The 144,179-nt window shown below is 45.2% G+C and overlaps 1 protein-coding gene and 1 long non-coding RNA gene across 6 annotated transcripts; one reads left to right on the forward strand and one right to left on the reverse strand.

Annotated features, from left to right (window-relative positions):
- Positions 1-4,270: 4,270 nt before the first annotated feature.
- SALL1 (spalt like transcription factor 1) lies at positions 4,271-19,532 on the reverse strand. 2 transcript variants are annotated; one of them, XM_015100439.4, is made up of 3 exons: positions 19,428-19,532; positions 7,023-10,459; positions 4,271-5,878 (listed from the first exon to the last, which is right to left on the reverse strand). In XM_015100439.4, exons 1-3 carry the CDS (start codon positions 19,501-19,503, stop codon positions 5,438-5,440), a joined length of 3,954 nt encoding a protein of 1,317 aa, XP_014955925.2. In that variant the 5' UTR covers positions 19,504-19,532; the 3' UTR covers positions 4,271-5,437. The 2 variants fall into 2 exon arrangements, with proteins under 2 accessions (XP_014955925.2, XP_042087550.1); XM_042231616.1 differs by lacking the exon at positions 19,428-19,532 and adding an exon at positions 11,524-19,176.
- Positions 19,533-20,296: 764 nt separating this feature from the next.
- On the forward strand, positions 20,297-113,476 carry LOC121816479 (uncharacterized). 4 transcript variants are annotated; one of them, XR_009596161.1, is made up of 5 exons: positions 20,297-20,411; positions 21,717-24,129; positions 24,425-54,546; positions 99,762-99,983; positions 101,072-102,054. It is a non-coding gene; the product is annotated as an uncharacterized LOC121816479 (long non-coding RNA). The 4 variants fall into 4 exon arrangements; XR_009596160.1 differs by lacking the exon at positions 20,297-20,411 and adding an exon at positions 113,220-113,476 and having other exon boundaries at positions 20,747-24,129; positions 101,072-101,256; XR_006056096.2 differs by lacking the exon at positions 20,297-20,411 and having other exon boundaries at positions 20,747-24,129.
- Positions 113,477-144,179: the final 30,703 nt, after the last annotated feature.

Raw genomic sequence — 144,179 nt, forward strand, 5'->3', positions numbered from 1 at the left:
TCCTGCATAGAACATCAGTAAGAAGTTGACCCTAGAACTGCCCTTGCAAGAGCTGAGTAGCCAGAGTCTGTTCAAGGCGTTTATAAAGGCCCCATTACATTCCCCACCCCAGTCCTCCTGGCTTTAGGGCGGATCAGAGCCAAGCTGACAAGCAGTCTCTGAGTCTTTGTTAAACCTGAGCTCAGATGGATGTAGAAACACAAGAGAAGCCAAATCATATGTTTAAAAAGTTAAGAGGAAACCAAGCTCAGCAAGGAACTACAATCCTGGATTTAGCCTGGGTGAATTTTCCTTCTCTGGGATTTCCTGTCCGTTTTTTGGGATGTTTCTATCTATCCAAATGTTCAGTGGCAACTGGTCTAAGGTCATCAACTGCACGGTGGAAGAAAACCTTACACAGTACTTGGGTTTAGCTGCTAAAACATCTGTGGCTACCCAATCAACCCAAAGGCAGGCTTACAAGACACATGTTCCCAGCCTCCATCTATCTGTCCTGAGTAGAAAGAGGCCAAACTTGAAGACAGGGCTTAAAGAACCATCCCTAACAATAAAGGCCAGGCCAGCATGGGGCCCCAACTGCCTGGGGGGGCAGGGACAGTGGGGCTGGTGGGGGAGGTCCTTAAGGAATGTAGAGAAAGTGAACCCAAAAGTCTGCCTCCTGCCATGTTCTTAGACTGCAGTTAAAATTTAACAATTTTGTTTTTATGTAAATCATCTGGTATGTTCAATTGCATGGGGGGTTGGGGGTGGCAAAGAGGGAACAATGGGCTGGGATTAGATAATTTACTTAGTGCTAAAATTCCAGGAAGTTTGTGTTGATCTGGGCCTGGATCTTGTTACTTTTTAGCTTCAATCTAAATCTTTATCTTCCTAGTATAGTTGAGAGGACATTTTTTACTTAGCCATTTTTACAGTTGTAATTTTTTCCCCCTTTCATCAAATAGAGCCAGTTAGATTAGCAGCTCTTAGCACGGAGATGAAAATATTGGTAGGGCCCATTGGGCCCTGTTTTGTTTATTCTAACAGAGCAGGCTTTGATCTAAACATATTTCCTGGGGTCTGGACGAGATGACCTAATTCCTGTCTTATCCGTCTCCACTTTCTGTGAATCTCAGATTGCGCTTGACTGTGGAGCCCTTTGAAATCCACTTTACGTTTTTTCCCACTTTGTTACCCACTCTGACATTTGTTTCATTTGGGGTAGGGGTGTGTAGCTCCTAGTAAAAGACTCCAGTGCTTTATTTTTCTAACAGGACTGCTAAGTTTTAACAGAGTGGGAGCTTTTTTTTTTTTTTTTCTTAAGTTCTCTCCTTCTTGACATTCGCAACATGCCAAAACCAATAAGCAAATAATCTACTGCTAGAAATTTTATGTCAACTGCAAATCAGTCAGGATTTTCTGTATGATACTTTTTTCTAATTTAAAAAACAAAAGAAAACAAAAAACTGTCCCCCACCCCCTTACACATCCATTGAATAAACCCCGCCCAGGAGAATTGAGAGGCAAAGACTTAAAGCTCAAAGTGACTCTTGAGCCAATCGGTTTCCCTAAATGATCTGGAGAAACCTGCCCGCTTCCTTACTCCATGCACCCCTCCCCCTCCACAGCTACTGGTCTGAGGGGCATTGGGTAGCTTAGGTCTTGTCACTGGTCTCCCTTTTTCCACCCTAGTTTCCTGTCAATCACCAAACTGCTCTTCCAAGCCTATTTTCCAGAAAGAGGGAAGCCCCTGTGTGTGTATGCGGAGGTGGGGCTAGGAGTAAGGTAGGGGTGCGAGTGGGGAGCAACGCAGATGAAGGGGGAGAAAAAAAAAACACAGAGGAATAAAGCGAAGGAAAGACGGGGAGATAAGGAGCCACAAGAAGGCGGAAGAGTGACAGAGACACAGTCGAGACCCAGAAAGAAAAAGCATCCTTACTCCGAAGTGTGTGTGTGTGTGTGGGGGGGGGGGAAGCTCAAGTTGCTAACGTTTGTAAATTTTGAGTGATGGGTACAAGAAAGTCGGTTATTCGCTGCGCTCTTCTGTTTTGTTTTTCTACAAGTCACATTGTTTAAAAATAAAGGAACGGAGGCAAATGTCACCAATAAGAATATTTTTAGTTCAAAGATGTGAATCTGGCTGTTATCATTCCGGGCAGCAACAAACCCTGGAAATTCCGTGTTCGGCGATTCCAAAACTATCTCGACGCACCTCCAATTAGAGAAGGGGGCAAAGAAAGGCGAAAAAGTGAGGCGAGGCTTAGAGGAAGGGGGTGGGGCGGCGCGTTCACTTCGGCCTTAAAATAAACTTTGTAGCTTTATATATGGATCCATTTCTCTTCCGCCGGGCTGAGCCGAAAGGCTGAGTGTATTTCTCGCTCAGAGAGGAAGCAGGCTGAGGGTGATTTCTTGTTTTGCAAACGAATGTAAGGGGAGATAGGCAGGTAATGATCAATAGATTAGAGAGAGAGTAGGTCGATGGATGGATAGGCAGGGACCACAGCGAAGAGGCAAGGGAGGAGACACACCGGCGGAGACCCCGGGGCTCCGACTTTCTCCTAAGGGCTACGCTCGCCTCGGAAAGTCTGTCCAAACGAAACGCTGCTTTTGCTCCCCTTAACTCATCAGAAAAAGCTAGAAGGGAGGAGGTCGGCGGTGAGAGAGAAAAGAGAAAAACCCGCCCCTGCTCGCCCCGCCAGCCTGGCGGAAATGGACGCGCAGCTGGGGAGGCGCAGGGCCGCGACCCCCGCGCCGGCCGCGCTGGGAGCCCCGCGCTGGGGACCGCGCCGCGGCCGGGGGACTGAGGGGGCCGGGGGGAGCGGTCCCGCAGCTGAGCGTGTGCTCGGAAACCCGCGTCGGGGTTCCGCCAACAGGACCCCTTTGGAGAGGTGGGCGTGGGGCTCAAGGGCGCGGGAGGGAGGGGGAGCGCCGAGGGGCGTGTACGAGCAGGTCCCTCTCGGAGGCCGGCGGCCCTCGGATGCCCCCGCGGGTTTCAGGCTTGATCCCCAGAGAAGCACCCGGATCCAAGCACCACGCAGGCCTGGGCACCCAGTCGTCGTCACGCCCAGCCCTGGGAAGAGGTTGAATGCCTTCTCTCGCAGCGAAAACGTCCTCCTCCGGCCCGCGTATGACAGGAGCAGCCAGAATCCCACCTATTCGTTTGGTCCCCACTTTTGAGCAGAGGGGTCTCTCTCGGGGAGACGTGACTGGGACCCTAGAGGCGCAATCGAGGATGCTCGCTAGCGCGCTGAAACGTCTGGGTGATTCTCCGCAGCGCGCCGCAGCGCAGAGCCCAGTGCCTGGCCTCTCAAGGTTTTGGGGCGCCGGTCCCGGTATGGTCAAAGCCTCGGGTCAGCGCCCACCTTTTGGCACGCCCCTCCTGGGCCCCAGACCACTTAGCCTGGGGAGGCTCGCTCCAAGTGGCCATGGAGTGGCCTGCGCCCCGATGGAAACTTCTACTGGAAGGTGGCCCAGAGGCTTCTCCCTTACCTGGGCGCAGGGCCACTGTCTGCTGGCGGTTTACCGCCTCCCTGGAAGAAAAAAATCGCCGACCCCTCTAGACACCAACTTCCACCCAGTCCATTTGCTGACCCCAAAATAGTGCTCTGGAGGAAAACATGTTCTAGGGGAAACCCTAGAACAAAAGGAGAGAGGAAGAAATCAGACTGAATTCTGGTGATGCAATATTCAAGTCGACTCTACATATCCTTTGTCATGGACTTTTTCTTTCAAATATGCCTGTGTATTTAAATGCCTAAAACACTAATTAAATAAAGACCAAGTTGACCTCACTGGGTTGAGGCCCAGTTTCAGATTATATAACCCCAGCTGCCCCAGGAATTCTCCAGCAATGCTGCTCACAGCCGCCTGGAAAATGACTGAATCAAGGGAAGTGAAACCACCGGAACAGGAGAAATAAAGCCAAAGTCTCCAATGGACCGAATATCCTGCTTAAGGAAACTTACCTGGCCCGTCGGAACCTACTATACCAACTTTTGATTTCACACCATTTTTTTCTTTTTTCTTGGGGGCAGAGAGATTGTAAGAAGAGTAGCCAAACAAGTAATTGATATTGGGAGAATGTCTAGATCCTCCAAATTAAAAAAAAAAGAAGAAAGAGAAAAAGAAAACAAATGCTCATGCAAACCTGTTTCTGTTACGTCTTTTACAATTCCTTATTTAGAGAGAGAGAGAGAGATACACACACAATTTACTGGTGCCTGGGGAAATGCTAAAATACATTTTGGGGCCTGGCTAAATAGAAATGCACTCTAAAAACACAGACACAGTATTTTGTTTTATCTGTTGCAAAAAAAAATGTATTTGATTACTTGAGTAAAATTACAGTATCTCTGTTGTTAGTAAGTATTAAATGTTAAAGAAATTGGACCCCCCCTTCCTTTCAACTTTCCAAGAAAGTGCATGTAACAGTCCATTTTTTTTTTCTTCCATACCTAATACAAAATAAACAAACACTATACCTGCTCTCTTGATCAAGAAGAAGCATTTGCTCTTGTAAGGAACATATGTACATTTTAATGAAAGTGATATTTCTTTTTTGTATATACAAGAGCATCTACATTTTCTCCACTGAAGGTTGTTCAAGATGCTATTCTTAGCAGCATTGTGAAATTCCAGCACACATTTTCTATTGTGAATATACCTACAAGGCAAAATGTTACGTCTTAGTTTCAACTACCAAAACAACACTTGTATTTTTCTCTAAAGAATTCTGCGTGCTTATCACTGTACAGAAACTTATTAACATTGAGGACGACTCAAGTAAAAAGCACAATACAAATAGCAGTTCAAAACGGAAAGGGTTAAATCTACAAAAAAAAAAAAAAAAAAGGCAGGTTGAATTTTAGAAAAAAAAACCAAACACCCAAACCTTTCAAAGAACCACACAGTTCAGTCTGTACTTTCAGTCCTTTCCTTAAATTTGTTTCAAAAGATTAGACAATGTGTTTGCTGATAAAATTTTCCAGCAGGATCAAAGTATACATTTATATACAGATTTTATTAGAGATCTAATGCATCACTGAGGCATTGCATCAACACCAGATTCATATTAAACTGGATATAGAAAATAAGTTAATGCCAGATTAAGACCGCCTAGCAGGGCAACTTGCAATTGCCATAAATGTTACAGCAAGTTTACAGGACTCTAGTCAATTAGTATTTAGTCCAAAAATACAGAAGACCAAAGTTAACGCTTGCATTCTGTTTGCAAAGCCAGGTTATATCACTAATAAATAAGCTTTCTTAGAACTCTAGAAGTTGAACAAGGTACAAAAGAATGTCTTCAGAACGTTGTAGTTCAGAGATCTGTGGGTGGGGGGCACGGGGGAGCCGTGGGGGAACCAGAAGTCGGGGGGGGGGGGTCAGGGCAAGGAGGAGGGGGCAACCGTGGGTCTCATTCTGAACGGGGGATGCGCTCTCTCCAGCCAGAGGGCCTTTAACTTGTGACGATCTCTTTGCTGTCTTCCATGAAGCGGGTGAAACGGAAGTTGGTTCCATTCTCGCTGCTTGCCATCTTCTCCAGGCCGGCCAGGGGCGCGCTGGGCTCTGAGTTCTGGAGCTTCTCCAGGTTTCCTGTCAGCCCACTAATAGGTGAGCTGCTTCCACTGCTCAGGCTTCCAGGAATTGGAGGGATGCCCCCATTCTGAATGACGGAGATCTCATTGGCCTTCATCGCCAGCCCGTTGGAAAGCGCGGCTGCATACTGATTCCAGAAACTGGAAGGATCCCCGCTTCCTGACCTGGCCGCCAAATCCTTCTGGAACATTTCTGGGAACTTGACGGGATTGCCTCCTAGAAATGTCATAGGGCCATCCACAGAGAGCCGGCGACCCCGGCGGGCGGGGGTGCTATTCCACATGTGAGTGCCCATATGTACCTGGGATGTGGGGGAGAGGGGAGGAGGGAGAAGGAAAAAAAGGGGAGAGAGAAGGGAGAAGCTTAATAGTTGAATCTGTCTCAACTCACATCCCAATACTCGACAGGGCCAGTGGCTGCAGTGTCTATTCTTATTACATGCCGGGCAGTGGGAAGGGTAACAAGAACCGTCCACTCCAGTCTGCTAGTAATAAGGTGTCCACTCTCTGCAGCCCTGTTCCGCCTCTCCTCTGCCTGGGAAAGGATGCCTTACTTACTCCTTTTTTATTACCTGTATTTAGCTTATAATGGCCTTGAGCAAGCCAGTCAGTTGCAGATAGCTCCTTCTAGGGTGAGAATTGTTATGTCCACTCTCATTGCCATGGCAAGAATTGTATCTGACACCCTTTACCCTATAAATGTCCTTTTCAGTTGGAAAGAGAGTGCCCCTCACTGATTGCCCAATGGAGGGCCTGTGCGTGCAACGAAAAAGCCAGAAAGTAATTATTCATCTCGCATTACTGGCAGCAATCTCTAGAGAAATACTCTGTCAACAGAAAAATGTACACAGTAAGAGCGCTCAACTGTTGCTCTAGAACTTAAGCATATTTGCTTTCTTTCCAACACGTATCAGTAGGAAATGTTGTATGATCAATTATCATAATACCCATTAGCAGAGTGGTGATGTTACTGTTTTTAGAAAGACAAACCACGCTGGACTGCAGAGTTATGAAAAAAACAGATGCCCACGCAGAGGAGAACTGTAATTATTAAGTGGTATGGGCAGCACACAGGCCACATGGAGGTCTTTAATCAATACCCCATGGCAACGCGGGGCTGTCTGACCTGGTAGGTAGAGCAATTCATTAGGTGCACTTAGCGAGACAACAGGGCCAGGCCACTGCTTTGCTTAGGTACCAAATTATTCAAGGCGCTCTGACGTTCAGCAGGCTGCAGCCTGCCCTGATCCCTGCCGTGATCCTGACCTGGATAGGCACCCACACTTCTCCAGATAAGCCACACAGCAGCCAGTTCTCTTGCGAGAACTTGCCTCCTGACTGTCTGGACCAAAGACTCTGGGAGCGTGCTTTATGAACCCTCAATGGCCTCGAAAGAAAGAAGGCTGCTGGGGTGCGTGTGGGTGAGGTGCAGATGGAGTGAAGTACCTTAAGATTGCCTTTTGTTGTGAAAGCTCTTCCACAAATAGTGCAAGCAAAGGGTTTCTCTCCAGTGTGAGTTCTCTCGTGAATCTGCAGGGCACTCGACGAGGAGAAGGTCTTACCACACGTGTTGCAGTAGTGCTGTTTGGGGGTTCTCCTGGGCAGAGCTGGGAGCAGAACTGGGGACGTGGCAGAGGATGACAGAGGCCCAGAAGGGATGTGACTGGCGGGCGTGTCCTTACTGTCCTGAGGAGTCACATGCACGAAGCCGTTGACCTCTGTCTTGATGAGAGATGCCAACGAGTTGGCGGGAATCACCGCCGAGTTCTGATTGGGGCCAAGGTTGGAACTGGGCTCAAAGAGCTGTGATGGTAGATCCCGCATCTGATGTGTCAACATGTGTTGCTTCAAATTACCCTTGGTGGAAAAGCCACGATTGCAGACTGTGCAAATAAATGGTCTCTCTTTGGTATGACTTCTGTAGTGAATGTCCAAGGCACTCTGACAAGCAAAGGTTTTGCCACAAATGTCACAAGCAGTGTTTTTAAATTTACCCCGGTCTCTGAAAGGGAAGAGGATTCCCAAAGAATCTTCTTTGATGATTTTCTCTGTGTGACTAGATGTCAAATCCAGAGCCCCACCATTCACTGGGGCGGGAGACAAACCATTAGCAAACTCGCTTGCCCCTGCTCTCTGCAGCTTCTCCTCGGCGCTGGGCGACTTGTGGAATTCCTGGGTACTGTTGGATGGGGACAGAGCCTGCATGGAGGAGGTAGACTCTGAGATGGCCGGGCTGCCTGCACTTTGGCTCTCCATGTCGCCACCCACCGAGGATGAATCGTTGGTCAGGACGTCCCCCTCGACTGACCCGTTCTCCACCGACTTCAGGCTGGCCTGCAGCTGCTCTGCCAGGCCAGCATTGATCATCTTCATCTGATTTTCCAAAGCGGCGATGCTTGACATCTCTAGAGGCAAAGGCGAGGAAGACAGGCTGTCTTGGGACGCGTCTGCGGACTTGGGCGTGTCCGGGATGCTGCCCTCGGGACAGTCTTCCATGTTTTCATCGGAGAAGGTGTCTAGGTCATCGAAATTTTTCTCATCAAAGGAGCCCGTGTCGGACTCCATGGACTCGGGGTAGCTGTCAGGGACCGGGGTGTTGGGGATCTGGCCCCCCATGTGCATTCGGATGTGCTGCTGTAGGACCACGGCGTTGGTGAACTTCTTCTGGCAGATGGGGCAGGAATGCTGGACTCTGAGCGGGGGCATAGCTCGATGGACGCTGTAGTGGGTCTTCAGGTTCCCTTTCGTGGTGAAAGCCCGGCCGCAGATCTTACACTTGAAGGGCCTCTCCCCGGTGTGGGTCCGGTAGTGCATCTTCAAGGCGCTCTGACAGCTGAGAACCCGGTGGCAGATGACGCACTCATTGGGGTCAGTGGCCTTCTTGTCAATGTTTTCCACCAGTTGCTGAAGCTTGGATGTTTCTGAGGCCTGGGCTGAGTCCAAGAGTCCCCCAAAGGGAAACTTCGCCTTGAACTGCTCGGACATGAGCGGCAACAGAGGGTTGGTGAAAGTCGAGGCACTGCCGGGACCGCCGCCGTCAGATGCCAGGGAGCTCAGCACGCAGGCGTTCGGGGCTGAGGCCGAGCTGGGGACCACACCACTCTCTTCGCTTTTGCCGCCGGGAGGGGGCGCAGTGGGGCCTTCCGCTTCCTCCGGGAGCCCACCCGGGTTTCTGGCAGCCGGCTCGGGGGCCCCAGAGTCGCTTGTGACGGAGCCCGGGGGGCTGGCAGCAGAATGGCTGATGGGGATGGGGGCTGGCTCTTCGGTCTTGATGAAGGGGGTGAGGTTCGGGAGGGTGGGGGGCAACGGCAGGCCGACAGAAGTGGTCAGGGTGGGCAGGACGGGTTTGGTGTCTAGCCAGCTGGTGACCGGCTTTTCTGGAGGGATAGACATGCCGTAGGGGATGCCGGTACTGGTGGGTATGTTGTCCAAATGCTCAGGCACGGGGTAGGGGTTCATCTGGATATGAGGGTACTTCTCTTTGTGGCGCTGAAAGTGGACTTTGAGGTTCCCCTTGGTGGAGAACCTGTTCCCGCAGATGTTGCACTTGAACGGCCTCTCTCCCGTGTGGGAACGAAGGTGGATCTGCAAGGCACTGTCGCTTCCGAAGACCTTCGCACAGAACCTGCACTTGTGTTTGAAGAACGCCTCATCCGAAGCGCTCTTGGCCTCGAAGGCGGTGACATTTGGTGGCTTGCTTTTTCTTTGCTGGGCCAAGGCGGACAAGGGGTTTAAATCCTCTGCTGTCGTTCCAATGTTGGGCAAAGGGCTGGGGAAAACCGAGTTAGCGGGGGCCGGCTGAGGTAGAAGTGGATTAGATGCAGGACTCAACAGACTGCTTATTGCAAAAGCTGGTGAGGATGAGGCAGAGGCCGCGGGGTTGCTGGTGTGGGAGGCGCCCGCGCTCGAAGCCACTTTTTCCGAGGATGGGGTGGGAACTGCTGCCGCCAATATGTGAACGCTGGGGGAAGAGCCGCTGTGTAGGGGGGCGATGGTGTTGCCGGAACTGCTCTGAGGTAGCTGGATGGGGGGGAGCTGTTTCACACCGCTGATGCTGGCAGACTGGCTGGCGAGGCTCTGTGCTAACCCAGCTGCTGCCGCCAGCTGCTGAGATAAATGGGAGCTGAGGGTGGACAAGGGGTTGGCAGATGTTCGTAAAGTACCTGGAGAAGGACTGGAAGAGGTTGGCAGGTCTGCATTCTGAGAAGCCAACAGCAATATTTGGTGACGAATCTGTTCGATCAGTTGCAGCTGGTGGATCTGTTGCTGCTGCAGAGCTAAGAGCTGCTCCATCAGGGCCGGGACGGCCAGCTTGCCCCCGGAGGCCCCATTGCATCTCGCTTCTTGGGAGAACTGGGCCACTGCCACCTTGGTGCTCTGGAGGTTCTCGATGATGACGTTGCTGTTGATCACGGAGAAGTTGCCCAGTGTTGTCAGGTCCCCGAGTTGAGGTAGAGAGGTTGTGATCGCTGAGGTACCTGCGCCGGAGCTGCTGCTGCTGCAGCTAGGGGGGACGCTGCTGTCGCCACCACTGCTCGGAGGCCCACTGGCGCCTTTGGGAGCTGCCGGGGCCTCCATCTCCATGGACTCTTCCCTGTCCGGTGCCTGGGCTTCGGCCAGGTCGCTGCACTCTCCTTGCTCTGTTTTGTTAGCTGTGTCATTCATTTGTTCCTGGGGATGATCAGGAGTGGGGCTGGGGCTTGAGAAGGTTTCAGGTGGGGAGGCTGGACTTTCATTTACGATTAGAACTAATTGGTTTTTAGTACAATTCTTCTTGTGGAGCAGAAGATCTGACAATTCGAAGAACTCGGCGCAGCACCGGCCACAGACGTGGGCATCCTTGCTCTTAGTGGTGCGGTTGGGTTGACCCTTCTCTGTGTCTCCTGCAAACATGAAAAGGAGCAGGATTAGCAACGAAGCCAGGACACCCAGAGTCATCCAGGACTTCAAAAAAAGAGAGAATGGGGGTGGATCAACTCTTTTCTCCCTGCAAAACTCAAAAAACTATGGCCCCAGAAAACCAATCAATATTCCTTAAGAATGTCCTTGATTAAATGTTTAGGCTGTTGGAGGACTCCCTATCAATCTGGTATCTCCAAGAGCCGCGGCCTTCAGGTAATCCATCAAAATATAAAATACTATGAACTGCAGACATTGGTGCATAATGAAATTCCATAGCAAAATATTGATTTCCAATATTTTATACACCTTATTGTCTACTCATCCATCCAGAGAGGGTCCAGCCACCATCCTGAGGACTTATTAGGCTCTTGAGTTTCTGTCAACCTTATTCATTTTCAACTGATTCAAAGATATCTGTGACAGTTTGTTCTGTCACTAAACTAATTTGTAGTCATTCAGGTTCCAATCAGTGGTTGACAAGGGGAAAAAAAAATGCCTATCACCAAGGTGAAGACTGACAACTTGAAAATCACCTCCAGCCCCTACCTGGAACCTGAGCTACGTCTGATCTGTGACAAACACACTTTAGCCACATCAGTAACAAATCCTCTGGACACTCAAGACTCAGCTGAATACAAGAGAAAGCAAAGAGACACACACACAGACAAGAAACACAATGATCAAAATCCGTTACAAGGTCTGCCTGGCACCTATATATCAGAGTGTGGCATGTTTATTTTTAAAATTAAAGAATGCAACTGGCTACCATCCCACTAATCAAGGAATATATGCCACTGTGCTCCAAATGGCAACATTATTCCTGTAAATAGTTCATCAAAAGTGCTCTTTCTATCTATAAAAACTGGCAAAAGATTTACATTTCTGATTAAATATCAACTTAAAGAAAGATGTGCAGTTAAGGGGAAGTGAAGAAATAATTCTTGTTTTCTAGTTTGGAAATGCTTTGCAATTCTCCTTGTCTGAAATGCCTTTAAAAACAGTTTGCTCTTAACTGTTATCAATTGTTTAACAGATTGTCCCGAACCTTTCATTATAAAATCCCTTTATTTCATGTTTGTTTCCACTGGTTGCTCAGATTTCTTCTCACTAAGATCCATTTGTAAATTAAACATAAAAATCTCCAACTCCAAGCTAACATCCTATTCAAAGACAGGATGGCGTCCCATTGTTTGCCCAGCATGGGGAACACCAACTTCTGTTGTACAAATGGTGTGTGGTCATCTCCGTAGGCTGTGAAAAAAAAAAAAAACTGTTTAATTCAAGGATTACCTCCCTGCATGCTTTTCTGCAGAACTGAATCAGATAATAGTTAGTTTCCATGACTTCCAAATTGAATCTCCCAGAAAACTTGCAGGGAAAGAAAAAAAAAAAACCTAATAGCAAATATGAATAAATGCAAAATCAAAATTCTGCTTTTTTCAGTAAACTTAGAGTTGAGTCAAAAGAGTCAGCCATTTGCCTCTTTGCAGTAAACATAAAAAAACAAAAAACAAAAAATCTTGAGTAGTTTTATATTCCAGAAAATATAATTAATACCCAAATACTAACTTTTAAAAATTCCTTAACTCTGTTTGCCTTGAGTGATGCCGTAGATGATTAGAAACTCTGGTAAAGTATGCCAAATGTATGCACACTTTATTCACTGGGAGGGTTATTTGAGTACCTAAGTTATACTTAACAAGCTAGCTTCCTTAATACCCATCTTTTAATCTCTGTAAGGGTATAGTGCAAAATGCATTAACAATACCAAACAAATCTTGGTTGGAGCAGAAAATACCAATAATGATTCAGTTTTAATTTAATGTTTAATCATCCTAATTGGCACAGGATTCCTCTGCACACTCAAGGTGCTGTTTTAAGCTCTGTCTCTCGCCTTACTTAAAAATAATGTAAACAAAATATTAAACGAAATTCGCTAAAGTTATGTTGCTTAACTGGGGACGAAAATAATGTGACAAAAATTCTGTTTAAAGCTTCTTATTTTGACAACCAATTTTAAATGATGCATCCATTTCAGATGCTTATTTTAAACTAGGAAATGCAATTCCTAATATATTCAACCGAAATGTTATTTCTTTCTCTTTGCACATTTCCATATGTAATGGTTATGTTTCCATCTACTTTTACAGCCAATTATGAAGGAACAAAAGCTATTCTGTTTGTTCACACATTTTCAACAAAATGCATTAAAACTATTATGTCAGCATGTTCTATTAAGCTCTGCATTCAGTGGAAAATACTTTTCAACCAGCTCACATTTATCAAAACATAAAGCCACTTTAAAACACAGTTTTGCTTGGTCAGCTGGGCTTAGACAAATAATGACAGATTCAGAACTAAATAACTAGCAAGGGAAATCAGAAAACTGACTTCATCAATTGTACACATTACAATGTAGTTGCTTCAAATATTTAGCACATCTGTGCTCACGATTAAAGGGCATTTTTAATTCTTTATAACTTGCAAACATCTGATATTCTCATAATATAGAGAAAATTTAAAAAAGGTTACTTTACAGGATTTAGCTGATTATTACTTTCCTGTGCGCCAATTCTGCATTTGTGCTGCTTCAAGATTCACTTGAGAATTTTCAAGTTTTTCAACCTGAACATTTTTATATTTAGGGTTGTGCTAACTGGAAGGAAAATATAGACACTTAAAAATAAGTGCCTGCTTGCTTCTAAGAAAGAGACTGTGTTAAAAAAGCTGCCCATATTTTAGCTTAGATTTTCACATTTTAATAAGCTGACATTTGATCTCACTGTAGAGTCAACTAATTTAATTTCCTGATGTTTATGAACACCAAAAAAAGAAAAATTCTGATACCTATTTCGATTGATTTCAAAAGCAGGTGTCACTACATTGTAATAGTTCTTAACTTTAAATCTATCTGCTTTCTGAACAGAATTCCCATGAAACAGCTTTATATGAAAAAAAAGAAAAGGACAAAACATGAGGTCTAGTTTGAATCTTTAACTACCAAAGGGAATATTTTAAGTTGTAATAAGATGTACACACACACACACACATATCATAAACTAACATATTCTAATTCATTTTTTTGACCATCTGGCTAGCTTGTATTTCTCTCAATAATCTGTTACACAAGGTTGCAACTGGTGACTCCATTATAGTAAATACAGTTGCCTTGTTCCCTGTACTATAGCGAAAACAATATTCTAGTTCCTCTTTATGGATTATTCATACAAATTAATTTTGTCATCGTGGTCATACAGGAAAATTTAAGAAGAGGTGGTTTTCTAAGTATGTACACACAAAAAGATTTTTGGAATTTTCTGGGTTTCTTTTACCCCCTCTGGGCCAGAGGAAGAGGTGATCTTCTAGCTTTATCCAATTTATATGAAAATCCCAGATGTTTTAGTTCTCATTGTACTATTTAGGTTCTTGATGCCCAATTCAAATATGTCAGCTTTTCATCATCTGAACTCAACACTGCAGAATAGGAGGCAGAAAATTGAAGTGTTCCAGTATATCTGTCTGCTGAGAAAACAAAAATAAAACTATGCTCCATGCTGAAAGGTTTAGCCAGCCAGGAAAACAAAACAACAGCCCTACTGTACCACGTTGAGTTTTCTTTTTTTGGAGCTTCTCAGAAAGACCCTTCGCTTGACTTCCCAGTACCTTCAGATCACATTAACGTTTTTAAGAAACTCTCGCAAGATTATGATCTTGGAGCTTATAGTTTTAACTGGCTGTTCCTTTTGGTAGACCAATTTCGAAAGGCTATCGCAAACATTTCTGATTGATTGATTTTTCTTTTTCTTTTTCTTGCACAGACCTGGGAAAAACCTGCATTTGAACGTTCAGCTTGAGATTCCACCGCAATTTAAACACTGCCACATATGCTCTGCATGTTTTCTGTAATGTCTTAAGTTTCTTCTGTGAGATCTGTAGCCAGATGACACATTTTACTGGCTGCCTTCAAGTCCCCTCAGTGTTCTGCCTGGGATTAGCGTGTTCTCGAGTGGAAGAATACAAGGGGAAATCTCTGACAAAATAACAACACGGACAAGACAGTCCTTTGAAAATCGTGATACCAGCCCACCTAATGTACACAATAAATGAAAGGGGGAAAATATCTTCCCCTTGGATGAATCAAACTGAACACTAGATGGGGTTCCAGTTGCAAGGGTTTGTTCAAAAACTTCTTTGTGGCTTTCCTCTTCCAGTGACGCGTAAAAGAGACTGCTTAAGGCGAGATCTAAACTTTGACTACATAAACATTGGCAAAGGCACAAGAAACTAAATCCCTGTTGTTTGAGGGTAAAACTGAGCTATGGGAACTACCTGTCAATCTTCCCCTTTGGGGGTCTGGCATCTGAGGGTGACAGGGGAATAAGGTTAGGAAAAGAAGCCAAGCTGATAAGGTGAAACTAAAATAAACTCCGAACTTCCTGCTAAGTGACTAGCAAGACTCAATTTGGGGGTCACTGGGAAGATACTGAAGGACATATTATGATCTGGACCTTGTCACCTCTGCATGGGAGGAGGCTAGCAAAGGTTAAAACAGCTCCACACATCTACGTTTTCCAAAGCCTGGCACAGCGACTTTTTTCTTTTGGAGGGGGAGGGGTGCTAGTTCTTGGGATAATTTACCACCTCCTCCCTTCAAATGCTCCATGACTGCCCTTTTGGTAATCTAAGAATATTTGGGAAGACTGGGTGAGCGGTATCAGGAGGTACCTTAGAAATACCGAATTAAGTCTGCAGAAGGAATTAGTTCTGGCTACTCCACTGAGCTTGGCTTTTCTCAATTTCAAAAAACTGAACTGCTGGTCTACCTAATTCCCACCCCCTCACTTTTCCGTGAGAGCTCTGCCTCAAAAATTCAGATTTTTGCTTTCCAAAGGACTGTGGGTCAAGACAACTTGCTACCTGCCAAAGCAGAAAGAAATGAAATAAAGTCCCCAAAGAATAACCTATAAATTGACACTTGTGCTTATAAACCATAGATGAACCTGGATGTAAAATAAACCACAAAACATTCGGTATCACAAATTCACTTTCATGCACACTCTCATGTCCTTCCACCTTTCGCTTGCTTGTGTTTGTTTGTTTGTAACATTTTAGGAAGTATGTAAGGCCTCCAGCAAATCCCCCCAAGCAGCTTGCATTTTCTCACCCAAAATCTTCCATGATGCCACCAACTTAAAATCGGCCTGATTAAACAGGAGTTCTTTGCAACTGCCTTATCATGCAGGTGTCGTTTTTTCAAAAAAAGCAATTAATTATAGTTCTCTCTAACCTTTTGGGCCCAGAAATCTATGTGTTGCCATTAAGCTGCTCACAATGAGTAAATTACTTTGGTAAATAATAGAATTTCATTATTAATATAAATAAGAGGAATTTTTTGTGAGACTTTATATGAGAGGCAGTGTTTTATCTGCAGTGTTTTTATCTTTCTTCCAATATGATCTTTTCCTTGAAAAAGCTGGGCACAGAAGTACTTTCTTAATAAATGAATGGAGTATGAGTGGGCCAAACATGTCGTTCCAGGAATCTTAAAACTACACAAGGAAGAAAAAGCCAACGCACACATATACACACACACCTGAAATCCGAATCGCTAGTAAAGAATCCACATACAAAATCATCTCATTCTAATGTTCTCTTTCCTCAAAATTATTTACCTTGCTAAATAATTTTCCCAGTGGCAGTCATCTTTCTACAAGTAACTCAAGACTTGTTGAATATCATTTAAGAGAGAAGTAGTAAGTGCCATACTCTTGGTTTCATAAGAAACAGTAAAAATCTCCCAGTTTATTTTAGGAGAGTATATAGCAGCACCAAAAATAGAATTAAAATATGAACATCATTAGACTGACTAAATGATCTTGTTTCTTGAACTTGTTCTGATAAAGTTATCCTGGAGATTGCTGAGCCTACCTTGGATTTTCTTTGTACGCACGCACACTCGCAAACACACACAGGAGTGACAAGCCGCACAGTAAGCCTGACTACTCCCAGGCTTGGGAGTTGCTCCTTCAGGGCAACTGTAACGGGGGTGCCTACAAACTTTTCTATGTCTCACTCTGGACCAAAGTCATGAAATCGGAGGTGCCAGCTTCGGCTGAGGGCACCACCAACTAGGTTTAATTTGATAGGTTCAACATTTCCTTTGCCATGTTTTAAGCCCATCTCGGGAAAGAAAAAAAAAAAGTAACCACAGTGTTTAAGGAAGGTTAATCTTCTAAAAATTTAACAACTTTCATGTAGATTAAACAAACCAACCCGCAAACTGGAACACAGAACTCCAATGACTCCCTGAAGTGTGTGTTCTGCGCGGACAGGAGAATGGGTGGCTGGATACAGTGTGTGAAGGGTGGTGACTTTTTAAAGGTAACTTGGAGACATGATTGCTCAGTTCTCTACCTCACAACTACTCCCAAATAAAAAGAATTGGAGTGTGTAAGGCCCTCCAGTAAAATCAGACATGGAGGAGGATTAGTTGTGTACTAATATTATTACAACATACTAAATCCTGTAACCCTATTACAAAATCTACCCTCTAGGCAGTTTCTCCCAAACTTATTGTTCAACCATGTAAAAACAGTCATAACCTAAAACCATTACCACTGGAGAAATGGAGGGGGGTGGGGAGCGTTTCCTACGGTGCCCCTACCAGTTTTCTGCTTCTTAGGACAATGAACCAGCTTTGGGGGATAAAAAAGAAAGAAAAAGGAAAGGAAGGAAGGAATAAAGTACAAGAAAGAGAAAAAAGAAAGAAAGGAAACTTGATGCAACTTAACTAACTTACCTCAAAGCCCAAATAAACCAAAAAAACAGTCCTAATAAATAATAATGGTCAGAGGTAGTGACCTCCTTTTATGCTATCGCTTTATGAGAAGCCTTAACTATTAAAAATTCCGGATTCAGAAGGCGACAGGAAAAAGGTAAAGATCTAGCAAGCATCAATTCTCTGCGAGTCCCAAGCCTTTATTTTTTCCCCCTTTTTTTGAAAATATATAAAATCAGTACACATTAATTAGAAAAAAAAAAACTTAAAAATAAATCTTTCCTCTCCTCCCGTTAGGTTTGGTCCTTTAAAAACTGTTGACTTTAACAGTATTACAGTGAGGAAGATCTCCCCAGAAACTTTAGCAAAGATGGTGTGGGGGCGAGATGCAGAAGTAACCAGCTGGGAAAACCCGGAAAAATACTGTGGCAGCGGCCTTGGATAATTTCACCTCGCTGTACCTTGAGTACTCAGTCTCGCCTGGGGTGGAAAGCGGGGATCACGGGTTCTCAGGGGACTGAGAAATCAGAGGCTCTGGATAAGGCTTGAAGCTTGAGAAAGTACTGGGGTGGAGGGGGCCAAATATTGTACACAGATATCTTTATCTGTGTCTGTTCTCCCCGCTTTCTTACAGGGATCACCCCCCTCAACAGGAGTCCCCTTTCCCGACAGCCGGGGTGAAGTGGGTGGGAGTCCCTCGGCTTCTCCGCCTGGGTCCCTGCGCCCCAGCTCTGCAGAGAAGCAGGCCTCTAAGGAAGGACCCGAGGACCGTGAGGGCCGGGCGGCCGCAGAGTTTGGAGGACTGAGGTACCGACCAAAGGGCAGGCTTCCGAGCCCTATCGGGATCCAGCTCCCTCCTCTACACCCCAAAATGACGCCGGGGACTGGAGCACCCCGAGAGACATCCCGAGTCGCGGATACAGCTCGGGGGCTGCCCCTCGAATCTCCGCAGCCGAGAGGCGAGCACTGTGCCGGCAACCGAGCCCGGGGCGCCGCTCCATCGCCTCCGGCCTTGGGCCTGGGAGTTCGGAGGCCCCTAAAGTGTAATATTTTTTAGCGATAAAAAGGGACTCAAGGTGTCTGCCCTCCCTACCCCCAATTCCCTGCCCGGATCTCTGCCACTCTCGGCCTTAGCTCCGTCACACAAACTTTGTTCTGGACTTGTTCGCTCCCTTTGGGACCCGGCAGTTGTCGCCTCCATCGGAGGAAGCGAGTGCCTCTGTTTTAGGGGGACTCCCTCGTGGCTAGATAGCCCACCCCACCTCCAGCTCTGGAGAACGACCCTTTCTACTCCTGGAAGTGCGAGGTACCACGATCCTTAGCGGGAGCCGACCGACTCTAAAGATTTCTTGGGGGCGCCGAGTGTGCATGTGTTGGGAGAAGAGAGGCGGGGATCAAGTGGAATAGCCGGACCCCAACACTTTCCCCGTCTGCCTGCACTCTGTCTGGGGAGCACTCGACAGCAAAGAGCACTCTCCAACACGGCCTCTACCCCCGCGTGTCAGGCACGCTCGCCCCAATACAGGTTCCCATCTTCTTGGAACTCCGAACTCCCACAGGCACCCCATTCCGCGGCGCGGGCCCAGGAGGAGTGGGAGCGCTGGGGAATGGGGGGAGCGCGGCGCAGGGAGCTCCCCTCCACGTTCCAAGTTCAGGCCCGAGCACAAAGTAAACTTCCTTCCCACAGGCAGCAGCACCAGGGCGGCGGAGGCCAGGCCGGGCCTCGGGCGCTGGCCGGGGAGCGAGTGGAGCACGGCGCAGGCAGGCGCCGACGGCCTCTGTCCGCACCCGCGCCCCGCCGGGCACCCGGGCCCCAGCCGCAGCTCGGAGGGTCCCGGGATCCGCTCCCAGGGACAGCCGGGACGCAAGAGCAAGGCCGGCGAGCCCTCTCTCCTCCCCGCAGGAGGACCCAACAACTCCGGAAAGATCCTGCCTGGAGAAGTGTTTGCTTTCCTCGGGGCAGGGAGGTTGGGGGTGGGGAAGCCCAGCAAAGGCAAATTGAAATTTAAAAAAAAAAAAAAAATCGCGGAGTCGAAATGGTGATTCGGATCGCGGCGGCTGGGCGGTGGGCGCGGGGGCTAGCCGCGTGTGCGTGGGTGCGAGTGTGCGTGAGTGTGAGTGCTAGTACGTGTGTGCGCGTGTGTGTCCGCGGCGCGGGCCGGAGCACTCACCATCTCGCCGGGGGAGCGAGGCCACTTCGGGGTCGGATTGGAAATGTTGAGGCTTCGCTTGCTTCCTCCGCGACATGCTGGCTCAAACATCAGCTGGGGCAGAATAAAAAATTACTAAAAAAAAATCTTCTCAAAATTACGGAAATCGAGCGGCGGCGGCGGCGGCGGCTCCCCCCGCCCGCCGGCCCGCCCGCCCCCTCCCCGGCTCCCCGGCCCCGGGCGCAGCGCGCATGTGTCCTGCTATAATTATGATTATCAATAATGCATTGCGATTAATCATAGAGGGGCTCTTTGAAAGGCGATTGGCACCGGGCCAGCGCTATTCAAACCCGCTCGCCTTAATCAATTAGTTCGTGATTTGCTGCAGACCCCTGTCTCTCCGCGCGCTGGCCCAATAAGCCGGCCGCGGGGCTGGCTCTGCGAGCCGCGCCGCCCGACACTGGGTTAACCCTCTTCGCGACCGCCCGGGACTCCGCGGCCGGGCCGCCGGGGGCCTGCCTCCTCGCCTCTGAGCACCCGGCGCCCCGGCCTGCGCCCCCCTCCCTCCCTCGGCCCCCCCATCCCGGGCTGGGCCGACCCAAATTAGCATGCCCTCCCCGGAATTAAGCCTCCCCGGGTGGGGGGTGGGGCCGGGCGGCGGGGGCTGGGGACCCGGGCTGCGGGCGCGCGGCGAACTTTCCAACTCCGGCGCTAAGCGCGCCGGCCCGCGGGGGGAGGGAGTCCCGTGGCGGGATTTGGGGGGAGGAAGTCCCGTTTCGTGAGTGTTTCTTCGTTTCTTTAAGAGCTACCAGAAAGCAGCCCACCCCCACCCCCATTAAAAAAAAAATAAGCGAGTGGGGAAGAGCCAGCCCCACGCCGGTCCGCCTCCCGCCTGCCGCCCGGCCTCCCTCCCGCTCGCCGCCTGGCTCGGCGCTCCTTCGCCCCGAGTTCTCCATCCCCTGGATCCCGGGCTCGCGGGGGCGCGGAGAAGAGGACCAAGGAAAGGTTTGGGAACGTGATGGGTTTGGGGCTTTGGGGGGGGGAGGGGCAGCTCTCCCGCCACCCCGTTCCTCCTCAGAGGGCCCAGATCCTCCAGCTTCTCGCTTGCTCCCTCGCTCCCTTTCTCTACCTCGGACATTCCCAGGACAATTAGGGCTTAAGTTTTCGGGAGAAGCGGCCCCGAGCCCGTGGGATAAGGGGGCGGCCCGGCTCCGCCCAGGACCCCTCCCGGCCTCCCCCTCGGCTGCCCCGGTTGGCTGCAGGGCGCGTCACTCCGCGGGGAGGCGGCGGCGGCGGTGGCGCCGCCGAGCCCAGGGCGGGCGGCGAGCGGGGACCGGCTTGGGATCCGAGTTCAGCTCCAGCCGGGGGGAGGGGAGGGGCCGCCGCTTACCCAGCACGCTGCAACCCTCCCCTGGCCTCGCGAGGCGCGGGCCTGCCCCGCCGGGCTCCGGGCACGGCAAGTCCCCGGGACCCCGCGGCCTCTTCGTCCTGGGGGAGCGGGCCGTGCCCCAGGCTCTTGGCGAGGAGGTGGCCGCGCTGAGCCTGGAGAGAGGGGGGTCCTTGTCCGCAGCTGTCTGGCCCCGCAGAAGCTCGCCTCCACTTCTCAGGCACTTGCTGAGCGCGGCACCCAAACTTTTCGCACCAGCTCCATCTCCCCAGGCTTTGAGGCAGCCTCCCCACCCGCGCCCCTGAGCCCGGAGTGGGGATCCCGGAGCCCGCACTTTGTCCGCTGGGCTCGGGCCCCCACGAACCTGAGGCTCAGTCCTCGGCTCAGCCTAGCTCTTCCCCCTTGCGCCTCAGGGTCTCCTCGCTCCTGGTTCCCGAAGTCTTGCGCCCGAGGGACACTCTAAACTTCGGTTGAGTAATGGGGACGGGGAGGGGGGGAGGTGCAGATACACAATCCCTGCCCTATCTCGCGATCGGGAAAGGAGAGGGCTCATAAGGACGCCCCAATTCGGGAGCGCCCTGGAGCCTGGAGAGCAATATAGTCAGTTCGCGCGAAGTGGGCACCAGTCTTCCGAGTAGAGTTTCGGGTGCTCCGGACCACACTGCGCTCCCGCAAGAGTCTCTCTAGCCACTTTCCTCCTCCCTCGCTCTTTAAAATCTAAATCTTTTGTGTGCGGGTGACTGTTTCTGTTTTCCTCCTGACGACTTTATTTCTCTTGGTATAACTTCTCCTTTCTCCTTGTTCGCCCTTTCTTCACCTTTTCTCCCGCTTATTTTTCCTCTCTTGTGGCCTCGCTCGATCTCTCTCTCTCTCACACACACACATACACACCCCACTCCACCTCGCTCTCTCTTTCTCCCCAGGTCCTGTTGGTTACAGTAGATTTTGATAAAAAGACAAACGAAGCTATCAGTGGGGCTGATGTTGAAGAATGAAGATAATAATGTTTCCATAGGTGGTGCTTCAAATGCCATTATTTCTCACTGAATATTTAAAGAGATCCCTCGGCAAAGATGGATCTGCGTGCTCCTGGGGTGCCCGCCTCTCGCTTCCCCCAGACCCCCGGGAAAGTGTGCGGGAGCACGTGTAAAACCCACCCCCCGCTCTGCAAACTGTGATGCTCGCAGGCATCCCAACCCACACTCTTCCAGGTACACCAACGCCGCCGTATGCACTTGCACACGGGTTTCTCCGTTTCTGCCCGGGTTTGGATTCGCCCGTATCCTTCTCTAACAATCTTGGCTTCTTGAAAGTCCGGGCCTCCTGGGTACCGCGTGCTGCCAGGAACCGAACGGAGCTTGCGATCCCGCAAACCCTTCTTCTCGGATCGCGGCGTAAACGCCGCGGCAAGCTCCCGGGATTGGCGTCACACGTGTTCGTTACTTGCTCTATGTGTGATTAAGATTAAGGGGCGGGGGAGCTTTCCCTCCCCGCCCCCAACAAAACACCAAAACAAACAACCAAACGAAATGCACACGTAAAGAAGCAGCTTCGCGATGTTTAATTAAAAATGGGCGAGCAGAGACGAATTAATTGGGGGTATCCAAACTTTAATAACTTTTTTCGTTCTTCTGTGTCCTCGAAGACGTAGAGTCAGGCTTCTCGCTCGGTGCGCAGTGTCCCCCGCTAATTTCTTGTTTGTTTTCTTTCCCTCGGTGGCCGGGAGAGAGGAGAGGGGAGGTGGAGGAGGGGGATGGGAAGAGGGGGATGGTCGGAATGGCTGGGAGAGGAGAATTGGTCTTTATTGTTGACGGCAATACATCAATTATGGGCCATTGTCTTGGGCCCAAGTTCCGTGGTTCGCAGACGCGGGCGCTGTCAGGGAGCTTGGGTGAGGCTTCGTGTGCCGCGAGGCAGAGAAATAATTAAATTAATAAAAACGGAGACAGAGTGGGGTTAGACAGATGGGGGTTGATTTGTACTTTTGAGCGGGTCGGCAGAAGGCAGGGACTACAGTGAGGTGCCACAGTGCAGCCCCTCCCTACGCCCTGCTCAGTCGAGAGACCTGCGCGCTCTACTGGGGGTAGCGGGTCCCTGCCTTGGGTGGGGCAGCTGCTGGGGGACTCCGGTTGACGGACCTGGCACGTAGGCCCCTGGCTTTTAGGGGCTGCTCCATGTTAAAGACTAGGGGTGGCCCAAAGTCTGGCAGCGGCTGCACCAGGGTCGTGACCTCGTGGGTCGACAGGAACCGCACCCGAGCGAGGTGCTTGGTGAGTTGTTCAAACTCACATTTGGGGCGCTGTATGCCTGTGTTTCTACCAACAAATCTCTCTCCCCCCTCAGTCTTCTCAACACCTACAGAGTCCTTGGTGGGTTTGACGGGGGCCGAAGGGCCCCAAGGCTTGCGGGCCACAGCTGAATTCCCAGCGAAGGGAATTCTCCTTTTCATTCCCTGATCTTGGGAAGGGGAGAGGATGTTGAGCCTCCTTTCCCCAAGGCCCGATTCTTCCACCCGCAAAACTACCTTATTTCGGCCCAGTCTGACCCCCGCTTTCTGATGGAGCCTAGAATGAGGCCTGGCCTGGGCCCAGGACGCTCTTTCTAGCTCCTTCTCCTTCCACCGGCGCGGGTTTGACACTCTACCCTCGAACTGAAGGTCTCCCCCACTCGCCCTGCCCCAAGCCCCTGCTTCCTCGGTTGTCCGGCCTCAGGCCCGCTGGGACCCCAGCCTAGGCTAGGGGGGCGGGAGAGGAGGTTTCGTTTTCTCGTGCCAAGTAGAAAGCAGCGAAAAGGCGACCGTGGAGTCCTGGGGGCGGGGGTGGAGGCACACCCGATGGTATCAACATTATTGATGGGGAAATATTAGGGGCAGGAGCCCGGAGATCAGGTTCCCGGTCCCTCCCCTACCCGGAGGTGGGAGGGACGGACGGAGTGGGTGGTGGCGGCGGCGGTGTTGGGGTGTGCCGGGACGCGGGTGGCTAAATGCACCCGCATTAACCACTCTTGGGGTGTATTTATAATTTTCTTGTCTGTAAGTTGGGGTGGCAGGGAGAGAAGGATGAAGGACTGACTTGGCTAGTACCGTAGCCCTTAAGGTCTTTCCCAGGGTTGAGGCTGGAGTGGGGGGGTGGGGGATGGAGGAGGGACAGGAAAAGTGATCGAAAGCGAAGACCAAGTTTGGAAAGCCCACCGTAGGCTCGGTTATTTTCCAAGCCCCAGTACTTCGCTTCCCCGAGAGTTTCAGAAACTCTTTCCTTAACTGCTGTCGCTCAAATCCTCATCTCTCCTCGGCCACTGGAGAGACTTCAGACCCGAGGCTTCGGGGAGCCTGCTCAGGTGGGTACCCCCGGCCCCTGCGGAGTCTGTGCCGAGAGCGCTTTGCGCACTGGCTCTCCGGCAGTCAAGTCTCGGCAGCGGTGAAAAGGCGCACTTTCTGGGGGAACCAACAGTCCGCAGCCAAGGGCTATCTGCAGCCCTGGCACCGGGTGCAGCGTGGGGACCAGGCGCCCAGGCGCTGGCTCCGGCGGGAAATTCAGCAGTGGCGAGTGGTGGGCGGGCTTGGTAACCCACTGCGCTCATCCCACCCAAGGGTCCCACACTATCGGCAAACTTCCTCTTTCTTCTCTTGCAGGGCCATCCGCATGCCGGCATTTAGAAACTGACTTCTTCACTGGCGACCGCAAGTGCCTGTGATTTTTACTTTCTGTCTACGTTGAACGTCTTGTACTGAAACTCAATGCGCCCTGCATGCCGCAGTGCCTTGCTAAGGGGTCTCTGGGTACAAAATGCCTCTCAAAGGAAATGTATCGAGGTAGAGAAAGTGAAAAAGACTAATCGAATTTATAAAAAGAAAACCTTTGCTTCCTTTTGGTTAAGATCCTTTTGCGGTCTTCTGAGCTTGGGGGAAAAAAAAAAAAAATCATCACCATGCAATAGAGTGTAGCTAATTCCTGGAACCCATTAGGAAGGTGTCCAGAAAGCCCAGCAGGGCTCACAGATTCATTCCCATCTTTGAGCTCAAGAAGTAGGACTTTTGGATCCAGTGAACAGAAAACAGTTCTTATATGTTATCTGTTGGGAATAGGTGTGGGACCTCTGAAGCCCTGGACTCTGTGTGCATGTGGGGGTGTGACTGGGGGTCTGCCAGGAAGCTCATTTTCATTCATAAAAGAGATTCGCTTAAATGACCTCTCCATGGGACGGCTCGATGAGCTAATTTGGCAAATCTCTTGCAACAAACTTTATATGTTTTGCCTCTTTCTCCAGCAAAAGGTCCCTTTTTATAGAACAGATCAACAGTTCCCAAAGAGAGGTGCATCTTGGTTTTGTAGAAAGCTGCATACAGTGAGACCCTAATGGGGCAATTGCTTCTTGTTGGTCAGTGTTTGGAGAGGGAAGCACCATTTGGTTTCTGTTTGATCAATCAAATGGCCACATGGAACCATCCCGGGGGCCTGGCCCTTGTCTGCCTGGCAGCCTGTGAGCAAGACTGGACTGTCACTCACATTATGGGCAATTTACAAATCTCCCGCGTCTCAGCAAGCTATGACTTTCTTAGGGAATACTTCTGTCGACTGAGAAAGGGCTTTCTCTGAGAGACATGTTTCTTTTTGGGGAATGCAGTGAGTCAGAGTTGTCACTGCAAACTTCATTTCATCCATCCCATGCAGTTCAAACCTGCATCCTTCATAGTTCCATCTGTGTGATGATTGAAAAAAAAAGGGGGAAGGGGATAACCCATTGCTTTCTTCTCCTCCTTTCATCTTTTCCAGCTCAAGGAAGTTTTCTATACTGTTGCACTGATATTTCTCCTAATGTTCACCTTCATTTTTCCAGCCACAGTTACAATTGTTTCCATCTTAATACCCAGTTTAACATGGAGTTTTACATTTAAGAGACTAAAGTTTTCCAGTTTCAAGCCTGTCTCCCTGTTTCCTTGTGCCTTCTCAAAACAGAGGCAATTACTTCTTAAGTTATACAGTTATCAACACCTACACATTTATGTCAGAAATCAGTTCCGCTTTTTTTGTGCCTCTTCCCATTTATAATGCTCATTGTGTCCCAGCCTCTATTCTTTCATCCTGGGTTCCCCTCACCCCCAGGCTCTTTGACATACTCCATAGCAAAACCCCATCCCTGGAAGCCTTGATCACAATCTCGATCAGGGTGTAACGCATGGACCTTCTACTTAGAACTTGGCCCAGGACTGGCTGTGGCCTCTTCCCAGGGCCCGAAAAACGGGAAGATGCCAGCTAATCTCTCCTCCTCTAACGCAAACAGAAAGATTTCAGGAGAATTCAGGTTGGAAAGACTTTCCAGGTTTGTTTTTACTTTCTCTTTCCCCCTTGGGCCCCCTAGTACCTCCAGTTTGGAAGGATAGTGCTAAGAGAACCAGCCTCTTAGCTCAGGTTCCCCCCACCCTCCCTTGACGATCTCTCCTCTTCTGATCTCAGATATTTGCCAGGAACTAGCTTTATTCACATCTTGCTTGGGAGTTGGAGTTGGACTCGTGGGGTGCCCAAGCTGGCTCTGCCCTTTGGCAGTATCTTGGGGACACTGTCGTAGGTATGCACCCATGTGGTAGGTAGCTTTGGTCAAATTAATTTCACTAGCCGCTGTTTCCTGCTCTGTCAAGTGTAGCTAATGGAGAGGACGCACAGAGCTTAAGAGCATCCAGCAAGGACTCGGCTTTGCTTCCTCCTAGCAGTGTGCCCTCCATATGCCTCCAACAGTTTCTCATCTGTTAAATAGGGATAATAATAGTCCTTATTTCATAGAGCTCTTGAGGGTTAAAAGAGTTAATGTGTATGAAGAGTTTAGAATAGTGGCTGGTATGTAATTAGCACAACATCAGTGTTAACTATTATTGTTATTACCTCACAGGCTTGTTGTGGGAACCAAATGATACAATATGGCTAAAATATCATGCTCTATTCATCCACGTCCATGTGTGTTCCCAGTCTCCAGCAGCTCGTGACCCCCAGATTGTAGCTTGCCAGGTGCCTCTGTGGGATTTCCTAGGCAAGAGTGCCGGAGTGGGTGGCCATATTCTTCTCCGGGGGATGTTCTCAACCTGGGGACTGAACCCATATCTCTTGCATCTCCTGCATTGCCAGGTGGATTCTTTACTACTAGCGCCACTTGGGAAGCCCTATGCATCCACCCATCCATTTGTTATGTATTTATGTATTCATTCACTCTACATAGTAACACGCAAGGCATGGAGAATAACTCTGAAACAAACACCGTCAATCCTTTCAATTAATCCAGCATTATTTCCTGGGACCCTGTTTTCAGTGCCTGGTTAAGTGCTGGGCCTGAGGGGAACAGTATAGGAGCAAAAGTAAGAGTGCTAATTTTAAAATTATTCTCAGGGGATTTTTAACATTCTAATAGGAAGTCCCAACTCATGGAGAAAATTAAAATTAGAACAGGCTGTGTATGCACCCATTCCTGTTGTGGTGCCTGTGGGTCCTTTGGGCCGGGGATAGATCATCTTCATGCTTCTAGAAGGTTCATAAACACCGATGGACATGTAAGTGGCCTGTTACTTAGGTTCCAGGCTGTATGCACCTGGTTGTTTTATCTGGCTCACATATTTGTCGTTTTGATGGTATGGACTCCTCTGAGTTGTCAGAAAACAAAACAATAAAACGGGTGCTGTTTTCCTTTGGGCCCCCTTGAAAGGTATAAATTACTCACAGTGTTCACTTAGATCCCTCATTTCTGGCTTTTTCTGCTTTCCATTTTTGTCTGATTATAAAAATGAACCGTGGTCATTATAGTAGCGCATTCTGTAGGCAAATGTAGCGGTTGAGATGGAAAAATCTCCTGTCAGCCTTGTCCTGCTCCCCCCAGGTATTGGTCTGTTCTGGATCCAAAGCCTCCAGTGGCTGCTGCGTGGACCAACTTAGTATTAGAACCATGTTGTGACCAAATGTAATTTAACATTTACTGGTGGAATGCAAAGTGCTCTTGTGAGCCCCCTCCCTTCCCCTGTGCTTTGAGATTAAAACACGTTTTATGGTTAGAATCTGGAAAAAGAATGAAAGAGTCTGGGCAAAAATACCTGTTAGCAGTGGAGCTGTGTAAAACGGGAGAGACAATAGCACATGTGCACCGGCCTCGGTGTAATAACGGCTTGCTTGGGCAGCGTCGGCCAGCAAATGCAGTTTAAGGCCATCACGGATGTCAGTGAGCAGGGGCTGAGCTTGCTTTTTGCCCCAGCATTGAGGGAGCAGACTCGATTTAATCTGTCCCTTGATGTACTTCTCCTCAAAAATAGTGCCCGGGGGCTCTCAGGGGCTTTATTTAGAGGCTCTTAGGAGCTTGGCAGTATGTAAATTATGCGTGAGTGTCCTTCATAGTTCCCAGTGGTCACCATCAGAGGGGTTTAAACATGATTTAGCCTTTCAGATGATTTGTGGGAGTGCTGGAGCCAGCCAGTGCAGTGGTTTCTCACCACTGCATTAAATAGGTTTCCATGTCCTGCTTGGCTGCTCTGTCACCGAGCTGGTCTATGAGTCACCTCCCAGTGTTGGTGGGTGACCTCCCAAATATCCTTACTATATCAGGGAGTTCTGAGATTTTTTCAAAATGGAAGTTTTATGACTTAAAAAAAATACCATTCAATCCGTAGTGACTGCAGAGCTTCCCATTCATTTATTCTCTCATGCGTTCAACCCACATTTATTAAGCACCTACTATATGCTCCTTATTGGTATTGGGTTGGCGAAAAAATTCATCCCAGTTTTTCAGTAACAGTATATGAAAACCTGAACGAACTTTCTGGCCAGCTCAGGGTTTTAAGCACTAGGAGGCATCGGGCTTGAAAAAGGTTGCTCTGTTTCCTTCCTCCCTTTCCTCTCCTCTTTTTTGTTATTATGCTTTTACGAGGATTAGGGAAATTATTCTTTAAAAAAAAATGACTTTTCAAGCTGAGTGTCTAAAACAAATTATGGAATATCCTTGCAATGAAATATTAGCCACAAAAAAGGAATTACTGATACGTGCAGTGATGTGGATGAATCTCAAAAGTATTATGCTGCATGAAAGAATCCAGAACCAAAAGACACCACAAAGTGTCACTGCTTTTATATAACATTATAGAAAATGAAGGACTTCCCAGGTGGCGCTAGTGGTAAAGAACTTGCCTGCCAGTGCAGGAACCTAAGAGACACAGGTTCGATCCCTGAGTCAGGAAGATTCCCTGGAGGAGGAAATAGTCAACCCATTCCAGTATTCTTGCTAGAGAATTCCATGGACAGAGGAGCCTTGAGGGCTACAGTCCGTGGGGTTGCAAAGAGTCAGACAAGACTGAAGTGGCTTAGCACACACATAGACAATGAAAGCCAATCTATAGTGACAGAGAGCAAATTAGTAGTTTAACGTTTGCCTGGGTTGGAGGGGGAGGGAAGGAAATAAGGTTATAGAGGGGCACAGGGAGTCTTTTGGGGGTAATTGAAAAGTTTACTGTCTTGCTTGTAGTGAAGGCTTCACAGTTACAGACATATTTCAAAACTGATCGGAAAAGGCGATGGCACCCCACTCCAGTACTCTTGCCTGGAAAATCCCATGGATGGAGGAGCCTGGTGGGCTGCAGTCCATGGGGTCGCTGGGAGTCGGACACGACTAAGCGACTTCACTTTCACTTTTCACTTTCGTGCATTGGAGAAGGAAATGGCAACCCACTCCAGTGTTCTTGCCTGGAGAATCCCAGGGACTGGGGAGCCTGTTGGGCTGCCATCTATGGGGTCACACAGAGTCGGACACGACTGAAGTGACTTAGCAGCAAAACTGATCAAATTGTATACTTTACATATGGGTGGTTCAGTATTCTTAAATCATAGCTCAGTAAAATTGAAAAATAAGGTTTCTCATTTTCACCAGTATGGGAAATGGATGTGCGTTAAGGAATTTGAAGAGAAAATGGAAATTGTCGCTGTCATATTCGAACACTTGAGCCCTTAAAAGTCCTCTGGTGCTTGGTCACACTTGATGTGGGTACAGGTCTTGGCTTAAGTGGGGTGGCCCTGGCATTGGCTGCTGCATCGACCCTGGAACAAGTGGAAACCTCTCCTTGTGGTTTTGAGTACTGGTGACTCTCAAACAAAAATTCCTTTGAATGCCAGATACTAATCCAGTCTGGGAATTCGAGGACCTGTGAGTGGTGAGAGGTCACAGCCCCCACTGACAGGTGCATCAGATGGAGTTCAGGGTCTGAGGCACTATAGCACTATCCCAACTGACTTATGGATTATTGATTGGATGGTTATTTTGAAATTCCATAGTCCATAGCTGACCATGAGGGATAGTCTTTCTTGAAGGCCCAGTTTTCCTTTTTCTCTCTAGGATGTCATGGACCAATACTTTTGTAGAATGCAATAAAAATATAGTATTAGAAAAAGATGGAAAAGAAAACAGAGTCATACGAGATATAAGCCCCAAACTGTATTACAGGCATACCTCAGAGATAATTGTGGGTCTGATTCCAGACCATGGCAATAAAACCGCTGTCACAATAAAGCAAGTCACACGAATGTTTTGGTTTCCCAGTGCATGTAAAAGCTATGTTTACACTATACTGTAGTCTATTAAGTGTGCAGTTGCAGTCTGTCTGAAACAATGTACATACCTTAATTAAAAATACTTTATTGCCACAATATGTTAACCATCATCTGAGCCTTTAGCAAGTCATAGGAGTAACATCAAAGATCACTGACCACAGATCATCATAACAAATAGAATGGGAGTGAAAAAGTTTGAAATATCGCAAGCATTACCAACGTGTGACACAGAGGGATGAAGTGAGCACATGCTGTTGGGACAATGGCGCAGAGTTGCCATGAACCTTCAATTTCCAAAACAGTGTAATAAAGCGAGGCGCACCTGTACAGTCTCAGCAACATCAAATTACTCTGGCAAACTGCCACAGTAACTTCTAGCTGCTTGCTTTCAGTTTCTCTGGCTAGGGTGTGGTAGATTAACGATACACCGGACCGAGCACTGATCCGCGGACCACAGTTTGAGTCACTCTGGAGTAGCTCAGGACCTCTCAGCCAGTGTGGTCACGAGGAGGGTAGTGGTGTCTAAGTGCTCAAGGCAGCTGGATGGGGGTTGGGGCAGCCTGAGCCCCCAAGGGCCAGGTGCCTCTGGGCACAAGGAGCTTCTACTTTTGATCACACCTGAGCCACACGGGTGTTCCAGGGGTGTCTGTGGAAAAGGTTAGGAAGCATCTCAGGCTGGTGGTTCTCACACTGAGGGAGCAAAACAATTGTGGGTACAGGACTTGCTAAAAATGCATGCTTCTGAACCACAGCTCCATAGATTCGAATTCAGTATCTGGGGAGTAAGGGCCAGGAGCCTGCGTTTTTATCAATATCTTAGTAGATGCTAATGAACTCACATGCATGTGTTCCAAGACCTCATTTTGAGAAGCACTCAGGCAGACATAGGGGAGGTGGGCGGGTGACAGAGTTTTCTCCACCAGTGTGTACTTCCTTCTCTCTGCAAGCTACGTTTAAGGTCAGAAATTAAACTGAGAGATGCTTTCATCAGTGTGCTTAGCTTCAGCAAAAGACACTGTTTTATTTCAACAGACAAATAACCTCTGAAGGGGCTTGGGGGAGGGGCTCACAGATTCTTTGGGAGGGCAAGAGAGTCAGACTCAGGACTGTCTTAGATTTGATCTCCAGAAGAGCTCCCAGGAGCATAAGTCCCCTACACACAAATGGGTTCTATTCCATGAGAGTACTTGTAAGTTCAATTTGTTTCTAAGTCCAACAAAGTTAGCCTAGGTACTAAATTGTTATAGATAATGCCAAAACATGTGAACTAACTTATATGATTGGACATGCAAACACGTTCACATCTTTGAAAAGTTCGCAACTTGAAGGTTCAAATGTAGGGGTCTTGCTGTAATGCCATTGAAAACAGTTCCACTGCTGAGCCCACAGAAGCTGCCACCAGCCCCATTCCTGGGACATCCCCAGCGAACTGGATTCTTTACGAGCCCTGGCTCGGGAGTCAGCTTTTGGCTGGGAATTTGGTGACGGCTTCATAGCTGCAAGGGAAGCTGGGGAAATGATCACTGGCATCTTCTGCTTCTGTCCCAGGGGCGATCTAAAGCTCTAGCACTGGGGTGTTTCTCTGAGCTGGGTGAGCCGGGGCAATGTCAGGTGTCCCTGCCAACTCACAGCCTCATTCCCCATCTGAGACCTTCACAGCTGTCTTCTTCCTTTGCACATCACAAAAGACCCAGAGAATACTGTCAGAGGCAACAGTCAGCTCACCTGCAGGCATGTAGAGCAGCAACAGCCCTTCTGCAGGGCTCCATCCTCTACCTTTGAATGGGGCTCCTTTGTCCTCTTCACAGTTCAAACAGAAGCATTGGAGGATCCCTTAGAAATCTCATCAGGCACCATCAACCCTCAGCAGCCCCCTGGAATGTTCTCAGGAAAAATGGAGAGAGAAGATAGTTGCTGTTGGTTGTGCACAGGCCAGGACTTGGGCTGGGGTGGAGTCAGTGCACACATTAGCTCCACAAACGCCCCCATTTTACAGATGAGAAAACTGAGACTCTTGAGTAATTTCCTTGGCACCACAGAGCTGCTGGAGGCCTGAGACCAGGTCTCAAGACATCTCTATGAGAAAACAAAACTAAATGGAAATAAATGACAGCAAAAAAAGTTTTCAGATTTTAGAAGGCCCAGGTGAGGAAGGGACTTGGGGTGGCATTTTGGTTTTCACACTATGGACATAATCTGAACTTCTTTCTTGATTTCAAAGGATAGGAAGATAGAGTTTAAGGGCATGTGTTCATTAAAATCTCAGGAGCTGTGATTGCTTTGTATTTTTTGTAATGGGTGATTTGAAACTGATGAAACTGAATTGCTTTGAGCAAAGCTAACCCATCTTAGCAAATTAAACCATCTCTGGTTCTAGGTGAGTTCATAGCTGAAGCTGGTGGTCAGTCTCAGTGATCTCTCAGCCCCCAATCCTGCCTTTGATGTGATCTAGTAGTTAAAATAGGCAGAAACTTCTGTCTTTTTTCACTCTGACGACTGTAGTTGAAAAGTAGTATAGGTGCAGGAGAAAGAGCCAAGATTTGGGGAAAAGATGTGTGAGTAAAAACCCTTGCTCTTGTTATCAGCAGCAGGACTTCCCCTGAGTCTCTTGAGCTGGTAGAGATTCATTCCCTCCGAGGTAACCCAAGGGATTTCACCGGTGCAGTCACCTGTCTGGGGTGTGGTGGTAAGGTGCCACCAGACTGTCAGCTCCACGAGGGCAGGACACAGAGCGGGCATTCAGTACATATTTGTGGAATGAGTGAATTGAGCGAGAGAAAGCTATGGGTCTGTGCACACTCTAAAATGCTGCCAGATGCTAGCAGCCTTATACTGTTCAGTTCAGTTCAGTCGCTCAGTTGTCCGACTCTTTGTGACCCCATGGACTGCAGCTTGCCAGGCTTCCCTGTCCATCACCAATTCCGGGTGCTTGCTCAAACTCATGTCTTGTACTGTTAAGATAAAGCAATGTCTCAGCTTCAGAGCCTTCAGACATGATATGGGGATTGTGTTAGAATGCAGATTCTGAATGGGAAGGTCAGGGCTGGGGCCTGAGATTCTGGATGTCTAACCAGCTCCAGGCATCAGGATGTGGATGTTGCAGGTCATGGACCACTCATAGTGTAGTGAGGGTGGAACTGAGTGGCCATTAAGTACACAGGGCATGCCAGGTGGGGCTGGGGTGTGTAATGGGGCCCCTAGGCCAGTCACCTTCCAATAGGTGCATGGCTCAATTCTCTGGCTCATCCTGGTTCCAGGAATATCTCCAGTCCGACCCCATGCCGATGAAGGGACAGAAAGCATGAGCTTGCTCTTCTTATGTGGCAGTGAGTGTGGCCTGGCTGTGGTGTCCATATTTGGTGAAAATGATCCCTCTGGCTGCCCATTACTCTGAGTCATCCGTGCATGGCACCAGCATTAATAACCACTAATACTTGTTAGGCATGGTGGTGTGTGCTGAGCGGTCGGCACAAGCTTGGCACGTGAGAGGCGCTTCAGAAAAGGTCGCTGCTGCCGCTGCTGATGAAGATTGTTTTATGAGATCCTATCCATCTCTTTTACTTCTCTTGGCAGCTCGACAGTGTGGGTGTTAATTTTGTGGCTCTGGAATGTCTCTCTCAGACTTCCCTGGTGGTTCAGATGGTAAAGAATCAGCCTGCAATGCAGGAGACCCGGGTTCGATCCCGGGGTTGGGAAAACTCCCCTGGAGAAGGAAATGGCAGCCTGCTTGAACATCCTCGCCTGGAGAATTCCATGGACAGAGCCTGGAGGGCTATAGTCCATGGGATCCCAAAGAGCCAGGCTTGACCATGTGACTCTCTTTCAGTGTCTCTCTCTAGATTGTGGACATACCAGGCTCATTCTCACCTCTACGCCTTTGCTTGCAGCAGTGGTTTGCCCTGGGGGCAGTTTCCACCCCTGTGGACATTTGGCAGTGTCTGGAGACGTTTTTGGTTGTCATGACTTGGGGAGGGGTTTGCTACCTGCGCCTAGTGCGTAGAGACCACAGATGCCTCGAAACATCCTACGATGCATAGCACGACTTCCCTCCCCGCCCCCACAACTAATAGTTACAGGGCATAAAATGAATGTCGTAGTGCTCAGGCTGAGAGACTCTGGGTGAGCCAGTTTTTCCTCCAGAGACTACTGTCCCCAGCACCTGTGAATATCCTCTAGGTCTCTAAGCTAACTTTGGAGTAGAATAATTTCCTTAGGCTATTTTCCTAACTTTTAAGACCATAGGGCATCTTTTTAAAAAATTAATTAACATGTTGTTTTTGGCTCTGTTGGGTCTTCAGTGCTGTTCAGGATTTTCTCTAGTTGTGGAGGGCAGGGGGCTACTCTTCGTTGAAGTCCATGGGCTTCTCATTGCGGTGAGGAGTTGCAGAGTGTAGGTTCTAGAGTGTGTGGGCTTCTAAAGTGGTGGCTCAGGGGCTCAGTAGTTGCGGTACCCCGGCTTAATTGTTTCGAGGCATGTGGGATCTCCCTAGACCAGGGATCAAGCCTGCATCTCCTGTGTTGGCAGGCGGATTCTTTATCACTGAGTCACCAGGGAAGCTCCTCAGACCAATGGCATCTTAATGCTATAGGTTCAAATTGAGGCCAGCGAGAGCTCCCCTGCCATTCCCACCTGCCTTTTACAGTAAGAATGCTGTGAGCGGAGCAACTGTTTTGCCCATTTTAACACGTGTAGGGAGTAAGGAAGGAGAGGGCCCCGGTGGAGGTGTGTCTGTGTTGTCTATTTCAGAACGAGGCCTTACAGCTCTTGGCTACTTCCCATCCCACTCTGACCAAGCCCAGCAAGGGATTTCTGCTGGGAGTGAGGAGGCAGAACACTTGGCCCTGCCTTGGCTGCAGCATCCAGACTGTTTTTTTTTTTTTTTTTTCTAAGACGGAAGAATAAGAGAAAAAGCCTGTTAGGCAACGAGTTTGGCAGCATCATGCCTTTTCCTCTCCGAAAAATGAGGCAGGACTGTTGAGGTGTGGCCTCCCTGGGGTAATTTAATCTGGAACGCCTCTCCCCAGCACGTGGGTCTCTGCCACACCTCCCAGGTAGCCAGGAGCCGCCACCAACCCTCCATCAGCATTCCTCGGGAGATCTGCTCTCTCAGCATGACCCACGGGAATAAAATAGGTGGAGGGGCCATTGAAGACGGCCTGCTCAGTACCGGCAAGCCAGGGTAAAGCTGTTAAACAACACAAGGAAATATCTGCTGGGATGTAGGAGGCCAGGTGACAGGCTCGTGGTGTGATGCCTCCTGGAAATGGTTTATTTGCTGTGAGCTTATGGGGGACGTTTATCAGACAGGCCTGCCAGGGGATGAGCCTCCCTCCTGTCTCTGGCAGCCTTTCAGTGCTCGTGACCGTGCCATCCGCGTTGGGCCTGAGAGATGGCCGTGCTACAGGCACCTCTGTCAACGCATCTCATTGATTAGCTCCGCTCCCGCGTCCCTGTATCAAAGGAGAAGGAGTGCAAAGTCGGGAGCTAAAGTAGCCCCAGCAGTGTAGTTCTCAAGACTGCCCCCCTCCGGATCCCCATTCTGGGCACCGCCCCCACACCCAGGGACGGCCTGAGCCTGCCTGCACAATGGCCTTTCAGAAAGATGCATGCCTCTTCTGATTTTTTTTTTTCCTCATCGAAGTGATGTGGCTGTGATTCGTTTTTCCATCATTGACACACACACTGGACTTCTGTTAAACAGGATTGAAAGTAATTAATCTGGGGTGTAACACCTGAGAATCCCATTCATAAATAATGCTTTCCTTGAGCACCCCAGCACTGGTATGCCAGTGGAGATTTTACCAATCCAAAGTCTGAAGCCCAAACTCACAGGAAAGAGTGTGTACCCAACCCTCTGCCTTTGCCTGCCACATCCAATGGCCATCATCAGTATATTGTCATCAGTCCTGTGGATGCATGAACAGTCGTGTCCAACTCTGCGAGCCCGTGGGCTGTAGCCCGCCAGTCTTCCCTGTCCATGGGATTTTCCAGGCATGATTATTGGAGTGGGTTACAGTTCCTTCTCCAAGGAATCTTCCTGACCCAGGGATCAAATCCACTTCTCCTGAGTCTCCTGCGTTGGCAGGTGGATTCTTTACCACTGAGCCACCTGAGAAGCCCCTGAAGGGCCGTGTTTATGGCACGTGCATAAGAGTTTACAATGTAGATCCACCACCAGCCCCAACCAGGGCTAAAACTCATCTTTCAAGTAAAAACCACAAAGGTGCTTTAGCAAAAGTTCTGTTCGGTGGCTGCTCAGGCTGCCGAGAAAGGTCTGCTGAGAATAAGGCAGGCTGAAAGGAGAGTCAGAACACGTGAGTGTAAGGCATGGAAAGAGAGCATCCTGGAACCATCATCGGCTGGGGCAGAGCTGAGTGGTTAAGGGCATGCCAATCCTGGTGGTGAATTGTGGCTCCATTACTTGTTAGCTGTGTGACCTTGGACAAGTCACCCAGCTTCTCTAAGCACCAGTTTATTCGTGACAGTAATAGTACCTGGCCTCATAAAGCAATTCTAAGCATTAAAGACCTAACGTGCAGAAAATGTGCAGCATGTCCCTGGGGATTAATAGTAGCTTCATAAATGTTAGGAAGAAGAAATAGATGCTGTTGATGATGATATTGTTGATGGTGACGGTACCTTGGTGTGTGGAATGTTCTAAGTGATAATGTACGGCCACATGCCTGATTCATACTCGTCAGGTAAAAAGCAGGTTTGACCACTTAAAGCGTGCTTGGTGGTAAAGAGGCCAGGAGGAGCAGTTACAGGACACATCCCTGGGATAACTGTTTGACCTCCAGAGCTAGTCTTGGACCTCTGCCCTTGAGCCCTTCACCTTCATCTGTTTTCCTCCTGGGGCCCATTGTCTGTGCATCCCCAGACTGTGAAGTGGTTTTCACATTAGGGCTGATGAGCCACGGTTAAGAAGGAACATTTGTTGCCCAAATCATCACTCAACATTCTTGTTGGTTTGGTGTGGCTGTTGGATGGGTCTATGCCTTCCTTCCATTGTGTTCACCCGGTGTTGCCAATTCTTGGTGGAGATGGCAAACAGGACATCGCAAGTAGCCAGAATCTGAGTGCAGAGGGCAGAGTGGCCAGTTCAGCAACCAGGATTCTGTGCATCCTTCCTGGTGACTCCAAACCTTGTGTTTACCTCGGCTCATCCCTTCATGGGGGCCATCTGAGCCTGTAATTGTCTCAAGAGCTGCCGTGTCCTGAGCCAGGCTCCGAGTGCAATTGCAGTGAAGCTTCACAGCAGCCTGACAAGGAGGCGCTTTTGTCTGGCAAGCCTTCTTGGCTGCAAGCAACCCAAGCTGACTCGCTGTTCCAGAAGGAGGGAATTTATTGGAAGGAAACCGAGGGCTACAATGTAAGCGATGACTCTTGCTCTTCAGAAACTGGCCTTATGTTAATTGTCAGAAGGCTGGAACTTAAGGCTATGGAAAGGGGCAGGGACCCAGTGAGCCCCTGAGAGCCAGGCGGCAGGGGAGAGCTGGTCCTGGTGACCCCTGTGCTGCTTCAGTCACCACGACTTCCAGTCTTCTCCAGGTCCTAGTCCCTCAATCTGGATTTGCTGAGTTTTGCATCTGGAGCTGCCATGCGGCTGGGCCAGGGCAGAGAGATTAAAAAAAAAGCTCTTGTCTGTTAAGCATCAGTAATGCCAGGCAGACTCCATCTTTCACCAACATTATACCTCATTTGGGAACCCCCAAAGGAGTTGTATGTTTGAGAGGCTGGATTCAAGATAGCCCACATTGGCAAACAACCCCCACAGTACATTAATGGCCTCACTGTACAGATTAATAAGCTGATGCTCATAAGGGTTGGGTAGATGACCCAACTTCACCCAGACATGAAGTGGCAGAGCTGGGATATGCACTCAAAGTTCAGACCCTGGCTTCCCTGGTGGCTCATTCGGTAAGGAATATGAATGCAATGCAGGAGACCATCTGCAATGTGGGAGACGTGGTTCGATCTCTGAATCAGGAAGATCACCTGGAGAAGGAAATGGCAAGCCACTCCAGTATTCTTGCCTGGAAAATCCCATGGACAGAGGAGCCTGGGGGGCTACAGTCCATGGGGCTGCAAGAGTCAGTCATGACTTAGTGACTAAACCACCACCACCAGACACTAAGCACTTAGCCACTAAATTAGGCTCTTCCTTTTGGTTGATACTGCATCTGTTAGGATGAGCTCAGCTGAGGGTAATGTGATACTCTTCTCAGACTGATCTAACAATAAGGAAATTTATTAGCCTCCAGCCCCAGCGTTGGTGAATCCAGGACCTCTGCCATGGCAGCAGGGACCTGTGCCAGCCTCATCGTCTGGCTGCAGGATGGTAACCACCAGCATCTGGACTCCTGGCTTCCTTGTTCATGTCTCACTGGGGAAAGTGACTTTCCGATTCTCTCTCCTTAAAGTGCATGAAAGAACATCCCTGGAAGCCTCTAGCAAATCTCCCCCTCAGTCTCAATGACAAGAACTGGGGCACGTGACCGTGGCAAACACAGGCTGGGTATGATTAACTCCAAATCTGTCTCTAGAGCTGGTGTCAAACCCTCAAACTGCATGGCCTTTCCAAGATGAGAGTGGAGGTTCAGACACTGGGGAGTTGACCGTGGTCCACTGTGGACACGATAATGCATTTAAGTATCCATGAATGTGTAAGTTTAACACACCCAGGCTGGTCAATATATTCACCATACTGATCGGAATCCTAACTCTGTAATAAGTCACTAAAATCCCCCTGCAAAGCAGGAGACATGGGTTTGATATCTGGTTTGGGAAGATGGACACGGAAATGTCAGTTTCTTTTCTAGAGAAAGGTCCTCAGTCTTTAATTCAGGAGCTTTCAAGCTTTTGTGAACGTGATCCACTCTTAAAACATATATTTTGTGTCCCAATTCTGGTACGCATGTGGAGCTTCTCTTCCTCTCTGGTCCTTTTTCTTTTCAACCATAAAGGTGTACTCCTCTCCTTTCTCTTGTTTTTGGGGCATCTCGTCTTCTGTCACGACTTGAACTATCCTCTTGGGTTAAATCCTACATTTCTGTTTGACTCCAATCTTAGATTCTGTGCTATATAGTCAGGGTATCTACTACCAATTTTCTCTAAATTCCAGCAACACTCTTTGTCCAAAGTAGAACTGATAATCTTGTATATTCTCTATAATGACCCTTGAGCAACACAGTTTTGAACTCCTGGGGTCCTCTTATATGCCTATTTTTAAGACAAATACTACAGTACTACATGATCTGTGGTTGTGGAATCGTGGATGCTGACTGTAAAGTTATCCCCCCCCCTTCTCAACTCTGGAGGAGTGGAGCCCCTAACTCCCATCCCCACGCCCATTGTTTAAGAGTCAACTATGCTTGCCTCCCTCTCTGACTTTCTTATTCCTTTAAAAGGCACTTCATCTGCTCAGCCACTTGAGCTAGAAACCGCAGCTTTATCTCTGGTTCTGCCCTCTCCCCTTCCCTGCATATCTAGTCAGTAAGTTCAGAATAGTCTGTCTTAAAATCTCCTGAAATGTTTTCTCCATTCCCATTCATGCTTCTGTATTATTGCTGTATTCTCCCACCTGGCCTTCTTTTTTCTAACCATTTTTGTGGCTCCTTAATTTTATCTTTCCAAAGCATTGGTTTTATGTCTTACTACTACTTGTTTCTGGAGAAGGAAATGGTAACACACTCCGGTATTCTTGCCTGGAGAATTCCACAGACAGAAGAGCCTGGTGAGCTACAGTCCACGGGGTCACAAAGAGTTGGACATGACAGAGTGACTAACACTTTCTAGTGCACATAAACACGTATATTCCTGAAATAAAGAGTTTCAAAAAACAAAGCTTGTCCTTAATGAATGTGATACAGACTTAAAAGAATGGTTCCTGAAGTGTGATTCTGAATCAGCAGCAGCAGCAATGTTAGAGAACCTGTTAGAGACGCAAATTCTCAGGCCCCACCCCGAGACAGGTGGTTTCAGAAGGTCTAGTTGCTTTACCAAGCCTTCCAAGTGACTCTGATACATGCTAAAGTTTGAGAATGACTGCATAAAAATATTATACTACTCTAACCTGTTTCTTTTTTTTTTTTTTAAGTGTTGTTTGTAAGCCGCACATTTACAGGTAACTTAAAATTATCTTTAGAAAACCTTTGAGCCCCTGGGGCTCCTTCTGCCCTCCCTTTCCAAACTCATCTTTATCATGTGCTCTTCAAAAACCTTGCTCTGGTTTTTGGGATGGTTTTCCTTCAGCCACACTTCTTCTTTTTAAGAATAATTTTGTTTATTTTTGGCTGGCTGGGTTTTTCTCTAGTTGTGGCCAGCGGGGTCTGCTCTCTAGTTCACAGACTTCTCACTGTGGTGGCTTCTCCCTGGTAGCTCAGCTGGTAAAGAATCTACCCGGGATGCAGAGACCCTGGTTGGGAAGATCTCCTGGAGAAGGGATAGGTTACCCACTCCAGGATTTTTGGGCTTCTCTGGTGGCAGGTGGTAAAGAATCCGCCTGCAATGCAGAAGACCTGGGTTCAATCCCTGGGTTGGGAAGATGCTCTGGAGGAGGAAATGGCAACCCAATCCAGTATTCTTGCCTGGGAAATCCCATGGACAGAGGAGTCTGTGGGCTGCAATCCATAGGGTCCCAAATGACCGAGTGACTGAGCTACTGAGCATGGGCAAGTTAGGGCCCTTGCATTCAAGGCAGAGTTCACACACAGCCTGGCTGGCTGTTTGACCTCAGGCAAGCCTATCCAGGCCTTTAGGCTCAGTACCATGGGGGTGATATTAAGAAAACCCCCTTAAGCTCCTTTATAGAGCTTTATCAAAGGTCAACTAAGATAGAACTCATGAACATGTCACCTAAGAGGATTTACACCCTTAACACCTAAGGTATTGACCCATAAGCCTCATTTGTAACATGAAGCACAGCCCTCCAAGGAAGCTGCAAGAGTGTGGACTAGAAGTCGTGCAGGGAGCGAGCAAATGAGAAAACAGCTACTTGGCTTCTAAAAGGAATCCTGAGCCCCAGGGGCTAAAGGGTGATTTGCATAATGATTTGCATATCCTTTGCCAATCATTCCAAGCAGGTGGCTGAACCTTCCTCCAACCATCCTCAGCCTCTATACCTTCAGGCCCCGCCTCCTCCCCTGGCTGGAGCCCAGTGTGGACCAGTGGTGGGTTGGGCTCCCCTGGGGGGGCTCCCTCTGCCTTCCCCACCCCCACCTCCCAGAAGCCAAATGGGGATGGGGGCGAACCGCAGGTCTGTTGAGAGTTCAGTGCCATGCTGCCTGATGGATGGCAGGCCTTAAGCGTGACTGAGCTTCCACAGTTGAAACCATTAAAGGTTATTCTCCTTTTAATTCTTTGTGGTCGTTCTCACTCCTTCCTTAGAGAAACCTCTGATTTTCACTTGCGAGACGCTTGGCTGCGCTTGTCACACCCTAAAAGGTGATTTCAGTTCTCGGATGCCAAAGAACCTTTTCTGCTAATCAAAACACAGCTGCAGAAGCCTGTGTGATCTGCTAATGGGCCCCCCAACTCCGGGGTATGTCTGTCTGTACCTGGGAAAATAGATATAATTAGGATAACAGATATCATAGGTATATGCTAATACAGCAGGTAAAAATGACTAGCGATGAGACAGGGCTGGAGTTTGCCAAGTCCTATCAGACCAGCTGTGCCCCTCACCCAGAAGCCCAGCCCAGAACCAGCCCTGGGGCCCTCTTTCCATCTGCTTGTCCCCCCTTCACTGGACCCTCTCATACAAATTATTATTCTTTTCCATACGAAAATAGATCCCTATGCTGCCGTTCAATTATTAAGTTGTGTCCCGCTCTTTGCGACTCCATGGACTGTAGCATGCCAGGCTTCCCTGTCTTCCACTGTCTCCTGGAGTTTGTTCAAATTCATATCCGTTGAATCAGTGATGCTATCTAACCATCTCATCCTCTGCTGCTCCCTTCTTCTTTCGCCTTCAGTCTTTCCCAGCATCAGGGTCCTTTTCAATGAGTTGGCTCATCGCCTAGATCCTCATATGCTGTGCTGGGCTTAGTTGCTTCTGTCATGTCCGACTTTTTGCCACCTCATCGACTATAGCTTGCCAGGCTCCTCTGTCCATGGAGATTCTCCAGGCAAGAATTCTAGAGTGGGTTGCCATTCTCTCCAGGGGAGGGGGATATTCCCAGCAGGTATTGAACCCAGGTCTCCCACATTGCAGGCACATTCTTTACCAGCTGAGCCACCAGAGAAGCCCACAGATTCCCCACCGTTTTCTGCAAAGACTCAGTAACCCCAGATCTGGTGAGGCTGCAGGAAGCTTAGCATCTGAGAGGCAAGATTACTGTCTGGGCTTTGTTCTGTTCCCACAGTAGCAGCATCATGACCAGACCTGGCAAATTGTTACCGAGACTAAATTCCCTTTTTCAAAAGGAACCACATTAGGAAATTTGGTGTCAGGAGTCAGAAGTCTCAGGTTTGAGTTGTGTGTCTGCTTCTTTCTGGTGGTGTGAGCCTGGGTGAGCGATTTACCTCTCTGTTCCCCAGGTTCCTCCCCTTAAAATGGGAATAATAACAGTACCAACCCGAAAGGGCCTGGCAGACTGCAAGCTCATACCTGATGATATTCTTTGTAATGGGTTCATAGTGGGGGGAAGAGAGTCAAGAATTAGGATCAGGTCCTGAGAGCACTATATCCCTCTGTCTTGAAGAAACTACTCCACCTTTCTGAATCTGTTTCCTCATCTGTAAAATGGGCTATCATTGCCTGCTTTCCTGGGCTGCTAGGAGGGTCAAATAGACAGTGGATAAAAGTCATGGTGTATAAGAGTAGAGCACAGAAGCTAGTTTATATATGGAGTAACGGTGTCTGCGTCTCTTGAGGGCTCCAAGCACGATGTCACGGGTTGAAGATGGGTTGAAGAGGACCTTGCTCACATCCAAACTTTGAGTAAAAATTACTCAAAGTTGTGCAGGCAGACCACATGGGCACTGACTTTTACAAAGCAGTGCAGGCATTCAACTTGGGCATCCAGTTTCTGCCAAACCATAAGGCTCTGCAATATGGACATCTGACTTTTGTGTTGGAATTTGGACCTTTATCATTTCTGTATGCTCTGGGCCTAACAGTATCTAGTAGCATTGGTGATGTTCAAGAAATATTTATTGATTGCCTGACTCAGTGGGTGAATAGATGCTGAATCACATCATACATTTATTTCTCTGCCCCCTAGGCAGAGTAGAGAGTCCCTACCAGAATCCTGGTCCCCCTACAAATGGTGAGGACAATTATTGTATAGTACAGACGTGCTTTGGAGTTAGAACCACATTCAAACCTTGGTTTTGCCATGTCCTAGCAATTTGAACTTCAGCTTAAGAAAATTTGCTGAACCTCAGTTTGCCTCATCTGTAAAATGGGGATAAAAATACTGCCTCCTTTATAAGGTTATGCAGATTGCTGAAACTTGTACCTTCTAGTGCCTGCAGATTCCCACAAGGAAGGTAGGGAAATTAAAGTGGAACGTCTTCCTTCCCCTCTACCCTTCTTCTTTATCATTACACAGATTTCAGGGATATTTCAGATCTGGTCCATTCCCAAGCCCCAGGAAGTGATTCTGATTCTTTATCTCACTGTGGCATTGATGCTTTTTATTCTGTTGAAGGCATCAATATTCGTTCAATAATATGTCTTAAATAAGCATCTAAATGACATATTACAAATGATGAAAGTCATTTCCTCACAGAAGATTATCTCACATGATCATGTTTCCATCGTTATCTGGGGCCTCTGTAGTTGGCAAATCTCTGGAGCTACTTAAATGATAACATTAGTTCTAATACCATGTAAAATGACTAGTTCCTCAGGGTAGGTTTATTTTTAATAGTGTATGTCAGCAGCAAATAGCTCAGAAGACCCAAGAGGAAAAAATACAGCTCCTGCTGGCAGTGAAGTGATGATATAGATATATTTAATATCTATATTAAAAACCTTTCAGGTGCCACGGTGATATTGAATAGGATAGTAAGACATACGCAGGCAAAATCCTGGGCTGTTTATAGGGCCCGATGAAGTGTGCATTACAGGTACTTTTGAGGTTGTTCAAAGTCAAATTTGGGCTTCAAAAATCTTTGACAGACATAACCCTCAGTAGTAAAATACTCTGAAACACAAGCTGAGAGAGAGAGAGAGAAAAAAAAAGACTTCCTTTTTTCCCACTCCTTGAGTCCATTGATAAGTTTGCTGCACTATTAAAATGTTTAATCACTCGCCTCCAGCAAGAGCAACCTTCCATCTGAAGTTGCAATTTATTAGAGTGCCCAGAACACACTTGCTATTTCACCCAAAAGATGGCTGGGGGGATCCTTCGAGGGAAAAGAAACCACAAGTTCAAATGAAGCGTAGAGACGCAGATGAACAGATTGAAAACCAACATTATTTTGGGGTCAGTGTCAGGGGAGATAATGTCAAACTTGCACCTGAGTTCCTAACCTGAAAGCACATTGTTGAGTCAGGAGGCGGCAGCAGCTTAGGCCTAAGCTGCAGCCCTGGAACCATTGCTGGGACCAGACGTGTAGCAGGGAGGGGCGAGGGGGCAGCAGGGGATGAGGCTGCATGCTGGGGGCCCCTGCCTTCCCAGAAAAGGCACTCCTTTCTGCTCAGGGTACAGTTTCAGCTACACACACCATCCTTTCCCTCTGAGTTTTGTAGGAGCGAATCTCACTCTAGCCTTTCAGACTTAACCAAAGGCAAGCTGAATTCTGGGGCAAGGCGATGCGTCTGAGGTAGTGATTGCCATCAGACTATGAACACTGTGCTGTCTTAGGACCAGTGAGGCGTAACACTGTGGACCTCGCCCTTCGAGGCGGGGGGGTGGAGGCCCTTTGGATGATCACAAATAATTAACCCCTTCTGGTAAGCGGTCATTCCAGACTATGACTTGAAGGACACCTAAGAGGTAATGAGTCAACTGAGAATCATGAGGTCACAAGTCTCTAAAAATTGATGAATAAGGATATAGGGAATTCCTGGGTCTGTGGCTATCCAAATAGCTAAAATTCATTTTAAAAATCAGATAATCATATCCCAATCTGGTTTATGAGGAATAACAGGTACTCTGGCAGGAAAGGGGACCATAACCCGACATATCTGGGAAATATATATTGTGAAGAGTCACATGGTCTATCAATTGCTCAGATATGTCCTGAAGTGAAAACCTAGACAACAAAATGGGTTTTGCTCTGCTCAATTAGTGTTTCCTAAAATTATTTGGCCATGCATTCCTTTCTTCACAGAATGGCTAGCATCATCTTACTCTTATGAAACCTAGTTTCAGAATCACTGTGTGATGGGGCAGAATTGTAAAAATGCTCCTCCTTTGCCAAGACTTTCTTCTTCTGGTTATTCAATCAAACCCTAATGCAGATAGTGCTATGAAGGGATTTCACAGGTGTAATTAAAGTCCTACCTACTCTGACCTCATGGCAGGGAGATGGCCTGGGTGGGCCTGACCTAATCAGTTGAGCCCTGAAAGATTGAAAGCGTGAGAGGGCTTGAAGTTCCATCACTCCCTGGCTTTGAAGTTGAAGGGGACCACATGGGGAGGAATGTGAATGACCTGGAGAAGCTGAGAGTGATCCCCAGCTGACATGAGTGAGCTAGCTGAGACATGGGGACATCATACCTGTAGCTGCAAGGAATGGGACTGTGCCAACAACCTGCTGCTGCTGCTGCTAAGTCGCTTCAGTCGTGTCCGACTCTGTGCGACCCCATAGACGGCAGCCCACCAGGCTCCCCCGTCCCTGGGATTCTCCAGGCAAGAACACTGGAGTGGGTTGCCATTTCCTTCTCCAATGCATGTAAGTGAAAAGTCAAAGTGAAGTCGCTCAGTCGTGTCTGACTCTTAGCGACATCATGGACTGCAGCCCACCAGGCTCCTCCATCCATGGGATTTTCCAGGCAAGAGTACTGGAGTGGGTGCCGTTGCCTTCTCCGGCCAACAACCTGAGTGACACTAAAAGCAGATTCTTCCAGCCAGAGCTCCCAGACAAGAGTCCAACTTGGCTGACACTTTGATTTTGGCATAGAGAACCTAGGTGAGCCCACCCCAATTTCTGCTCCACAGAAATGTATGATAATAAATGAGTCTTGTTTTACGTCACTGTTTGTGGAAATTCACTCATGATTTCGTGATAAAAAACACACGTGCTGATTCAGAAAAATCAAGGCAGAATTAACTGTGGTTCACTCTTCCTACCCCATTACATTTATAAGGTGTCTTGCATGCATGCTCAGTCACTTCAGTCGTGTCCGACTCTCTGCGACCCCATGAACTGTAGCCCACCAGGCTCCTCTGTCCATGGAATTCTCCAGACAAGAATTCTGGGATGAGTTGCCATGCCCTCCTCCAGGGGATCTTCCCAACCCAAGGATCAAACCTGTGTCTCTTACATCTCCTGCATTGGCAGGCATGCTCAGGTTCTTTACCACTATCGCCACCTGGGAAACCCATAGAGTGTCTTACACATAGCAAAACATCTCCATCTACTCAGGTCCTTCCAGTGATGAGTAGGGCAGGTGTCTCCATTTTTTACAGGCGATTGAAGAACTTGCCCAAGTCACTCAGCCAATAAATGCACACAAGATGACTTGAAGGGGGCTATTTTTGACTTAGGGTTGGGGTTTTCCTTTACTTCCTCCTTCTTTCAAATTGGAAAAATGTGAGCATTGGGAGACATTGCAGTTGGGAACTTGCAAAGGAGGATGAAAAAAAAAAATTCAGAGAACACATCGGATCAAGGGTTTGACTCCTTTGTCAGGGAGGTCTTTGATTTCATCCCTTGTCTCTGACCAGAAAAGCATGTTAGAAAATGGACTCACAGCTGCGAGCCAGTGTGTCGGGGCAGGGTGCATGGAGGCTTCCAGAAGTGGACGGCGAGGATGCTTTATTTGGATGACTAAGGGCAAGACGCACAGGCCTATAATATTGAGAGGAACAGTGTCTGCAGGCTGACCTTCCAGATGGGTGGTTTGCCGAGGTGGGGCTGTCAGCACAAACCGCTTTATCTGCCACAAGTAGCATTTCTACCCGTGCTGCCCACAGACCTTCAAAGGACCCAGCACCACCTTCATGGACGCAAGGGGAGCCTAGGGTCCAGGAAAGTGACAAGGTGCCTTCAAGGTCACAAGTGCCCTGACTTGCCATTCAGGGATTTCCCTCACATACACACACACACACATACACCCCAGTACTTGGCCGTCTTATCATAGCAATTCTCCATGTTGGTTAATGATCACTTCTTGATGAACCAGAGTTCCTTACTAAGCAAATGTAGTGTGTGTGTTTTGTGTCCAGCATGAGTCGGGAGTGCAGTAAGTGTTTACTTTTGTGGTAGTAATAATAGAGTCCAATGCTGATAGAATGCAGACCCACTGCTGGATACTGTCTTGAAAGGGCCTCTAGTTCACTCACTTCATCCGAACAGCAAGCCCATGAGGTCTTGGGGAAGTCCTCAGAGTTCTTGACAAATGTTTCTGGCCCGAGGTGGGCACAGGTTTTGTAGAACCTGAAGCTTATGTGATTTCACGGTGGGCTTCCCCAATAGCTCAGCAGGTAAAGAATCCAACTGCAATGCAGGAGACACAGGAGACGCAGGTTCGATCCCTGGGTCAGGAAGATCCGCTGGAAAAGGAAATGGCAACCTACTCTGCTATTCTTGCCTAGAAAACCTAAGGGACAGAGGAGCCTGGTGGGCTGTAGTCTAAAGGGTTACAAACAGTCCGACATGACTAAGCGAGCAAGCATCTTCAAAAACGGAATCCAAAGTTGCCAGAATAAAATTAGGTACAGGGTCCTGGAAGGCACCCCAAAAGAGAAGGGCTCTGAAGTATCACGGTAAGTCTGCCTCGAGTTCCCTCTTCCTCCCCAGCAAACACTAGGGCTGTCTCTTCCCACCCCCATGAAGTTAGCCAGGCCACGTAGGTGAGCTGCATTGGTCAATGTGATGTGAATAAATTTCACACGCGTCTCTTCTAAGAGGACGTTTTGAGAGTCAGTATGTGGTTCCCCACTTTGCTCCCTGACCCTGACATTCACAATCCCTGGACAGATGATGCGGGTGTGTGCTAAGATGGACTCTCCTTTTCCCTGGGACTCCAAGTCATTATGATGGTTACAGCATCCTCTCTCGGCTCCCAGCCCTTGTCAACCCGTGGTAAACACAGAGCATAAGTGAGAAATAAGCTTTCGCCATATTCATTCCTGCAGATGTTGGAAAAAAATTTTTTTCTTTTAATCACAGCATACCTAGCTTAACCTAACTTATACAGGTAGAGGACTCTTGTTCCCATTTTCTGGAGGAGGAATCGAAGCACAGGAAGGTTTAGCCACTCACCCAAGGTCACACAGCTAGTCAGAGGTGGATGGGGGTCAATGACTGTTCCGCAGCGACACCAGGGAAGGGTGGGTCCTTTCGTGCGCTGATGGTATTTGTCCCATCTAGAGGCTGCTACTCAGCTCCAGCTGATGGTTGTAAAAGAGGAATGTGAGTCAATTGTTGCCAGATCTTCCGATTTTTTGTTTTTAAAGAGAGGTTGTAAATCCAGAGTTTTAATGTGAAATCCTGATTACTATACGTAGGCAGCTGATTGAAGTAGTTTTCCTTTTTTGAACATGGTGAGATCAAGACATCAGAGGGCTTGATTTTGTTCACCAGTTTGAGACCTTCCAACCCTAAACTCCAACTTCTCACACAACAACAAACAAACAAAACAGAAAGCAACTGAAAATTCAAGCCAGTAACAGGTATGTGCTAAGTGACAAAGTCAGGATTATAAATTGGGCAGGGAAAGCCAGAGGGAAAGGGGGTGGGAACAGATGCAGGGGCCTAAGAAGCCTCCGAGGAGCTGACACGACCAGGCAGGGAGGGTTGCAAGCAGATGTTTGTGTCCAGAGAAAAGGCGTCTCATGCAGTGAGATGACTGAGCTTGTGTTTTTGTTTCTGGAAGTAAAGAAAGTTCACATATATTTTTCAAGGACTTAAAAACAGAGAAAATGTTTTGTTAGGGTTATTCGAATTTTTTTAGGAAGCCACCATCCCGCCAAGGAAACACGCATCCTTCTATGTGGTGAGTACCTGGGAGCTTGACTGTCAATGTGAGCCTGTGAGATGGAGCAGGATGTGGCCAGGGGTCACTGAGCCAAAGAGAGAAGGGATTTCCTGGAAACAGAAGATCTGCTCGGACCCAGTGGTCCTTCGTAAATCCCTGATGAGCCCAAGGTATTTCCATCTGCCTTGTTTTCTCTTCCGCCGTTTGTCTGTGAGGCTCAGCACGTTCGTGGTGAATGAAAACAATGAGCAGTTAAGGAGCTCATGTCCACGAGACTCTTAACACGAAGGCTCTGACAAGGAAAGTCAAGGTCAGCAGAGAATAGTGTGCGTTCAGAACGTCTGACCTCATGCATTAACCTGCAGGTTCCCAAAGCACAAAGGGGAACATGAGAGGCGTTAAGAATAAATGGACCCCTGGTGGAAACAGAATCTCGGAGGCCAAGATTTGGAAAACCGGGTCCCACAGTGAAACGAGCCCCTTTGCATGACTTCTCAGAACTTTAATAAGCCTGACCACCATGTGCCTCCGACAGCATAACATGGCGCCCTGCTTGGCTGGGGGACCCCTTTTCTTCATCCTGAATCTCTTGGGAAAGAGCGTGACAAGAAGGCTCTTGGAGACATGCTGGCTAGTTTTTCCTTGGTGGCTTTTTCTCCTCACCTCTTTCTTTCCTGGTTTCCTCTCCTAGCCTCTTTTTTCCTGGTTTCTTTTAGAATGACAATTTTCTCTTTTCCTGGTGGTGGCTCAGACAGTAAAGAATCCACCTGCAATGCAGGAGACCTGGGTTTGATCCCTGGGTGGGGAAGATCCCCCGGAGAAAGGAATGGCAACCCATTCCAGTATTCTTGCCTGGAGAATCCCATGGACAGAGGAGCCTGGGCGGGGGACTACAGTCCATGGGGTTGCAAAGAGTCAGACACCACTGAGTGACTAGTACTTTTTCTCTTTTCAGGAAATGGGTCATTTCTACTTATCCTACTTACCCCTTAGTTGCAACAAGTAGGTGGTGCGGTGGAGACTGGGGCGGGGCTGGAGGGGTGGGCAGCAGGTCCTTGCATATCAGTCACTGTCACTTTGTGTTCTGGGGACTATCCCTGTTCTCCAAGGACAGACTATCACAGTTGGAATTTCCAGCCCTCAGGAGACAGAGAAGGCAAAGGGACAAAGCACTTGGGAGGTAGCAGCCTTCTAAAAGAAACACTGCCTCTGCCTGGGGACACGTACTGGGGAAGGAGGAAAAGGGAGAGGAGGAGAGAGGAACCCCTGAGTGGCTGACCCACAGGGGCCCCTTTTATGGCCTTCCTGTTTATGGCTGAGAAGTAAACAGCCTGGGAGCCAGGTCGTCTCCGACGGCAGCTGGGGCACCGCTCGAGCTGGCTGGGGACCCTCTCTTTCTGGGTGGCAATGGGCGGGGAATCTGCCAGTCACGCGAGTCTCAGAGGACTTTTTTTTTTTTTTTTAAAAACCAGCATCTTGGGGCATTTTCCCTTCAGCTCACACCATCTGCTTTACCCTCCTCATTGGTCCTGCAGCTTTCGGTGGTGGAGGGGGGCGGGGGCACAGCTGGCAATCTGTGTGTGCAGGCAAGGGGTGAGGATCCCAGCTGCGACACTTAGCAGCTGTGTGACCTCAGGCAAGCCCTGCACCTCTCTGAGCCTCTTCCATAGCTGGGTAGGAGGATGTGGAGACTGCCTGTGAACAGCCCTGACAACTTGCCTGGCATGTGGTAAGTGTCAGTACACGTTTACTGCCCCCTTGATGATCTCAACTGCCCTCCTGACTAAGCCCCCAGGGTCTTAGCTGACGGGAGGGGGTGGGGGGCTGAGTGGGGGGAGGAGGGGTCAGGCCCACCTCTGAGAGGTTCCCTGGCCTCGGTCCAGACATCCGCTCTCTCTCTGGATCGGAACCTGCGGTACTTTGCCTCCTGAGAAATGTGGGCTGTGATGGACGACGAGATGGTGTCCCAACTAAGATGAAGAACACGGCGCCGGGGGCAGCAGACACCAGGAGAATCAATAAACTATAATTATCAAGAGCGGTGTCTGTGAGAGGTGTGGACTCCTGTGGACAGAGAGAGACAGAGGAGGGGGCGGGAGCGAGACACGCACTCATCCTGAGAGATGCAGAAGACGCATGTGCCCGAGGAAGCGAAAGCGAGAAGGGAGAAGCAGAATGGGTGTGATGTACACAGGCCCTCTCCCGCTGCGCCCTCCACCCCATCCTTGCTGATGGGCCTGGCAGAAGGCGCAAGAGCAGGTCTCCCACCTGTTTATATAGCCCTCAGCTTTTTAAATTCTCCAAGTCCTCATTCATATCAGTTTTTGCATTACAAAAAGAATATCAGAGCCTCAAATATAAGCATGGGTTACACTGATAACATCGAATCCATTCATTTGATTAGGCTGAGATGCAAAGTCAATATGGATTGCAATATATTGCTTTAGAAACACGACTTGCACATCACCGGGGTCTTCATCGTCCCTGAGTTTACCACTGTCCTCTGGACCCACCACCACTCATGCGGTTTTTGATCCAGCACTTCTGGCACTGATGTATGAGACTGTCACCAGGAGTTCCTGACGAGCCTCGTGTACCCGCTGCTGTCAGTGAGCTCTGCCACATTGCCGCTTAACCTGATATGGTGTGAAGCCCTACTGAAAAGCTACCTTTTCTGATCCCCAACACTTGAGGTCTCACCACTCCCCCGAGAAAGGATTTTGGAATCTGTGTTCATTTTCTTGGCCCCATTTGATCTGGGAACCTAGTGACCTTTATCAGCACACAACTGGCCTAAATTGAAGTCATTTGGGGTTGGTGTGTCTTCTGAATTTATTAGAGAGGGTCTCATAGGAGGCATGCTTTTGTGAGACTCAGATTGGCGGAGTCTCTCCCGTGTCCTTTTTTAAGGTTAGTATATTTAAAAAAAAAAAAAAAAAAGAACACATGCAAACTAGCTTTCCTTTGGGCTTTATTGTGTGCCTGGCACCAGCCTAAGCATTTTACAAGCATTATCTCAGTCAGCGCTTAATCTCAACGGCACCAATAGCAACTATTTCTTCTCTCATTTGTGGGAGCTATTTCTTCCCTCCCTGTCACAGAGCTCACAGGTGGCCGAGCTTAGTGGATGCCCAGGCAGCCCGGAAGCCCAGGGCCATCACCATGTTTCCCAGAGAGGAAACTGAGCCTGAACAGATTGACACCCAGGGCCTCACAGCTCACCAGAGTTAAGTGACCAGATGGGGTTAGATCAGGTCCCCACCTCCCAGAGAAGTTGAAGTGAAAATGAAGGCACACAAGAAAGCCCAGCCTGCACTGGGGGTCTCCAGGGTGGTCCCACACTTCCCCGCGTCTCCTTCCTATCTCCCACCACCTTGAAGGGTGCACACAGCCTTTCCAGCTCTAGGGGACATATGGCTGCCCAGCATCCCGGGTGGCAGGGACCCAGGGCTCCTCTGAATTCTGTCTTTTCATTCTGGATTGGAGGCAGGGGGTGGGGCATCATCCAGAAAGCTCCCTCCGGCTTGGAAGCAGAAGGAAGAAACCTGTGTGTGTCCACTTGGCTGAGGGACCCTCGGTGAGAAGACTGTTCCTGGGTTTGGAAGGCTGTTAGGCACAGTAGAAATGGCAACCCACTCCAGTACTCTTGCCTGGAGAATCCCATGGACGGAGGATCCTGGTGGGCTACAGTCCATGGGGTTGCAAAGAGTCGGACGGGACTGAGCAACTTCACTTCACTTCGTTTAGGCACAGGCGCCCACACCTCTCACCTGGTGCAGGCGAGTGATGGACACCTGCACAGCCGCCCGTTTGGGTTTCTCTCTCTCATCACCCAGCTCTAATCACCCAGCGCAGCCTCCGCCTTTGGGAAAGGAGAATGATTTCTACTTTGTTTCTCTCTCTCTTTTTTTTTTTTTTATTTTGAATTGACCTGGGGCAAAGTGCTGCAGGGAGTTTCCCTTTATTCCTATCTTTTCTTTTTCGCTTTGTGTCAGTTTCAACTGTACACAACTGTTGGAGAGTTTAATTTGGATACAATGAAGGCAGATACCAGAAACATAAATTACTTTCAAGACTGAGCTTTGAGAATTGGTTAGGATTCTTTCCCCTTTCAAAACTCAGTGAAACTTTTCTACTCAGTAACTTATTCTCTTACCTTGATAAGATATCATAGAGAAAGGATGGCTTAAAAAAGAGAAGTGCTGTGTGTGTCTGTGTGTGTTTTCTACTTTAATGAAATGAAAAGCAGAAACATAGAATGATAGTCTGTTAAGAAACGGCTATCTAATTTATCCCTCCCCCAAAACCCCTTTCCATTTTGGTAACCATAATTTGTTTTCTATGACTGTGAGTCTCTGTTTTCTAAATAAGTTCATTTGTATTATTTTTTGTTCCACATATAAGTGATATCATATGATATTTATCTTTGTCTGGCTTACTTTATTTAGTAAGATTATCTTGAATTAGAAAGTTGGACTAACATATGTGTACTACAACATATAAAATAGATAAGCAACAAGGGAACTATATTCCATATTTTGTAATAACTTAAAAGGGAAAAAAATCTGAAAAGGAACACACACACACACACATATATAACTAAATCACTGCTCTGCATATCTGAAACTAACACAATATTGTAAATCAACTATACTTCAATTTAAAAAATATTAAATTCACCAGAGGAAAAAGAAAGAAACAGGTTTTCTGCTCAGCAAACATTACCCTATGGGTTGCTTACAAGTAGAGTTCCTTACAACCAGGGCTGGCTTCTTCAGTTTCATCAACTTCAAACCCAGATCATGCTGACTCTTAAAAGACATTCGGAACTACAAATGTGAGACTTTACAAAAGGCTTAAAACACGTAAAGGCTGTGGAGCAGATTCTCTTTAAACTCAAGTTGCATGAGGTAGAGGAAAATTTTCTGCAAATTTAGCCCATGGGTTTCTGTTTTACTGGGGGAGAAGGGGGCATCTGTGTCACCCTAAGCTGAGGAATCATTTTCATTAGATGTTTTTGTACTTGCTTTAGATGCTTGGAGAGGTTGGGAAGCTCTAGGAGCAGCAAGATGTTGGGAACAAATAATGTAAGTAATTACTCTGTCTTTTTTCCGACCTAGATTTTGTCTTTCCTTCCTCTGTAGCTCCCCGCACCCCCCAGGCTCCCCTTCCTCCCCCTGCTTTCCACCCCATTGCTGCTGCCCCCTCGACCAAGGCCAGATGCTGGCTGGCTTGGACTCCCACAAGCGGTTTGATGGAGGGAGCTCCGGGAGGCATGGAAGACTGGGGGAGCAGAGCACTTTGCATTAGCAGAATTGGGGGCTGAACTGCAGCCAGAGGCCACCAGGCCAAGGGGATGATTTTGCTTGGAGGTACCAGCTACTTCTTTCTTTTTCTGATACTGAATTCAACATCCCAACTCCAGCAGACCCTCCCACTCAGGACACCTTATGAAACAATTATGTAAACTAGGCTGACTGCAGCTGTGAGTTTTTAAGTATTTAGAGACCTTGCTTTCCTTAAAAAAAAAAAAAAAAAAAGAATTTGCTATCAGCCTTTTGTGGAGGCAGGCAGGAAAGACCCATTAAGAAGGATATTGTAACTCCTGCCAAAAGTTGTCTCCCACTGTGTGGTTTTCTTATTGGATTGCTTATTTTCTCTTTCTTACTACACTTGACCCTCTTTCCCATGCTTAAATGTGTATCGTAGGACTTTGCTTTCTACTTTGCTCTTCCTTCTTCCACCTCAAGATTTTGAATCTCTGCTCAAGGGCTCAGAAATCTATACCACATGAGGACGTGTGCCTATATTCTCGCTGGGGGATCCTAGTCTCTTCTGTGGTTTCCTCTAAAGCCCCCCACTGTAGTCTGTCCCTCCACCCCATCCCCTTGAAGTTTACATCCAGGTGGCTCTGACACAAGATAAAGATTCCGAGGTCTTGGCAGCTTCCTCAAATGTCTCCATCCCCGCACACCCCAGGGTTTCTTACTGTTGTCGCTATTAGCATGGACCAAATGTCCTGCTTTGCGGGCTGATTTACGGTTGCATTAGGGAAAACTCTGCAGAGGGTGTAAAATACACTGTCCCATGCCCGGGCCAGAGCTTCCGTGTTATCGGTGATTGCAAGTGCGTTTTATAACTCCAGTGCCAAATCGAAATCAAGGTGATTTGCGCATCAATCTCCTGGATAAAATCAGGGCATGCTCTATTGTGGTTTGACCTTCCTGGTGCCTTTGGCTGGTCCGCCTTGTCTAAGTCCCTTGGACAACTACCCAGGGACGGTTGGAAAATGCAGAAATAATGGCCAGGGCTGGGATTACCAGCTGTATCAAAAGGCTTAACTGCTCAGCCCAGAGACTCCTGAGCACCAGAGGAAAAAACCCTAACAGGAGGTTTTGCATCATCTTTAAGGGATTGCAAGCTGCAGGTGGGGAGGGGGAGAGCCTTGGGACTGTCCCCCTGTGCATTTAGTCAGTACCCCTGAACCCCACAGCAATGGAGAAAGCAAAACTTTGAAATTTATGAACAGCCAGCAGATAACTGGGCCTCAGAAAGCCAGTGCAGTCCCTTATTTATAATCCCAAGATCTCCTCTGAATGTAGGCCAGAGAAGTAATTGTTTCAAAAGTAAGTGGAAGATCCGAGATAGGACTGAAATCAGTAGTATCCATCTTGCCACCACCCAAGGTGGGTTCTTTTTGATGATTTTTCATAGAAAAATCATGCTCATTTGTCATGGAAAACAAGCAAAAGCTTCCTGAAAAATCTGACCATCTATTTTCAGTAAAGTTCAAACTTAATCCAAAATGTTGAAGGATGTGTTCACAAGGGTAAGACTGAAGATCTTTTGAACAAAGATGTGGGAAATTGTAGATTTTTAGAACCTGAAGGCTCTGTAGTGATGGCCAGAGGGTATATTTAGGATAAATATTTTTAAGTCAGGGTTTTATGCCTATAATCTAAGTTTCTCAACTTATATTTAGTCAAAACTTCTTTTTAGAGTAATTCCATCTCTTCTGATTCTGCACCCTTTCATAGAACCAGGAGGAAGTTTAGTTGACTCTTCAAATGGTAAAGCCTATTTTGCAAATCCCTTTAAGATATGCTAATGTATATGGGCTGATTATTAAGATAAATACCTTCTGCTGGAAACTGAAGTTAATTATAATATATGTAATTAGTCACTGGTCAGCCTAGAAGTTATAATTTATTGTCCCCTAATTTGCATTTATTATCAAAGATATTTAATTTAAAGGAATTAAAAAAATAGCCTGATTCGAGTGGTTATGGAGATGGTGGGCATTTAGTAAACTTCAAAACTCTTTTTTTTCCTCTCCCCAAACTTTTCTAAACCTATTATATACAATTTCAGGAAATAACACACCAACATTAGGAGATGGCTTGTGCTGCTTGATTAAAAAAAATCAGAAAGGCATTTTTGTAAGAAAGGATGCTGTATTCTGTTCCCGATCCTCATTTTTGGAACACTAGGTAAGCTTGTGTGATAAGAGGGCCCAAGTTCAAGTAGAATTAGGGAGCTTGTGTGATGAGGATGACTTTTGTGTCCGTGTTGATTGGCAGGGGGTGATAAAGGAAAATATTAGATGCTTTTCCTTCCAGATTGTAATTTCTTCTAGATAATGTAAAGAAGACCAGCAGTTGGCCACAGCTACAGCTTTTGTATAAAAAGAGAATATCATGCCATCTCATAAAATATGTTTCCATAAAGCTCCACTGACCTTTCAAACATATTATTTCTGCGATCATTTATCTGATTCTTGCTCTGTTGAGACTCTGAGCTCCCTTGCCACACAGGAGTGACTTTCTGGTGTTCCTTTCCCTCTAAATTAAAGTTTATGTTGAAGCGGGGCTCCTTGGTACAGGGAGAAAAGGCAGCTCTCATCTCTGTCTCCTCCTAGGAGCCCTCTCTTTTAATCAAGGAGGCTGCTGATTGACTTGGCAGTGAGTTGGTCTGAGATGTGTCCATGGTGGAAGCATCACCACTGAGATATCAGATTTTTCCCTCTTGAGAGGAACGGACTGTCCATCTAGGGTGACGTACCTGAGAATATACCTTTTGAGTCTGTGCGCCTTCCGATCCAGAACATCCTTGAGCCGTGTGGACATTGTTTTTGAACTCTCTGAATGCTGACATTTCTTAGAGGTCAGAAATGGGGCTATTTGATTTCATGACTTTTTATAAATTGAAGGATAGTTGATTTACAATGTTGTGTCACTTTCTGCTGTTCAGCAAGTGATCCAGTTATACATATATCGGGCTTCCCAGGTGGCTCAGTGGTAAAGAATCCACCTACCACTGCAAGAGAAACAGGAGAAGCAGGTTCAGTCCCTGGGTCAGGAAGATTTTCTGGAGTAGGAAATGGCAACCCTCATGTAAGTGATATCATGCAGTATCTGAATTTCTTTTTGACTTACTTCACTTAGTATGATGACCTCTGGGTCTATCCATGTTGCTGCAAGTGGCATTATTTCATTCTTTTTAGTGGTTGAGTAATATTCCACACATACGACATCTTCTTTATCCGTTCATCTGCCAGTGGACATTTAGGTTGCTTCTATGTCTTGGCTATTGTGAATAGTGCTGTTTTGAATACTGGGATGCACGTTTTTGAATTAGAGCTTTGGATCTCAAAACTTTTTAAAGAGTAAAACATGGTCCGATTGGATGTGACACAGTCCCTTCTTGTGGATAGAAATTCTGTTCTCTCATTGAAGGAGAGGTTGGAGGTAAGGATGGCAGACATTTTCTTCTACGTCAAGACTTCAAACTACCCTTCTGGGTTCCCAAGGGAGCAGCTTTTTGGGTGGTGGTTAAACAGTCCTGAACATCATGAAGCACATGGGACACCTCCCAGTCATTTCTGCAAAGGGCCCCTTGGCCTCCCCTCTGCTCAGGAAGCCCTGGTGTGCAGCAATAATCAAGAATGGGATGGGTGCAACCAGGGGGTGCAATAACTGCAGAAAATTTAAAAACAGACACCAATTAAAAGTGCTCCCCTTGTATTATCACCATGTGTGCCAAGTCGCTTCAGTAGTGTCTGACTGTTTGTGACGCCATGGACTACAGCCTGCCAGGCTCCTCTATCCATGGGATTTTCCAGGCAAGAATACTGGAGTGGGTTGCCATTCCCTTCTCCAGGGGATCTTTCCAGCCCAGGGACTGAACCCACATCTCTTGCATTGGCAGGTGGGTTCTTAATCACTGCCACAGAGAGTACTTCAGTAATACGCACCTCAGCTCTGCATGGAGGATGGGGGTTGATACTGAGTGCTGGTCAGATCCCTATCTCTAGGTCAGCGCACCCCCTCCCCAGCTACTGAGAGCATTGGCTGCCAATGGCTTAGGGCTGCCACTTTCCCTGGAGACTTAAACCTATTCTTCCCTGAGCAGCTTATGGCCAGTTCGCTCGGGGGCAGATAGCCTTAAGGGACAGTTTACCATTCAGAGTCCCCACCTCCATAGACTATGCTCAGACCCAGCTCCAGACCACAGCCTTGCTCAATGCCTTTCCTTTCTCCTTCCTGTTCCATTTCCCACCTCCCAGTACTCCCTGCACAGAGCCCATGCAGATCCCTTTCTCAGGTGGGGCTTCCAGGGAACCCTCCCTAAGTCATTTGACTTCCAGGCAGGAACACTGCATGAGCAGCACACTTGGCCTCTGATTTCCCCAGGTCCACCTGCAGTCCCAGATGGTCCTTAGTTCTCATTTCTTCCTCTTCACCTGTAGATGACAGATGGACTTCCAATACAACTGTGAAGTGCCTTCAGTGACATCCATGTATCTGGAGAGTCAGAGGACCCCATGTTTCCTTGAAGATGCTAGATTTCTTTTCTCAAGGGCTCAGTTTGAAGGTTGTAACCAGCCTCTGGGAGCAGGATAACATGAATTTTGTGGCCCAACAGACCAGACTGCCACTTACTTTATGTACAATAGCGGGCAAGAGGCTCAGGCCCATGCCATTCTCACCCAGCTGGTGAGGAGGGCAAGCATGGAACCCAGGAGCTCCATTCCAGAGTCCTTACTTTTAGCAACTATTGTGACTAAAGAGTGCAGTGGATATTTGAAGTGCTTAGCACAGTGCCTGGCTGCTCACGAAATGATAGCAATGAAGATGATTATTCCGTTAATGAGGTGATGAAGATGATGATGGCAACAAGGTTGAGAGAATAAGATTTGCACATGTAGATAACAGAAGGTAAGAGAACAGTGGACATCCCATAAATTCTTCCCTGGTTCCCCCTGATGAGAGAAAAAAGAAACGAAAACCTTGGGGCCCTGGAATGAGTACTGGTCTCAGAGTCAGAAGACCTTGGTGTCACATATAGACTTCGGATTGGTTGCCAACTTTGGGAGAATTCTATAAAATGGGCAGAGATGTCAGGATTAAGTGGAAAGAGAACCTGGGTACAAGGACTTAGCATGGTAGGTATCAAGCAGATGTCTGGTGGCTAGAAACAGACTGTGTCTTGGGAGAGGATATAAGGCGGACTCTGGAGAGAAGCAGTGCAGGGCAGCTCTGTCATTGACTGAGCACCTCCAGGGAACAGGTCAGGGTACCTAAAGAATTACTGGGTCTCCAGTGAATATGGCTCTGTTTCCTCTTACGACAAGGATCTGCTGATTTCCTTGACTTTGTAGTGGCCCTTCGTCTGCACTTCAGGGCTCTCTGCTAGTCCCAGGTCCTATTTTCACACATTTGACCTCATCCTGAAGGTAAGCACCCCATACAAATGCCCAGGAGGGCCGGGATTTCAGTCTATATTATTCACTGGTACACTCCCCATCACCTGACATATATTCAACATTCAAGAAATATTGTTGAGAAAATAGACCTTATCAAGAACCAGGACTGAAGGTGGCAGGAACAAACATTCAGCTAGGAGCCAGGAGGCCTTCAAGCGTGTCCTTTCTTGGCTGTGGCTTTGGAAGGCCCACCTAACCCCTGTGGATTTCGTTCATCTGCTACGTCAGTGACATCAGGTCTACTGAACAGGGTTGGAATAATGCCTATGGAATCTTACTGAATCTTTGAATTCTAAGAGCTATGAAATTGACTTGAAAAGGACAATTTAAGGAAATGTAGTCTTAGAATTTACTGAGATAATATTTCTAGAAAATATGCTGCAAATATTTTTTCTCTTAGAAATTTAAAAACACCTTTCCAAATAAACTCTTGGATTACAAAGTCAAAATAATAAACTATTCAGAAGTTAAAGGTACCATGTACCAGATGTGACCTTGGGGTGTGGCTAAAGTAGTGCTCAGAGAACAGTTTATAGCCTTAAATGGACTTATCAAAGCATAAGATTAAAAATACATGAACATTCAACTCAAGAAACTGGACAATAAACATGTGAAAGTCGCTCAGTCATGTCCAACTCTTTGCAACCCCATGGACTATACAGTCCATGGAATTCTCCAGGCCAGATTACTGGAGTGGGTGGTAGCCTTTCCCTTCTCAGGGAAAATAAACACCACCACCAATAACAACAAAGACACAGTAAACATACACATACACACACACAAAGGAAGAAAAACATTTTCAGTAGAATGTTTTCATAAAAAGTCTTACAATAGTTGAATGTGTTTATACCAGGGGAATTTCTGAAAGTGGTCATGAATTGACACATTTTCCACGAATCAATAGTTTGCAATTATATATTGCCTTTATGCAGAGTATGAAGCTTTCTACAGGATATAGCCATTCTTTAATGAGTATTCATGCTTTATTTTATCTAGATCATCCTTAGAAAAGTGCCAATCGAAGAAGATGGAAGGGGTTGTGGTGGATCTGACAGGTCCTAGAGAAAGCAGAAGGTTCATTTGGTCTCTTGACCAAGCAAGGAGCATGTGAAGAAGCATGTTGCTGAGTGATGCATTTTATACAAAATGGTAGCAGCATCAGTGAGGCCCTGGAGGCAAGAATATAAAATGCAGGGTCCTGTGCGGAGGGGGGACCCTGAGACACTGGCTGGGATTTCCAGGGAGGTAGATTTCCAGGTATATAGAGGGTCAACAGGCTTCCCAGGTGGCTCAGTGGTACAGAATCTGCCTGCTAATGTAGGAGATGCAGGAGACACAGATTTGATCCCTGGGTCAGTGAAGATCCCCTGGAAGAAGAATTCTTCAGTATTCTTGTCTGGAGAATCCCAAGGACAGAAGAGCCTGGTGGGCTAAAATCCATGGGATTGCAAAGAGTCAGACATGACTGAGTTACTGAGAACATATGTGTGCAGAGGGGGAACAAAGTTCATTTGATAATTTGTCTGATAACTCATAGGAGACCAGACTCTCACCTACCTAGGGACATCATATCAACAGGATGTTGGTGTCTGGAAGGCGCTGGAAAATACTCTATGGGTTTTTCTTCTGGAGCAAAGAAGGCCTCAAATTCTCAATTCTTTAAAGCAACACCTGACTCTGGGCTCCTTGCCTTTTTTTTTTTTTGATGTGGACCATTTTTAAAGTCGTTCTTGAATTTGTTACAACTGCTTCTGTTTTCTGTTTTGGTTTTTTGGCCCCAAGGTATGTGGGATCTTAGCTTCCTGACCAGGGATTGAACCCACACCCCCTGCATTAGAAGGGGAAATCTTAACCGCTGAACCATCAGAGAAGTCCCTGGCTCTTGTTCTTAAAGCAACTTAAAGAATGGAGTTGAACACCTTGCATTGATATTTCCTCTGTACTTTGGACAGTGCCTGCACCTTCTCTCCTGCCCGGAGGAAAGAGCCAGAAAATAGGAAGATTTCCAAGCCAAAGTCTGCAGCTCATCCATGGGGCCACAGGATCATGCACATCGCTGAAGGGACTCGGGACCCCTGGAGTCTCCCATGACCCACAAATGCCTTGAACTAAACATACTGCAGGGATGCTGACATCTATAAACTTCTGAGTCTGATGAGGTCTCCACTGACAATTAACCTCTTGAAGCCTTCTTTTGCTCTTTGTGTTTTTTATTGTAAAATGGGCAAAATGATAGTGTCTACCTGTCTTAGTCCTAGTCCATTCAGGCTGCTCTAACAAAATATCACAAATGGTAAGGTGGCTTTTAAATGAGACATTTATTTCTCATAGCTCTGGAGGCTGGAAGTCTAAGACCAGGGGGTCAAAATATCACAAATAGTAAGGTGGCTTTTAAATGAAACACTTATTTCTCATAGCTCTGGAGGCTGGAAGTCCAAGACTGGGGGGTCCAGGACAGTTGGATGAGGGCCCTCTTCTAGGTTGTAGATATCTCAGTATACACTTATGAGGGTAGAAAGGGACAGCAGAAGTGATTTATCAGGAGGCTCCTTATATAAGGCACTAATACCCCTCATGAGGGCTGCACCCGCGTGACTTAAGCACCGCTCCAATGCCTCACCTCCTGACCATCACCTTGTGTGTATGTTCAGTCACTCAGTCATGTCCGTCTCTCTGTGACTTCATGGAATGTAGACTGCCAGCCTCCTCTGTCCATGGAATTTTCTAGTCAAGAGTACTGGAGTGGGTTAGCATGCCTTCTGCAGGGATTCTTGCTGCCCCGGGGATTGAGTTCTTGCTCTTTCATCTCCTGCACTGGCAAGTGGGCCCTTTACCACTGCACCACCGTCACCTTGGGGGCTAAGATTTCCACATGTGAACTTTGAGGGGACACAAGCATTCAGGCCATAGTTCTACCTCAAAGACTGCCATCGGTTTTCCATGAGGAAATTAGAAAGCATTTTAGTGAATGTTTGGTTTATGCCAAAACTCAAACTAAATGGTGGCTGTCTGTGACTTGCCATTTTTGTGCCCATTTTCTCATTTGGAAAACAGGATAAACGATAAATAACCCTCAGACTCTACTTCAAAATGGAGTTTAAATATGCAACGTTGGGAATTCCCTGGTGGTCCAGGGGTTAAGATTCTATGCTGTCACAGCTGTGGGCCTGGGCTCGATTCATGGCTGGGGAACTACGATCCTGCAAGGTTTGCCAAGATAATAAAAAATTTAAAAAAATACTTAAGGTTGAGCCATATGAAATTGTCAATATTTGATCATTTTTGACCTCTACAAATTGCAATTTCTTGTGTGCCAATCTGATGACATGTGGTAGGTCAATTCATATCTGTAGAGCCTTATAACCAGTTATACATACGAGTGGTTGCTTTGCTTTCTAGTTCCATTGTGAAACACATCTCAGAAAAATGACAAGACTACACCTATGGGATTTTTTTCTCTCTTTGTTTCATTTTGTAGTCTTCTTCATCTCTCCCCAGAACTTGCCCATCATCATATTTCACAGAACTCTGGAAGGGCAAGCTCTGTTCATCAGAAATATCCCACTGGAGAGAGTAGATTTGTTATTTTCTGTGTTAAGTTGTTAATTGATTTGATAATTGCCTGGGAGACACACAGAGACATACACATACACAAAACAAATGTCAGGCCACACACTTTTCTCTCGACAGTAAGATGAAGATGTTTTAGTTATTGGAACTCAGATGTCACCTAGAAGAATAAGAGGAGGTACCGGGAAAAAAAGAGGGGAGTGGAGCCGACAGGGCGGGGGGAGGCAGGCCATCCCTCTTGGTTATCAAGTGAAATGACTCCCCAAATATGACAATAAATCACTGCAGGAATCAATCAGACGGGAGGCCACTGCTCCACGCTGATAATGCATCAATCAATATTTAATGTTTACACTTTAATTAATCCACACATGGGAAGCATTCTTTCAGTGACAAAAATAAAGGGATGAGAAATAAAACACCTTTTATATCAGGGAGTGGTGAGGGCCTGCCTATCTGGGTGGCTTTGATTGGAGCTGTCATTGATCACCTTGAATCTCACCCGCCTCTGAGTCACATTTGGATAGAAAGCTAATATGGGGGAGGGGTCCAGAGGTGTCAGAATCCAACCGGGCAGACTGTGACTTCGTTGAAACTGTCGCAGACCATGGATTCCTAAGAAGGCAGAACAAAGCCAGGGCAAACACTGGATTCTACACATTGGTGACGTCTTCTCTCCAGAAAAGATTTCTGTCTGCAGATAGTGATATATAACTCTGGGGGAGGCAGGGTGATCAGGAAAGACATTTTTCCCTCTGTTTTGAAGAGTCCAAGTGTTGTCCTGGACACACAGATTCCAGTCTCAACCCCAGGACTGTTTTTATAACATTCATAGCCCATTAGCATGCTTTTCACAGTCTGCCCTACCTCTTATAAATATTTAAAAATACCCACACCTCACATTTGTTCTAATTCATATACAGCTGTGTGTGAATCGCTTTGACCTGGGGTTGACTAGATGACCTCATACTATATTTGGTAGACATTTAATCAAATGTATATTACATTTGGTTTTGTAGATTTCTTTTTATATTTTGAGGCCAATGCATTGGGCCCAAATGTCTTGGGTCTCAAGCATTTTGCAGGCCCTTGAAAACTACACAGGCTCTACATGTAACTGTGGTTCTATTTGAGAAAATGCCTTGGTAGATAATGTTGGATTTAAAAAGAATTATTTTATTTATTTGGCTGTGTAAGGTGGTGGTTGCAGCAAGTGCAGACTCAGTTGCTGTGGTGTACAGGGCTTAGTTGCCCTGTGGCATATGGAGCCCAGTTCCCCAACCCAGGGATCAAGCTTGCATCCCCGGCATTGGGAAGCAGTTTTTTAACTTCTGGACCACCAGAGAAGTCCTGAAAATGCTGAATTTTGACCCTCAAAAACCACCATATGCTAAGTTGCTTCAGTTATGTCTGACTCTGCAACTCTATGGACTCTGGTCCATCAGGCTCCGCTGTCCATGGGATTCTCCAGGCAAGAATACAGGAGCGGTTGCCATTTCCTCCTTCGGGGGGCCCTCCCAATGCAGAGATTGGACCTGCGTCTCTTGTGTCTTCTGCACTGGCAGGCAAGTTCTTTCCTCTAGCGCCACTAGTGGTCTTTGCAGTATATTTCTTTGTCTTCTTTTTTTTCCCCTAAATTGCTTCATTTGAAGCCTTCTTTCCCCAGGCTTTAGGGTCCCATTTCTCCTTCCTTTCTGTTTCTGTCCTCAGTGGGTAGAGTTGGTGCAGCGGTTTGTACTGGTTTCATGTTGGGGGTGGACTGTGACTGCATTCTAGTGCGAGGAGGTGCCTTTATGTTTTCCTTTCTGATGGGCAAAGCCATGTGTTGCTGTCGTTGTTCAGTCACTCAGTCGTGTCCGACTCTTTCTGACCCCATGGACTCTAGCATGTTAGGCTTTCCTGTCCTTCATCAGCATAGGGTTGCAGAGTCAGACACGACTGAAGCAACTTAGCATATCGTGGTTTTTGAGGGTCAAAATCCAGTTTTGAAGTCTCAAAAATGACTAAACTTTCCTTTTTGGAGCATAGCAGTGAAGTGAGGAAGTGCTTAAGCTTGTCTTTAGTCACTCAGTTGTGTCTGACTCTTTGCAACCCCATGGCCTATAGCCCACCAGGCTCTTTGGTCCGTGGGAATTCTTCAGGCAAGAATACTGGAGTGGGTTGTGAGTCCTTCCTCCAGGAGATCTTCCCAACTCAGGGATCAAATCCAGGTCTCCAGCATTGCAGGTGGATTCTTTACCGCCTGAGCCACCAGTGAAGCCCAAGAATACTGGAGTGGTAGCCTTTCCCTTCACCAGGGAATCTTCCTGACCCAGGAACCAAACTGAGGTCTCCTGCACTGCAGGTGGATTCTTTACCAACTGAGCTACCAGGGAAGCTCCAAGTGAGAACACTAGATGTTAAAAAAGCAGGAGTCTTGGTTTGAGTTCCCCCCAGAAGTAGATTCTGAGATAAGATTTTGAGGACAAGTAGTTTATAAGTGAGAAAGGGAAGGAAAAGCAGCAAAAAAAAAAAAAAAAAAAAAAAAGAGGGTCATCAGTGTGGGTAAGAGAGACTTGGTCCCACTGAGAACTTGGAAAGTCAGAGCAGAAGAGTCATTTCAGTTAAACCTTCTGGTAGGAGAGAAAGCTCTATTTGTCTTCTAACTCCCTGCCTGCTCTTAAGTGAGGGCTGCTTTTGGAGGGATTCACAGCCCACCACTCCCCACTTCCAAGGCCAGATAAAGAGACCCTGGGTGGAGAATCAGGTGTTCTTATCGAGAAGCTTTCAGCTTACAAAGTGGAACAATGGCAGGATACGGGCACACACCAACTGTGGCGATTCCACCAGGACAGATAAGTTATACCTGACAAGGATTCTGACTGTAAAGTGTAAAAACAAAAATTACAAATGTTTCAAACCAAAACCTTTCAGTAACTCTGTCAGCTTCTCAGTATGTCCAACTCTGTTAAAACTTCTTACAATTCTAGAAGGCAGCTTGCTCTGCTAGCTGAGCATCGAATGAAGTCATTTAGGGGATGTGTGTGAAAAATATAGAGTCACACTCACACAAACAGAGGCAAGATGTGCATGTTATGTGAGGCATGAAGAAACTGAGGATGTCCGTTTTCTCTTTCTCTGTCTCTGCCAAGGTTGATGAGCTGGCTGTCAGCAAAGTCAACTCTTCTATGATGCAATTCCATATCTTTACATCCTCCACTCCCTAATGTAAGAACCACACTACCCCTCCTATGTCCAACTCAAGCAGGATAATACGATAGTGGTTCTTTGTGTAGAATGCATGTTACAGTTGTCTAATGCTGACTATATTGATTTAACTTTTCCTCTTTTACATTTAAACTATCTGCTCCTGTACCCCAGCCTCCCCTGCGATTTACTCAGTTTCCCTCCTCTGGATCTGTCATTGATTTCCACATGCTTCTCATTTGTTGAATGGAATTTAATTTCAAAAGTCTCCCATTACAGGCCCAGTCTATGTTACTCTGAGTTTGAAAAAAACTCTGCTATGAGGTTCTTTAATTTCGGATAATAGAGACAAGATTCCATTCACTTAGGCAAAAAGAAAAGGAATAGAAAAGGAGTAGCTGGCTAGACCCAGAGCATCCCTGGTGACCTCAGCCATGACCTAGCTTTCTCAAGGGCAACCCACACTATGGCCAAACTCCAAACACCTGTCCCTGTGTACCTCTACGTAAGAATCAAACTCCTAAGACCCTTTGATTGGCCTTGGTTAGCCTCTGCTCTCTCTCGGTGACCAAGACTGAGTAAGGTGTCATGCTGTCACTTTTCCCAAAGAAAAGATGGATACTATACCCAGAAGGAGAGGTAAAGTAATACCGAGTGGACAAAAGCCAAAGAAGCCTTGATGTCTGTCATTGGTTTTGTACCATTTTATACAAAAGAAAACTTTAACTGAAAATGCATGCTTTTTTTATGTCCTCTACTTTTTCTTTTCAATTTTGAAATTAGCATATACGCAATCGCAAGGATCTTTAAAAGCTCATAGAAGATTAGACGTGCAAGAGAGCAAGAGCTGGGAAAGGAAACTGAAATGTTATTTAGTACTGAAAACACACCAGGCCCTTTTATATTTATATCTGAAAAGTTCTGTTGTGTAAGCTCTTCTTTTCCTAGTAAATTTCTTGACCCCTGAATCTTTTAGAACAAAGATATACAGTATTTCCCTCTTGAGAATTCTTCTATACTCTCTTTAAATTGTTCAAGAACCTCATAAGATTACTTTAGGCCAGTGGTTCTCAACCTAGGCCAACTTTGCCCTTTCATTCCCCAAGGATATTTGGCAATGTCTGCAGACCAGTTTGGTCATTACTGGGTGGGGAGAGGGGATAAACTGCTATTGGCATCTAATTAGTAGAGACTACAGATGTATTTACACATTTTACAATGCACATGATTGCCTCCTACTAATGTCCTTAATGCCAAAATTGAGAAGCCACACTTTAACCCAAGGAGGCTGGTTCCAGTACAAACATCAAGCAAAGACAGAATTGATGAGTTAGTCAATAAATTACTGCTAGTACTTATCCTTTGTCAGTAAAGGTCCATACAGTCAAAGCTATGGCTTTTCCACTAGTCCTGTACAGATGTAAGAGTTGGACCATAAAGAGTACTGAAGAATCAATGCTGTCAAATTGTGGTGCTGGAAAAGACTCTTGAGAGTCTCTTGGACAGCAAGGAGATCAAACCAGTCAATCCTAAAGGAAATCAGCCCTGAATATTCGTTGGAATGACTGATGCTGAAGCTCCGATACTTCAGCCACCTGAGGCGAAGACCCTGATGCTGGGAAAGGTTGAAGGGAGGAGGAGAAGGGGACAACAGAGAATGAAATGGTTGGATGGCATCACTGACTCAATGGACCTGAGTTTGAGCAAACTCTGGGAGATGGTGAAGGATAGGGAAGCCTGGTGCGCTGCAGTCCGTGGGGTTGCAAAAGAGTCAGACACGACTGAGCACCTGAAGTGAACTGAACTGAGTACTTACACTAGCTTCTTTGAGTCACTGTTGAGGATGGTCCAGCACAGTCTGGTAACTGTTCCCTCTGGTAAGAATCTGTGCTGATACTCAGTGATACCCCTTCCTGGCTCTTTTAGTCACAGATAGATTCTCTATAGAAGGAAAGGGCTGTGAACTTTAGGGTTCAGCTGTGTTCCTTTCCTGAACTTTGCTTCCTAAAGTAGAATCAATCCTGCAGATTCCTACCACTGTTTCATTGCTGATCAGATTTCAGACTCTCCTAGGCCTTTTCCTTTGGCTTCCCTGACTCAATCTTTGAGGGTTCATTTTGCTCAGTAGGGGCCAGACACCACATTTCCTTGGTTGCTCATGTCTTGGAGTTGCCTGCATGTACAGAAAGAGCCCAGATAAATTCTACCAGCAAGCAAGTGACTGTGTACTTGGCTTTGGTCCACTATTGGCAGGATGATGGGTTGGGTTGGTGAGGGTTTTTTAGAATGAAATCATGTGTGTATACCATTTTCCTAAGTTTTAATCATGTCTATGAACATATACTCTTACTTACTTAATATTTTCCTTTTAATTGACTCACAAAATTTATTCAATAAAATTTTTGTTTTGGAAAAGAAATCTTTATTCACCTTCACAGATGGAGAACCAATTGGCATAAAGGAAAGTGATGAAGAAAAAAAATAAGGAAAACAAGACAAAAAGACTGCTATCAAATTCTAGCTAAATTCTAGAGATTCTGGAGAGGATGTGGAGAAAAGAGAACCATCTTACACAGTTGGTGGGGATTTAAATGGATACAGCCACTATGGAGAACAGTATAGAAATTTCTTAAAAATTAGAAATAAAATTACTACATGACCCATCAATCCCACTAGGGTGTGCAAATACCCTAAGAAAACCATAATTCAAAAAGACATGAGTACCCCGATGTTTATTGCAGCACTATTGACAATAACTAGGACAGGGGTTGCTAAGAGTCAGAGACGACTGAGCGACTTCACTTTGACTTTTCACTTTCATACATTGGAGAAGGAAATGGCAACCCACTCCAGCATTCTTGCCTGGAGAATCCCAGGGACGGCGGAGCCTGGTGGGCTGCCATCTACGGGGTCGCACAGAGTCAGACACAACTGAAGCGACTTAGCAGTAGTAGTAGTAAGACATGGAAGCAACCTAAAAGCCTGTCAACAGATGAGTGGATACAGAAGTTGTGGTACATGTACACCGTGCAGGTCTTCCCCGGTAGCTCAGCTGGTAAAGAATCCACCTGCAATCCAGGAGACCCAATTCAACTCCTGGGTTGCAAATACCCACAGGAGAAGAGATAGGCTACCTACTCTAATGTGCTTGGTCTTCCTTGGTGTCTCAGATAGTAAAGAATCTGCCTGCAATGCTAGAGACCTGGGTTTGATCCTTGGATTGGGAAGATCCCCTAGAGAAGGGAAAAGCTACCCACTCCAGTATTCTGGCCTGGAGAATTCCATGGACAGAGGAGACTGGCAGGCTGCAGTCCATAGGGTGGCAAAAAGCCAGACACACAGAGTGACTTTCACTTTCACTTTATATACAATAGAATCTTCAGTTCAGTTCAGTTCAGTTCAGTTGCTCAGTCATGTCCGACTCTTTACGACCCCATGAATCGCAGCACGCCAGGCCTACCTGTCATCACCAACTCCCAGAGTTCACTCAAACTCACATCCATTGAGTCAATAATGCCATCCAGCCATCTCATCCTCTGTCGTCCCCTTCTCCTCCTGCCCCCAATCCCTCCCAACATCAGAGTCTTTTCAAATGAGTCAACTCTTCACATGAGGTGGCCAAAGTACTGGAGCTTCAGCTTTAGCATCATTCCTTCCAAGGAAATCCCAGGGTTGATCTCCTTCAGAATGGACTGGTTGGATCTCCTTGCAGTCCAAGGGACTCTCAAGAGTCTTCTCCAACACCACAATTCAAACGCATCAATTCTTCAGCGCTCAGCCTTCTTCACAGTCCAACCCTCACATCCATACATGACCACAGGAAAAACCATAGCCTTGACTAGACGGACCTTAGTTGGCAAAGTACTGTCTCTGCTTTTGAATATACTATCTAGGTTGGTCATAACTTTTCTTCCAAGGAGTAAGCGTCTTTTAATTTCATGGCTGCAGTCACCATCTACAGTGATTTTGGAGCCCCCCAAAATAAAGTCTGACACTGTTTCCACTGTTTCCCCATCTATTTCCCATGAAGTGATGGGACCAGATGCCATGATCTTCGTTTTCTGAATGTTGAGCTTTAAGCCAACTTTTTCGCTCTCCTCTTTCACTTTCATCAGGAGGCTTTTTAGTTCCTTTTCACTTTCTGCCATAAGGGTGATGTCATCTGCATAGCTGAGGTTTTTGATATTTCTCCTGGCAATCTTGATTCCAGCTTGTGCTTCTTCCAGCCCAGCGTTTCTCATGATGTACTCTGCATAGAAGTTAAATAAGCAGGGTGACAATATACAGCCTTGACGTACTCCTTTTCCTATTTGGAACCAGTCTGTTGTTCCATGTCTAGTTCTTTTTTAATTTTTATTTTTACTTTATTTTACTTTACAATGCTCTATTGGTTTTGCCATACATTGACATGAATCCACCCAGGGTGTACCCATGTCCAGTTCTAACTGTTGCTTCTTGACCTTACTTAGCTATAAAAAAGAATGAATTTGAGTCGGTTCTAGTGAGGTAGATGAACCTGGAGCCCGTTATACAAGTGAAGTGAGTCAGAAAGATAAAAATAAATATATATTAACACATGCATACAGAATCTAGAAAAATGGTATTGATGAACCTATTTGCAGGGCAGGAATAGCGATGCAGACATAGAAAACAAACTTGTGGCCACAGTAGGGGAAGGAGAGGGTGGGATGAATTGAGAGAGTAGCATTGAAACATATGCATTACCATATGTAAAACAGATAGCTAGTGGGAACTTGCTGTATAACACCAGGAGCTCAACCCTGTGCTCTGTGATAACCTAGAGGGGTGGGAGGTGGGCACAAGAGGGAGGGACATATGTATACTTATGGCCAATTCACGTTGCTGCAGGGCAGAAACCAACACAACATTGTAAAGCAATTATCCTTCAATTAAAAAAAATTCTAGAGACATTCTGTTGCTTGCTAAGAATTCTGAGCTATAGGTTCACTTGTGGTTTCTAAAAAAAGGGGCCTGGACCAGTGTTAGAGACACCCTAAGACCCATAGAGAACTGTTTTCCTCTACAGCTATTCAGAAAGATAGGATGAGAGCTGAAAGTGAGGGCCTGCTGCGCCCTGCAGCAGCTCAAGTCAGCTCGTATATTAAGTACACCCTGTGCTTTGAGAATTTTGAACTCCATCATCTATAAGGGCTCTTCTGGCCCTAACCATTGGTTCATCTTCCTTGTCCGCATCACAGAACTGCTGAGACACTGATGAGAGCATGGGATGAGAGGGCTTCCTGAACCGTCACGTGCTCCCCCCCACTCTGGAACAGGCATGTTCTCACTTCTTGTGAGTGGGAGAGGTCTGACATGTGGGGCAGTGCTCCTGCCCCCATAAAAGCACCTTCCTGTCTGATTCCTAGGTGTCTTTGCTTCTTCCACCAGAGATAGGCTCCTTGGCTTAAGGTTTCTAGAGCTCGGCAAATGTGCTAGTTTCCTGGTGGCAGTGGGTACCTTGGACCCACTCTAACTTTCTAGAGTGTCCATGTATCATTTTACAGCACCTGGGACTGAGCTGATCAGTCCTTTCGTGGGAGGAATGGCAAGTCTCAAGGATGGTTAAGGAGTGTCTTGATGTCAAGCCAAGGTGAGCGAACAAGGAAGCAGACGAGAGCTCAGCCCTCCAGTGTCATGGCTTTGCCAAGGTCCATCCTTGGCTTCTGGACTCTGTCTTCAGCGTGAATAGAGCTTGGCTTGGACCCCATTTATAATAACTATGGAAGGGCTTGTAACTCCTGAAACCATAAGGAGGATTGGAAATAACTATGGAGGGTTGGAAAGGGAACCTTGCTGTTTGGAACTGATAACACTGTATGATGCAGGGAACTCGAACCTGGGGCTCTGTGACAACCAAGATGGGTGGGATGTGGTCAGAGATGGGACGGATGTTCAAGAGAGAGGGGCATATGTATACCTATGGCGGATTCATATTGATATATGGCAGAAACCAATACAATATTGTAAAACAATTGTCCTCCAATTAAAAATAAATTATAAAACATAAAAATAAAACCTCCCCAAGCATGCAGCCTGACACAGAGTAAGTAACTCCCAACTATTATTATTATTATTACCATTATCCCTGACAAATACCACCTCTCAACCTGGCTCCCCTCTGTTGTCTTTCACAGCACTTGAATAGGGCTTGACCTGTCTAATTTACCTGTGAAAAGAGAAGAAACAACACTCACCAACTTTTAAAAATGCTCATCATTTGTCCCAGGCCTTGTGCTAAGTTTATATATGGCGGTTTACTTCATCCCTTCGACAGAGCAGAGGCTCTTCACTTTAGACTAGAGGAAACTCAGTTTAAGTGGCTTGGCCAAGATGACCATGTGAATAGGGAGCTGAGCTAGTATTCAGGTCTAGCTTCCAGCCCAGTTCTTTTTTAGCATTTTCAGAGAAGTAATTTGGTTTGGGTGGGAATCAGATTATGTTTACATTTCTCTAGGACAGAAGTCCCCATGTCTTGGCTTTCTTCTGAATGCCCTATAGCTAAAATTCTCAACCTACCAAGATCAGGTAAATGACTGAAGAGGAAGAGAGACAAAGAGACTTCACTCTCATCCTTGGTTAGAGAGTCAGGATCTTTGGGATGGATCTTTGGAATGAGTATTTTTGAAGAATTCTCCTGGTGATTTAGCCAGACACAGGAAGCTACGCCCCCAAATCTGTGAGGTATTTCACTCTATGAATAGTGAGAAAATGAAAGTCACTCAGTCGTGTCCGACTCTTTGCAAGTCCATGGAATTCTCCAGGCCAGAATATTGGAGTGGGTATCCTATTCCTTCTCCAGGGGATCTACCCAACCCAGGAATCGAACTCAGGTCTCCTGCACTGCAGGCGAATTTTTTGCCAGCCGAGCTATCAGGGAAGCCCATGAATATGAATAGTGGTGTCTACTAAATGTTATTTTGAAAGGATATGTTCTTTAATTTGCTAAAGATGAAGTACAGCATTTCAGGATAGGAGAGGATTTATATTCTGTAATCCCAAAGGGCATTGTTAGACAACCATAATCTTCAACTCCTTTTATTCTTGTTTTTCCTTTTTTTCTTCTTTTTCCCTCCCTCCCCTCCTTTCATTATCTATCTATTTAATTTATCTATTAATATTATTATTGTTATTTTTTGTATAAAGACTGCCAGGATTCCTTTTCTATCATGGGGTAGGTGTTTGGGTCTTGATGATGAGAGATGACTGAATCTTGTATGGGGATTGGTGATGTAAGCATGGGAGGTGTCATCACCATTGTCCTTTCCTTCCTGGAAGTGCAGAAGGATGCTGTGCCCCGGGAGCTGAGATGACCGCTGAAGGATGAGGTATTAGGCCCATGGCCCCATCCCCTCTAGCCCGTGCTCCCCAAATCTGCTGAGAGTAGACCTGACTTGTTCCATTTTTTTAGTTCATTGGTCTCACCATTTGACACATTGAGATGCAACTAGAATTTGCTTCTAGCTGACTTCTTAAAGCATAAAGGATTCTTCCCTGAATCCATTTTCAGGGTCCACAAACTACTGCCTTTCAGAGGAGGAGACTGATCCACGAGGGAGGTAGTGGAATAGAAAATGGGGCAAGGGGCACCTCTCAAGGTGCTGAGAAGGCAGTGGCAGTGCCTCTTGGCATTCCAGGCTGCTGTTTCTTTCCTCGGACCTGGGCAGTCAAGTCTTGATGCTGCTAGCAAACCCTCTGATCTCTTATTTTCCAGGAAGTCAGACATTCAAATTCCCCTCATTTAGTTTGTCCTAGGCACACAAGAGTATGTTAAGGCTGTACATTGTCACCTGCTTATTTAACTTATATGCAGAGTACATCATGTGAAATGCTGGGCTGGATGTAGCACAAGCTGGAATCAAGATTGCTGGGAGAAATATCAATAACCACAGATATGCAGATGACACCACCCTTATGGCAGAAAGTGAAGAGGAACTAAAAAGCCTATTGATGAAAGTGAAAGAGGAGAGTGGAAAAAGCTGGTCCCAAATGCAACATTCAGAAAATGAAGGCCATGGCATCTGGTCCCATCACTTCATGGCAAATAGATGGAGAAACAATGGAAACAGTGACAGACTTTATTTTCTTGGGCTTCAAAATCACTGCAGATGGTGACTGCAGCCATGAAATTAAAAGACACTTGTTCCTTGGAAGAAAAGCTATGGCCAACATAGACAGCATATTAAAAAGCAGAGACATTACTTTGCCAACAAGGGTCCATCTAGTCAAAGTTACGGTTTTTCCAGTAGTCATGTATGGATGTGAAAGTTGGATCATAAAGAAAGCTGAGTGCCAAAGAATTGGTGGTTTTGAACTGTGGTGTTGGAGAAGACTCTTGAGAGTCCCTTGGACTGCAAGGAGATCCAACCAGTCAATCCTAAAGGAAATCAGTCCTGACTGATGCTGAAGCTGAAACTCCAATACTTTGGCCACCTGATGCGAACAACTGACTCATTGGAAAAGACCCTGATGCTAGGAAAGATTGAAGGCAGGAGGAGAAGGGGATGATAGAGGATGAGATGGTTGGATGGCATCACCGACTAGATGGACATGAGCTTAAGCATGGTCTGGGAATTAGTGATGGACAGGGAAGCCCAGTGTGCTGCAGTTCATGGGGTCGCAAAGAGTTGGACACGTCTGAGGGACTGAACTCAACTGAACTAAGGCACACAGTTTGTCAGTGAGAGTACTGACTTATGAATACACCAGAGAACTTTCATTTTGTTCCCACCAGTTAAAAATCTCAGGCCCCTGCCATGACATGAATGCTGTAGTTGAAATTCTGAAACTATTTTCTAAGGTCACCATCCAAATACATGTAGAGATACCTTTGCGTTCTCTAATGGGCCTGTATCCTTCACCAAATGCATTTCCATTGGTTTCTAATAGACTTTCAGTGAGCTCCCTTAAAAAAGCAGAGAAATAAAATTTTTTCATTTTTAATCTACTATCTAGTTTTTTCTTTCTCTCTGAGAAAACAAATTAGGGAAATGGTAAACCAAAATTATAATTTTGCCTAAAACATTTAGATGTTTTAGTGATGTTTAAGAATTTCTCATAGATACTGAAAGAAAACACTTTGCATATTTACTATAAAATGGTACTTTTAAAGAAGCAGACTCTATTTCTGCATGTTTTATACTATAATAGTTCTAGAATGAGAACAATGAGTTCTAGGAAATGAATGGAAAAAATGGCCAATTCTCTTACTCCAAAAAGGATGATCTTTTTCTTTTGCTAAAAAGGGTCATACTTTTACCAAAGGAGGAGATTTTTGTGGCCCTCAGCATCCCTGGAAAATGCTCTCACATAAATTGACTATTGCTACAATGTTGGGACAGTTGAGTTAATTCAGGAGTGTGTGTCCAACTATTAGATTGAAACCACCATGTTGGCCAAGGCAAGAATGATGAAAATTAAGCCATGGTCAAATCTCCTGTGGTTGGCATCAGAATGAGAAGTTGATTGGGTGTCTTGGCCAAAACTAAAAAAAAGAGAGCTAAAATTCTGAAATTAGACCAAGACATTTTTTCCCCCCTGTGGTAAGAAAATCTCTGAGAAATAATAGTTTTAAGGTAGAATGTCTTTGAAATTCAAAGGCAAGGAAATCACTGAGCAGTTCTTTTCTTTGCTATGATACATTCAGAAAAAACTTGCAAGTTTTACAGAGGGACCCATGAATTTAAATACCAAAGGAGACTTCTTTTACCTTTTTCTCTTACCCCCATGACTGTCTGTTAAAGATGAGGCACCCCATAAATTCCCATCACATGGGCTTCCCCATCAGTAACAGAAAATGGAATTTAGGGTCAGTTTATGGGGTGACATTGTTGTGCCTGACAAATTATTCATGCCAAAAACCTGTTGTGAATGCTGATTGAGTGCCATGTACATTCTCTGCAAAGGAGCTCAAAGGGTACCAAATTTAAACTGTTTAGAAGGTTTTGAGAGAGACAGAGTATCAGGTTTAGGTATTCAGCTGCATTAGCTACTTTGAGAGATTTAATGAATATGTCCACCAAATTTGGTTTTTAAAAGGCCAGTTCCATCAAACAGTAAGTGTGCTGGACACAGATGGAGGAACTTGCTTAGTCCAAGGATAGCAGAACCTAAATCTGGATGATGTTTAGAGGTCATCTAGTAAAACTCACACATTTTCCGGATGGAACTGAGGATCAGAAAGAAGTGACTTGACTAGAGTCATATGGGGGCTTGTGGCAGAACTGGAGGTCTTCTCGCTTCCCAGTTTCACGTTTCTTCTGTGTTAATGATCTAAGAGAAACCACACTGTCTCATCTATTTGTACACAGGTAAAGGATTCTAAAATCATCATCTATCCATCTATCATACATCTGCTCTGTTCAGTCACTAAGTCATGTCAGACTCTGCAGCCTCATGGACTGTGGCATACAAGGCTCCTTTGTCCTTCAGTATCTCTTGGAGTTTGCTTAAATTAAATTCATGTCCATTGAGTAAGTGATGCTATCTAATCATCTCATTCTCTACCACCCTCTTCTCCTTTTGCCTTCCATCTTTCCTAGCATCAGGGTCTTTTCCAATGAATTGGCTCTTTGCATCATGTGGCCAAAGTAGTGAAGCTTCAGCATCAGTCCTTTTAATGAATATTCAGGGTTGACTTCCTCCTTCCATAAAATGACATTTATTAACCTTCTTTTCTATTTGGGGGTATTCTGCTGGGTCATGAGGGTACAAGAAGGAAAGATGCTATATTTATCTTCAAGAAACAGATCAGACAATATGGTACATTGAGTGTTCTTCTGAGGTTTTGTGTGGTTTCCTACTGGAACATGGAGAAGATGTGTTGAAATCTGATTGGACCTAATGGAAGAGGGCTGCCAATGAAATATGACACCTGTGCTGAGTCTTGGAGAACAGAGAAGATAAGTTTCTCAACTTTGTCCTTCTTTTTTAAAATTACGTTAGCTATTTAAGTTCCTTTGAGTCTTCATATAAATTTTAGAATTGACCTATCAGTATCAACAAAAGTGTGGATATTGTGCTTAATCTTTTCGAGGACTTAATCTTTAGTTTCATTGATTTCCTCTATTGCTTTTCTATTCTCTCTTTGATTTATTTCTGCTAATATTTATTATTTTCTTCTTTCTGCTTGTATGGGTTTAGTTTGCTCTTCTTTTTCTAGTTTCTCAAGATGAAAGTTTAGATGATTGATTTGAGATCTTTCTTCTTTTGTAATATAGGCATTTATAGATATAAATTTCCCTCCAAGCATTGCTTTAGTTGCGTGCCGTATTTTGTTATGTTCTTATTTCCATTCACATCAAGGTATTTTCTAATTTTCTTTGGACTTGTTTGCTGACCCATTATTCAGTTGGGAGAGTGCTGTGTAATTTCCACACATTTATAACATTCTCTAACTTCTTTTTCTTCCTGATTTATAATTTTATTTCATGTTTAGAGAATATAGTTGGTGTGATTTTAATTCTTTTAAATGTATTGAAGTTTGTTTTGTGACCTAACATATGGTCCTATGCTGGAGAATGTTCCATGTGCACTTGAAAGAATGTATATTCTGTTGTTCATGGTGGAGTATTCTATAGATGTCTACAGGGTTTAGTAGTTTATAGTGCTATTCAAGTCTTATTTTTTTTTATTTGTTTATCTTCTTCCTAATGCTTTATCCATTATATAAAGCGAGTATCTAAGTTTCAGCTTTATGGTTGATTGCCTACTTTTCCTTCAATTCTGTCAGTTTTTGCTTAATAAATTTTGGGGCTTTGTGGTTAGATGCATATATATTTATTGTTGGTATATCTTTTTGTTGAACCTACACATACCATTACAACATGTCCTTTTTATGTCCAGGCACAAGGCTCTTTGAAGCTTTGAATGATGCTTTCACTGGAAATTTTATCTTAATGCACAAGTACTGTTCATGATCTTCAGTGCTAATAACTCACTATGTTGCTTTTTGAACCAATCATTTAAAGACTTGTGTACAACAACACTTAAAACTTGCTCTTGTAAAGCCGTACCCCCAGGAAGAATGACCAAGTCTGTTTTAAATATTTTTGTCCTCTTTCTTTATTGATTCTGTCAGGTAATCTCTGTTAGCATCCCAAACCAGCTGGCTGATGTTATTTCAGGCTTACTTGTTTTCCCCAAATAGTACTGTTTGTTCAAAATAAAGATTTTGAGAGAGCCTTTTACAACATGAGAGACGTCAGGCCAACTTAAAATACAATCCACTCCCTCTTATTGAAGAAATAATTTGGGGGGAAAATAAGCTTGCCTGATAGTCAAGCATATATAGTCTCTAGCTATCTATGCTGGCATTTTGATTCTATTTCATAAAGTGGCTCAGCGGATCACACATAATGTTCTATCTACTTCTTTACCTCTGGCTCTCTGGTGCTTTGAAAGTTGTTCCTTACAGGGCACTGGGCCTTACCAATGTGGATTTTTGGAGAGTAGCATGTGGGTTCCAGCTTGGGATGCAACTTGGTGTGTCTAGGCCTCAGGAGAGTCTTGACTCAGCCTGCTGATCTGTTTCCATCCAGACTCTGCCAGATAACTAATAGGCTTGGTCGGTTAAGTAGGAAGCTTGGGAAACAAGAGAGCATTGCTCTGTTTTCCATAAAAAACAATTTTCTTCAGGACACCAAAGGGATGAGGGTCATTCAAGGCCAGTATCACAATTCCTGGGTTCATTGCTGCTGACTTGAACCCCTCAACAAAGGGCATTCTCAGAGTCACATGTTCAGGAGGAAAGTCTATCTGTACAGCCAAACCCACACACACACACCCTACACCTACAACAGTGCTTGGTGTTCTTCATGGAGTCCTAGAAAATCTCAAGGCTGGAAGGACCCGAGACATTCTCTTATAACAGAACCAAGGGGATGTTTGCAGGAATGGGTTGGAAGTTTGGGATTAGCAGATGCAAGCTATTATTGTATAAGGGACAGATAAACAATAAGGGCTACTGTATAGCACAGGGAACTCTATTCAATATCCTGTAATAAACCATAATGGAAAAGAATATGAATAAGAATCTATATCTATATCAAAATCACTTAGCTGTACACAGGAAACTAACACAACATTGTAAATTAACTATATTTCAATTAAAAAAACACACACACACACAAAGGATCCTTCTATTTCATTCACATGGAACTGTGTTTGGGCCCAAAGACATTGGCTTATTTCTCAATGTGTGTATCCATATGTAGCTGAAAAATGCACATTTTGAAAAACCAGATCCTTTGGCTTTAAACTATCCATTGAAGGTAAGAGTACCAGTCAGGGTGTCAGCTATGCACTATGTTCAGTGTTTACTGTTTATTGACCCCTCTTGTTCTGTTCCCACCTCCCTCTTACCCCCAACCATTGTTCTCCCTTTTAAAGCGATCAAATGAAGAAATGAATAGGCTTTGCCTGGATTAAGGAAAAAAGAATAAGAAAACAAGGCTCAAAGAGATGTGATACATGTCTTTCAACACTTAGGAGCCTGTGAGATCTAGGCTTAGTTTGAGTGATCACAGAGATAAAGCTGAAGCCATTAGAGGTTGTGGGGGTATAGAACTGTTCTAGAAGAGCTTTCTATTTGCTGAGAGGGTCCAAAGAAATAATGGCCTGCTTTGGGAAGTAATACGACTTTTGCTTCTGGAGACAGTAAAATATGACCTTGATGATCAGTCATTAGTTTTTTATATTTTAGCAATATATATTTGAAACCCTACTGTTCTGGATTCTGTTATAGGATCTGGGGAAATAGCTGTGTACAGCAGCAACAGGGTACTTGCTCTCATGGAGCTTCTGTTTTAGTGGGGTGGAGGATGCAGACCATAAACAAGGAAACCAAATATTTTAAAAATCAGAGATTATGATTCCTGTTAGGAAGGACATAGGCGGCTATGGTAGGGAATGAAAAGGGTCCTGACATCCATCATTTCCAGGATGGTTTCGATGGAAATTGGACATCACCTTGAACACTGGTTTCTTTACAATTCTGGGAAAGTGATTCTATGACAGCAATGATTGCTTTGCTGCCCAGGAATTCAAGATAATCCAGGACTTTTTGGGTTCAGTTACCTGGAAACCAGTGGAGTGTAATATAGGGCTCAAAAAAATCAACCCTTGACCCAGCAATGCCAGCTCCCTGAATCTTGTTTGCTGTTGGTTTTTAGTCCAGTTTGAACCTTACTGTTTTTGGCCAAAGGTCATTGTGTTGATTTTTTTTTAGCAAAAAGACCTCAGATTAAAAGAACTGGCTTGATGTCTAGATTTCTTTTAAAAACCACCTTTTGAGGCCTGTCCCAGACACAGGCTCTCCACATGACGCTGGAGGGGCAAGGATAAGGACAGTTCATCCTATTCACCTTCTCTGTGTGGCCCACTGAGATTTTTTTTTTAAATTAACTAATTTATTTGCTCTTGGTTTCGCTGGGTCTTTGTTGCTGTGTGCGGGCTGTCTCTAGTAGTGAGCAAGGGCTACTCTTCATTATGGCGCGTGGGCTTCTCATTGCAGAACGGTGGCTTCTCTTGTTGTGGAGCGTGGGCTTTAGGCACTCAGGCTTCAGTAGCTGCAGCACACGGGTTCAAGATTTGTGGCACATGACAGGCTTAGTGCTTGGAGGCATGCGAAATCGTCTTGGAGCAGAGATCGAACCCACATCCCCTGCTTTGGCAGGCAGATCCACTGTACTACCAGGGGAGTCCCTGGGTTTTATTTTTTTTTAGCCAACATTTAAAATTGGAATGCTGGGTTTTACTCAAAAGCCCAGATTTCTGATTTTTCTTGCAAAATCTGAAGATCTGTCAAGAAATGCCCATGTTCCCACATGGAGTCATCAGCTGGAGACACAGAGCAGCAGCCTTCTTTAGATGAGTTGTGGGTTCTCTGTTTCACCCTGGTTACTATTCAGCCCAGCTCACTCATTTTTGAGACCTGCTTGGCTCAACACTGAGTTGGTGACATCAGAGGCACTCCACAGGGAGTTGCCCATACACAGAAATCCCATAGTAACCATTGCAGTGAATGGAATCCAAAGCAATTTAAGAACAGATTTTGATACTGGGAGAATTGTTCCCTTTCTTAAAAGCATTAAAAATAAGTTGAGAAAAAAAGAAAAAGAAAAAATTCTGTGTTCTCGATCAGATCTCTGCAAATATTAACAATCTTAAACATATTCTTCCATATAAAAACATCTGAATGTTTCATCTTAATCATTATCTTGCTGATTTGCACTTAGCATGTAATCTAGAAACCCTAGAGAACAATCTTAATCCCTTTGGCAAAGTTCTTTAGGGTGCTGATGCCCTACAGATGTGAAACTTTCCAAATATCTTCTCAGGTGATGGAAAGGAGGAGATTCTCTATACTTGAGAAAATGTGTTTCTTTGACAGGGAGGATACCCTTAGACTTTGGACTCTTGTCCTTCATCCTTTCGCTTTGGCAACTGAGATAAAAAAGATGGCTTTTGGGAGTTCCCAATGCCTCTCTGATAAAGAGTGAATTGCTTAGGAGAGAAAGTGTGATTCCCAGAGGCTGAATACCATTGATAACAACAATGACAATAGTAATAATAATAAAAAAATTTTTTTAAAGCAGCTCCATTTCTTGAGTATTTACCAAGACTTAGAACTTGTTCTGAGAAAGCCCTGTTTATTACCTCCCTGACTTCTTTACAACCCCCTGTAAACTCAGGTCTACTGTTATTCCCATCTTACAGTTGAGGAAACTGACACTGAGAGGCTCAGTGACTTGTTTAGGGCTTCATAGCTAGATATGTTCAAGCTGGGATCTAGCTCTGGTCTCCAGAGCCCAAGTGTTTCACCATTATTAAAAAAAAAAAAAAAAAAAGAGCAAACAGTTGCAGAAGCAGAATCTACCCATCTGAGGTTCTCTTTCTATACATTATTTGGAACAGACAAAGCCTCCTAACTCCCAGCTTTCTAGATTTGCAGAGCCCAATATGATAGCCACTAGCCCAGTGTGACTATTTAAATGTAAGATGGCTATGATCACATAAAATTAAAACTTCACTGCTCAGTCACAGTGACCACATTTCAAGGAGTTCAAAAGCCACATATGTCTCAAAAGCCCATGGTACTGAGCCCTGAAGACAGCGAACATTTCCATCTTTGCAGAAAGCTCTTTTGGCCACACTGTTGTTGATGAAGAAATCAAGACTCAAAGAGGCAAATTGACTTGACTAAGACACACAGCAAGACCCAAGATTTGAAAAGTGCCTGTTATGCGGCCATGTCTTAGTCCTTCCCTTGACCCTCTGCTGCCAACCTCCTACACATCTGTCTTTTGTTTTTTTTTGGTCTGTGCAGCAAAACTTTGTTTATCAAGAGCAAGCAGTAGATGTTTTATTTCATCTGTGCATCGCACTCGAGCTGCCCAATCCTTACTCCCTTCCAGGGCTGAACACACAGTAGGGCCTTTACAAGCCCTAAGCACAGTAGGGTCTTCACAACCACTCTCTCCTTTCCTTTCCTAGCCTCCACTTTCAAAATGACAGTGGGAGTTCTGGCAAGCATCAGGCCTCAAGTTTTCAGTAAGATGTGTTATTCTAATTTTTTTTTTTTGAACTGGCAATCTTAATTGCATAAAGCAGAAAGATGGTTTTTATTTGAAAATCTCGAAGGACTAGTATGTTTAGTGAAAGGGGAGGGGCTGAGGGGACCTGTAATGTTTACCTTTCTCGAGGTGAGAGTGGGGGTAGGGTGTGTGGACACCCGAGCCTTCAGGACCTGGGCTCTAACTCTGTCTTGTAAGAATCTTAACCAGAGGTTTGGTGAGGTGTATAGACCCTGGAGACTGCAAGATCTGGGCTGCCGCTCCAGCTTCAGCAGGTAACAGCTGTGTAAGCTTGGACAATTTATGCAACCTTTTTGAGCCTGCATTTCATAGTTTGTAGAGTAGAGTCTGACCTCCTAAGATCAGGAAGCATCTTTGTGATAACTCATGTAAAAGATCAGCAAGCACTCTGACTCATTGCCTGACATACACAGTTGTTTTAATTGCCTCATTGCATATTAGTTATTTCCCATTTATCACCCTCACTGGACTGAAGGTCTCTCAAGGGCAGGGCCCATGTCCATCTCATTCACTGCTGTACAGAGTACAATTCTCAGTCCTGCAGTTTATGTTCAATAAATATCTATAGTGAAAGAATATTTTAGTCTCAGGGAAAGTCTGTGTTAATAAGGACACTTAAAAGTTTATCCCTCTCAGATGCAAAATCTCAGCTGTAACAGTTTTGTCAGACAGTTGTCTGACCACTACTTGAATGCCTCCAGTGACGAGAAGCTCATTCCCTATGAATGGCTTTTTTTCGGCTTGGACCCCACTATTGGGCTGGAGGGCAATCACATATGTCCGGCGAATCACAGACAGAAAATGTCACACTCTTCAAGTGTATCTGGCTGTGTTGTTCAGCCACCCATCTCAGCCTAAGTAGAAACAAGGCCATACAAACTGAGTCTCCAGACAGCTCTGTGGAGTTTCATGCCTATCATTGGGGGCGGGGAGAGAGGTGGAAAAATGAACCTAGAGAATCTGGCTATAAAACACATTACCTGCATTTATGGTCCTTGTGCCCCAAGGCCTGGGATAAAGTGAAGAAGGAAAAACATTCCACTCTGGCTCTCAGTGACCCCTAAAAGAAACCCCCCGTGGAGTCATTTAGGATAGTAATTTAAGTATAAACTCAAGCCTGCGTTCCTAACCTTCCCTCCATAAACTCAGAAGCCTCACGATGATCGGTACCAAATTGCTTGAAAATGTGGCCCAGAACCCTTCCAGATGAGGGCCGGGCTCAGAGAAATAAAAAGTTAAGGGCATGTTGCTATGGCATTAAAATCAAGGGAGTATGCACGAATCTCAAACTGTGCACAGAAAATATGTTCTTTTTGTGTGCCCTGACCATGAAAGGCTAAGCCGGCAAAAGTCATTAAAATGTCAGACAGGGAACTGGGTGGGAAAAAAATGCATGTTTAAAAGTAAACATGTAGCCCTGTGACAACTGTGTTCCCTGAAAAACTAAAGGTGATGCAAAGAAAGAAAAAGAATTGGGAATAAAGAGGAAGTCAAAGAGAATGGGCTACATGGTTCCTTCCCACCCCAGTTTGAGGAAATGGCACGATCATCCGTTCATTGGCTTCAACTCAGTACCTTAGAGCCATCTTTGATTCTTTCATTTCTATAGTCCCTGCATCTAATCAACCAGCAAATTCCGACTCCCAACTTAGCTCTAAAATATCAGGTTGAATCGTATGAAGTTGCCAATGATATAGCTTCTTTGACCTACAAAAAGGCAATTGCGTACGACTCAACGTAATTAAATCTTAAATCAACCCTTTTTTCTATCACCACTGCCACCCTGGTCCAAGACACCATAATCATTTCCCTGGATTATGTCCTAGTCTCCAATTATCTTCCTTTTTCTACTCTAGTTTTCTTCTAGTCCTTTATTCTTTACCTTATATATCAAAGTGGACCATGTCAATCTCCTGCTTAATATATTGGGTTGGTCACAAAGTTCCTTTGCTCTGTAAGAATAAAAGACACATTTTTCATTTTCATCAAGAACTTTATCGAACAACTTATTCACGGTTTTGTTCCACTACCTTTTGCCTTTTTTAAGGCAATTTCATAATTCTACCTTCCCAAAACTTTTTATCTTTTTGAGCAAAGAACTGTTCCAAGTGCCTTTTATAGTCTTCCAGGGAATGGAAATTTTTCCTATTAAGGAGAATTTGGTAAAGACTGAAATAAATGGTAATTCAAAGGTGTAATGTCTGGTGAATATGGCAGATAAATTAGAACTTCCCAGCCAAGCTGTAACAGTTTTTGTCTGTTCATCAAGGAAACATGTGGTCTTATATAATCCTGATGGAAGATTATACATTTTCTGTATAATCTAATTCTGGATACTTTTCTTCGAGCACTGGTTTCAGTTGGTCTAATTGGGGGTAGTATGTTTTGGAGTTAATCGTTTGATTTTCTGGAAGGAGCTCATAATAGAGGATTATGAGCTTCCAGTCCCTTCCAATCCCACCATATACACAGCATCACCTTCTTTGGATGAAGACTGGCCTTTGGTATGGCTGGTTGTGGTTCATTTCGCTTGCCCCATGGTCGCTTCCATTCCACGTTACTGTGCCGTATCCATTTTTCATCACTTGTCACAATTTGTCTTAAAAATGGAACATTTTCATTACATTTCAGTGAGAATTGCACTCAGATAAATGATCAAGAAAGATTTTCTTTTGCTAATTTACGAGGAACCCAACCATCAAAGCAATTAACATAACCAAGATGGTGCAAATATTTTTCAGCGCTGGATTTGGATATTTTGATTATGCTGGCTATCTCCTGTTTGGTATATTTATTGTTCTCAACTAACGTCTCGATTTGATCGCTATCAACTTTAGCTGACCTGCCTGACTATGGAGCATCGTCCAGCAAGAAATATCCAGCATGAAACTTCTCAAACCACATTTGACATGTTCAATCAGTCACTACACCTTCTCCATACGCTGCACAACTCATTTTTATGACTTTAAGTTGCATTTTTAGCTTTCTTAGAATAATAAAGCATAATATGCTGAAAATACTGCTTTTTTCCCCTTCCACCTTCAGTATTCAAATAGCTACACAAAAATTCACCAATTTTGATAAATTTTTTAAAAACGCACTCTGATATTGCTGCTGTCACAGTATTTAATACAATTAACAAAATTGTTTCAAATGATGTTGAAAACAATAAAGCGCTACTAGAACCTCAGATATGCAGATGACACCACCCTTATGGCAGAAAGTGAAGAGGAACTAAAAAGCCTCTTGATGAAAGTGAAAGAGGAGAGTGAAAAAGTTGGCTTAAAGCCCAACATTCAGAAAACGAAGATCATGGCATCTGGTCCCATTACTTCATGGGAAATAGATGGGAAAACAGTAGAAACAGTGTCAGACTTTATTTTTTTGGGCTCCAAAATCACTGCAGATGGTGACTGCAGCCATGAAATTAAAAGACGCTTACTCCTTGGAAGAAAAGTTATGACCAACCTTGATAGCGTATTCAAAAGCAGAGACAGTACTTTGCGGACTAAGGTCTGTCTAGTCAAGGCTATGGTTTTTCCTGTGGTCATGTATGGATGTGAGAGTTGGACTGTGAAAATTGATGCTTTTGAATTGTGGTGTTGGAGAAGACTCTTGAGAGTCCCTTGGAGTGCAAGGAGATCCAACCAGTCCATTCTGAAGGAGATCAACCCTGGGATTTCTTCGGAAGGAATGATGCTAAAGCTGAAGCTCCAGTACTTTGACTACCTCATGCGAAGAGTTGACTCATTGGAAAAGACTCTGATGCTGGGAGGGATTGGGGGCAGGAGGAGAAGGGGACGACAGAGGATGAGATGGCTGGATGACATCACTGACTCAATAGACGTGAGCCTGAGTGAACTCCGGGAGATGGTGATGGACAGGGAGGCCTGGCGTGCTGCAATTCATGGGGTCGCAAAGAGTCAGACACGACTGAGCGACTGAACTGAACTGAAGTGAGAACCAACTTATGGGAAAAAAACCCAAAAAACAATGTTTTGGCCAATGCAATTCTTCAGTGATAAATTTGACAAAGACATGGTCACTCAGACAGTAAAGAATCTGCCTGTGAGGCAGGGGGCCTGGGTTTGATCCCTGGGTTGGGAAGATCCCCTGGAGAATGGAATGACTACCCACTCCAGTATACTTGCCTGGAGAATTCCATGGACAGAAGTGCCTGGCAGTCTATGGTCCATGTGGTCCCAGAGAGTCAAACACAACTGAGTGACTAACACTGGTCAATGGTCTACTGTACACTGAAAACTACGAAGTGTTCTTTAAAGAAATGTGAAAGTTCTATGTAAACAGAGAGGTGCACCATGCTCCTGGGTCAGAAGTCTCAATATTCTTTTCTAATTGGATCTATAGATCTAGATTTAAAGCAACTCCAGTCAAAATCCAGTAGGCTTTTGTCTTATAAAATTGACAAGCTGATTTTAAAATTCATATGGGAGTGCAAAGGACCTAGAATAGCCAAAATAATGTTGCAAAAGTAGTTCTAAGAGGGAAGTCCATAAGAGTCCAGGCCTACCTCCAGAAAGAAGAAAGATTTCAAATTTAAAGGAGAATGGCATTCTAACATGTATACTATCATGTAAGAATTGAATCGCCAGTCTATGTCTGATGCAGGATACAGCATGCTTGGGGCTGGTGCATGGGGATGACCCACAGGGATGTTATGGGTAGGGAGGTGGGAGGGGGGTTCATGTTTGGGAACGCATGTAAGAATTAAAGATTTTAAAATTAAAAAAAAAAAAAAAGTTCTCTAAAAAAAAAAAAAAAAAACTAACTTCACTCCTAAAAGTGTGAAAAAGAACAAAGCCCACCGTTAGTTGAAGGAAGAAAATAATAAATACCAAAGTGGAAATTAATGAAACAGAAACTAAAGAACAATAGAAAAGATCAATGAAACTAAGAGTTGATTCTTTGAAAAGACAACGAATTTGATGTCTTTAGACAGACCCATTAGGGAAGAAAGGGGGCTTCTGTGGTGGCTTAGATGGTAAAGCATCTGCCTGCAATGCAGGAGACCCAGGTTTGATCCCTGGGTCGGAAAGATCCTCTGGAGAGGGAATGGCAACTCACTCTAGTACTCTTGCCTGGAGAATTCTATGGACAGAGGAGCCTGGTGGGCTGCAGTCCGTGGGGTTGCAAAGAGTTGGATAAGATTGAGCAAATGACATACACATCAGGAAAAAAGAGAGAAGATCCAAGAAAATAAAGTCAGAAATGCAAATGGAGAAGTTACCACCAATACCACAACAATACAAAGATCATAAAAGACTACTATGAACAACTATATACCAACAAATAAGACAGTGTAGAAGGAAAGGATAAATTTCTAGAAACCCACAGTCTTCCAAGACTGAACAGTGAAGGAACAGAAAATCTCAATAGACTGATTCCAGTTCCAGTTCAGTCGCTCAGTCGTGTCTGACTCTGTGACCCCATGAACTGCAGCATGCCAGGCCTCCCTGTCCATCACCGACTCCCGGAGTTCACCCAAACCCATGTCCATGGAGTTGGTGATGCCATCCAACTGTCTCATCCTCTGTTGTCCCCTTCTCCTCCTGCCCTCTTTCTCAGCATCAGGGTCTTTTCAAATGAGTCAGCTCTTTGCATCAGGTGGCCAAAGAATTGGAGTTTCAGCTTCAACATCAGTCCCTCCAATGAACACTTAGGACTGATCTCCTTTAAGATGTACTGGTTGGATCTCCTTGCAGTCCAAGGGACTCTCAAGAGTCTTCTCCAACACCACAGTTCAAAAGCATCAATTCTTCAGTGCTCAACTTTGTTTATAGTCTAACTCTCATATCCATACATGACCACTGGAAAAACCATAGCCTTGACTAGACAGACCTTTGTTGACAAAGTAATGTCTCTGCTTTTTAATACGTTGTCCAGGTTGGTCACAACTTTCCTTCCAAGGAGCAAGCATCTTTTAATTTCATGGCTGCAGTCACCATCTGCAGTGATTTTGGAGCCCCCCAAAATAAAGTCAGCCACTGTTCCCACTGTTTCCCCATCTATTACTAGTGATGAAATTGAATCGATAATTTAAAAAAACTTGCAACAAATAAATGTCCAGGGCCAGATGGCTCCACAGGTGAATTCTATCTAATATTTAAAGGCGAGTTTTCACATCCTTCTCAAATTATTCTCAATAACTGAAGAAAAAGAAATGCTTTAAACCTCATTTTACAAAGCCAGCATTGCCCTGATATTAAATATAGACAAAGATACCATACAAAAGGGAAATTACAAGCCAAGATCCATAATGAAAATAGATGCAAAAATCCTTGAGAAAATGTTGACAAACCAAATTCATCAATATATTAAAACAATCATACACACAATCAAGTGGGATTTATTCCAGGTATGCAAGGATGGTTTAATATTTATAAATTGATTAATGTGATACACCACTTTAACAAAATGCAAGACAATCATATGATAATCTCAGTGGATTCAGAAAAATATTTGACAGTATTCAATATCCATGTGTAAAAAACCTCAACAAAATGGATATAGAGGGAATGTACTTCAACATAATAAAAGTCAGATATGACAAACTGACATTTAAAATTATACTCAGTGGTAAAAAGCTGAAAGCTTTTTGCCTAACAGCAAGAGCAAGACAAGAGTGCCCACTATCTTTACTTTTATTCAGATTAGCATCGGAAATTCTAGCAAGAAAAAGAAAAGACATTCAAATTAGAAAGGAAGAAGTAAAATTATCCCTGTTTACAGATATTCTGATTTTTATGTAGAAAACCAGAAAGACTCACCAAACCAAAATTTGTTAGAGTTTTATAAATAAATTCAACAAAGTTGTAGGATATAGTGTCAACACACAGAAATCATTTGCATTTCTATACACTAACAATGAAAAATCTGAAAAGAAAATTTTGATTTATAATATTATTAAATAGAATAAAATACTTCAGTAAAGTTAGCCAAGGAGATATAAAACTTATACACTAAAAACTCTAAAACATACCTGAAAGAAATTAAAGAAGGCATAAATACATTAAAATTCATGTGTTTACGGATCACTTAATATTGCTAAAGGAAGTGAAAGTGAAGTCACTCAGTTGTGTCCGACTCTTTGCAACCCCATGGACTGTAGCTCTCCAGGCTCCTCTGTCCATGGGATTCTCCAGGCAAGAATACTGGAGTGAGTAGCTATTTCCTTCTCCAGGGGATCTTTCCAACCCAGGGATCGAACCCAGGTCTCCCGCATTGCCGGCAGACGCTTTAACCTCTGAGCCATCAGGGAAGTCAATATTTCCCAAAACAATCTATTGATTTCATGCAATTACTATCAAAATCTCAGCTGTTTAGGTAAAGAGAAAGCACCATTCTAAAATTCATATGTAATCTCAAGGGATTCTTAATATCTAAAATGTCCTGAAAAAGAACAAAGTTGAAGGTATTGCACTTTCTGATTTCAAAACTTATTGCAAAGCTACAGAAATCCGAACTGTGGTACTGCATTAAGGATAAGCATACAGATCAATGGAACAGAGGAGAGATGTGAGGTCAGATGATGATGCCAAAACCACTTAATGGGATAAAGACGATCTTTCAACAAGCGGTAATGGGGAAACTGGGTATCTACACGCAAAAGAATGAAGTTGTACTTTTTTCTTATAACATATGCAAAACTTAATTCAAAATAGATTGAAGATTGGGGATGACCCAGAAAGATGTTATGGGGAGGGAGGTGGGAGGGGGTTCATGTTTGGGAATGCATGTAAGAATTAAAGATTGTAAAATTAAAAAAAAAAAAAACAAAAAACAAAAAAAAAACCAAAATAGATTGAAGACCTCGATGTAAGGACTAAAAGTATAAAACTCTTAGAACAAAAAGTAGGGGAGATGCTTAAGGACATTGGATTTAGCAATGATTTCTTGGATATGATATGAAAAGCACAGGTGATGAAAGAAAAGTTAGATAAATTTGTCTTCCTAAAAAATTAAACTTTGGTGCATTAAAGGACACTATCAATAGAGTGAAAAGTCAAACCATAGAGCCAGAGAAAATATAGTGAAATAATATATCTAATAAAGGATTAATATCGAGAATACATAAAGAACTCCTAAAAGTCAATGACTAAAAAATGAAAGCTCAGTCAAAAAAATAAACAAAAGACTTGAATAGACATCTTTTCAAAGAAGATATACAAATGACCAATAAACACATGAAGAGTCTCATCTTTACTTATCAGAGAAATGTGAATCAAAACTACAATGAGATTCTACTCTAGGCCCATTAAAAAAAAATAAAAACAGAAAATACCAAATGTGAGCATGGATATAGAGAAATTAGAACCCTCATGCATTGCCAGTGGGAATGTAAAATGGTCCAGTCACTGAAGAAAAAATTAGGGCAGTTCCTCAAAAAATTAAACATAGAATTACCGTATGATCATATGATCCATCAGTTTCACTTTTGGTATGAGCCCAGAAGAATTGAAAACTGAGTCTCAAAGAGATATCTGTATACCCACGTTCATAGCAACATGATTCACAATAATCCAAAGGGGAAGCAAATATCCATTGACAACGAATGGATAAACAAAATGTGGGTATATACATTCAAAAGAATGAAATTCTGATATGTGTCACGGCTTGGATGAACCTTGAAGATATGCTGAGTGAAATAAGCCATGAAATGACAAATATCATATGATGACATTTGTCATAGGTACTTAGAATAGCCAAATTCATAGAGACAGAAATTAGGATGGTGGCTAAAATGTTCAATTTTATGTTATTTATGTTTTATTGCAATTAAAAAATACTACCTTATGAAGAAAAAAAATGCTTCAGTGGCTTCCCATCACACCTAGAATAAAATCTAATTTCCTTTCATGGCCTGTGAGGTCTTCCAGGACTTGGTCCCTGCTGACCTTTCTGACCTCACCTGTTACCTCTCTCTCCTTCACTTACTACACTTCAGTCACATTGGTTTTTTTCTTTTCCCTTAACACACAAAAAGTTTTCCTGCCACTGGGTCTTTGCATTTCCTGTTTCCCCCTGCCTGGAATATTCTCCCTTCAGCTGGCTCCATGGAGAGCTTGCACTTTCCCTACAGATACTAGTTCAAATGCCATATTATTTTAATAAAGCACATCCTTGATCATCTATTAAAATCTTACACCTCAAATTATCTAATATGTTTTCTTCATAAGTTACACTTCATCACAGAACCCTATTTCTTTCCTTTAAGGTATTTTTCACAATCAAAAATTATCCGTTTAGTTTTTTGTTGACTTTTATTCATTTTATACATTTATTAGTGATTACTAGGTGCCACAGGCTTCCCAGGTGGATAAAGAATCCACCAATCCACCTGCAATGCAGAAGACACAGGCCAATGCAAACTTGATCCCTGAGTAGGGAAGATCCTCTGGAGGAGGGCATGGCAACCCACTCCAGTATTCTTGCCTGGAGAATCCCATGGACAGAGGAGCCCAGTGGGCTACAGTCCATGGAGTTGCAAAGAGTCGGACATGACTGAAGAGATTGAGCCTGCATGCACGCACTAGGTGCCATATCCTATTCTCTCTACATTCACATCAGTGAAATCAACAAAATAGCACTTATATTCTAGTGACAAGATACAGGCACACAGCATAAATTAGTAATGTATATATTAGATTAAACTATGATAAGTGTCAAGGATAAAAATAAAACAGGGTCAGGACAGAGCTTGTTGGGGATGGGGTTTACAATTTGCTTGCTTATTGCTTGCGTATAAGCTTCTGAGGGCAGGATACTTCTCTGTCTTGATTACTTCAATTTTCCCACTGCCAAGAGTAACATTGGAAACCCATCATGAATAAATACTGTGTAGACTAATAATGGTTCAATTTGAATAAGGTGCTTGCTGCAGGAGTACAGGATGGGGATATTGTTTACAGAGTGATCTCAACTTGCCCACTCATCCAGGAGGCTTGTGTCCACTGAGATCCAAGCGATCTTTTTTTATTGAGGTGAAATCCACACAAAATGTAACCACTACTGGTAGGTGCCTGTGAACGCATTTCATCACGGAAGTGTGGAGAACACTTCCTCCTCTTCATCCTTGTTAGGGCTGGCTGTTTCCTCATCTCCTTCTGTTTCTGGGACTTGTGCTGCATTTCAGTTTGCTCTTTTTCAGGGATTCAGGGGAGGAAGTATAACTGTGGCTGCCCTATCCTGGAACCAAAGAGAATCAGATCAGCAGAGGCCTCGGAGATGTTATTTCAGAACTGGGAAAGCATGGACTCCAAGGCAGGAGCCGTTCCTTGCAGCCAGGAATGTTGGGTACAGAACCAGCTCAGAGCGACTTCGCCATGTCATATTTACTCTGTCGTGCTGTGCAAACTGGAGAGTTTGTTTCCAGGAACATCTGGGAGGACCAGCTGGACACGTGTTTCCCTTCTCATTAATTTAGGTTCCTAATTAATTGTGCAAAATCCAAACCAAATAAGCAGGAACTGGGACTGAAAATAATCATTAAGCGCCTCCCCGCCACCCAACCCTCAATGCACACATTCTAATGAAAACTTGGCGCAGGTGATTGGGCCTCCCTTGACTCCGTACCATGGCTCTAACCAAGGAGTTTACCAGACTGAAATGCTTGGGGAAGCAGACAGATCTCTACCCTCTGCTGGGCAGCACAGAACTTAGTGGACAAGTGGGACCTGGGATCAATTTCCTAATAATTCTTAAGAAATCAATGTTTTCTGAGTTCAACATGCTGTGGGCATTTGAGTCAAATGGCCTGAGTTCAAATCCTCCCAACAATACTAACTCTTGTTCACATCTCTGGGCCTCAGTTTTCTCATCTGTAAAATAGGAATAATTATTGTGAGGATTAAATGAGATGGTTTAATCCAGGTGCTTGGCTTTGGACTTGGTACATTGTAAACACAGTGAGCAGCAGACATGATTGTCAATGCTGCTACTGATCGTGAGTTTTATTAATAATCTCCTCCAATTATTATTATTATTGGTCACATAAAAAAGAAAATAGGAGAGATGCCAGGGAGGTCAACCCATGGGAATTAAAAACTCATATCTCACCTGTCTTTGTCATCTGTCTGGGTCCCTAAGAGCCCAGCTGAGGGCATAATTTTGGTCATCAGTCTCAAGGAACATCTTTGTTTGTTGAATCTGATAGCATCCTTGGTTAATGTCCCTCTTAAGCTTCAGTGGGTCAGAAAAAAGAAGTTCTGAGTGCATTTCTATCAGGGTGGATCAGGGCACGTGATGGGGTTGGGAGCTCCATCATGTGCAATGAGCAGAGTCTAGAAAATGCTGGTTGTGCCACCTGATCCTATGCTGAGGACAAGGCTTCCTACTTTGAGAAAACATGGAGTTTAAAAGACTTATTGAAAGTGCTCCGAAGGCCTCTTGAACATCAAACAGTTATGCAAAAGGGGCTCCCACTGCAAATCCCTCTGAAATACCCACAGGTTGTTCTTTACTTCTGGATAGAGGTTTCAGAGGAAAATTAGTTCTAATAAAAAATTTATTATTGATACCCTTCCCCCTGCTCTATATGCCTCTTTGAGAGAGACCTTTGAAAAGTAGTTTAGAGATGTATTTGGAATAAAATGTGGGCAATGGTCCACTAAAAGGCAAATCTGATCACATCATCCTGTCTGTGAAAAACTGTCCTTCAGCAAAATCATAGACATCCTACCTGGCTGACTTGAAGATGTGGCCCTGAGGTATGGTCCCTGCTCACCTCTGCATCTGCACCTCCTATCATGCTCACCCTCGGGCTCCCTCTCCAACTTCTCCAGGCTTCTTCCTATTCCGAGAAATCCATGTACCCCTGCTTAAAGCATCTCCCCTCCTGCTCACCCATTGGCTAAACTTCTCATCCCTCAGACTTCGTTTCCTGCAGGAAGTTGTCCATGAACCTGAGTTTGGTTGGTTTCTTTCCTTTTATCTTCCCATAGCACCTATTATCTTTTCTAGACTAGCAACTTCTATGTTTTATAATTATTATGTTTTAAAGTTGCTAAGTCATGTCTAACTCTTTGAAACTCCATGGACTATAGAGTCCATGGAATTCTCCAGGCCAGAGTACTGGAATGAGTAGCCATTCCCTTCTCCAGGGGATCTTCCCAACCCAGGGACCGAACCCAGGTCTTCTGCATTGCAGGTAGATTCTTTACCAGCTGAGCCAGTTGCTGGTTTAATGGTCTGCCTCTGATAGATACAAGGATGAGAGCAAGGGCCACATAGGGTACCCGTGTGTATGACTCTATGGCTGTGATGGTTGCTCTATCCATCTGTCATCCATGCTGTCTCTGTACCTTGACATGCAGTGAGCGTTTGTGGAATGAATGAGTGTCCAGCCTGATATGGCTTTTCCAAGCATTGACTTATTGGAAAAGATCCTGATGCTGGGAAAGACTGAGGGCAGGAGGAGAAGGGGACAACAGAGTATGAGACTGTTGGATGGCATCATCGACCCAATGAACATGAGTTTGAGCAAACTCAGGGAGATAGTAAGGAAGGGAAGCCTGCCATGCTGCAGTCCATGGCGGTGGCAAAGAGTTGGACATGACTGAGTGACTGAACAACAAAGCATTGACTCTAAGTCAGATAACAGACTCCTTGTTCAGGGTGACCCAGTGCATGTTCTTCATCTGGGGATGCAAGACCAACGCACACACCTGGTTCTGCCTCTCTGTCCCAAGACCCTTCTCCACTGCTTCTGCCACATGTCTTTTCTTTGCCCTCTAGTTTTGTTGATCAGTTGTATTCCTAGCAGTGTCCTTGGGTCCTTTCCATCCCGCCCTGTAAACCTTGAGTTACCTCAAGGAACACTGCACCTGGCTTGCCTCAGGGTCCTCCTACCAGGCTTCTCTACAGGCAGCAGAGCAGAACCTTGGAGACCATGTTTCCCCCAAACCCCACTCATGATGAAGACTGCTTTCTTTACTTCTCATTTCTGAGCAATGGGGTTGCCTTTCGCACAGTAGATGATGGCATGCAATCTCTGTCTGCAGGAAAGGCAATAAGTGTATAAGCTTTAGCAATGATGTATTAGGTAACCTATGGAATGGGAGAAAATATTTGTAAGTCATATGTCTGATAAAGGGTTCATATCCAAAATATATAAAGAGCTCATACAGCTCAATAACACACAGAGACAAAACTAAACAGTGTGATTAAAAAATGGGCAGAAACTGAATAGATATTTTTCCTGAGGAGACATACAAATAGCCAACAGATACATTAAGAGGTACTCGACACCACTAATGATCAACTAATAATCAACATCACAAATCAGAACCACAGTGAGATTTCATTCCATGTCTGTTAGAATGACTATCATCAAAACGACAGGAAATAACAATGCTGGAGACTGTGAAGAAAAGGCAAACCTTGTGGACTGTTGGTGGGGGGTGTAAATTGGTGCAGTCATGGTGGAGAACAGTAAGGAAGTCTCTCAAAAAATTAAAAAGAGAATTACCATCAGTTCAGTTCAGTTCCCTAGCTCAGCCATGTCCGACTCTTTGCGACCCCATGAATCGCAGCACGCCAGGCCTCCCTGTCCATCACCAACTCCCAGAGTTCTCTCAGACTCACGTCCATCGAGTCAGTGATGCCATCCAGCCATCTCATCCTCTGTTGTCCCCTTCTCCTCCTGCCCCCAATCCCTCCCAGCATCAGAGTCTTTTCCAATGAGTCAACTCTTCTCATGAGGTGACAAAAGTACTGGAGCTTCAGCTTTAGCATCATTCCTTCCAAAGAAATCCCAGGGCTGATCTCCTTCAGAATGGACTGGTTCGATCTTGCAGTTGGTGATCCAGCAATTTCACTTTTGGCGCATATATCTGAAGGATATGAAATCATTATCTCAGAAAGATATGTGTACCTCCAAGTTAATTGCAGTATTATTTTTAATAGCCAAAATATGGAAACGACCTAAGTGCTCACTGACAGATGAATGGATAAATAAGATGTATGTATATGGCACACATACATATAGATGTATACATATACACTGAAGTGACTTAGAACGCATATTGGTGTATGCATAATGGCATATTATTTAGCCATTAAAGAGAAGGAAATTCTCCCATTTGTGACAACATTGGTGGATCCTGAGGGTATTATGCTGAGTGACATGTCAGATAGAGAAAGAAAATATTACATTTCGTATATATGTGTGCTCAGTTGTGTCTGACTCTTTGCAGCCCTGTGAACAGTAGCCCGCCAGGCTCCTCTGTGCATGGGATTTTCCAGGCAGGAGTACTGGAGTGGGTTGCCATTTCCTTCTCTGGGGGATCTTCTCAACCCTGGGATCAAACCCATGTCTCCTGTGTCTCCTGCGTTGCAGGCAGATTCTTTATAGCTGAGCCCTTGGGGAAGCCCTTGACGTATATGTGGAATTTAAAAACACTGAACTCATAGATAAAGAAAGCGGATTGGTGGTTACCAGAGGTGAGATGGGTGAAACAAGTGAAGGTGATCTGAAGATACAAACTTCCAGTTACAAGATAAATAAGTTCTGGGTATGTAATATTCAACCTAGTGGCTAAAGTCAACAATGCTGTACTGTATATTTGAAAGCTGCTGAGATAGAAGTTCTTATCCCCCCCACACACAGTTTGTAACTATATAAGATGATAAATATTAACTAAACTGTGGTAATCATTTTGCAATTTATACATATATCAAATCATCATGTTTTACACTAAAATTGATATATTACATCAATTATATCTGAATAGAACTGGAGTGGGGGAAAGAAATGATGTACCAGAACTTGAAGGATGCTTATGTCTATGTAGTAGGACAGAAAGTTCCATGAAAAATCTATAAGGGATTTTTCGGTGATAAACTAGCAGATAGGTCATGGTAGTGTTACAAGTTTTCATACTTCTCATGGTAATGACAGAAACGCCAACTCTAAGGGAGGTAAACAATAAAGGGAGTTTGTCTGCTCAGTGTAATTGGAAAACGTCAATAAAGGTTTCAGGTAAAGTGTGATCCTGTGGCTCAGTGATGCCACTAAAGACCCAGTTTCTTCCTGATGATTGCAAGGTGGCTTTCAGTGGCGCCTGGGGCTTCCGATTTCACCATTCACACCTAAGAGGGATGTTCCCGGCATTCTGGAAAATGTTCTCTTCTAAGATTGCCTTTTCTTCCAAGGGGTAAGCGTCTTTCAATTTCATGGCTGCAGTGAAAGATTGCCTTAAGTGGCTTGAAGCATGCGTCCAACCCTAAGCCAATCCCCAAGGGGAGAGGCTGACTGCAAAGGTCGTAGGTTTTACTTCTGGAAGCTCGGATGGATTTCCAAGAGGGAATCACAAAGGGGAAACTAGGGAAATTAGTGTGCAACAGTAGTCCGGTCACAGGAATAAGATGTTGATCTGAGTAGCTTTCCTTGGTGTGATGAAGAAAAAAAAGCGCTTAGCTATACAGCACGGGCGGCAAACAGGACACACCGGAAGACACACCGGAAGTTGACTTTCGCGAGTGACATTTTGTTCCTGGGAGGGGTTTGTTTGGTTGATAGTTTGCCCTCGCTCTCTGCCAGCCCTTGCACAGGTACATGTTTGGGCTGAGAGTAGATGCTTGCACGTGACTCTGGAATGCACTAGGTTGGAACAGAGTAGGACTCCGGAGCCAAGAGCTGGCGCCTTATTCAGTTACTCCTCCGGCGGGTTCCCTATTGTCCCCGTGGCAGGCGTGGCAGCATGATCATCTCTTCCATTACATTTCCTTATAATCTGGACATTAATCGGAGCTCAACAAGTGTAATGCGAACCCACACAATGGACCTATAACAAATCTCAGACCTCCTTGTCGTCACAGGTTACAGGGCATAATCCCGTGTAAGAGCTTGTTTACTTATATGCAATACACAGGTTTTCCTTGATTCAATGGACTGTGTTACAACAACCTAGCAATTTGCATGTTCTTCCTGATTATCTGGTAATTAAACCCAGTAAGTACAAACATACTGTAATTATCGTGTAACCGACCATCTGGATGGAGAGATGGAAATAACTATGTATTTACGCTATAGTTGTATGATAATTATGACGTAATGGAATGATCAGCCATGAACAAGGGACAAGATTTGCAAGAGGTAGGATCATGTTTTCACATGGATCAAGCAGTAATTCTAGCATTAATTTTCTAGAAACAGCCAGAGATACAAGGCAACTTGGCTGATGAATCCCATTTGGATGGAGACACTGAAGAGATAAAGACCAACCAATAAGGAACAGATACCGAAGCAGGAAGTAAATGTGCCCACTCATTTATCTGCATCTTGTTTGCACTTCATTGGATAACACTAAGGATTTGTTTGTTTGAATTGCTCTTCATTTGCATTGGAATCATCCGTGCCTGTCAGTAAATGGTAATGGTTTTGAATATGGTTACTATGTTTTACAGATCTTACATTCATTGAGGAAGTCAGGTGTTCAACCACAGAAAGTTTGAATGTAATAGCATTTGTGCTATTGTAAACTTGCAAAAAATGCACTGACATTTTTGGATAGAACCACGAATAGTATTCTTACCAGAGAATGAGCTCAACGTGAAGCCTTACTATACTTTGGCTGTGATGCAGGCATATGGGGCAGGGGGCAGGGTAAAGAGAGAATAGTGTATGGAGTATGGAAGTGAAAGTGTTAGTGGCTCAGCTGTGTTGGATTCTTTGCCACCCTGTGGACGGTAGCCCGCCAGGCTCCTCTGTCCATGGAATTCTCCAGGCAAGAATACTGGAGTGAGTAGCCATTCCCTTCTCCAGGGGATCTTCCCAACCCAGGGATCAAACCTGGGTCTCCTGCATTGCAGGCAGATTCTTTATTATTTGAGCCACGTGTATATATATGTATGTGGGATTCCCAGGTGGCACAGTGGTAAAGAGTCTGCCTGCCAGTGCAGGAAACACAAGACTTGAGTGTGATCCCTGGGTCGGGGAGATTCCCCTGGAGAAGGAAATGACAACTCACTCCAGTATGCTTGCTTGAGAAATTTCATGGACAGAGGAGCCTGGTGGGCTGCAGGATGTAGCAAAGGAGTCGGACATGACAAAGCACACACACATACACACATGTATGTATGTAGTAGTGTAAGGAACATATGGCCGCTAGCAGCAAAGTAAAGTATACCTGGAATAATAATGCAGTGGGATTGTATCATGGGAGCTTTTAGGTTACGAAACTATCATGTTTCTGTGGAGTCCAGGATGCTGTCAAGGTGTAGTGATCATTTCACAAAGCACTAAGGAGGAAAACAATATCATCAAATAAATAACAGGCAGCATTTTAGCGTTGGGATTTTGAAATTAAATAGGTTGGAAGAATTTTTGTATACATATTTACATATGATTTTAATCCCGTATTCCTTTTGGGTAAACATAAAGAAGAATCCGTGGTGGCTTGGTGGTAAAGAATCTGTCAGCCAAAGCACGAGACTCAGGTTTGATTCCTCTGTTGGCAGATCCCCTGAAGAAGGAAATGGCTACCCACTCCAGTATGCTTGCCTGGGAAATTCCATGGACAGAGGAGCCTGGCAGGTTACAGTTATTAGGGTTGCAAAAGAGTCAACACGATTTAGCAACTAAAACAACAACAAAAGAAGAATCCATGGATAAGGCACTCCTAAAGTGTCTTCAACACGTAAAGGTCTGACATTTTTATTGCTCTTTGACTTTGAGACTTCAGCCTCTGTGTTCTTCATACAACATTGTTCTCTGCCATCAGGCACATTGGTGACTCAGCATTTTCTTAAAGGATGGATAGCTATTGTCTTCTGGATTTTTTTTTTCCGGGCAGCTACACCCATTCTGCAAATTATACAGCATTATTGATGGCTTAAATGTTTGTGATGATTTGAAATTTTATTCACTATTCTCACTGAATAAGATTTTGAAAGTTTTATTCTCTGCAAATATTTGTGTGCATACTAAGTGAATACGAGAAATCTAGTAAAACAAAATGGTCTTTTAAAAAAAATCACAGTGACTTAAACTACGATTCCTTCACTATGAGTCAGGCAACAAAATCGTGATTGAAATGGATTATTATAAGTAAATTAAATATTATGAATTATGTAGGATTTGCATTTTTAATATTATGAATTAACTCATTATTTTACTAGTATAATTCTTTCAAATATTGTTCATATCTTATTATTGGTCCAAAAAAGTCTATTTCTATTAAGTTTTTGTAGAGACAAGGAACTTTACCAAGCCCAACTAAACTTCTATCTCCCTGATGAGTAAGATTTGGCTTCTTTTCTTCTTGCCTACTTCAGCTGGTCAAGAGTATCCCTGGGTCTTCCCAGAAATGACTAGGATAAATGAAAATAAAAGGTGAAGATTACTACTAAATGTACCTATTTAGATAGGATTTTTTCGGTTAAAAGTTAAAAATTAACTAAAGAAAGATTAAACAAAAAAGAATCATGTACTAAGTGTTTAAGATGTCGTTGGTTTGTGTTGTTTTTTCTTAATTCTTGTCTAATTAATTGTCTAACATCTAATTCTTGTCCACTGAAAATACCCAGTTGTCCTTTGGGGAATTCTTTCTCCCATATCAGTCACATGGTTTTGGAGGAATAGACCCCACCTTCTGCCCCAAGGGAGAGTCCTGATTGGTTCAATCCAAACAGTATGTCTTATCTCCTTGTCCATTGGTTCAGAAATGGGCATGTGGCCTAATCTGGGCCAATGAGTGTGAATCCTAGAACATGTATAGGGCAAAGGATTCTCTTTTCCTTTGGATAGCATTGTTTATGGTGTGAGGTCTGGAACTACTGCAGCCATTTTGTACCACCACAGAAAAGCCTAGAGCTGGAAAGGGCCGTGTGGTTTCGGAGAATGAATTCTAATCACAAAACACAGGAGAGAGAGACAGACAGAAGCTGGGTCCTTGGTCAGCAACCAAACCAGTCAAGAATCACTTCTGGACTTTTTAGCTACATCAGTGACACTCAGTAATACTTTTATCATATTAGGTCACTTTATATAAGTTTTCTTTTACTTACAACAAAAATAAAAAAACTTTTACTCTCTATAGAGCTCTATCATGGAATCAAAGCCCAGGAATGGAATACGGGCCCAGGAAGTGACTGGCAATAGGAACTCTAATCTGCATCTTTGATGCTTCCTGTATGCAGGCTACATCACTCTCCCTTCTCACAGGAGCACCCCACCAGTACCTTCTGGTCAACACATTGAGTTGCTGTCTCTTATTAGCAGTTCAGCATTCCCAGGAGGGAGATGTTAATTGGACCAGCTTAGGTCAGAGGTTGACCGTTGATCCAAAACCTCTGGTTAGAACGTCAGGGTCAGAAAGCATGAAAATGACATACCGTCAACCCTGAGGCTGGGAAGACAGTTCTGAGAGGAAGAGGAGCGGGGTAGGGGTGTTGGTTGAAAGACACTCAGGCATCCCAGGAAATGTCCGCTCTAAGTGGCCTCTGGGAAGTCTCCTCAAATCTAGGAGTTACTGTTTCTTCCTGTAAAATGGAGCTACTAAACCAAAGGACTTAAAAAAAATTTATTATTGTAGTTGATTTAGAGATTATAATATGGGTTTAGCCAAAAAAGTCATTTGGGTTTTCTCATAATATCTTACTGAAAAACCCAAATGAACTTTTAGCCAACTCAATATGAAGTGAAGTAAGCCAGATAGAAAAACACAAATATCCTATGATATCACTTATATGTAGAATCTAAAAAAATGATACCAATGAACTTACATACAAAATTGAAAGAGACCCACGGACAGAGAAAACAAACTTACTGTTACCAAAGGGGAAAGGGAGGTAGGGATTAAGAAGGAGGAATTGGGAGTTTGAGGTTACCATATACCAAAGGGCTTTCTTTTCTTTTTTTTTTTTAACCTTGCCATTCATTAAAAAAAAAATATTTATTTTTAATTGAAGGATGATTGCTTTTCAATATTGTATTGGTTTCTGCCATACATTGACACGAATCAGCCACAGCTATACATATGACCCTTCCTCTTGAACCTCCCTCCCACCTCCCGCTCCATCCCACCCCACTAGGTTGTCACCAGGCAGGAGTTTGAGCTCCCTGAGGCATACAGCAAATTGCCACTATCTGTTTTACATACGGTAAAACTTTGAGGTGGGGGTGTGAATATTGGAGATAGGGCCCATTTCAAGGGGGAGGATGCAGAGAAGTGACAGTCAGCTCTGGGCCTGGGGAAAGCTGCAGACATGACAGCATAAGCCTCACAAACGTAAGGCAAACATTTAATAAGGCATGTTATCACAGGTGTCGTCCCAGGTGGCACAATGGTAAAGAACACACCTACCAATGCAAGAGACATAAGAGACGTGTGTTCCATCCCTGGGTGGGGAAGATCCCCTGGAGGAGGAAATGGCAACCCACTCCAGCATTCTTGCCTGGAGACTCCCATGGACAGAGGAGCCTGGTGGGCTACAGCCCATGGGGCTGCAAAAGAGCTGGACACAACTGAAGCCACTTCACACACAGGCACACTCGTTTTCACAATCTTTTTTTTCCCTGAACACCTATAATACTTGGTTGTAAAAGTATCATCATAAAAAGTAACTTTTATATCTTAGTTTACTTAGAACTTATTCCTCACAAAACATATTTTGAGGTTGCTCATAATAAGAAGCACGTGGTTTTTAACTGAACATTTAAAAATCATATTAAAGTATGAGAACTGGGAGAAGGGAGGAGATAATTTTGCCATGAATTTTATGCAATATAGTCATAGTGCTTTAAAATTAAACTTATCCTTGAGCTTCCTGGTAGCCAGATAATAAATGGTAAGAAAATTTATTGTATGAATTCTCTTTGCCTGATAAGAGATTCAGGAAAGAGTATAAACTGGTGGTTTGTCAGGCTTCAAGTTTTCATTGTTTAACTGTAAAAGTTTTCAAATCAGGAGCATTCACTAGGAAATTCAGCCTTACTTTAAGATGACAAGATATGGCTACTCCATGTTCAAATCTTTCAAGTTCAACAAGCAGGAGGAAGTGAGGAATTGTTGCCCCTTTAACGTCAGCAGGTAGCCTCCTGTTGGCCACGCTTCCAAACATTCTCCAGAATTCATTCCGTTTATCACCTGTTTGGCCCCTGTTGTTGCTGTTTTCAGTCACTCCGTCGTGTCGGACTCTTTGTGACCCCATGGGCTGCAACACACCAGGCTTCCTTGTCCTTCACTATTTCCCGGAGCATGCTCAAACTCCTGTCCATTGAGTAGTCCATTGGTGTCCATTGACACCATCCAACTATCTCATCCTCTGTCATCCCCTTCTCCTCCTGCCTTCCAATCTTTTCCAGTATCAGGGTCTTTTCTAATGAGTTGGCTCTTTGCATCAGGTGGCCGAAGTACTGGAGCTTCAGCTTCAGCATCAGTCCTTCTAATGAATAGTCAGGATTGATTTCCTTTAGGATGGACTGATTTGATCTCCTTGCTGTCCAAGGGACTCTCAAGAGTCCTCTCCAACACCACACCTCAAAAGCATCAATTCTTCACCGTTTAGCCTTCTTTATGGTCCAACTCTCACATCCATACATGACTACTGGAAAAACCGTAGCTTTTACTAGATGGACCTTTGTCGGCAAAGTAATGTCTCTGCTTTTTAATATGCTGTCTAGATTAGTCATAGCTTTTCTTCCAAGGAGCGAGCATCTTTTAATTTCATGGCTGCAGTCACCATCTGCAGTGATTTTGAAGCCCAACAAAATAAAGTCTGTCTTTATTTCACCCTTGTAGGTGCCTGAAATAAGTGGTCTAGGTGAGCATCTTCCGTAATCACACAATCTTTGGTCTATTCTACCCATTGAAACCAGCATTGTCCTATATTGCAAACACTGAATCATATTGCTCCTCTGCTCACAGCCAATTCAGCGGTCCCATCACCCTCCCAGTAAATGCCAATGCCATTAAAATGACCTTATCTTGGACTCTGTCCCCGTTTTCTCACTCCTCCAACTTAATTCGTTCTGTGCCTTGAACCCACCAAGTTCCACTCCTGCCTCTGGACCTTTGCACATGCTCTGTTGGCTGCCTGGAACACTCTTTGTCCTGCAAGGCTGCCAACTCAGGGGTGTGCTCCACTGGTGCCTTATCAGTGAGCCTTTCCCTTGACTCCCTCACATAAAATAACCCCTCTTGCCTACCCCAGATGTGCTTCACTTTTCTCCATAGCGCTAATTATTATGTGACCTATTTTTATTTCATATTCATTTTCTGTTTTCACAGACAGACATGCATGTGAATTCTATAGGGGGTGGGAGTTGGGGAGATTTCTTGTTTGTTCACTGTTGTATGCCCACCACTGGGGCAGTGCCTGGCACACAGGAGACCCTGAATATGGTGTGAATGGAGGAAAGTCTGAGAAGGCTCAACATTTATATGTGAGACACACATACATAATCTTCCCAAATAAAGATATCTTTATATAAACATAAAGCTTAGAGATGCAAAGGTCCATTGTTTTATCTTTGCCTGTAAAGATACAATACTATAAAGATGGTGATATTTATATGTATAGCGTTTCCAGATTAAAGACCAAACAATGGCCAGTAGTCATAGAGGCAAGAACAATGGGAAAGCTGTTTACAGTTTCTTTGCCAGGCACACTGTTTCTGGGAGCTCCTTTTTTTTTCCTTCTTCTTCTTAAATAAGTACTATTAACCCTTGTGTGATTGTTTGACTCTTTCTAGAATTAATCACAGTTGGCCAACTTTTCTATGTCTGACAGGTTAGGATCTAAATGTGAGATACTCAGATTTACAAATGGCCCTTAGAAACAGAGAGGCAACTGGGAACCAGATCAGGCAGCCTGGCTCAGCTCCGCAGCTGCATCTCCTCTAGGCTGGCTGGGTAGGGACCATCTGGACAGCATGGGCTCAGCTTATCCCATCAAGAATCCACATAGGGACTTTCCTGGTGGCTCAGTGGTTAAGAATCCACCCGCCGATGCAGGAGACATGGGTTTGATCCCTGGTCCAGGAAGATCTCACGTGCCACAGAGCAACTAAGCCTGTGTGCTGCAACTACTGAGCCTGTGGTCTAGAGCCTGGGAATCTCAGCTACTGAGCCGGTATGCCCTGGAGCCTGAGCCCCACAACAAGAGAAATCCCCGCAACGAGAAGCTCTCCCACGGCAATGAAGAGTAGCCCCAGCTCGCCACAACTAGAGAAAAGCCCGCGCAGCAGTGAAGACCCAGCAGAGACAAAAATAAAAGTCCACATAGACCTACTATGCATCCATCCAGTGAGTCTCCAGGGCCCTGAGCCCATGCCATCCATTCTCCCCACCCCCACCCCCACCCCCCCATCCCAAGCTGACAGAAGATCTTCTGAGCCCAGAGAAGTCCGACCTGAACTCTTACTGAGCGAGACATGCATCCTTCCTCTAAACAGGGCTGGCTCTGGTACTTTTCTGGGGCGAAGCCACTGCTGTCAGGATTTGAGCCCACTTCCTGATCTGGAGATCGGGCTTCCCTAGTGGCTCAGAGGGTAAAGAATCTGCCTGCAATTCAGGAGACCTGGGTTCGAATCCGGGATTGGGAAGATCCCCTGAAGAAGGGCATGGCAACCCACTCCAGTATTCTTGCCTGGAGAATCCCATGGACAGAGGAGCCTGGAGGGCTGCAGTCCATGGGGTTGCAAAGAGTCAGACACGACAGCGACTAAGCACCGCACCGCACGTGATCTGATGAAGGTTTTTCATGATATACATCCCGACATGTGCTTATTTCAAATGTTCAGCTTCCAATTGCAGATGAAATAGGTGAGGATCGGTCTGCAGAGCCAAATGGGTTTCCCCGGTGGCTCAGCCATAAAGAATCCACCTCAATGCAGGAGACCCAGGTTTGATCCCTTGGTGTGGAAGATCCCCTGGAGGAGGGCATGGAAACCCACTCCAGTACTCTTGCCTGGAGAATCCCATGGACTGAGGAGCCTGGGAGGCTACAGTCCACAGGGTCGCAAGGAGTGGGACACGACTGAAATGACTTAACACACAGCACGTGGAACCCACTGGGGACTGCTTTGCTGGCTTTGCTGCTCCTAGCAGCTTGTCTTTCTTTCCCTAAATTCCTCATCCCTTCTCACCCACTGCCAGAGACCCCCATGTAGCCCACTCATCTCCCACCTCCCAGTCCTCAGTTCCTCCAGATGAAGGAGCAAGAGGGGGTCTTTCTAGCTGTGAGTCTGCCCTCCACTGCTGAGAAATCTGAGGTGTACGGGAGAGTGGAGTTGGTTATTTCATCCCTGAACCCCAGAAGAACCTTCTGCTGAGTGGAGGGGGCAAGTTTCTTTTCCTCCCTTAAAAAACCACTTCCGGAGGCAAGCTTCAGGAGAAAAGGAAAAGCAGATGTCAGCCCGTGACATAGAATAATCGCTTCACTCAGTGCTTGTATTTTCCTACCAATTTTGTATTTTTCAAAAAGGACAATAAAACAATTGTACTCTCGGCTAATTAATGACAAGCTGGTAAAAGCATCTCCTCATTGTCCCATTTATTTCTCCATTTCTCCCAGTTAACAGTCCTGTCTCTGAAATGAATCAATGTCGTTTACACAATGCTGTCACCCCATTGTTCCTTTATCATTCTCCATTTTCATAAATCGGGGTGTTAATCCCTTAATGGCTTTTCTCAGTGCTTAAAAAAAGGGGGGGGGGCAAAGAGAAGGAAACAGGAGGAAAAAAAAAAAAACCCACCCAGCCTTGCTAGTTCTTAATCCTCCAGTAGACAATGCATGTTTACACAGGCGGCCCTGCAATGTGTTTACTCAAAAAAGTGGGTCTGGTTGCAGATTTAGCCCCTTCTGTTTGTTGGCTAAATGGGAGGCCCTTCACCCCCAGGGATCTGCCTTTTCCCCAGGTAGAGCCCGCCTCTGCTCCGGCTCCAGGTTCCTTGCTGTATCTTGAATGAGGCCTCTGACCTTTGCCCTGAGGCCTTGCATGTGGAGCACAGGATGGGAGAAGATGAAGTAGGAAGATGGTCCTTCCTAGACTTCCCAATTCACAATCCCAGTGACTTTGTATTCTCCTTTCATGGGAGCAGCGGTTCTTAACATGGGATCCCTGGACCAGCAGGGTCAGCATCACCAGGGAGCTTGTTAAAAATGCAGATCATCAGATCCCACTCAACCTGCTGAATCTGAAACTCTCGATAAGGGTTCAGCAACTGTGTTTTAACAAATCCTCTGGGGGATTTCTGATGCACCTCTGAAATGTGAGAACCACTGTACTTGGGAATTTAATTCAAAGGTTAAAAGGTAAATAAGTGAAAAGAAAGATCATTTCATACAACAAATATTGGCTGACTTAGGGTACCAGTTTGGTAAGACTTTGGAGTCCAAGCATTGAATGAATCAGAGCTGGAACAAGCCTCCAAGAAGACTGCAGTCTACTGAGTGGGCTCCCTATATGTTAGAACCCTGCCCAGTCTTCCTTTTAAATTCTCAGGTCCTTGCACTGGCATAAAGTTCTGGGTCATCAAAATCATTACCATTATCATCATCACTCTCATCATCAAGGGGGGTAGGAGTGAGTTAAGAGCCTTGCCTCAGTTTCCTCTGCAGGAATCAGGATTTCATCAGAATCTCATGTTCCATCACTCAGTGAACATATCCTGTCTGAGCTCTTATTCTAGGCAAGCTTCTGGGGGTTCAGTGTTAAATAAGAAGGTTTCTCCCATCCAAGAGCTCTCTGTCCAGTGAGGACAAAAATAACTTGCACAAAAAACTTACAAAGCCCTCAGATGTGCTTTGATAGCCCTTTTGGAATTTGCAAAGGCTGTGTGATCAGCCCCGTGCAGGTGGTGGTGGTGGTGATGGTGATGAAGGTGGCAGAGGCAGTGTTGATGGTAATGGGGGTGATGGTGGTGGTGGAGATAGTGACGATGGTGACGAAGGTGATGACTGTGGTAATGTGGTGGTGATGTTGATGGTGGTGACGGTGGTGGTGGTGATTAAGATGGTGGTGGCGGGGTAGCAGCCTGCAAAGAGAACAGCCTTAATTTTAACCTTCCAGTCTGAGGTAAAATCCTTCAATTAGACTTGGGGGAATAAACATACAAATCTGAATGAGAGCAATTTACACAGAATAGAAAGATTTGAACAGTATGAAAGTGAAAGTGGCTCAGTCGAGTCCAACTCTTTATGACTTCATGGACTATCCAGTCCATGGAATTCTCCAGGCCAGAATACCTGAGTGGGTAACCTTTCCCTTCTCTAGGGCATCTTCCCAACCCAGGGATCGAACCCAGGTCTCCCATATTGCAGGCGGATTCTTTGCCAGCTGTCACAAAGGAAGCCCAAGAATACTGGAGTGGGTAGCCTCACCCTTCTCCAGTGGATCTTCCTGATGCAGGAACCGAACCAGGGCCTCCTGAATTGCAGGCAGATTCTTTAGCAACTGAGCTATCAGGGAAGCCCTTATAAACTGCTAAACTTAAAACTAATAAAGCTGCTAAAGCAGTTACTATGGGTGGTTATGATGGAAAGGTGAATTGCTGAGAATTCCAGGGTTGTAACTCAACTGTCCAGCCTTGGGTATGAAGTTCAAGGATTTAGAATAACTGAGAAAAGCCTGTGGATTTTAGGTTTATTAGTTAAAATCTGACTCATACTAGTTTAAACCATAAAAGGAATTTATTGGTTTCTATGCTTGCATTGTCCAAAAGAGTTCAAGGAGTTTCAGGCATAGCTAGATTCAGAAACTCAGTCAACTTATCAGAACAGTGCATGTTGGCCTTCTTTCTTCTTTCTGAGCTTCAGCTCCAGAAAGACTCTCCCTAGTTGATGGCAAAGAATGCCACTGGCGACTTTAAGCTTATTGAATCTTTATGACTAAAATTCTAGAGAAAAGTGGGCATGTTCCCACAGTGGTCCCAGAAAGACTTCCCTTGGCACAGCTTCCACTGCATGACTCCCAGAATCAGTTACTTTGATTCATGTCCAAGCCAATTGACCAGACCTGGATAATTAAAATAGGACAAGAGTGGGGTGGGACAGTGAACCCCATTTGAATAGCATGACTGAGAGTGGAAAAGGGAAGGGTCATTTCTAAAGGGACTTTGCAGTGTTTTCTTCCAGAAAAGCAGCAGTGAATTTGGCCCAGCAAGAAAGAAAAATGTGACTTGAGCAAATAGCTAGGGACAGCTGAGTAAAAATAATTGAGCTATTACTAAAATTATGTCTATAAATGCACAGAAAAAAAATAAAGACAAAGAATGATCACCAACCAAAGGGTTGGAATTTGTTATCAGTGATGGGATCACAAGTGATGTTTATCTTCCTTTCTTTAGGCTGGGTGGCAACAGAACATGATCAGAGGTAAACACACTTACAAGTGAATCCTGGCTCTCCTGCTTCAAAGTAGAGAATTCAGGCTGAGCATCTTTGTCCTGCTCAGCTTGAGTCAGTATCTGTAAAGTAGATCTCCCCACTCCTTCCTAACACTCACTGATTTGGCATAGAGTGGTAGATATCACCATCACCATCATCATCATCATTTTTGCATCTCTTGGCTGCTTATAACACAAAGGTATTACTTTATAAGAACCAAAACCTTCTACCTTCTTCTAACATGCCTTCACTATTCTACTGTCTTTATTAGTATAACTTTACCATCCCATGAATTCTCTTGACCAGTCAATTAGCTTTACTATTCATTACAGGAGTAGTCCATGAACTTTTCAGTAGAAAGCCTCCAACAACACTTTATTCCTTCAAGATTCTTTGAAATCGTACCATCAAGATCATCATCTTGATGTTTTCATCAATCCTCAATTATCTTAACATGGTTATTACCCAGTTCTAACCAATTCCCCCTCCTGCTGCTTTGAAAAACTTCCTTAAACCAGAGTACAGAATATTGGTAAAAACGACCTTGCCTTTCCCTCTTTAAGATGCTACCCAAGCTCTGTTAACATGGTGCTTTCCATCTCAGTAATCAATAGACTCAGCTTTGTCTTATCAACGGTTGTTACTGAAAACTGGGGAGCCAGCATTGGACAGCTATAATAAAGTACTATAGGACTATATAACCATACTTTTGCAGGCCCTTATTCAGAGGGCCTGTGGAGGTGTCTATCACTGCAGGAAACTTTACCCTTTTTTCCTTTAAGAAGTGGAAGTAGCTAGATTTATTGGAAAACACATTGCCTCAGAGTCTTGAGGCAGTTTTATTGTTTGGATTATTATGGTTTTAAATGATCTATTTCTTAGTGATCATTAGTTTAATGTCTTCCTGCAAAAACAACAACTCCATGAAGGCAAATGTTGTGTCTTATTCATCATTTGTCTCCAGCATCTAGAAAAGTATTTGGCATGTCGTAAGCACAGAATCTGTTGACTGAATGGATGGCTGCGTGGACGAGTAGGAGAAAGGATATAGGTTACAGGCTGGATCTGCTACTCAAGTATTGTGTGTTTTGGGGCAAGCCCATTATCTTTCAGTTTCCCCACATGTGCAGTATTAGACGAGTTGACACCTGGAATCCACATCTACGTTTATCAGCAGTTATGGTTCTATTAAGAATGGCAGCAGGGGCGACTCAGGCTGGGTAAGAAGGTTGATGACTGATGATTGCCCTTCTGGAGGCCTGAGGTTGACAGCCCTGGGGTTCGTAGTAAGTAACTCCAAATTCTCAGGTCTGGTTCTGGTTCCAATCCCTGAGACCAGGGAGGATGAACAGAGGTTGGGAGGTATCCTGTTTCTCAGCCACGGTATTCACATCAAGTGCGGTAGGTGGGTGTGAACTCTGTAAGCAGGCCTTAGCTACTTGTATACAGGGAGTAAGTGTTTGGCCTCCTTTTCTTGTCTTCCTCCTGGTCGTGTCAGTTGCCCTCAATTCTCAGCATAGCCTGCTTCAGGAATGGAATGCTAACAGGTTTTCACACTTCCTTGGAGATTAAAATGTCTCATCTCCCTCCAGACACATTTACAATTATGATCAGCCAGTATGAAATGCAAGGCTGGACTCAGTTCTAACCTTCTAAGTGATTCTTGAAAATATCTGTTGTGTGACCTTGGACAATCTATGTCCCCTTTTCTACTGCTTGATTGTCTTGTCTGCAAAATGGACAATGCTGGTAGTTGACCCACTGGTTTGCTGAGAGATTAAATGCGTCACTATAAGAAAATACTAAGATGAATATACTAGATTTCATGGCTGCCAGCCATTACTATCATCCCAGAAAGTGCCTGGTGTATCCCAACTCTGTATGTCCAGTGCACGGTTGAATGTGACTCAGAAAAAAAAAAAAGAGAGAGAAAGAGAGACAGTATTATATACAGGCAACCACTTGGATGGAACTCAAAGACATTATGCAGGGTGAAAGAAGCCAGTCTCCAAAGGTAGAGCACTATATCATTCCATTTATATGACATTCCCAGAAGACAGAAAAAAAAGTGATGTAGAGCAGATCAGTGCTTGATGGGGATTGGGGATTAAGAGCTGGGAGAAGATCTGACTTTTTGAAAATCAGCAGTGTGATAGTGCTATTCTGTATCCCAACTGTGTTGGTGGCTACAGGAATCTGTATATGTGTTAAATGTCTTAAAACTGTGAACCTCCCAAAGTTAATTTTTGATAATTTTGTTTGTTTGGTTTTTCAGCCTCGCTGAACTGAATGTGGGGTCTTAGTTCCCCGACCAGGGATCGAACCTATGCCCGCTGCAGTGGAAGCACACCATGATACCAGGGAAATCCTCATATGTAAGTTTTTAAAATGTTGGGGCTGGATAAATGTTGTTGCCTTTCTCCTACCTTCTTTCTCCTGGTATAAGAAAAAAGATAACATTTCTTTAGATGCTCTGGAAAGCAGAAAGCACAGCACACAATACCTCAGATTAGAGAAAGAAGCTGGGATGTTTGAAACCTGCTCCCATCTGCTCCTGGTCTCTTGTGAAAAGGCCCAGGCAAATGACAACTCAAGATCAGTACCTGGGCGTAGGGGAGAGCTATTTAGAATGCCAGTAAGCTATTTAAAGATATTTAAATGTGTCATTTCCTAGTTATTCTGAGGTGTAGTTATAATTGCTGTTCTTTCCAAATAAATCCTTCAGATTAAATGGATATCGAGTGTGTAAGTTCAACACTTGCTTACAGCACACGAACCTTGTCAAAGTTTAGGGTGAGTCAGTCTAGATGAACAGGAGGAAGTTGGCAGACGGTTGTTTCAGTCTTAACACCATCATCTGAGGCTGATGTTGAAACCTTATATTTAAGGGAGAGAAAACTCAGGCCAGATAAGGCAGCCTGGGGCAACACTTGGGAGTCGGGAATCTTGACTTGGCAACAAAGTTACATCATTTAGGGGGAGTCCCTCCCCTTCTCTGGCTTGCTGTTGCCACCTGCTCTCTGGCGGTGTAGCCTGAATTCATGGGCTTCCCTGATGGCTCAGTGGTAAAGAATCCACCTGCCAATGCAGGAGGTGTAGATTTGATCTTTGACCTAGGAAGATCCCCTGGAGCGGGGCATGGCAGCCCACTCCAGTATTCTTGCCTGGAAAAGCCCATGGTCAGAGGAACTTGGCGGGCTACAGTCCATGGGGTTGCAAAAGAGTCGGACACAAGACTAAGCAGCTAAACAACAACAGCAAACAACAGCCTGAGTTTGGAGGTCATCCTGCAACTCCACACTGCAATTCTGATCAAGGCTGCCTTGAACTGGATGAGCGTCTTTTATCCCTCAGCCTGCCCCAAGGTGATTCTTTGAGCAAACTTGTGTATGATGCCAACAGGCTTCGCAGAGCATCCGAGAAACATGCCCAGAGGTGCCGTTAGGATGTGGGAATTATGAGGTGAGCAGGAAGAAGCCAAAAAACCAGGGAGCCACTTGAGCAGAGAGTATAAACATAAATATCCCCGAGCAGGCCCCGGCACTGGGTTTTTTATGTTGATGTGCTAATCTGTTATCCACTAAGGGTTTATTTACGCCGTTTAGGTATTCCCTGCAATTCATTTATCTGCATAAGGAAGAGGCACTAACAGGACAGTTCCTCATGAACAAGCGTCCCTGTGTGATCCCCACTGCTGTTTATAATCCTTCATGCCCAGATCTATAATTCATGAGCCGATGGTCTGGTGGCAGTTTCCATAAAGGCCATGCGGGGCACCCAGTCGTTAAGGCTCGCACTGTCATGCATGGAATCGAAATCAGCCCACTCTCCTTCTATTCATCACAACGCCACCGACGTGTGGGCAATGATATTATCCAAATATTATTAAAACTTTGAACCCTGTCCCCATAAATTATGGCCGAATGGCTCCGTGGCCATTAGGAGAGGGGATGGATGGGCTTCAGTTGCCGCCGAGTAATTATGTGCTTAAAAGGAAGCGTGGCTGCGCATTCCGCTAGTAAAACAGAGAGGAGCTGGGCTCGTTTGTTACTGCTGGGGTGTTCGAAGCCGGATCACTCAGGCAGGTCAAGTCAACCTTACAGCAGGACAATTATCTGCCTAGAGAGACCAAACATCTGTTATTAAGTATGTACAGGCATCAAGGCAACATGCTAGAAATCTTGTCCACTTCAAACACTTGGCGTATTCCGCACAACACCCCCCTCGCGTTTTGTTACTGCAGCCGTCAGCTTTGAAATATACCCTATCTTCCCTCCCCCGGCCCCTCGCTTTAATGTACCCTGCAGCTGCTAAAGATGGTGTTGTAACTTTAGAAGGACCTCGCTATCTTTCTCCAGCTCTTTAAGTAATAATCATAATTTTTGCTGCGTTTTTTTTTCTCCCCAACTTTCTTTTGCATTGATTAATTATTCAAGGAGTATTGCTGGAGCAGAGATAACATGTGGGAGTTCAAGGTCAGCCTGTGTTTAGATCAGAAGCCCCAATTCTCCCTTTGATTCCAGGATGAGCAGCAACTGGCAGGCTGGTACGGTACATGGGAAGAGAGATGGTTCTGTGCTGGGTGCAGGAAATGGGAAAGGGGGTGGTTTCAGGCTTTCAAGTTCCCCAGGACCATCTGCTTATCTATTGTGGGGAACAAGGGAGAGACACCCAAAAATCAGGTCAGAGGGAGTGGGAAGTAGGGTAGAAAACCAGGCTTCAGACCCAGAGAGTGGACAGAGCTGGGGATGGGCAAGATGGCAGGATGAGGGCAGTGGAGTGGTGGTGGTGGGGAACCCAGGGAGATAACATTGTAATCACTCCAGCTGAGAGCATTTCCAGAGGAGAAAACTGGAGTTGCAATTTTCCTCTCATAAAGAGGTGAAGTATAATATCAAATAAGGAGAGTGGAGCCATGGTGTGTGGAGGAGGAAGGACAGTATCTCCTTGTCTGCATGACGTAGTAATAACAGGCCAGATTCCTTTCTTCTCAAAGAGAATGGAAGCTCCAGATCTTCTGGGGGCACTTACAATATGAACATCTTAAGGATATATGAAGTCTGGATTAGCTTCAAAGTAATCCAGGCTGGAAAGGGGATGGGCAGGGCTATAGATGAAACAAAAGGAGCCCTGCATTAATAACGGTTGAAGCCCAGTCATGGGTACCGGGGGAGGGGGTTTATCAGATGATTCTCTACATTTGATTATATCTAAAAATTTCCATAATTAAAAAAATATATATCAAGTTTCAGAACTCCTTTCTGATGTGAACCAGCAAACAACTTACCTTCTCAGGACTGAGGTCTATGGGAAGAAACCCAGAGAGTGGAAGACTGGTTTTGTTGGTTGACTAACTAGTTTTGGGGACTCTCTGATCTAATCCAGCCCATGAAAACTTCTTCCAGAAAATGCTGATGAAAACAATGTTTCATCACACTCCCTCTCAGGGGTCCACAGGGCTTCCTATACCCCCTGCACCAGCTGAAATTGATTCGCAATCTGCCCTAAAAGGGTCTAGCCCCACTTCTCAGGCCCAGTGTCTTATTCCCTTGGGGCTCTCCCCATGGGGAGCTTGGCAGGAGAGTAGGGTGGTGGCAGTGATGGAGGAGGAAAAGTGCACACAAGGGCGGTGATACCAAGGGCATGCTGGGATTTCCCCTCCATGTGACCTTTCCCCTCCTGTAAGGCGGTCAGGTGCAGTAACATGGCCTTTGACCCCTGGCCTCTCTTCCTGTGGCAGGTACTGGGAAGGAGACAGCTCTAGGAAAGCTGCTGATGTCATCACAGAGGAAAGGGATAAAGACACACAGATGACCAGGATCCAGGACCCCTTCAAAAGCACGAGCAGCATTTTCCTTCCCAGAAAAGGCCGCATTGAACTTTTAATGGTTCTGCAGGAACAGGCCACATCAGGGAGTAGGACAGGAGAGAGGTCTGAGAACTAAATACATTCATGGAATGAGGGCAAGTACTGGGGAGTCATGGTAGATACCTGATATATTTGAGGCAGAATCCATCCTGGTTCTGAAAAAAATCACCACAAGTTTCCCTTGGGGAACCAGCCCTCTTCCCCTCCAAGTTCACAGGGAGTTAGGGGAATTGACCTCACTCCCAAATCCCCATCCATTTCAGGGCCAGTCATTTTCCCAGGCATGCCAGTGTGGTTGGTTTAGGGATGATCATGTGACCCAAGTCACATGGGTCATTGTGGCCAATGAGATTCAATTCTGAGACTTTGGCTGAAACTCTAGATAAGGATCATGTCTAGCACATTAAGTAGCCATTTTTGATGGGGAGAACCTACATGAGTGAGTTACCACAAAAGGAACTGAGAGAGAGAGAGGGTGAGAAATCTGCCCTGAAATGATGTAGTGCTGTGAACCAGTTCTTTCCTCTTTTTTGTTTGCTCAGAGCTGGATTTCCATTACAACCTGCAGAGTTCTTCAAACTGAGGGCTAACCTGATTAGGCTCCCCAGACCGAAAAAGCCTCATTTGCTTCTAAGGTGATTTTAAACTAAACACCCACTAGCTTCTTTAAAGACAATACCTCTGATGGATGGATCACCAAAGGGTTTTTCAGAAACTTGGGGCTGGTTCTTGCCCAGTTCTGATTGATAGAGACCAAGTCCAAGTGTTAATTGCTGTGTCGTGCCCGACTCTTTGCGACCCCATGGTCTGCAGCCCACCAGGCTCCTCTGTCCATGGGATTTTCCAGGCTAGGATACTGGAATGGGTATACTGGAATTTCTTTTACCAGGGCATCTTCCCAACCCTGGGATCAAACCTGGGTCTCCTGCATTGCAGGCAGATTCTTTACCGAGTGAGCTACGAGGGAAGCCCAAAGTCACTCAGTCGAATCGACTCTTTGTGACCCCATGGGCTAGAGCCTGCCAGGCTCCTCAGTCCGTGAAATTCTCCAGGCCAGAATACTGGAGTGGGTAGCTGTTCCCTTCTCTAGGGGATCTTCCCAAGCCAGGGATTGAACCCAGGTCTCTCACATTGCAAGTGTATTCTTTACCACCTGAGCCACCAGGGAAGCCTACAACCATTCAACTGGGCCTGTGGTGAGTGTCCAAAGAATGAGTTTTTGGCATCAGGTGAGCAACACCCGTACCCTCAGAACATGCTCATGCTGCTACTTTCTGCACACAAGTCCTAGAAAGATCCATGAAACTCAATTACACTTGCACAGATCCCCAATTACCTCACTTTTCTTACCTCCATGCTTCAGACCACCATTCCCGTTTATCTGATAAATATCGTTCAATGCTATCTTCAGAGAGGCAGATTTGAGATTTATTCTCTTGTTTCCTCACTTGGCTGTCTCAGGAATAAACTTCTCTGTTGCAGATCTCAACAGCTCAGCATTTGGCTTCCTGAGCATCGGGCAAATGAACCTGGTTTGGTAATGTCCTGGTTGATGTCATGATTTAGCTACCAGTAGGTGACAAGGGGAAGGCTTCCAGCCCAGCTGGTTAAGAGAGCCAAGAACTGGGAGCCTCAGCTATGGGGTTGACTGAGATGCTAGGCCAGTGACAGAGAACCCGAGTTCTCTTCCCGTGGGGACGTCACTGACGGACCAGCTGAGTTTCCTGGAGAGTTTAAGTGTGACCCCAAGTCCTTTTCCACCCAGTGTGGCCGGTGGCCACTGCTGTGGCTACACCTGGTCTAAGGACAGACCTATCTGTCGTTTTTGCACGAGGCTTTGGGAAGGAGCTGGGTAGGAGCTTTTTCCGGGAGACTTGAAGTGAAAGACAACTGAAGACTCAAAAGACTCAAAGATACTTTACAGGGTCGAGCCCCAGGCTCAGAGGAGGCATGGCAGTGTTGGAGGACTTGATGGTGAGGTCCCCGAACAAGACCTGTTAACTCAAAACAGAGGCCACCTTGGCCTCTGGGCACCTTCTCAGGGCAGCTGGTCTGAGCTGACTGGTGTAGATAGATGGGATGTCCATCTACATGGACATGTAGTCATGTCCCCTTAAGCCCTTGGGTGCTGTGTTAGCCTCCCTATTGAAATTGCAGCATGGTTTCCCAGAGCTGAAATGTCTGGGGTTGAAGACTGGCTTTGGATTTTTTGAACTTTTTACTGGCATATAGCTGATTAACAATGTTGTGATAATTTCAGGTGGACAACAAAGGACTCAGCCATACATCTACATGTATTCATTCTCCCCAACCCCACCTCCTATCCAGACTGCCACATAAATTGTGGCTTTGTTCCTGTTTTAGCTGTGTGATCTTTGGCAAGACACTTAACCTCTCTGATCTTAGGTACTTCATCTGTGAGCAGGGATAATAATGACACCACCTTCCAGGGCTAGTTAAGGGAATGTTAAGCTAGTTTATGTAGGTGAAGCACAGAGAGCAAAGCCTGATGCATATTAACTAAGCAAATAAATGAATAAAGTCTCCTTTACTTTCAGAGGGTCAATTGAGGGTCTCATGAGAGGTAAAGGAGTCAATCTTGATTAAATTCTTACATTCGTTTCCACTCATCATCTGATTTTGCCTCCCATTCTTTCAGTAAACATTTGTTAAGCACTGATCCTGGTCCAAACGTTGGAGCTTTATCTCCAGATAATTTCTTCAGATTTTTTTCAGCTCTTGGATGATATGAATCTCAACAGAACTCCTAGATGCAAACTCTGAAACTTCAGTTCACACGCAGGCAGTTTGGATTTGCCTTGTGAGTTTTTGTTTTTAGGGTTGATTTATTTGGCTACATTGGGTTGCATGGGGGAACTTTGTTGCAGCGCATGGACGCCCTGGTTGTGGCGTGTGGACTCTCTAGCTGTGGCTCTCACGGTCCAGCTTGTGTGCTCAGTTGTGGTGCCCGGGCTCAGTTGCTCCCAGGCATGTGGGATCTTAGTTTCCTGACCTGGGATGGATCGAACCTGTGTCCCCTGCATTGCAACTTGGATTCTTCACAGCTAGACCACCCCGGAAGTTCCGCCATCTAAACTGTTGAGACTTTTCTCTAAATCTCTAGTCTAGGCTACCTGTAATTCCTGGCCGTCTATCCACTTTCCTTCTCTGGATGCGCAATATGCTCATTCATTTACTAGTTCAACAGGCTGATATTTCTACCTCCTCTGGGGTCAGACAGTGGATTAGGCCAGGGCGTGAAGAGTGATGGATTAGATGCAACCCTGTGAAAGCACTGAGGAGGGTGGGCGAGGGAGGACCTTGTTAGAAATATGACAGTTTCATGTATCAAAGTATATGAAACCATCTCTGTGCTTTTGTCATTTCAAGAGTAGTATGTAAATGGAATGCTTCAGTATGCAACCTTTTGAGCCTGGCTTTTTTACACATAGCACAGTTCCCCTGTTCTAAGGTTGGAGTGTATGAAACGAGGGTCACTGTGGGATAAATAGCCCCCTTATTGTACATCTTGGGAAAGCAAATCCTGGTTCCTAACTGATGCTAGTATGGCAGTTCCCTCTGGCTGGGACCTACGTGTTTCCTTCAGTTGCCCTGGTGCTGTGCCAGTCTCTGTGTTAGGCAAAGGTGAACAGGAGAGGCATCCTCTGGGAGTGTAGAGTAAGTGCATGATAGCCAGGGTACTTTCTATGGACCAAGCACTGATCTAGAGACTGCATTCGCCCTGGGCGGCATCCCCTACTGGATGGATGGGGCACCATGTTGTCTAAACGGTGGTGATGGGGGTGGGATGAGACCAGGGAGGGGGTCTTTCTAATGCCCTCAAGGGTCACCAAAGGTTAGCGGGCTCTGCCCACAGCACACATAGAGGCTTTGACTCAGAATAGGAGGGCACTGGTAAAATTATATCGTGGGCATTGTCCACAGGAACTTGGAGAATGCTTTTAAAATAATGACTCCAGTCATGCAAACAGTTCCCCAAGGTCACCCCTCTAACACCATGTGATATTTAGAGTCTGTGTTTCCTGGAAGCTGGTCACCACTGTATCAGTCGGGAGGTGTCCCTGGCTCCTTCTGTCACTGGGACCACGGAGGAGACCACCTCTGAACAGCCCCTCCTGGAAGATGATCGGGGTTTCTCCAGCTGTGATGACCTGGACTGGTTTCTAAACCAGGGACTCCTCTACTCCTGCCCATCCTCACCTCTCCACGTCTGCTTCCGCCCTTCCTCTGGGTTTTGTAAATTCAGATTATCAAGTTTGATGGGAGACAGTGCCTGGCTTGGTGCCACCCTGTCCATTTGGAATTCCAGCATATTTTGTGTATCCTCTGTCAAGCTTGTCTTGGGTGATAATTCAAGGAAATCAAATAAGGAGAGTTTCAGAGAAGAGTCCATCAAGACTGATGATTGCTGTTCACTGAGCTAATTAATTGGTGCAACTCAGAAGATAATTCGTTCCCATATCAGATGTGATAGCAATATTTTCCAGGGCTCATCTCCTGCACTTAGAAGGATGCATTAAATTTACTCTAATTTCAGCTGTAAAGAAAACATGCAGTTTCATGAGGCATGTGAAAGTCTCTAATATGTCGAGATTTAGAGAGTAGAAGAGGGGATAGGAGAGGGATAAGAGGCAATGTAATTCCAGGTGGTTGATCCCAACGGACCAAAGAATCGACAGATGACTTATAAACTTATGGCATTTTGCTGAAACTGTTTTCTCTCCTGTCATATCCTCCAAATTCATGTGTTAAAGTCTTAACCCTCAGCACCTCAGGATGTGGCTGCATTTAGAGACAGGGCCTTTAAAAGGGGTACAGTAATTAAGTCAATATATGATCATAGGGTGGGCTCTGATCCAATCTGTAAGAAGAGGTTAGGACACAGACACAATGGAGGTAAGACTATGTGAAGACACAGGGAGAAGATGGCCATCTAGAAGCTGGGGAGAGAGGCTTTGGGAGAAGCCAAACCTGCTGACACCTTGATCTTGGACTCCTAGCTTCCAGAACTGTGAGAAATAAATTTAAGTCATCCAGTCTGTGGTGTTTGGTACCGCAGCTTGCGTAGACTAACACATCTGCTTTGGATGGGAAGCATGTGATTTTCTGGGGCGTCTCATAGTTAGAACAATGGATGTGGTTTTCAAAGTGAACCTGGCGTTGGGTGGGATGGTTTGGGGAGAGGGAGCACTGACTCAATGGACGTGAATTTGAGCAAACTCCGGGAGATAGTAAGGGACAAGGAAGCCTGGAATGCTGCAGTCCATGGCGTCACGAAGAGTCGGACATGACGTAGCAACTGAACAATAACAGGGAGGGGGCTGGGCCAGGGTAGAGTGAATTGATGGAGCTTCGCCTGTGAGCTGCTGAAGGCTAATTTCTCCCCGTGGGACCAAATTGCTCACTGATGTCACTGGGGGCAAGGGAAGGGGATGGGTGAGTAGGCTGTGTTTTTACAGCCCAGTTCTGTTCTTGGCCAGGAAAACTGCCATCTCTGTCCACTAGGCTCCTTCTCCTGCACGTGGGACGCCTCCAAACACACTATTAGGACTTTCTGTAGCCTGAGGCCTGTGTGCCAAATCTGTAAGTGCAACAAATTGCCTCTGAGTTCTCTATTTTCATCTAGGGGTGCCCCTTAAAGACACTGACACAGAACATCCCAAGGTGTAAAAAGAGGTTTCCAGATCAGATGGTGAAGCTCCATGGATACGGAAGTCACTAGACTTGCAATGTGTGGTGGTGTTGGTGGTAGGGCTTGTGACTCTCAATTGCTTGATCCCCAAGGGTCAGCGAGTAGGAATGGCTGACGGATGGGGTTTTCCGGAGGCCACAGAGGCTGGGTTTCTCTCTGGGGGAATGGGTTAGGTCTTGCTAGGCTTCTGCTTTCTCCTAACAACCATGGCCTTCCTCATCTCCAAGGATTCATAGCATGATGAAAAACTTTTTAGGTTCTGGGGAAAGTCATGTAACTACACTGGATTCCCGTGTTAGAGGTTGGGCTTTGAAGACCTTGGCCTCATGGACTTGTGCGGTCAGAGACAGCCCTGGGAGTGCCATCCCTGCCCAGGGTGCTTTGGAATGTAAGGATGCAGTGGAACTGTGCCTGCCTCCCTAGCTAGAAAGAAACAGGGTGTTACTGGCATATCAATGTCACTATGAAGGAGATGGCACATTGGTGGGGGTCCACCTTGGGGGACTTTGGGTTGGTTATTTGTCTCTCTCTGCCTCAGTTTCCTCCACTGGAACAGGACATTAATAGTCTTTCCTTGTAAAGCTGTTGCCAGAGGCAAGCAAGAAACTTGCTGACAGAACTCTTAGCTCAGTTCCTGGCTAACAGTGGAATTTGATGGAGAAGGAGAAGATGATGACCAGTGTAATATCAGCTGGCTCTTCTTTTAAGAATTCTTGGGGAGATAGTCATCATGGTTCAGCACTGACCCAAGCATATGAACCTTGAAGATTTTTATAGCCCGGGAGCAATGTCTCCTGTGGTTGCCGGAAATGCTCCCACCCCATCCTCAGCCTCATTTTGAGGGGACTGGTCCATGGGTCCGTGAGCCAATCTCTTGTCTCATTCTTCTCTGGAGAGGCTGGATGGGAGAGGACAGGGAGGAAGAAGTAAGCTCCCCTTCCTCTGACTCTGATGATTGATAGAACATCTGGCAAGCTGCAGGTGCCTCTTTGGTCTCTCTTTTGCCTGCTTGATAATAGATGACCTCATCTGTCTCCCTGCAGCACTTCCTTCTCTGTGCAGGTGACAGAGATGGAGCGATACCATCCTTCACCTGGAGGAAACATGACTTCCCAGGGAATGCACGCTGCATTGCAGAGGGCTGACGGGGACATCCTGGGAGGTTGCCACACTTTCTGCTTGCATGCATCACCACGTGGGGCTGTGGGGCTGGCTGGACCACCTGCCAATGACACGATGCCTCTGGCCACGCAATGGGAAATTAGAAGCTTTTTCTAGTTTCACGTACGGTCTCAGCCTCCCTCCCAACATCATTTCATGTAGAAACTGAAACACTTACTTCCCCTCCCCCTCTTAAAATTGTATTCTGCTGAAACATGTCAGGCATGACAAAAAACCCCCAGACTATATTCATAAACATTAGGGTACCCAACACTCAGCTGAATACAGGATCCATCGCAAATGCAGCCAAAACCTCTTATCCAAACCATTTCTCTCCTTTCCTCTAGGGCTAACTACTGCTCTGCACTTCCCCTTCCCTGCTTTTATAATTTTACTACACTTGTATACGTTCAGATGGTTTCAAACTTTTTAAAAAATGTCATATCAAAAAAAAAAAGTCATATCACTGTGGATAATCTCTGGGAGCTATTTTCCCCCCAACATTGCATTGTTTTGTTAGTTCTCCAGACTGTGCCTTGGAGCTTTTCTTTTTTATGCATTTTAAACTTTATAGCAATGAATATTCTTATACGTGTCTTTATGCAAAAGGGAAAACATTTCTCAAGCATATACATGCAGGTGGAGCTTCCTTGGTGGCTCAGATGATAAAGTATCTGCTTGCAATGCAGGAGATATGGGTTCAATCCCTGAGCTGGGAGGAGCCCCTGGAGAAGGGAATGGCGACCTATGCCAGTATTCTTGCTTGGGAAATCCCACGGACTGAGGAATCCAGTGGGCTCTGGTGGGCTACAGTCTATGGGGTCACAAAGAATTGGAACTGACGGAATGACACTGGGGGTGGGGGAGGGCTGGGTCACGGGGTATGTGCATCTCTGGTTCTTCTCGAGAACAGAGAATTACACTTATAAATGATTTTACCAACTTATTCCTGCACCAGGGATGTAAAAAAGTTTCCACCATTCCACTGCCTCTCCACATTGATTGGTGGGACTTTTAAAATGTTTTCAGACTGATCGCATCAGAAATAATGTTCCTCATTATGGTTTACATGGCATTTCATACACTCGTGCGTGCACACACACAAACACAGCATTTAAGACTTTAGCTCTTGCATTTATCAGTGGAAGGCCCCTCTGCATGAATGAAGTTCAGAGCCACAGGGTTTGAAAATAGTGTCTGATTGTGACAAGGGAAGGATGTGCTTTCCAGGAAGATGTGATCTGGATTTGACACCCTGCCTATGTGATCTTGCAACTTTAGGTGGTTTTACCTGTCTGAACCTCAGTTTTCCTCATCTGTAAAATGGGGGGGGGAACCCACCATCTCAGAATGGCTGGAGAATTAGGAGCTGTGGTGTGTAGAGCATTTAGCCCAGTGATTGGTACACTAATCCTTGGACAAATGGCAGGTGCAAATCTCTCTCTCTTCCTCCCTTCTGTTGTTCCTCCCTCCCTCCTTTCCTTCTTTTGGTTCATTCTAATCTAATGGGAGGGCTTCCCAGGTGGTACAGTGGTAAAGAATCCAACTGCCATTGCAGGAGATGAAAGAGACATGGGTTTGATCCCTGGGTTGGGTAGATCCCCTGGAGAAGGAAATGGCAACCCACTCTAGTATTTTTGCCTGGGAAAAGAATGGACAGAGGAGCCTGGCAGGCTATAATTCATAGGGTTGAAAAGAGCATACACACTTCCATAGCCCCATCTGAACTATGCCCAAAGCATAGGAAGAAGTTGTACCTGGTTCTAGACCTTTGGTAACTGATGTTTGCATTTTATAAATGTGCTTGAATGCCATGTATCTCATTTCAAACTAGGAAGCCACTGCTCATCAAATCTTTTCCTGTGCTAACATCTCTGACCTAGGCAGTGGGCTTTCATCAAATAACCAATTAACTTCTAGAATTAAAGTATACAAGAGTATAATTAGACACTTCATTACTTTTTATCTTTCTTGGACTTTGGTTCCCTATCAGTCTTTGGCGATAACATGCAGACATGCACACACACATCAGTTAATCCAGCGAATTTCCAGCAAATGTCAGTTTTGTGCTAAGCTTCACCAAGCGGTAGGCAAAAAGAACCTAGCCCCTCAGAGCTCATGATCTAATGGGAGAGACAAGTATTAAGCAGACAAACTTATGAGTGAAAAATCTCTAATTGCCATAATGTTATGAAGTACAGAGGAAGGTATATTGAGTGAGAAAAACAGAGTGAACAAACTTCAGAAAGGATGATGGAGAGAGCTTCTATAGGCAGTGACTTTTTATCTGACACAGAAAAGGTGAGAAGGGATCAGCCAGGTAAAGGGTGGATGCGATGATTCCCCGACAAAAGGAAGGGGTGAACCAAGGCTCTGAGGTGCACAAAATAGACTCATTGGAGACACAGCTAGAAGGCCCATGTAACTTTTATCCAAAACCTTCCAAAATGGTTCCTCAGGCTCCAGCTCTCACACCCAGATTCCGGATAAGAAAACGGAGCAAGAAAAGTATTTTAAAAAGCAACACAGTACAAATGCTGTGGTTAATATTAAAACAAGTTGAAATATCCAAGGGATGAATTTTTATAGACAAATTCTACAATAAAAGGTATCTTGATACATGGAAGGTTTGTAAAAAGATCTTGGGATTTTAAAATCAGAAAATGTTTAAGACTAAAGTCTTTCAAAGGATCAAACAATAATGCAACCTGTGTTGCTGTTCAGTTGCTCAGTTGTGTCCAACTCTTTGTGACCTCATGGACTGCAGAACACCAGGCTTCCCTGTCCTTCACTGTCTCCCGGAGTTTGCTCAAATGCATGTCCATTGAATTGGTGATGCTCTCCAACCATCGCATCCTCTGTTGTCTCCTCCTCCTCCTCCCTTCAGTCTTTCCCAGCATCAGAGTCTTTTCCAGTGGGCAGTTCTTTGCATTAGGTGGCCAAAGTATCAGAGCTTCACCTTCAGCATCAGTCCTTCCTTCAGGATTGACTTGTTTGATCTCCTTGCTGTCCAACAGACTCTCAAGAGTCTTCTCCAGCATCATAGTTTGAGAGCATCAATTCTTTGGTGCTCAGCCTTCCTCATGGGCCAATTCTCACGTTCATGCATGACTACTGGGAAAACCATAGCTTTGACTATACGGACCTTTGTTGGCAAAGTGATGTCTCTGCTTTTTAATATGCTGTCTTGGTTTGTCATAGCTTTTCTTCCAAGGAGCAAATGTCTTTTAATTTCATGGCTGCAGTCACCATCCACAGTGATTTTGGAGCCCAAGAAAATAAAGTCTGTCACTGTTTCCATTTTTTCCCCATCTGTTTGCCATGAAGTGATGCAACCTGTATAAACTCCGTAATAAAATGTATCCTTGTGTACCTCTTCTGGGCACTTTCAAATGTTAAAATTTTAAAAGTTTGAGTGATAGAGACAGCACTTAAAGATTTCAGGAATTTTTTTTTTTTTCCAAAAAAGTATACTTTCAGTAAAACAACTTATTATTTGATCTAAATGTTAAAGTGCCAGAGTAGATGGGAGGAGACTGGGGCAATGGGCGGAGCTAGTCCTGTGAAACCTGGTACGATTTCCTGGACTACTTCTCACCACTCGGTTCTTGCTCCTGCTGTTGTTCCTGTCTAGGTACATACATATCACAACCTATATGACTTTGCCTGAGCTATTCTTTCCTCCTGAAATATATTCTCTACAACAGTCTTCCCTGCTTGGCAAAATTTTATCTCTCCATCAGGGCTTCCTTCTGGATTGCTCCAGCCACTTCTAGGGAAAAAAAGTCTCTCTCAACACCTACAGCGTTTAGCTGCCCTTCAACTCAGTGCTCGCCAATACTGACTCTGGGTTTAACAGCTTGTGCTTTACTGTAATGTGAGCATCTTGGTTGTAAAGACCAGTTCCCATTATCTTCATATTTGTGCCTTTCTTTCCCTGTCTAGTCTCCAGCCCAGTGAGTCAATATGTCTTCAATACATTCTCCATGAGTGAGTGGAGTACATAAGCGAAGTGAATAAATGAATTCCTCTTCCAAGGCATTAGCCCCTGTGTCTGAAACTGCTAGTTACCTGTCCAACATCCAGTCTCCTTTTCTTCTTCATCAGTAGAACCACAATTTTATTTGGCTGGCAACTTATCTAATGAAAACATTATATCTTCCAGTAGGTGTGGCCAATGACATGTAAAAACAACTTATTGGGTGGGACTTCCAGAATAACTCCTTGAAAATTGCTTATTATCTGGATAATATACCATTTACCCCTTGCTCCCTTTTTTTTGCCTGGAATCTGATGTGATAACTGGAGCTTTAACAACATTTTTGGACGTTGAAGCAATCTTGAGGGTTGAAGTCAGTCATGAAATTGGTGGAATACAAATACTGAGGGCTTCCCTGGTGGCATGGTGGTAAAGAATCCACCTGCCAAAGCAAGAGACTCAAGCCATGCAGGTTCTATCCCTGGGTCAGAAAAATCCCCTGGAGGAGGAAATGGCAATCCATTCCAGGATTCTTGACTAGGAAATCCCATGGACAGAGGAGCCTGGTGGGGTGCAGTTCATGGGGTTGCAAAGAGTCGGACACAGCTGGGCATGCATGCACACATAAATATGGGAGGTTGGTTTTTGATGACCATGGAGCACTGTGTCATCCTTGGACAACCTACCTCAGAAATCCCTATCTATTTTAAGCAATTGTTATTTTCTCTTACATGCACCCAAACCAAATTTATTAAGCAAGCTCTTTTTGTATCCTCTTTTTCCAAATTTGCTGTTTATTCTTTGCTATTTTCTACATGAAACAAAACTCTTCTGTGTTCCTGATGCCATCATTCATGGACTAGTTTCATTTATTCATTCATCCGTTCATTCAACAAGTATGTACTTAGCAGCATAGGATTTGCACCAGACACTGAATTTCACATAAGGACACAGAAATGAGCACAAGAGCTCCTGCCTCTGTCTCCAGTAGTTCAGGTGTCAGCAAGATAAAAAGCTTTCTAAGAGAGAGAGCAGGCTCAAGGCAGGAGGAACCACTGAAACTTTGAACAACTTGAAAAAGACACAAGAACAAGGAGGGGACGTCAAGCCATGGGGACGTCGAGCCATGGAGACTTTGGAGACCATAGAAAGGATGTGGGCTTATCCTGGAGCATCAGGTAGCCACTGACAGGTTTTAAGATGAAAACTATACTAAGCTATTAATGGCTAGGATTGACTTTTTAGTGATATTTGCTCTCCATAGGTCCATACTTGAAATCACCAAAGGAATAAATCTTTAATGGTGAAATTTTCAGTAAGACAAGAGTACCCTCCCAAAACACACCAAGGGAAATGCCACCCTTGTGGAAGGAGGAAGACCAGAGGGCAGAGCAGAAAACTCCTGGAATCGCCCCTCCTTGGTTACACAAAAACCACCACTATGTATAAAGCAATTATATCTGAGAGACCTATGACTAACATAGCTGAAGACTAGAATAAAAGATTGTCTACCAAAAAAAAAAAAAAAAGATTGTCTACCACTAAGAGCATAAAGAAGAAACCACACTGAGACAGACAGGTAGGAGAGGTGGAGGTGTGGTCTGGCCAAAATCTACCTCTGGCATGGCAACCCATAGTCAGGAGAGATAACATAGCCTCAGAGGTCCTCCCTGAGGAGCAAGGGGTCCAACTCCACACATGACATCCCAGCCTGGGGAACTTGCACTGGGAAGACAAACCTCATTATGTCTGGCTTTGACTGGGAGAGTTGGAAGTCATAGGATACCAAGACTCTGCTATTAAGGGGCCATGTGTTAGTCGCTCAGTCATGTCTGACTCTTTGTGATCCCACAGACTATAGCCCACCAAGCTCCTCTGCCCATGGGATTTTCCAGGCAATAATATTGCAGTGGGTAGCCATTTCTTTCTCCAGGGGATCTTCCCAACCCAGGGATCAAACCTGGGTCTCCCACACTGCAGGCAGATTTTTCACTCACTTGCTTTGAGTCCCAGCCGAGAAGCAACAGTTTTAAAATCACTGGGTTATACATGAAAAAGATTCATTGAGTGATTTTAGAGCATGTGCTGGAAGGACAGAGAGCTGTTGGAACTTTCTCCAGGTACAGAATGTGCTGGTGGGTGCCGTTTTTTTCTTGCCTTTTACCTAGTTGGCCTAGAACTGGTGGGGGCCATTTCTGACTTTCCCTATCTACCTTATTAGTGTCACTTTCCCTGCCCCAGTATTTACCTGAAAACTCACCCCAGCTGGTGCTTCACCAAAGTGGCCCTTGCCATGCCACACCCAGCAGGTAGCTTTGGCCAGCACCAAAGGCCCTCCAAAGTGGATCCCATCCCAGGGGCTGGCCCTACACACTAGAGCACCACAAATGGGCTTTATAGCCTGCTGTGCCAGGGACCCATCCCACATAATGCACTTGCAGCAATCATGGTCCAGTCACAATGGAGGTGGTGCACACGGCCTACCCAATGGACACCGCTTGAGCACTGGCTCTCCTGATCAGGGAACTGTGCTGTTGGGCCCCACAGAACACTTTCTACATAAAACCACTTCTTTAAGACCAGGAGAAATATCTAATCTACCTAATACATAGAAAAACCCCCACAGAATTAGGCAAAATGAGGAGACAAATGTGTATGTTCCAAACAAAAGAGTAAGACAAAATCTCAGAAAAATAATGAAATAAAGTGGAGCTAAGCAACCTCCTAGATAAAGAGTTGACAGTAATGGTCATAAAGATGCTTACCAAACTCAGGAGAAGCATGGAGAGACACAGTAAGAACTGCAAGAGATGGGAAATATAAGAAAGAACCAATCGGAGCTAACAGCAGATTAAAAGATGCAGAAGAATGGATCAGCTATCTGGAAGATAGGGTAGTGGAAATCACCTAATCAGAAGAGCAAAGAGAATTTTTAAAAATGAGGATAGTTTAAGGGACATCAAGTGTGCTAACATGTACATTATAGGGACCCCACAAGAAGAAGAGGAGAGAGAGAAAGGGACAGAAAACCTGTTTGAAGAAATAATGGTTAAAAATTTCCTTAACTAGAGAAGGAAGCAGACATCTAAGCTCAAGAAAGAGTCCCAAACAAGATGAACCCAAAGAGAACTAAATCAAGACATATTCCAATTAAAATGGCAAAACTTAAAGAGAGGATAGATGGATGAAACTGGAGCCGATTATACAGAGTGAAGTAAGCCAGAAAGAAAAACACCAACACAGTATACTAACACATATATATGGAATTTAGAAAGATGGCAATGACGACCCTGTATACAAGACAGGAAAAAAGACACAGATGTGTATAACGGACTTTTGGACTCAGAGGGAGAGGGAGAGGTGGGATGATTTGGGAGAATGGCATTCTAACATGTATGCTATCATGTAAGAATTGAATCGCCAGTCTATGTCTGACGCAGGATACAGCATGCTTGGGGCTGGTGCATGGGGATGACCCACAGAGATGTTATGGGAGGGAGGTGGGAGGGGGTTCATGTTTGGGAATGCATGTAAGAATTAAAGATTTTAAAATTAAAAAAAAAAAAAACTAAAAAAAAAAAAAAGTAGTGAGAGTAAAAACAACTAGTTACAGTTAAGGCAGCCTCCATAAGACTACTAGCTGAATTATCAGTAGAAGCTTTATAAGTCACAGGGGAATTGCATGACATATTCCAAGTGCTGAGAGGGAAAAAAAAAAAAACAAAAACACAAAAAACAAGCAAGAATACACTATCTGGCAAGGTTAATATTGAGATTGAAGGAGAGATAAAGTGTTTCCCAAGCAGGAAAAAAAGGCCAAAATTTTATTCCTTTTGTATGAAATATCCAGAACAGGCAAATCTATAGAGACAGAAAGTAGATCAGTGATTGGCATGAGTGAGGGAGGTTTGAAGGGAATTGAGAAGTGATTACTATCAGCCATATGGGGCTTCTTTTTGGGAATGATAAAAAATAAATTATAAAACCTAAATCTAAAATCAGCTTTAAAATTGATAGTGGTGATATTTGCACAATTCTGTGAATATACAAAATACCACTGACTTGTAAACTTTAAAAGGGTGAATTGTGTGACATGTGAATTATATTGATAAAGCTGCTAAAAAAGTGAAATGGAGGAAAAAAAGAGAGAGATTCCCAGACAGGCAAAAGTTAAAACAATTCATCACTACTAAATGGACCTTATAAGAAATATTCAAGGGATTTCTTTAAACAAACAAACAAACGGAAGACCATAGCTAAAGAAATAAAAATTTGAAAGAAAAGTATCTCTATCTGCAATAATTTGTTAAGGGATACGCAAAATCAAAGCATGTAAAATATGACATCAAAAACATAAAACATGATGAGGGAGTAAAAATGTAATGCTTTTGGTATGAGCTCAAAATGAAATGACCATCAATTTAAAATGGACTGGGCTATGGTTATCCTTACTTTACTGATGAAGAAACTGAGGTTCAGAGAGGGTAGGCATTTGTCCAAGGTCATACACCTGGGAAAGTGGTGACAAGGAGCTAAACTATGAGGCATGTCTTTCTAATGGCCATTCTTTCTAGGACACTTAGGGGCCTCTTCAGTCTTGAGCACAGGGAAGCCATCAACAGGAGTCTGCTGGTGTATTAGTTCCCTGTGGTTGCTATAACAAATTTCCACAGACTTGCTTGCTTAAAACAATAGAAACTTATTCTGTCACAGTTCTGGATGACAAAGCCCACAGTCAGCCTTACTGGACCAAAGTCAAGATGTCTTCAGGGCCTCAGTCCTTTCAGAGGCCTTAGGGAGGGGAGTGACTGTTCCTTGCATCCTTAGAGGCCTCAGGGGAGTGACTGTTCCTTGCATCCTTAGAGGCCTTAGGGGAGTAACTGTTCCTTGCATCCCCTGGCTTCTGGCGGTTGCCAACATTCTTTGGCTTGCGGCCTCATCACACCTATCTCTGCCTTCTCTTGTGCATGTCTCTTAGAAGGATATTTGTGATTTCATTTAGGGACCATTTGAATAATCCAGGATAAGATCCTTAATTATATCTGCTAAGACCCTTTTCCAAATGAGGTAGCATTTATTGTTTTCAGGAATTAGAACCTGATGCTTTGGGGGGCTATTCTCCAGCCTGCTACATATGGTTCTGTGCCCCATTGTATACGGGGTGCCCTGGTTCGTAATTCATGCAAGCACCCAGAATCCATAATGAGGGGCCCTCTGTCCCTCAGCCTCCCTCTGGGTCAACCAGAGCCTAACTGGACTGAGGACTGGGTATGCATTTAAACCCAACATGACATAATGTTTATCTGAAGGTAATTCTGCCTCTAAATTATTTGCAAATGTTCCTCACATTTCTCCCCCCTCCCTCTTTTTAGGATTCAGAGCCAATTTGTAATAAGCAAGAGCAGTCTGACCCAGATTAAAAGATACAATTAGTCTGTCTGCATGGTAAACCTAAAAAAGTACTGCTTACAACAAGTTATTGTTTTTTTGACAAAGGGAGATGTCCTGGCAGAACAATAAAGCCCCTAGTCCTGATAAGAGCCTTGTAATTTACTCGTAACACTATGGTGCAGAGGCATAGCACAGTCCCTCAGAACCTGTACGACTGCAGCACGTCCTGCTCTTGCAGGCATCAGAAGTGACCCCAGGCATCAGGAGTGACTCCAGAGGTGGGCCCCATCACTACATGGAAGAGAGGAGACTGCCGGGTCAGGGCTGGGGAAGCCCCTGATCCACCTTCCCCTCGGAACTGCTAAAGATTGCTGCCCTGGAAACGCGTGCCCAGTGTGGCTGCCAAGTATGTGGGGGCTGTCCTGAATTGTAGACAAAAGTCCCACTGACTCAGGCGACCAGCTGTCCTGAACTGATGGTGGGAGGGGGCGATTTTGGAAAGTGAGTGCCAGCAAGTGAGTTCTTGAGTCATGTCTGTCTCATAAGCTTTGGGCTGAAAATCTTGGCTATCATTTTGGGGGAACTGGCACACTGGATGGGGCTGGATATCAGCCTCCTCCTTGGCCCCACCTCCCTTTTATAAAGACCTGGCTTCAGCCTCAGCCATAGTGTGGAGCTAGGAAGCCACCCCCATAGCACTGGTATGTTCTGGGGCCACATCCTGGTGATCACTCCATGTAAGTCCCATGCCATAGTGCAGATAGGAACTCTTAAAATGCTCTTTTTTAAGTAATTCTTTTTCACTAATATTTATTTAATTAATGTGGCTGTGCCAGGTCTAAGTTGCAGCATGTACAATCTAGAACCATGACCAGGGATTGAACCCAGGCCTCCTGCCTTTTATTGGGAGCATAAAATCTTAGCCACTGGACCACTAGGGAAGTCCCATGAGGCTCTTTTTATAGAGGAGGAAACTGGGGTGTGATGCACTAAATTGTGTCCCTCCTCAAATTCTTATGTTGAAGTCCTAGCTCCCAGGACCCCAGAATTCGACCTCATGTAGAAACAGAGTGTTTATAAGAGTAATCAAGTTAAAGTGAAGTCATTAGGGTGGGCTCCTACCCAGTAAAATTGGTGTACTTATAAAAGTGGGAAATTTGGAGACAGATGTGTACATGAGGAGAATAAACATTGCCTGAAAATGAATGGAGAGATGGAGGTAAAGCTTCTACAAGTCCAAGAACATCAAAGATGGCCAGCAACCCGTCAGAAGCTAGGGGAGAGGGATGGGACACGTTCATCTTCAGCCCTCAGAAAGAACCTTGTCCTTGGACTTCTGGTCTCTAGAACTCTGAAGCAATAAATCCCTGCTTTCAAATCCACCCAGTTTGTGGAATTTTGTTATGGCAGCCCTAGCAGACTAACGTATGGAGCTTAGACAGGTAACTCCGTGAAGCAGACATGACTAATTGCCTGACCTACAGTTATTCCCAAAACTTCTGTTTTAAAAAAAATTAGTTATTTATTTTATTTTTGGCTGTGCTGTGTCTTCATTGCTGTGTGAGCTTTTTTTTCCAGTTGTGACGCGTGGGGGCTACTCTCTAGTTGCAGTGTGCGGGTTTCTCATTGTGTGGCTTCTCTTGTTGCAGAGCACAGACTCTAGGGTGGCAGGCTTAGTAGTTGCAGCTCTGGGCCTTAGCTGCCTCACAGCATGTGGTGATGGTGGTGGTTTAGTTGCAAAGTCATGTCTGACTCTTTGTGACCCCACGGACTGTAGCCCACCAGGCTCCTCTGTCCATGGGATTCTCCAAGCAAGAATACTGGAGTGGGTTGCCATTTTCTTCCCCAGGGGATCTTCCTTGGTCTGGGTTTGATCCCTGGTCTCCTGCATTGGCAGGCAGATTCTTTACCACTGAGCCACCAGGGAAGGTGCAAACATACCTGTTTTGTCAGACTCTTAAGTCTGGAGTATCCACTGCCTTTGGTCTGACCAATGAACCTAAGTTTGGGGGATGTTTTGGGGAAAGGTTTTCTCTTGATAAAGGAGAAAACTTATCAGACTTATCCCATCCCTCCCTTCATCACTGCATCTGCTCACCAGTATGCTGCCCAGCACTGCAGTGGCCAGCTTGCAAAATGAGGAAGAGGCCCAAAGATCCTCAGGGTTCCTGGATCTTCCATGGTTGAACCACAAGCACTGGATTTCTTGTTATGAAGGAAAAATGCACCTTGGTCTCTTCAAGTCACTGTAATCATATTTCAGGCAGCTTCCTGCCTAGCTGATTCCCAGTTGCTCCAACATTCCAGGTTATCCTGCTGGTGAGTTTCAGGGCTCTGATTAGATCCAGTTCATTCTGGTTACAGTGCCTATACTATGAAGCCTGGGACTGTGGACAGAGTTGGGCCATGTATCCTAGGGCTGAATGGCTTCATCTTTGTCTCCCTGAGAGGCACCCAGGGAAGGCAGAGGCTGGGGCATACAGCAGCTGCCCAGCATTATAAGCAGAAGAGGAGACAGAAACCACAAGCACACAGTGCCTGGGAGCAAAGCAGAGTTGAGAGAGCTACAAGATGCCTTACAGAGCCCCATTCATGCTCATCCAACTTGGCTCTCCAGGATGGAGCTTCCCTGCCTTTTAACTCCTTAGGGGTGGGAGGAGGGGACAGTCAGCTACTGGGATGGGATCAGAGCTTTCTGGAAGGAGGGCCATATTCCAAGCAGGGCAGAGCATCACAGGGAACATCCATGTAGTGTAGCTAGACAAGATCTCCACTGTAGATTTTCTTGCTTCTGCTTCCTCAAACCCTAGAACACCTCTGTTTATGTTTCCTATGTCTCTCTGTAGTGCCAAATGCAAAGTCTTCTATACAGGAGGTTCTCAGTCCATGTATACAGGACTTCTATACAGGAGGTTGTCAGTCCGAATAAAAATGGGGAGCCTGCCTGTCACAGTTACTCTGAGCTCTGTTCTTCCTATAACAGAGGACCAAGTTTTGGCTGGCTCATTCAGCTGTATCTTACCCAGAGACCACAGTGATTGGTTCAAGAGCAGACATGTGACTCCAGCTGAACCAATACGAAGTCTTCCCTAGGATTTTAAAAATTAGTGCAGGGAAGAAAGTACTCCTCTTCTCTGGTCATGAGGTTTTAAGAAAGGGAGGCCCTGGCCTCTTGAGCCAGTGATGCCTGGAGTATGAAGAAAGGGCCTGGGCAATGTGACATGCTCTGGTCCAACCTGCCTGCAAATCATTCCCCAAACATGAATTGGACTAGAATCACAGCAGGATCATAGTAGTAGTTACCATCTATTGAGCATTTAGGGTGGGTCAGTCTGTGCTTAAGACACCCTCATTCTCAACTTGAGTGTAGGCTATCTTTTCACCGACCTCTCAGGGGACCATGCTTGCCTTTCTTTGATCACACCTTGTGTTGAGTCATTGGTACACAGTCATTTGCTGAGTAATCATTTGATTAGAGTGTGAGTGCTTGTCATTTCTGTATTAAGCAAGTATATGCTGAAACAACCTGAAGGAAACACCCTGACATTTTTAGGGGATTATAACCATAAGCGTTTATTTCTTGCTCACATTTCACATACATGGTGAGGGGGTTGAGGACTCTGCTCCACATGACTCTGGCTAATGAAGAGCCAGTTGTGGCAGAAGAGGAAGAAGGCATGACACACTGACTCTTGAATCTTCTATCTGGGAGGGACTCATTGCCCATGCTCACATTTCATTGGCTAAAACAAGTCATGTGGCCTGCCTGAGCTCAGCAGAAGAGGAAATGACAATGCCTCCAAGGGAGGGATACCAAACCCTTGTGAGCAATGCATTGTCTCCCGGCCCTCCAGGATGGCCAGCCCGGTGCTGTGCACCTAAGCACTCAAGGATCGCTTGCACTGTTTCCTTCCTGCCATTTATCACACTTGTAATAAATGCTCAGACATTGTCTGTTTAATGTCTGTCTCACCCACTGGACTAGAAATGGCCGTGGGGAGAGTCTGCATCTGCTTAATTGCTGTAACCAAGGACTTAGTCAAGGACCTGATACATACGGTACAATGAAGTCTTGGTCATGAATAAATGAATAAGTAAGGAAACAAACCGTGATAGAATTCACACCTGCTTTCTTTATGTGCTATTCCAGCATTCATGTACACCAGGCCCTGACCTAGGATTGAGGATGGCAAGGCAGACTGTAACCCACCGCCCTGCCCTTCTTCTATGGCTGGAGCAGAATCTCATCCAGGCTGGCCCCCATCTGAAAGTCAGGAAGTTGGACCACATCCTATACATTTAACTTCAGAATGTTGGGATCAAATGATAACTTATAAAGAAAGAAGAGAAAGAAAGAAGGTGAAGTCGCTCAGTTGTGTCCAACTCTTTGCGACCCCATGGACTGTAGCCTACCAGGTTCCTCCATCCATGGGATTTTCCAGGCAAGAATACTGGAGTGGGTTTCCATCTCCTTCTCCAGGAGATCTTCTGGACCCAGGGATTGAACCCAGGTCTCCCGCATTGTAGGCAGACGCTTTACCATCTGAGACACCAGGGAGGCCCCTGTGGTAACTTATGTGAAACGCCAAAAGAACATGTTGCACTAGGTGAAATTGTCGATAACTGCTTCTGACCATCAGAAATGGCAATGTCATATGGTTCAACCTAATATGAAATGGATAAGACTACCTCTGTTTGAAGCTGGGATCCCACCTTTCTAGTGTTTCACCCTGCTTACAGCACCCTGCACACCCACTACACACTCACAGTACCCTGGTGTAAAATCTTTGGATGAAATGATGTCCATGTCCTAAAACTCAAAGTCTAATTCTGAGCTCTCATGCAAGAGCAGGACTCTCAAGCACTGAAACACACAGACCAGGTACATCTGAGGCAAGCACCCCTCCTTCAGCGCTGATCCTGGAAACTGCTGTATGTGGGAGTCCCAAAGCAGGGGCGGGGTGGGGGGCGTCCCAGGCCCTGAGGCTCCTGCCTGCATGCAGTGTCTCCTACACGGCCTGTGCACTGTGGAACTGATTCCTGGGCCAGCTGGATGAGAAATTGCAGCATGTTTCCTTGCACGGCTCTTCCATGCATCTCTGTCAACGCTGGTTTGCATTCTGGGGTTGAACTAATTTGTTTCCTGTTTGTTTCTGGCTGCAAACTTCAGGCAGCCCAGGTTTGCTGCCGTGTATTTGCAACCTGGTCACCCCACCCCCACTTTGCCATCCCCATCCCCAGCTAACCACGTCTTAGAGCCAGGAGGATTAGCAGGCTCCATGTAAAGTGCTTCTGGTGCTTGTAGCCTGAATGCTCCTGCTACTGTTGAGCAGTGGGGGTGGGGAAAGTGAAGGTTCTGAGGACACATAAAAAAAGAAGGGGGAAAACTGTGCCTTCAGGAAACAGTTGAATCCTCCCCAGCTCTGAACACCCCATTTCTGACTGTTAGCAAGTAAGAATAATCACAGCAGATTCTTATTGCAGTTAATATTTACTGACAATTAAGCTTCTATCACTGTGCTACTCTTGTCCATACATTTCAGAATATCCTCTTTACTACCCTAGAACCCTGTGAGATATCTTTACTATGCCCATTTCACAGATGGAGGAACCAGGACCCAAGGTGTGAAATAATGAGCCCAATGTCACCCATTAGGACTCAAGCATCAAAACCTCTGTCTGACTCAAGTATGTTTGTCCTTAATAACTGTTGTATATGGCCTTCCCAAACCTTTTTTTTAAATTGAAGGATAATTGCTTTGCAGTGTTGTGTTGGTTTCTGGCATACATCCACATGAATCAGCCATTGATACTTCAGTTCAGTTCTTTTCAGTCGCTCAGTCATGTCCGACTCTTTACAACCCCGTGAACCGCAGTACGCCAGGCCTGAGTCCACCCAAACACAATGTCCATTGTGTTGGTGATGCCATCCAACCATCTCATCCTCTGTTGTCCCCTTCTCCTCGTGCCCTCAATCTTTCCCAGCATCAGGGTCTTTTCCAATGAGTCAGCTCTGCATCAGGTGGCCAAAGTATTGGAGTTTCAGCTTCAACATCAGTCCCTCCAATGAACACCCAAGAATGATCTCCTTTAGGATGGACTGGTTGGATCTCCTTGCAGTCAAGATACTTCAAGCCAGTTACTAAAAACAAACATGTCCTCAAGAGTAATCAGCACCATAGCTTGAAAATGGTGGGGATGAAGTATGGATTTCTAGAAACCAGAGCTGGGAGATACCTTGGGAAGGGGATCAGAGAGGCATTTGAGACATTTCCAATCCTCTAGGTGTACCCACATGTGAAGTGAAAGTCGTTCAGTCCTGTCCAACTCTTTGCGACCCCATGGACTATACAGTCCATGGAATTCTCTAGGCCACAATACTGAAGTGGATAGCCTTGCCTTTCTCCAGGGGATCTTCCAGACCCAGGGATTGAACCAAGGTCTCCTGCGTAGTAGGCGGAATTCTTTACCAACTGAGCTATCAGAGAAGGCCCATATCCACATGGAATGTTTTAAAGTGACTTAGGAAGATGTTTCCTTGGGGGCTTCCCCAAGTGCCTAGATGTTGGCTGACAAGGGAGCCAATTTTCTCATTGATATTCTTCTCTTTGATAGAATAAGTATTTTCAGCTGTAAGAATATTTATTTTTAACCCCCATGGGCTCTCTACAAATGATTTTCATGTTGAGTATGAAAAAGTGGAACCTCTAATCATTTTTATTTTTCCAGAATTGGCCTGCAAAACATCTGGCTAATATTTTTTAAAGTTGAACATATGCATATTCTATGACCCAACAATTTCACTCCTGGGTAAATTTCGGATAGAAATGAGCACATATGTTCATCAAAGATGAATGCTCAGTGCAGTACTTATAATCCAAAATTGGAGACAATTAAAGGGCCAGGGCTGATAAGTCGAATTATGATCTAATGACACAGTGACCAGTATGTGGCAATGAAAAGGAAAAAACTTCAACTATACCCAAGGACATAGAAGAATCATTAGGTTCACTAGGAAGAAGTTAGACATAGAAGTACCTCCTATATGATTTGGTACTTAAAAAGTTCAAAAACAGGTGAAATTAACATCTGGTGTTATGGGAGGTGGTGGTGAGACAGGGTACAAGAGGACTTCTAGGGCGCTGGAGTCACTGTATGTGTTATACTTCAAGAAAAAGCTTGCCTGGAAAAAGGTTGTTGCCTTCAGCTGAATTTGAACCTTATATTTCTGGACAGCTCACCAGAGACATAGCTGGGTGGGACTCAGGCAAGCTTCATTATTTCCAATCAGAGCTCTTATATAGGTGCTGAATCCCTTATCTGCCAGCTTGTGTGTGTGTGTTCAGTTGCTTCAGTCGTGTCTGACTCTTTGCAACCCTATGGACTGTAGCCCACCAGGCTCCTCTGTCCATGGCATTCTCCAAGAAAGAATACTGGAGTGGGCTGCCATACCCTCCTTCATGGGATCTTCCCAACCTAGGGATTGAACTCATGTCTTCTACTTTGCAGGTGGGTTATTTACCCACTGAACCACCCTATCTGCTAACAGTGTTGTCAAACTGAGGGGTGCCACTAATCCAGAAAGGGGATTTCCTGGTGGTGCAGTGGTTGGGACTCTGTACTCTCACTGCTAACAGCCTTGAAAGCCCAGGTTCAAACCCTGGTCAGGGAATTAAAATCCCACAAGCCTGAGACTTGACCTTATAAACATTCTTGCCAAAATGGCAGAAAATGAAGAGGAATTAAAGAGCCTCTTGATGGGGGTGAAGGAGGAGAGTGAAAGAGCCGGCTTAAGACTTAATATTAAAAAACTAAGATCATGGCATCTGGCCCCATTACTGCATGGCTAACAGAAGGGAAATAGAAGGGGAGAAGGTGAAAGTAGGGGCAAATTTCCTCCTCTTGGGCTACAGAATCACTGTGGACTGTGATTGCAACCATGAAATCAGAAGACGATTTTTCTTGGCAGGAAAGTGATGACAAGCCTAGATAGTGTGTTGAAAAGCAGAGACATTACTCTGCTGACAAGGGTCTGTATAGTCAAGGCTATGGTCTTCCCAGTGGTCACGTACGGTTGTGAGAGTTGGGCTATAATGAAGGCAGAGGGCCTAAGAATTAATGCCTTCAAACTATGGTGCTGGACAAGACTCCTGAAAGTCTCATAGACAGCAAGGAGATCAAACTAGTCAATCTTAAGGGAGATCAACCCTGAATAGTCACTGAAAGGACTGAGGCTGAAGCTGAAGCTCTGGTATTTTGGTCATCTGATGGGAACAGACAACTCATTGGAAAAGTCCCTGGTGCTAGGAAAGATCAAGGGCAGAAGGAGAAGAGGGCATCAGAGGATGAGATGGCTGGACAGCATCACCAATGCAATGGACATAAACTTGGGCAAACTCCGGGAGACGGTGAGGGACAGGGAGGCCTGGAGTATTACAATCCATGGGATCACAAAGAGTCAGATATGACTGAATGACTGAACAATAACAACAACCAATCTGGAAGCAGAAAGTGTGTTGAAAAATTAATTTAGTGAGTCTTGACCAGCACTTTACAAGGCAAATTATAATATCATATGACATGATATAACAGCAGTATCGAAGTATGAAATATGTAGTAAGAATAAAGATTATGTGATGACATACAACTATTTTAATACGTATGTGTGTGCTGGATTGTCAGGTAAAAAAATGCTTTTATTTTCCCATGAGTTTAGGTTCAAAAGTTGAAAGCTTGCAAATTTCTCCCAAGGGCAGCAGGTGATGGGTTTTCCTTGGGGAGTCGTATCACATGGGGTTTTACTCTCTGGAGCCCAGCAGTGGGATGCCAAGGGCCCTGTCCTCTGGTTTTCCTCTTACCTGTCTGGGGAACCCAGGTCAGTGAGGTGTTCATCCCTGAGAAGTTTAGAGAGATGTGACCCACATCCTAAGCCATCCTGGGAAGGCGCTTTGCTCCTCTCTGTGGTGTTCTGGCTCTTGATAATGCCCACAGCCCACTCTGAGGTCCCAGATTTGTGCCAAAATTCTGAGTCCCTCTGGAGGCTCCTGACTGTGGGAGTCCGGGCATGATTGCCAAGGACACCCTGTGGGACTGGCTCTCGAGTTCTCTACTCCCTGGGCTGTGGATGCTGTTGAATCCCAAAGGCAGGCCGTTGTCCCCTCCCAGCCATCTGCTGCCCAGGTCCAGAGTGTACTTCTTCCATTGGCGGCCCCTTAAGGAGATGGGGTCACGCAGCCACCCTGGAGGATGTAGCTGTGCCTTGGCTGGTTCTGCTTGGACTTGGGCTGTTGGCGTGCACCATCGCTATCACCATCACATGCAGGGAGCATATGCTCTTATTTGTTCATTTACTTTTGACTGCATTGGTTCTTCCTCACTGCGTGCAGACTGTCTCTAGTTGCCATGATCAAGAGCTACCCTCTAGTTGTGATGCACAGACTTACCGTGGTGGCTTCTCTTATTGTGGAGCACCGGCTCTAGGCTCGGGGCCTTCAGTAGTTGTGACTTTCAGGTTTAGTAACTGTGACTCGTGGGCTCTCTAGAGCACAGACCTCATAGTTGCAGCAGATGAGCTTGGTTGCCCCGCTGCATGTGGAATCTTCTCAGACCAGGGACTGAATCTCTGTTCCCTGCATTGGCAGCTGGATTCTTTTTTTTTTTTAATTTGGCCATGCCATGTGGCATATAAGATCTTAATTCCTTGACCAGAGATAGAACCTGTGTCCCCTGCATTGGCAGGAGAGATCTTAACCACTGAACCACCAGAGAAGTCCGAGCAGATGCTCCTGATGCCTGTGATTGTGGCGCTGAATTCCCCGCAGCGCCCACTCTTTCCTCAGCTGCGTGGATATTTTTTCTTTACAGCCGAAGTCATCTGTGGCAGCACAGAACTTGTTCCACTTTGTAAGCAGGGGCAAACCAGAAGTATGGGGCAGTTAACTTGGGGACAACTCCCAACCAATAGGGGATGGTTGCCAGTGGATAAATGTCCCAGTCTCCTGTTCTCCAGAGGGACAGATTTGAGGTGGGTCCTGCACAGCCTTTCAGAAGCTCCCAGTAGAATTAGCCCCAGTTGCCCGTAGTGGTAACGTGCTCATTGATATACCTTTAATTATTACTATATTTCTTCTCTTCTCTGCCTTGCCTCTCCCTCTCCTCCTTTCCTGTACTTCTTGGGACCATCAGGTCTTATCTCCTCCACCAAGTCCTTTGATGGTTGGCCATCATCCCAGTGCTAATAATTGACCCTAAACTGGCACTTACATCTTTAAAGTCTCTGCATGTCCAGGGCTATAATTGTCCAGACAGTTTCTGCATTGTCTGGCTTGGAAAACTGGAGCAGCGGAAGCAACTACAGAGAAGGAGAAGAATGGTACATTTTTGGGAGCCCTGCTCTGTATCAGGGCTTCCTTTGTGGCTCATCTGGTAAAGAATCTGCCAGAAATGCAGGAGACCTGGATTCAATCCCTGGGTTGGGAAGATCCCCTGGAGAAGGGAAAGGCTACCCATGCCAATATTCTGGCCTGGAGAATTTCATGGACTGTATAGTCCATGGGGTCACAAAGAGTCAGACACCACTGAGCGACTTTCCCTTTCACTTTCACTCCGTGTCAAGGTTATTGTTAAGGTTTTCTATTAATCCTCGTGGTGACCAGTGTGGTGGGCATTGGCAGAATCCCCATCTTGCAGATGAGAAGATGAGGTTTAGAGAGGTGATTTAACTTGCCTAAGGTCACCTAAGGTAAGCCAGAATCTGAACACAGATCCAGCTAGCACCAAGGCCCTTGGAAATCTCTGCTGCTGCAGGACTTCGGTGTCAGGGGCTGATGACAACATGTGGAGTTGCTACAAATATTTTGTGACAGAAGTGGGTAGAAAAGCTTCATCCTATAACATAAGAAAACAGCTTCCTTTAATCCCAATTGAAAACTTGTCTATAGCTCAGTAAAGTTTCTGATATTTGCCCCCCAAATTATGGTGAAATAGTATGAGATAACAGATACAAAAATATGCAGGTCATTAAAAAAAAATCTGAGAGTGCCATGCCTCTGCCCAGAGCCTTCAATAGCTTCTCATGGCATGCATTTATTTCCCACTGCTGCTGTGACAAATGATCCCAAAG

This window comes from Ovis aries, chromosome 14 (assembly GCF_016772045.2).
Source record: "Ovis aries strain OAR_USU_Benz2616 breed Rambouillet chromosome 14, ARS-UI_Ramb_v3.0, whole genome shotgun sequence".
Lineage (NCBI taxonomy): Eukaryota > Metazoa > Chordata > Mammalia > Artiodactyla > Bovidae > Ovis > Ovis aries.

Coding starts and splice junctions, on each gene's coding strand:
- SALL1 (XM_015100439.4), bottom strand. CDS start 19,503: ATGTCGCGGAGGAAGCAAGCGAAGCCTCAACATTTCCAATCCGACCCC. Junction 10,460..19,427: donor CTCGCTCCCCCGGCGAGATG/GTGAGTGCTCCG, acceptor TCATGTTTGCAG/GAGACACAGAGAAGGGTCAA. Junction 5,879..7,022: donor CAACAAAAGGCAATCTTAAG/GTACTTCACTCC, acceptor CCCACATCCCAG/GTACATATGGGCACTCACAT.